Source organism: Ptychodera flava, chromosome 4 (genome assembly GCF_041260155.1).
Source record: "Ptychodera flava strain L36383 chromosome 4, AS_Pfla_20210202, whole genome shotgun sequence".
In the NCBI taxonomy this organism is placed as follows: Eukaryota; Metazoa; Hemichordata; class Enteropneusta; family Ptychoderidae; genus Ptychodera; species Ptychodera flava.
In genome coordinates, this window is record NC_091931.1 from 20,459,019 (window position 1) to 20,603,197 (window position 144,179).

The window sequence follows — 144,179 nt, forward strand, 5'->3', positions numbered from 1 at the left end:
ACCTTATGACACCACATCCTGTACCTCATTAATTATGGGCATATCTAATTCTGAGCCAGCCAATAGAGCTAGAGGTCTGATTTTTGGTATATAGGCATAACTTAGCATTACAATTTTTTTGACAAAATGTCACATGACCTCGATGACCTTTGACCTTGAAAATACGTATATGTCCATAACTCAGTAACCACAAGTGCTACACCCTTCATATTTGGTATGATGGGAGACCTTATGACACCACATCCTGTACCTCATTAATTATGTGCATATGTAATTCTGAGCCAGCCAATAGAGCTAAAGGTCTGATTTTTGGTATATAGGGATAACTTAGCAATACAATTTTTTTGACAAAATGTCACATGACCTCGATGACCTTTGACCTTGAAATACGTATATGTCCATAACTCAGTAACCACAAGTGCTACACCCTTCATATTTGGTATGATGGGAGACCTTATGACACCCACATCCTGTACCTCATTAATTATGCGCATATCTAATTCTGAGCTAGCCAATAGAGCTAGAGGTCTGATTTTTGGTATATAGGGATAACTAAGCTTTACAATTTTTTTGACAAAATGTCACGTGACCTCGATATCCTTTGCCCTTAAGTATGAGTATATGTCCATAACTCAGTAACCACAAGTGCTACATCCTTCATATTTCGCCGCCATATTGGATTTTACGTAGAATATGCAATTCCCACTGACACGTACAGTAACTATGAGATGATGTTCAAAATCATACTTTTCCAAGATCGAATTTTGCACATAATATCATTAGTGCAAGATCTTTCAACCATGTTATCCGCTTGGGCCCCGCCAACGCTGCTTGCAGCTTTAATTTTAACTTTGCTTTTTTACTGTCGGTTTAAAACAATTTTATGTTTCATCCTTCTCTTTGTTGATTTTAAGTGTAAAGCGCATTGGGATTATTTTTAATGTAATGCACTATATAAGAAATAAAGATTAAGATTAAGATTATATATATAAAGGAAATAAAGGCAACTCCACGCATCGGATCTACCGTTGTTAGTGCTTCGATATAGTGAATGAGTGGATCATTGTCGTCATTTTATGTGGAATTTGGTGCTTTGATCCTGGTCATGTGTCCTCTGGGTGCCCGGAGAATGACATAGTAGTATTAAGTATATGTATGTACAACAGCGAAAACACAAACAGTTCGAAAACAATGACCTCGACACGATCCAATTTGACCCAGTAAAGCTGATATGGTAATAATGCCACGTGATTTAAAAAGGATGTGACCTTGAGGTGAAGTCATATAGCACAAGGCTTTCGTAAAGAACGCAGCTGATATAGTCAGCAACGGTTAACGTCACAAAAGAGAAAAGTCAGAAGGTGGGTATAAGCCTAAACTTATTTTCATAGAAGCAGGAGGGCTTGTAGGCGTAATACATGTACTTGTGTGACCCAGAGTACCTAAAAACACTTGTCGGGATCTTCAGTGTCATCTATTCCCACGGCTATCTGCTGCCAGGCAGAATAAGACGCTCCAGGAAGCGGTAGGGAGTAGGGTCACACAGCAACTCAAACTGTACGAGTCGAACTAGTAACTAGGCCTAATGTTAAATATCCGACTGAAAGAGACGACGATTTGATCGTTAAGGCACACCACAGTCACTGTTAACTTTAAGCTTACACGTTGGCCACAACCGAGTACACAAAGTGTACAACCGGTAAAAGGATAGAAGACCGTGTACAATGCTACAGTCGATGCCTTAATTTGCCCGTACGTGATCGGTTGTGATTATAACCACAAACCATCGAGGAAACGGGACAGAAAACTGCAGCAAGACGTAGGCTCTAGTTTTCTCGAGGGGCTATGCTATAACTTACAAGTGAACGTGAAGACTTAATATGGCCCACGAGTGAAAACTTAATAGTACATTGTAGTCACCTGAAGAACATCGCACTCAGAGTTGATATATGATTTCAAATGCTATTAAATATGCAAATGAGCTAGCCTCAGGGTAACTGGTCAACTGGACCCCGTTCAACTGGACCCTGCACCCTAGTCAACTGGACCCTAAACTAATTTTGCCAAAGCACCCTTTTCCTAATCAATTTCACTCTAAAGGTATATTTTTTAGGTTCTGGTCCACTAGCAGTGACATTCTGGGACGTGATGAACGCAAATCAAAAACCAACTGCTTAGAACTCTTGATTTTCATCGCACAGGCGAACAGGCTTAATACATGTAGACATGAAAATTCGGTGAAACTTGTGTAAGTCAATCCTAAAATAAAGATAGATTGCGCTTTGTACCCGAAATGGCGTGCCCCAGGCTAGCAGCGCAGTTACAGACAATTGTGTCGTAGGCTAATACATGTACTACGAATGTAGGTCCACACACATACCGTGGCAGGGTTGACCTTTTGATGACGTACGCTACCCCGCTAAGAGATAGCGGCTTTTCCACAGCCAGGGTCGAGTTGAATTGGGGTGCATTTGACTGGAATGCAGTCGCTTTTAGGTCAAATTGTCCAGAAGCCATCATAAGTGTGCAACGCCCATGAAACTTTTGGTTTAGCATAAGTGTAATAAATGTCATATTAAAGCCGATCAAATGGTGTTAACCTAGTTTTGAAATACGACCCTGATTACAGAAAAAGGCCACTTTCATGACCTTGTATGACTACGTCAACAAGCTCCTTTGCTTTAGGGACTGGACATAAATTACAGGGGGGCGGTGTTTTTCGAAACACCGCTGCATGAAAAATAGTGACTCTTCAAAAGTTTATGCACAAAAATTTGTGACCCTCCCCCTTATCCGTGCATGAAAATAAGTGACCCTCCCAACAAACCCGCAATGTGTTCAAGACCTCCTTCTGACTTGCTATACTTTTGAAGTCAACTCCCAAAAGGAAGGTAAAATGCGGCCGATATATTATAACGCTTTGTCCAACAAATATCAAATCATATGTGTGTGATAATTCATGTAAATGTACTACTTTGCTTGAATTGGCAAGTAAAAAGTGCATGCATGTACAAAAAATGTAATTTTTAGATTTCATCAATAATGTCGATTCACTATGCATGGCAGCCTATGATGAAACTATGAATATTTTTTTCCCAATACAAAACTAGGTAAATCTGTGCATTTATGTACACCTAATTATTAGTATTAATGTTCATGACTAGACAAGAGTGGTTTCAAGTCTATGGTTGTGCAAGAAATTTGATTTTGGAATTTCACTGAAATGTCCATTCACAATGCATGGCAGCCTATGATGAAACTATGAATATTTTTTTCCAATACAAAACTAGGTAAATCTGTGCATTTATGTACATCTAATTATTAGTATTTTAATGTTCATGGTTAGACTAGAGTGGTTTCAAGTCAATGGTTGTGCAAGAAATTTGATTTTGGAATTTGACTGAAATGTCCATTCACTATGCATGGCAGCCTATGATGAAACTATAAATATTTTTTTTTCCAATACAAAACTAGGTAAAGCTGTGCATTTTTGTACACCTAATTATAAGTGTTAATGTTCATGATTAGACTAGAGTGGTTTCAAGTCAATGGTTGTGCAAGAAATTTGATTTTGGAATTTCACCGAAATGTTGATTCACAATGATACATTGTAGGCTATGAGGAAACTACAAATAACTCATAGGTTATCTGATCCTAAAGTGTTATTCAAAAGTTGTTCGACCTGAAGCTTCCAGTTGTCATTGATGACATTTTGCACTATTCTGAATAGTTTGTATTCTGTCAATGTCCTCAAAAAATGACAAATGTACATACAGCTTCATTGAAATTTGACACCGACCTATACCCAATGTATCGTCCATGGGAGAATGATATCAAATAAGTGATCTCCCACATTGTTATTGAAAGCGTCATTATAGGGGACAGTGTATATGTACAATAGAGGAGTTGGATAAGTAGAAATCATGACAACCTAAATCAATGTGGCTGCTTGGATCATCAATGCATTGTTAATTATACCCTTAAACTTGCGCCCGAAGGGCATGCCGAAAATGGAAATGACAGAAAATGAAAGTGCCAGGAGGTATTTTTTCTTTTTTCAGTATTCCATATTCTTTATACGAGCACATGCAATTTCAGCTTTGATGCATAAAAAGAGTGATCCTCCCCCATAGGCTTGCACAAAATTTTACGACCCTTCAAAAATGCTTGTGCGAAAAATGGCGACCCAACCCCAAAAAACACCGGCCCACCCCCCTGTAATTTGTGTCCAGTCCCTTAGCAGTCTGTGGATATGCAGATCTTTCTTCTTCAAGGAGATACAATTATTTTGTACACAACAATTGTACGGCATGGTTTCCCTGCGTGCCGCTGAAAATCAATATGACGGATCGGAACTATCCACAACAAACATGGTGGAAGTCATACAGGGGTCATGAAATGAGTCCTGTGTCACCCTAGTCAAACTACCAGTATAACTAAACTCCAGAGAGACCAATGAACCTCAGTAGTTCGATCAATTCAGTGCATTCAGCTGTCACGTTACTGGAGCTTTTTAGGCATGCAAATGATTTAATAATCAATATGTCATGCCCATTAAGGTAACAGCATAAACACTAGTCAGGCCAAAGCCTGCCGCACACGAGAGAATTTAGCTGAGCAAAATTTAATTCGAGGCTGTTTGCTCAGCTAGTTTACTCTTGAGTGCAGGCTAAACATACTTTAAAGTATTTAGTGCGTTCAGTTTTGATACATGACCTAATTACAGAAGTTCATTAAGTATGCAATTCATCTAATGATCGGTGTACCATCCTCAACAAACCTTCAGTATGACTAAGTCCAAGTATGGCCAATATACTTGGGAAGTTCGATCAAATTTAATGTCTACAGTTTTTAGATATGGCTTTATTGCAGAAGTTCATTCAATATCCAAAAAGAGCTTATAGTCAGTAATGGTGCTCAATATTAAGTGTAATCAATGTATTTAGGAAGTCTGGTAAAATTCAGTACATTCAGTTTTGATATGGTCTCATAAAAAACTTCAATAAATATGCAAATTGCTGATATGTAATGCTTATTAAACTTTCGGTATACCTAAAAACTAAGAATGAACGACGTACCTATGTAGTCCGATCAAATTCAGTCAATAAAGCTTCAAGGTGTGCCTAATTACAAAAGTTTATTAAACGTGCAAATGAGCTAATTATCACTTATCACGCTCATGAAACTTACAGCATATCTAAATCTGAATAAGACCAATTCACCTAAGAAGTCTCATCTAATGAGATGCATTCAGTTTCGACATATAAGGTAAATATGCCTGTATATCAAACTTTTGACACCACTGTAACAAAAGTATGACCAATATATCTCAGACGATTGGTCAAGTCTAGCGCATCGACTTATGATATGTAATTAAAGACAAGTTCAGTAGATATGCAAATGGTGATTTTAATACTTTCTCTACTACCAGACTAATGTGGATGTTTCCGATCTTCTTTTCATTTTATAAGTTCAGAAGTCTAATACCCTGAGTTACCTTAATATAAATAAATGGATAGATACATAATTTAATTACTGAATAGTATAGTTGTGAATGAATGAAAATTGACTCCTAAGTGGGGCAAACAAAGTATTAAGATAGACCGCTTGTTCACTTTTTCCGCATTCTTTCTCATATATTTCTCAGTGACATTTGAGATACAAGACACCTGGGGTACACCAGAAATTGGCACGATGAGTTTCAGTCGTGTGAAGGCGTTTGCTCCCACGTCGCGTGCACTTGCCTCGGGGTACATGGAAGAGATTTCCGCGGCAATGCCATTGAATCGGCAAGATATTTTACTAGACGTTGGCTGTGGAGTAGGAGGTCTGACAGCACTTTTGTCAAAGCGTGTTGCAAGAGTAACAGGTAAGAGTCAACACCGGGTAAATAATGTAAGCTTATCTACAAAGTACCGGGATTTACGTCCGAGTTAATATCGTAAAGCGGGGTTATTAGAGGGATTAATTGAAGAAGGGAGAATGCAACTCAGAATGGCTTACGCGTTCCGTACATCCGCATCCAGAAATCAATGATTGTTGTGGCGATATGATTTAACACGGGGAACGGATTTCAATATTGTCGAAATACAGATCCATATTTAATATTAATTGGTTAAGACATTCATTTTACATTGATGCCACAGCATAATCTTAACTTACGCAAATTTTCAAACCATCTCCATAAAAAACAAAAGCTTTATACCTGTTAGATTTACCACAAGTACTGAGATCACCGCAACACCACATTGCCTCTATTCAAATTGTAAATGACACTGCACACGTGATGTCGTCACACAGTAAGCTACTCGACTGCTGACCGGGTTATCCAAAAAAGTTACATGATTATGTAATGGGCAATGCTTATTTTGGTAAGGACCTATTATCAATGTTCGTAATGTTTCCGTAATTGAATATTTCAGGTACTGTGGGAAAACATACGAACGTTCGTCAGTCTTGCAGCTTAGGGACTGGACAGAATTACAGGGGGAGGGGGTCTGCCGGTGTTTTGGGGGATGGGTCGCTATTTTCGCACAAGCTTTTTGAACGGTCATAAAATTTTACGCATGCCTTTTAGGCGGAAGGGGGGGGGGGTCATCTTTGTTGCGCAACTATCGCAACTATAAGAAGGACAGAAGTGGCCGATACAGTGCTTCTCCCCAAAATATCAAATCACAATACATTGGAATTTATTCAAACTATTAACAATTTTCCCTATAAAACAAGCTACATCTATACATTTACATATATGTTTTAAAATTTATCTAAATGTACTTTGCTTGAGGTGGAGGTAAAAAGTACATGTGTGTACACGAAATTAAATTCGAAATTTGGATTCATCAAAAATGTTGATTCAATGTACGTGGTAAAGTATGATAAAACTGTAAACATTTTTCCACTATACAACTAGCAATATCTGTGGTTTTGTAAAGGTTGATTATTGATATAAATGTACTCGGTAAGAATAGGGTGCTTAATAGTACATATGGGTACAAGAAATTTGAATTTTGAATATCACGAAAAATGTTGATACACTACACATGTGAGCCGATGAGAAAGCTATGAATAACCAGATATGAACTGAAAATGCTCACGTGTTTCATTATATTGCAGTTATGTGTAAATTTGAACCTTTGCCACATGTTTGCAACTTCATTGAAAGTGTTATGATCAACATAATGAATAATATTCAGCACAGTTTAATTCGAAATCCAAGTATATATCCCTAATCAGGAAAATTTATTAAAATATGCAAATTAGGAATCGACTGAAATGTTCTCATTAAATATTCAAATTAGGAATTGGCTGAAGTAAAAATGTTAAATGACTTTCAATAATATCGTATCATAGTATCTTTAATGTAAAAAGCAATTCGTCAACTTTGGTCTAGTCATAGACAGTAGAAGGGGAAGATGGTCCAGTCAAGACAGATAAATATCCCTAATTAGGAAAGTTCATTAAATATGCAAATTAGGAATTGGCTGAAGTAAAAAAGTTTAATGACTTTCAATAATGTTGTTTTATTGTATCTTCAATATATGTTGCAAGATTAATCAACTTCAGTCGAGTCAATTCAGATATATATCCCTAATTAGTGAAGTTCATTTAGTATGTAAATAAGGAATTGGCTGAAGTGAAATTGCTTAATGATTTTCAATAATGTTATATCATAGAATCTTCAATGTACACAGCAAGTTTCATCAACTTTGGTCATGGCAATTCAGATATATATATCTAATTATGAAAGTTTATTAAATATGCAAATAAGTATTTGGCTTAAGTAAAAATGCTTAATGGCTTTCAAATAATTACAAAACTTCATGAAATATGCAAATGAGCTACTTATTAAATTGACACTGCTCAATGCTTCTCAGTAAAATTGGATATTTATCAGATCCACATCTGTAGCAAGTTTCATCAAATTTAATGCTGTAATTTTTTAGTAATATCACTAATTACAAAGATCATTAAATATGCAAATTAAGCCTTAATTAACTTAACACTACTAAATCCTTAACAACACAGTTAGATATCTGTCGGATCAGTATATGCAGCAGTTTTCATCACATTTGATGCAGTTATTTCGGAGTTATATGACTAATTATAAAACTTCATGAAATATGCAAATGAGCTATTTATTAACTTGACACTGCTCAATGCTTCTCAGTACAATTGGATATTTATCAGATCAACATCTTTAGCAAGTTTCATTAAATTTAATGCTGTAATTTTGGAGTAATATCACTAACTACAAAGTTAATTAAATGTGCAAATGAACCCTTAATTTACTCCACACAACTAAATGCTTTACACCACCATTAGATATATGTCGGATCAGTATCTGCAGCAGATTTCATGACATTTAGTGTGGTCATTTTGGAGTTATATGACTAATTACAAAACTTCATAAAATATGCAAATGAGCTATGTGTTAACTTGACACTGTCAAATGCCTCTCAGTACAATTAGATATTTATCAAAACAATATCTGTACCAAATTTCACTGACTTGGGTGCCGTAATTTCAGAGTTATATACCTAATTACAAAGTTCATGAAATATGCAAATCAACCCTTAATTAATTTCACACTACTAAATGCTTCACACTACAGTTAGATATCAGTCGGATCAGTATCTGCAGCAGATTTCATCACATTTGGTGAAGTTATATCGGAGTTATATGACTAATTACAAACCTTCATAAAATATGCAAATGAGCTATTTATTAACTTGACACTGCCTAATGCTTCTCAGTATAATTAGATCTATATCATATCAATATTTGTTGCATGTATCATCAAGTTTGGTGCTGGAATTTCAGAGTTATCTAACTAATAACAAAAGTTAATGAAATATGCAAATGAGAAGATAATTGACATGACACTCACAGTATCATCATAATGTTCTTAGATTGTCGTTTGTGAAAAGTTTCATGAAATTTTGTGTAGTATCTCTTGATATATGTGTACACTGTCATTACTGTCTCCATAGGGAAACCATTGTACGGAAAAAACGATATTGCATAACTTCATTAATATGCAAGCCACACTAACCAAAATCTAATCACTTCTTGCAAGTAGCATATGGTACCTGTGTACCAAATCTGACTTGAATCTGTTCAGGCGTTTTTGAGTTATCGTGTAAACAGACAGACAGACAGACAGACAGACAGACAGACAGACACACACACACACACACACACACACACACACGGACAGACAGACAGACATCGCTATGACTTTAGCCCACGTGTTTACACACGTGAGCTAATAAATACTGATTCACAAGGCCTGGTATTTGCAATGTTTATAGAGTGTTCCGACAATAATGAGTTGTGCAAACACACATTCTGAACTACTAGTACTACACTAAGGAACATAGGCCACCCAGACAGTATTAATGAGCTTATTGTTGAGTTTTTCTCACTGTTTTCTCTATCAGTTCCTCTCCTTTTCTTCATCACAGTCCCTCTATGGATATAGGGACTGTGTCTTCATGCTCTGACAGATCGGAGTAAATAAAATAAACGGTTATATAATCTAACCTAGCCTCTTAACTCACCCGTTACAAGGACGTTTATCTCTCATATATAATACACATCTTGTAATTAATCAGTCAACACAACTAATTATGCTAATCCGTGCACTTATCAAGAGTTGGTCAACATTGCAAAGATAGAGATGTAAATGAAATTCGCGATGTTGACCAACCGGTAAAATCCCTGATAAGTCCACGGATTAGCATAATTAGTTGTGTTGACTAATTAATTACAACATGTGTGTATGAGAGATATACGTCCTTGTAATGGGGTGTAAAACAAATAAAGAGTCACAGAGGCTAGGTTAGGTTATATAACCATTTATTTTATTTACTCCGATCAGTCAGAGCATGAAGAAAGGAGAGAAAATGATAGAGAAAACTGTGAGAAAAACTCAGTAATAATTTTTGGGCCGCCTGTGTAAGGACCGAGACAGTCGCACCTATTTAGACCTAGGACTATGGCGAGAGTGTCTAGCTTTTGTTAGCCCATGGGCCTAAAAGTCGACGATTTATGGATAGCCTACGCTGCTAACCATTTCACCAACAGTATGGCAATACAATTGGTATTTTTTTTAAATCTATTATGGCGGTCAAACCGCGTGACCGATCCATATGCCTTTGGCAAACTTTACAGTACTCACACTAAAATGACTTTTATCGGTATGCTAATGAAAGTCATGCGTGAGAGTAAGGACGAAGTCTACAGTTGAAGTGAACAGTTTTAAATACTCCATGGAAAATCAGCCGAAATACGTACGAGCCAGAGGTTTTGTTCACATGAGCAGTTAGGGAATGCGCAATAATTAGAGTTCAGGCAGATAAGATAGGTCATTTTACTGAATTACTCTCACTCTCATTTTGCCATTCAAAGTCCCGACCAAAGTTTGGCCTCTTCCTACCTCCATGCACAGACCGATTGCAGAGAGGGTTTACATTGTCAACGTAAATGCTTACTTCGATCGAAAATGACATGATATGCCTCGGTAACCCAGTGAACATAATACTTCTCTACATTAAAATGATAAATGAAGTTGAACGGGGATATCGTATTGAAGAAATGAAAACCTACACGAATGCTTGTTGCGACGAACATTGTTACCATAGCTGGCCAAGGTTTGTTTTACAGATCACGCGATTGGCTAATTTCAAAAGCTGATTAACACGGGGACCTCTCCAGGCGACCCAAACGAGGTAAAATCATCATACAATGACTTGAAAATCGCTGTTTTTCCAGTAATTTTTTGAGATGTGAGGTCAGGTAAACCCCGAATTATCTAGTTATGTCTATTATTGGTCTCGTCATGCTACTTTTCACTCGATGGCTCTTAAATAGAGTGTTATTTTAGGGCTCTGAAATTGGGATGCATGAGCTTGGAAGGCGGCTGAGCTCGCACCCCTTGTTTAAGTAAATGAAGAGATAGCCTAGACCCTATTTCTTTGCTTTCGCCTCCGTGCCTCGATATTTATTTATTTTGCACAAAATGATACATAAAACACCATAAAATGAACAAAATTGTGCATGGATTACACAGAAAAGTCTGAAGACTTATTTCCACAGTGTTCCATATTGACAAAAGACTAACAAAAGAATGGAAAAAATAAAACGTGAGAAATCAGACAACAGAGAGGAAAACAAGCACTTCCAAAAGATAAGTAAAACGGACTAAAGAACTGTCAAAGTTTGTTTTAAAGTAAATAAAGGAAGGACCAATTCTTTGACATTTCGTGGTCAATTATTGACAAAACATCAAGCTACTCTAACATAAACAAGTGATGCAATCTTTGCATATCAGAAAAGTTGCACATTATCAATGCTGAAAAAAGCTACGCTGTTAAACAAATGCTCTGAGTTCTGAGTTGGTTTCAAAATGTCACCACCAAAACAAATATTATCCATCAAATTTTAACACCACCTACAATTAGAACAGTACGTCCCAAACATATAAACGAGAGTGTTGGGCTAAGAATCCTTTCACTTCATCTTTCTGAAGATTGCAGGATGCATGAAACTTAAGTAACAGAAATTATTACTTTGTATTTAAGGTACTTGTAATATATATATATATATATATATATATATATATATATATATATATATATATATATATATATATATATATGTTTGTGTGTATGTGTGTATATCTTTGTACATCTATCTGTGTTTTTCATAAAACAGCCTTGGACATCTCCCCAGAGATGATCAAAGAAGCCAAGGAAATCTCCACAGCTGAGAACATAACCTACAGTGTTGGCGATGCTACAAAGCTGTCCACATATGAAGAGTATAGAAATTCATTTGACAAAGTTGTCGCATACTTTAGCTTACACTGGATGAAGGATTTCAAGACTGCCGTGGAAGGCATACACCAGAGTTTGAAACCAGGTGGTCAGTGTTTCATGAATATGATACAACGTTATCCAAACGTGATCGACAATATAACAGCTCTCAACAGTTACACAAGTCCAAAGTGGGAAACCTTCATGAAGGTAACATCTCATTTCAAACTACGTGTTTTATCGGTCTTTGTATCAGAGACTTATTTTAAAAGCACAGGACAACATAGGTGGTGAATACTAAATTAATGGTGATTATATCAATCAGTTATAAAAACATCATGGGTAAAATGTCGTATATGACAAACGGAGCACAGCACAGACTATGAACAAAGTATCCGTGCATGTAATACAGTCAAAGTAGTGAAGGAAAGATAAAGGGAACACCAGTAAAACAACAACAGAAGTTTTTCAAAAGAGTAACCATATCCTACCCCTCATGTGGCACCAGCCATATACTAATACGTAAGTCAAAATAGGAAATGGTAACGATCTACAGACTGACATCACTGACACTCTATGATAAAACTATGAACAACTTTTTTTCCCAATTCAAAACTAGGTAAATCTGTGCATTTATGTACATGTGATTATTGATATGAAAATGTTCTTGATTAGACTAGAGTTGTTTCAAGTCCCTGGTTGTACAAGAAATTTGATTTTGGAATTTCACTAAAATGTTGATTCACTGTACACTGTAGTCTATGAGAGAACTATGCACATTTTTAAATATAAAACTAACAATATCTTTCCATTTATGTACTTTTATTGCATTTATGTATATTGCATTTATGTATTTGATAATTGATGTACACTTTTCCACCTGTTGCATATGTTTTTGTCTCTTATCTTTCATCAGTTTTAACTGTTCAAGGTGTTAAATGTATTTTGTTGGTGATTTCCTATTCAGGAGATATCACACAGACAACAAAGGTTTGGCCATAAAATCAGCTTCTGTCAAAAGTAATCCTCCCCAAAGATAGGTTTATTAAAAGTGACCCTCCCCCTTGAACAGTTTTCTAAAACGTGACCTAAAGTGCTGGCTGGTATTGGTTTTAAAGATATGGACTGTACACAGGATGTTCCAATGTCCTTGTATTTTTGTTTCGACAAGGTTTAGCAAACATTCTGCCGTTCGCACGACGCCGGCACGGTCTACCGAACAGGTAGTGAGCGTGTGGCGTAACAGCATGTCGCTCGCACGACGACTGTTGACATGACAACTCTCAGCGCCGTGCCGTACGACGATCAAGCGCGATCGAAATCAGGAGAGATTTAAAGCAGAGGACAAGTTTTGATCGGTTGCAATTGTAATGGCATTTGAATCCCGGTGTCTTTCTTCTTGGGTTCATTGAGATATGGAGGATTTCAGTGATGTCGCGCGTGAAGCGGACTTCTTCGTATAGTTTATGAATGAAGCCTGTTCACATAAATATCCCGATATTTATGCGCAAGGTGATTTAAAAAAGCCTTAAAATTTATGGTTTTTCGTACAATTCAGTAAAATTCACTGATATAAATTATTACGATCACGCCTAAAATATAGAAAAGAGAGAAAACTGTCGTACTTCTGAACGAGTACATTCGCAAAGAATGCTGGGATTTAATTTTGGAATAGCGCCCTCTGTGTCAATAATTAGCTGCAAGCATTGCCAGTTTTTAGACGGAACGCTTTAGTTTCAGCTTGCAAGTGGAAGTTGGGCTGTGTAGTTACTACTGCAACGATAATGATGGCCCAATACGTTCCTTGTTAAACACAATAGGTAGTAATCATGGTAAAAATTGCCAATTTTTGACGAACATTTTCACACATTACAGAAAATCTATAACTGCAGGGTATGACATCGTGTACGTGAACTGTTTTCATCAGAGTGTAAACTGAGCATAGTTGTCGTACAAACGTATATAGCTAGTAACAATTAATTTTATCCTTTACTGTTACTAATCATGAATCAATACAAATAACATATCAAATATTAAGCCCTGGCGCGACACCAAGGCCCTATATCATATTATTTGAGAATAACAACAATTTACGATAAAATGTGCAGCATATACTCAACCAGCGTAAGCTGTGCCTCAGAAAGTTAACCACCAGTAACTTTAAGTTGGTTTAGAAAGATGTTTTAAAATGCATTTACCAAAAAAGTTGGCAGAAGAATGGTATTTTGTGAAAGGAATTTAAAACGGACTGAAAAGCCTGCTGAAGGTGTGCTAGCCACATCGAAACGTTGCTGTAAACAAGTTATCCTTTACACAATACGACCTAAAGGTTCTACTTGTCAACGTATTTTGTTATATATATATATATATATATATATATATATATATATATATATATATATATATATATATATATATATATGTATGTATATAATATATATAGTTGTGTGTGTGTGTGTGTGTGTGTGTGTAATAGATTGTATGCTTAATATATATATATATTCAGTACTTGTATATTTCAGGGTTATGAACATGATTACTACCCTTTCAAAGGAAGTGTTGGAGAATTTCAGCAAATGCTGGTTGGTATCGGTTTTAAAGATATCGACTGTACACAGGATGATCCAAAGTTTTTTTTCAAAAAAGATGAGGGAAAAGGTAAGCTTTTCTTAAGTTTTACATTTTGTTCCTCTCTTGCAGCAAGATCTTTTGACTAACTGCTGGAAATTTATTTTAAAATTGCCCTCTTAAAATGAAAACTACTGATTTTGAATTTATAATACAAGTCATGACATCTCAGAGACCGCGATCAACAAGCATGCTCTTTTAACTACTCTGTTTCCTACCTCATCAGTTTATGGCTGGCTGCACTGAGCATTGTAACTGTGCTTTGCTAGAATCTATAATTGCCTCCTAAATGAAAGAATCGGTCGTGGTCTGTGTACTACTGAAATCGGAACAAAACTCAATCAGTTGATATTTGAGAACGGCGATTGAAATAAAAGAAACATAAGGGGTGAAAGACCATCTGCTACTCTTACAATTTTTAACAATTTCACATTTTAAATTAAAAAGAGACAATTTTTGAGAAACATAAATTGTGCAGAGTAATATTTTTCACTAATTTGTAGAGCTTAATTGAAAAGTCAGTGGCATCTCCATGTCTGTCAGTCTCTATGTATTTTTTTATTTATCCATCATCCAAAAGGCGAAAGCCTAATTATAGGATGAGGTACCCATAACCTACTGTCCAACTGAGCCATGAGAAGTAAAGTACCTTGCTCAAGGGCACAACACCGTGCGGCAGTCTCGAACTCATCATCCCAAACAGTGAGTTCGTTACTCTGGACCTTCCGGGCCTCGAACTAACCAGCCTCCGATAGTGAGTCCTGTACTCTAACAACTGTCCCACGGTGCCTCCACATACATACATACATACATACATACATACATACATACATACATACATACTTACGTACGTACGTACATACATACATACATACATACATGCATGCATGCATGCATACATACATACATACATACGTACATACATACGTATGTACGTACGTACGTACGTACGTACGTACATACATACATACATACATACATACATGCATGCATACATACATACGTACGTAGGCCTATGTACGTATGTATGCATGCATGTACGTATGCATGCATGCATGCATATATGTCTGTCTGTCCATACATCTGTCCGTCTGTCCATCCATATCAAAATCTAAAAAACTGTAATTAGGGGTTATTACACGAAGTTTGGGCGATACCGCGTCGTATTCGAGCGATGTGTCCGTATTTTGACGAGTTGCGCAGCAACGAGTCAAAATGCGGACACATCACGAGAATACGACGCGGTATCGCCCAAACTTCGTGTAATAACCCCTTTATCATACATGCATGCTTTGGTTATGACTGTTTTCACAAGGACGTTCCGAAATTAGCAAGGAAATCCACTGAAATCGACCTTGCTTGTTCATCGCTGTACTGATAAAACCGTATCACTTCTTGATATTATTCCGCTGTTGGGCCATTCCACTTCAAAGGAGGGTTTATGGCACACTTTTGAAGCGAACAATTTAAATATTAAGATGTCGACACAGGTTTTCACACTTTGAAGAGGATTTATTTTTAGCTTGAAATGGCGGTGGAAGTAAAAAATAGGCTGGAGTGTGTAAAATGAGTGTGTTTTCGTGTTTTGAAACATACACTCATCCCTTCGCGAAAGTTATGAGGCCGGCCAAAATCGGGTCAAAATACTCACGCCGCAACGTACGATTTCAAACTCACCCAGCAGCTGATCAGCAAAAAAACAAGCAGCTCTGCGACATCTATGAATGCACAGTGGATATAATAGCCGTACCAGTCAGTTTATCTCCAAGAATTATACATGTCCTCAGTCGTCAAATATGCCGAATTTACCATCTTAGAAAGGAATTTGTGAGCGGATTAGGGAAAACATGAAGTGAGTACTGTAAGCTTTAGCGTCGTAACTCGTTCGTGATTATGTTGCTGTACGAATAAAACATTTCAAAGGTATTTTCATCGTCTGCTCGTATATTTTCCTTACTGGCTTGCCTAAATAGAACTAATTTTCTTTCACGACAACGTAAACGAAAGTTTTACTTTCCCTAGTATCTTGCTTGTCTCCGAAACCCACATCGGTGCCACGGGCACAATAGCGCTGATCGCAAATGACATCAGTTCTCTCTCATTAATATGCAAAAATAAACATTTGTCTGCATTTTCCGCATAAACGACGAAAATAAAACCTGCGAGTGTTAGAATGGCTATTTAGCATCACACTTATTGGTATGATTGATGATTGAGACTACTAGCGGCAACAACAGCCGCGCATACAACGACAAAATTTGTCCGAATTTCAGCTTATTTGTACGAATGTCGCGCGCGTGCAGCTATATTTAGTAACACACCCGAAATCACGATCAACGCTATCATGACCTGTGAATCTCACTGAAAGACCTGTAAAAATAGGGAATATAATATGTGCACATCATCGTCTGTTGCGAGTATTTTCAGTGCGGTTGGATTTTTGAGGCTCATTTATGGCAGTAAACGATATAATTCACCACTCAGATACTTAAAGCGCAGTGGTCGTCGCGCTGCGCGTGCGTGATTTCTTTGTTGATAAACATAAATTTTGTAAACATAAGTCTTCTCAACTTCAATAGGAGTGAGATGGGAGCTAGTCCCCCACTTTGTTAAGGCCATTGTAAGACTCAACATCATGCAATAGTAAAATATTAAGATCGGAAACGAACTTCAGTGGTGTATTTCTATCTATAAACTCGTGTAGAGCTACGAACATTGGGACACTACACTCAGCACATTATGTCGCTGAGTTTACTGCACGCAGACCACAGTGAACAAAAACGTTTGATCGCGCGCGATCACGCTGGTTATACACAATGCTATGGTACAGTACAGTGAAAATACATAACTAAAATTGTAAACATTGCCTATATATGTAGACCAGCAACAAGCACAATGCCTAACACAAAACTACACTCAAGACCATGATCGGCAAGCCAGAGCAGGACACGGGAGATGTTGTTGGGAGACGGTCACCGCGTTGACGTACACGGATATAGAGAATCCGGTCCCACAACGTACCGGCCCGCGACGACTTGGCCCACAACCAACTGTTGATCACCATGCCTTACTTCTCCTAGTATTACGTGGTTAGAAATAGTAAAATGACAGGAAACAATAGACAAAACGAGCGGGTTTTCGCGGCATTTTGGAGGAAAATTGCACGGCTACACCGTGCATAGACGTATCGAGAGATCCTGTGCCCCGGTCCTGTGCACGGTCATGGCAGTGATCCAACCGCTAGCTTGTGCAGGCCTACCGGTGCTGGGCAAACTTCGTTGTTGTACCTCCTGATTGCTGGGTAGGTCTGAATCCTCTTTCAAGAGAGATAACCCCACATAACAAGAAGACCTATGAAAGGTCCTTCGCTTGACTTGACACCTGTACTCGGAATTCTCGTTTGCACCCCAAAACGGGTAAACTTTGTAGTTGAGTTGGATTCTTCACAGCCGAGTGTAGCGCGCCATATACCCGGTTTGACACGGACGTTCATACAGACCACGGAACGGAACAGATGCAGAGATGCTTCTTGCTGCAGCGGGCATTGCTCTGCGAGCTGTAGATTTCTGTAGTTTGGGTTGTTGTCTTTGTACTCCTGTCAGGCCTCTTGAAATGAAACTCTCGTCCTTGCTAGCGATGTCGAAAACTAGAGCCGGTCGTTGATAGTCTGTTGGCGTATACATGCGTACATGCGTACGTCTAGCTCTATGGCTCTAGCAATAACAGTAGCCGAGCCCCATTCAACTGATTCAAAAAATCATGAGCAAATGTTATCTGAATCCAGCGTGCAATTATTGTTGAATATTTAGCAGATATTTAACGTAGATTAATTGACCTTTTATTGCGTGTTACATTTGGTTAGTTGGTATGCTTGTGACAGATCAGCCGCCATTTTAACAAGCGGCAATATCGCAAACATTACAGTCAACCCGTAACATGTGCGGCGTTCTTGGATTTGTTTACAACAGAGGGGGACCCCCTCAGGAGGATGCGCAGCGCGACGACCACTGCGCTTTAAACACGTCAACAGGAAACTTTTCATACAGCGGTTCTGTCAACCGAGATCGTAATCTTCGGCAGCGCAGAGTAGACGACATGAAAACACCACCGTGTTGGGACTGGCCGTGAACGATTACAGTTGTCGGGTCGGTAAAACATACACATTTTCAATGCGTTCGTTTGTATGTTTTTGGTACAACTGTACTTGTACCTATTAAGTGCAATGCCCATGAACTGACTGCAAACAACAAAATTTTGACCATAATCACATTCACAATGACGTTTCGGAGTGTCACAAGTCTATTCGCTCAGCAGTTTTACATATATGTGAACATCCCAGCATTTGTTCAATTTGTGACGAAACTGCAATAATTATTTTTTGGTATATTTGTTCCAGAAAAATGTTAAATATCTCATTCTTGTATTCCAGTTATAAATTTGTTCTCATGAAGTTATCATTTACAAAAAGTGTGCTAATGGGCAGCAAGAGTGCAAACTTGGTGAAAATCTCAAGAACTGTGGGTCAGAATTTTACCTCACGTGTTCACACACGTGAGTTTATGTCATACCGATGTCTGTCTGTCTGTCTGTCTTTCTGTTTGTCCGTGTGTGTATGTGTTAATGTTTCTCTGTGTCTGTCTGTCTGTTTACACAATAACGCAGACAGGTAGCATATGCTAATTTCAAGAACTGATAATTTTTGGTCAGAATTTTACCTCACGTGTTCACACACGTGAGTTTATGTCATACCGATGTCTGTCTGTCTGTCTGTCTTTCTGTTTGTCCGTGTGTGTATGTGTTAATTTTTCTCTGTGTCTGTCTGTCTGTTTACACAATAACGCAGACAGGTAGCATATGCTAATTTCAAGAACTGATAAGATTTTGGTCAGTGTGGTTTGCATATTATTAAGTTATGAAACATCATGTTTTTCATATAATGGTTTACTGGGGAGACAGTAATGACAGTGTTGACATATATCGATAAATACTGCGCAAAATTTCATTAGTTTTTTAACAGATAACCATCTCAGAACATTTTGATGATACTGTTAGTGTACATGTCATGTCAATTATCTTGTCGTTTGCATATTTAATGAACTTTTGTAACTAGTGATATAACTCTGAAATTCCTACACTTAATTTGATGAAACCTACAGCAAATATTGATCTGATATATATTTAATTGTACTGAGAAGCATTGGGGCACTGTCAAGTTAATAAATGGCTCATTTGCGTATGACTGCACCAAATTTGATGAAATATGCTGCAGATACTGATCCGACAGATATCCGACTGTTTTGAGAAGCATTGAGTAGTGTGAAATTAATTGCGGGTTCATTTGCATACTTTAGTGATGTACTCTGAAATAATGGCACCAAATTTGGTCAAACATACTACAGATATTGAGCTGATACATATCTAGTTGGCGCGTGAAGCACTAAGCAGTGTCAAGTTAATTATGGGTTCATTTGCATATTTAACGAACTTTGTCATTACTGCTATTACTCCGAAATTACAGCATCAAATTTGATGAAACGTGTTACAGATATTGATCTGATAGATATCTAATTTTCCAATGAAGAATTGAGCGGTTGCATATTAAATGAAGTTTAGCAATTAGTGATTTAACTCCGAAAGTATTATTTTCAAGTTGATGAAACCTGCCACATATAATGAGCTGACGGATATCTGACGGTTCTGTGAAGCGTACTACTATGTAATGAACCTGTTGTAAATCACGTGATCATATTCAGTTCACATCTGGTTTCATCATACATGTTGGTAATGATGTGTATAGAAACTTAACCAAAAACCACTAAGTCAATTCTAAGTTGTTTTCTTAAATGTTATTACTTGATGAATGACAAAGTATTGTTTACATAAATTCCACGAAATACAATATTACAAGAAGACATCTTTGCCCTGGTATGGTAAATTTTATCACCAATTTTGATGTACCAGGGTGAATAATGTATGTACGTGTGTCCATTGGAGCAATTGCCAGCCTTGGATATCACGCATCGTTATTGATGGACGGTGCATTAAAATGTGATCAGGTGCACTTAACATTATGAATATTACAAATTTAGGCCCTAAAAGCTATTAAGCATTGTTTGTTTGATTGTTTGTTTGTTATGCTTGTTTGTTTACTTTTTTACATATGATTATTTCCATATACAATAAAGAACAAGTGAAGATCTGTATTTTTGTTCATATTTGTAAACAAAGAACGGTGTCTGTGTTTTTTGTTTGTTTTTTGTTTACAAATATAGTCAATAAATGATACTGTAAAAAGTTTCCTATGCAATCCCTAATATGAAGTAACGCATACCCAACCTTTGCCATTAGGAGTAAGCACTCATGTGTGTCCACCACTCTCTGTGAATACTCACCCTTTCCAATGACTCACACATGAGCGCTTACTACTCTTGGAAAAAGGGGGTATGCCTTATTTCATATATGGAATTGTGTAAGAAACTTTTTGAAATATCATTTATATATTGTATTTGTAAACAAACAAGCAAAACAAACAAAAAACAAAAAAAAATAAACACCGTTCTTTGTTGACAAATGCAAACAACAAATACAACTCTTTATTGGTTTTTCATTGTGTATGGAAATAATCGTACTAAACAAATATGCACAAACAAACAAACAAACAAACAAATAAACAAGGAGTCTGAGTCTCCTGTGATTTAACCGAATGTGAGAAAAGTATAACTGAAGCTATTTTCTAAAAATATATTGTAGCCGTGATGGTTATGTAGCTGAAGCTTAAAAAGAATTTTAGAAAGCAAATTCTGTAAAACTTGCTCCATATTAACTCATAAAGAGTATGTGGTGAAAATTTTGAAACGTGAAAGAAGTGCGTCTATCTATTCTAGATCTGATGTTCAATCTTGAAAAACAGCGCGTACATCGCTTGAGAAAAGCCCCATCAAGGGGTAGAGGCCCTGTTGAAATTTTTGAATTATTTTGAGTGACTCAAGATCATCCACATTAATTTAAATATTGGGTTGCAATGTTTACGTGTAAACTTTGTTGACCAACTCCTACAAGACCGATTTATCACTGTACTGTCCAATAGCGGCTATAGACAGAATGTCCCTTATCCTACTCTATTTATGAGAATTGTGCAGTAAACGTCACTGTGGAGCAGGGAAACAGACTGTAGACTTTGAGCATGTGATTGTTGTTGAATCCTATATTCATCAATTACAGAGGCAGTAGAAAGTATAAGACCGGCCATATGGCAAAATGTCTAGCAAAATGGTGGTCATTTTACCAAATTGTAAAGAGCTTGGCGATAGTCTTTCCTAATAGCACAGTCAAACGTTCTCCAGACAGTCCTCCCTTTGGCTTTTGAATTCTAACGTATCAGTCGGGAAACTGATTAACGCACAATTTTTCCCAGACAGTCCTCTGTACAAGATCAGGCAACCGGGCTTTATGGAGTTTTTCTTAAATCTAAAAATGGCTTCTCCTGATGACCTAGGGGTCTAGTTTATTTGAAATGTTTTGTATGGCAAGCATGATCTTAGATCTTAAAAATTTGCTAATAAAAATGCGTGCGGTCACGTGACCTTGGCGGCCATATTGGATTTTCAAAAAATACCAATTTAATCTTTAAAATCACCTTCTCCAGAACCAACACACTGATTGAACTGAAATTTTACTAGTATCAGCCTTAATGTAGGTACTTAAAAGTGGTTTGCTAAAATCATTTGGATTTGTCTCGTGGTTTGCGGCAATTTTGGATTTTCGAAAAATACTAATTCATTCTTAAAAAATCTTCTCCTGAACAAACACACAAACTGAAACTTTAAACGAATCATCCTCAATGTAGATACTCTCAAGTTTGCTTATGGCATTTGGATCGGTCACGTGGTTTGGCGGCCATATTGGATTTTCGAAAAATACCAATTTAATCTGTAAAAATTGAAACTTTTATATCCTCGTCATTTGCATACGAATTCACCAATCAAAGTTCTGTTTTCAACATTTGTAGAATATATTGCAAGGCTCCTTCATGCCAAGTTTCAAGGTCAGAAAGCATGTTAATTTTGAGAAAAGTTTTTTACATTTTCAATGACCTTTGACTTGCCCTATTCCTATGCACAATGCTACGGCCGTATAAATCTGGCCTATACGAAAGTCCGGGAGGGTAACGTCAGGTATGTGACCAAACTGCACTCCTTAACCTTTGACACCTTTATCATACTGTAAGTCATTAATTATGCACATAAACGATTCCTAGCTTGCTAATAGAGCTGGAGGTCTGATTTATGGTATACAAGTATATATGGGAACAAAGGTTTTTGACGAAATATCTTATGACCTGCAACTTATTTTACCTCATTAGTAATCGGCTCAGTCACAATCAGGGTGCTCTAGAGTGTTTCACTTTTGTCAAAATTTCATCTTGTAGACACATATCTAAATTTACTAAATTCACAAAGCTTAAGGTTTGGTACATATTTGCTTGAAAAGTTGTGAACCAAACTTTCTCAGTATTTCCATGGCAACTAGTTCTTTGTTGTGTTGACACACCGTCACGGACACTAGAAAATATTATGAGTTGATGGAGAAATAACATAGTAGACTATAGAACATTTGTACAAATATTCTTTTTAAAAGTTTAACCAGAAAATATATACATCTGTTGTAGAAAATAAGGTGAATGTATCGGGATTTTACCCAGCTTTGCATGATTTCCTGCAAAATGATTTGTTACGAAAAAAAAAAAATTTTCATTTTTTTCTCCCCATGAGCTTATGATTCCTCTCGTTTACAGATTTGCCCTTTAGTACATTTAAATTATTTTTTACTGCAATTGTTGACGTCTTTAGAAAACATTAATAGTATTTGCAGCAAAATTTTGCTCATTTTTTGTTAGTTTTCTAGTCATTTTTGTAGTATGGTAAAAGCGTCACGGACACTACACATTCAGGAATATGTGTGTGAAATAAACTATTGTTAATTATAACCAGTAAACCTGTAAAAACAGTAAAATTATGACAAGAATTGATTACCAACAAATCAAAAACATATTATTTAGGAAGTCTGACATAAAGAATATTTTTAGTACTGGTATTTTTCAATAACCAGAAAATTTTATCAGAAATACAACACTGAATGCCAAAATTCTTGAGATAACTGGTATGCAGACAATGATAACTGGTATGTAGAAAATGCTAAACAATACAAAACTGTCCTATTAACACTATAAAGTGAACAATAAATGATTTACTTAACATTTGGTTTCCAACATATTATTGTGATCTGTATTTCAGTAGCGTCACGGACACTGCACATCTAAATAATTAAAGGGGGAACTTCTTTACCAGTTTTAATAGACGATATTAAACACAAATTCTCTATATCAGAAGTCTAATTAAAGTCATGAAGAGTATAATATAATACTCTCTTGCCACTCATAGTGATATTTGTAGGTGACTTGAGTATTTTAATTATTTGGTCAGCATCTATTGTGTATAAGGGGGAAAGATGTTGCAAAGCTGACTATTTATGGTGGTACTGCAGTAGTGTGGGCTCCATTACGGATCTTTGTCAATAGTGATGTATATAAGGGGAGGATTAATGTCCCGTAATGTTATGTTTCTCTTTTATCCCCTTGTTTGCATTATAAGGTTGTATTATTTGTGTTTGATAAAATTTCAGTCTTGTGTTGTTTGTTTATGGAAAGCTATGTTTGTTTATGGAAAGCTATGGCCAGACATAGTCGGATCTAGCATGTGGTGTCTTTTGAATGCTGTGATCCTGTGTCAGATATTTTGATTTTTATATGCTTGTTCTTGTTGTCGTTTTCATGTGTTATTGGCTTAAAAAATAAAGCCAATATATCCATATTTTTATCTTGTGTTGAGATTTTTTGTGAATTTTGTTTTTGACAATTGTGTCTTTTATGTTTTTGTTTCTTTTGTAGGCTGTTATTGGGGGTTCAGGGAAAAGGGTTTTTAATGTTTCGTCCTTTTCAAGTTCCTCCCGATATTTTGCAAGACTTTCTTTCAAGTCTTTTGTTTTAGTTTATGGTCTATATGTTGTTGTGAAGATTAGATTATTTGTTGTTTCCTTCTTTATTTGTCTTGTACTTTTTGTTGAGTTCAATTCCTGTGTTTGATTTCTGTTGTAATTCTAGTTATTTCTTTTTCCGTGTATTCTCTGTAAATTAATTTGCTTGTAAAGAAATCAACTATCTCCTTGAAATCGTTTGGGTCATTGGATGTACAGAAGTATCTGAGAATTTCACCTTCAATTAGTCCTTTAAAATTTGATTTGGGTAACATGATTCTCTGTCCAGGTATTGGAATGTTCCAATTAGTTTTGTGTGGGTTTTAATATCCAAAATATTTTCTTGGTTGTGCCTTGGGCCCTTCAAAATTTTGACGTCGAGAAATGTTATTTTTTTTCTAGTGATTCCTTAACTGTAAATTTAAATGTGGGTGCGCATTTTGTTTATTCTATAGCTAAACTCTGCCAGTTGGTTTTGTGTTCCAGTAAAAATGATGAAAATGTCATTTCTGAATCTTTTCCAAAAGTGAATCACATTTTGGTATTCAGAGATGATTTCCATTTCCAGTTTATGAAATGCAATCATGGCAATCCCCAGCAATGCATTTCAGCCCATTAAACAGCCACATATTTTGCGGTAGAGTTCATTGTTGAATAGCCCAAAGATTTGAAAGAAAGTCTTGCAAAATACTGGCAGGAACTTAAAAAAGACGAAACAATAAAAATCCTTTTCCCAAACCACCCAATAATAACCCACGAGAAGAAACAAGAACATAAAAGACACACTTGTCAAAACAAAGTTCACAAAAAGAGACAAAACTTTAACAATAATCTCAACACAAAATAAAAATATAGAAATATTGATGTTATTTGAAGCCAATAAGACGTGAAAACATCAACAAGTATAACAAAAACAGCAAAATATCTGACCCAACAACTTAGGACAGACAGAACTTTGCGACTGAGGAGAAACCACACACTTGGGTTTCCAAACAGATTTCAGGATCACAGCATTCAATAAACATCACATGATAGACCCGACTATGTTTCACCATAGCGTTCCCTTAACAACCAACACACGACTGAAATTTCATCAAACACTAATAATACAGCCTTATAATGCAAACAAAGGGTTAAAACAGAAAAGTAATTTGAAGGGACATAAACCCTCCCCTTATATGCATCACTGTTGACAGAGATCTGTACTGGGCTAACATTACTGCAGCATCATCATAAAAAGTCAGATTTGCAACCACATTCCCCCTTATATAATTCAAAAACACATTTTCTTTTGTTTTTAAAATGATTTATTATGGTCTGTGAAGTTTACTTCAGATGTCAGGTGAATTTAAATGTAAATGCAGTAAAAACTCAGGTTAACCACTTGTTAGGTGTAGTGTCCGTGACATGAAGCCAGTTGCAAATGGAAAGTGGTTTAATGTGAAAGTAAATTAGTTTGTTCAGTGTTATGCCTTAATTTCACTATAAATAACATTTCTATCTTAAAGTTATATTGGGAAATAACTGATAACACAATTTCTGTTCCTTTTTTTTAAACCCCTATACCGTTATTTCATAGGACAGTTTTTTAACATTACAATCTTAAAAGGTAGAAAAACATCTTTCACTGGTTTAATATATTTCATTTGATGTCTTACTCAAAAACTAACTTACTCTCTTATAAAAATGTAACTTAGGCTGGTAAACAATAGAACTACCAGCTTAAATCACTGCAACAAGTAATGTATGGATTTGGTGTCACGGACACTACGGCTGTCACGGACACAACATTTGGCCCCTTTTTGATATACTTAAACAATACAAGTGGTAAATGGATTATATTCTTATAACACATAAGGAAGGCAAACAGGGCCACTTTGGCTAATGACATCAGATCTCTACTATCTTAATATGGCTGAAAGTTATGAGGGTGTCACGGACACTACAAAATTTTGGAACAAAAAATGTGGGCAGCTATCATGATTTCTCATTCACAATCAATAAGTTGACCCTATAAACATTTAGTACCAACTAATCACAGTTGGTCTTTTCAATCAAATAGATGTTTTAGGTGATAATACAGAGATAAATCAATGCTGTTGTCAAAATATAAAAAGCGTAACGACACAAAAATTTCACTTGTTATCACGCCATTTCCGTTCAAATCCATGTCTTCAGATGAAATAACTTGCAAAAGAAAGAAGGAATGCTATATGATACTTTAAATATTCTAAATAATCGAAAAAATAATCTAACAGTTTCAAAAAGTGAGTTTACAAAATGTGCTTTTTCAGATGAAACAGCGTAACGCCCATTTTGACCCATTTTTAGGGTACTTTTTTCACTGCTCAGCTAAAAATCATCACAAAAACTCCATTTTTTCGATGGGGCCTGTTTGGTTCTACGGGTTGTTTCATATTAAGAACAATGTTTCATTAAATTTTGCTCAACATTTTTTAATATTAGAGCGTAACATGTCGAAATCTGTCTAGAGCACCCTGATTGTGACTGACCCGAATGCATATACCCACTTCTGATTTCGCTCGTAGAGCTAGAGGTCAGATTTTAGTGTACAGTGATAAGGACAGAAACAATTTCTTTGAGAAAATATTACATGACCAGCCACTTCATGTACCTTATTAATTATGCACACATCTAATTTTGGCTAGATAATAGAGCTATATGTGCAATTTTTGGTGTAAAAGAATATATTTGGGAAGAACGTTTTTTTGATAATAAGCGAGGTAACCTTCTGTTCCTCTGCTCATTAATTATGCACATTTCTAATTCTTGGCGTGACAAAAGAGTTCGCGGTCTGATATTTGATATACAGGGATGAGTAGTGGAGAGAAGTTTTTTGACAAAATGCCATGTGACTTCGATGACCTTTGACCTCAAATATGCATATATGCCTAAAAAATAAGTAACCACAATTTCTACATTCTCCATATTTGGTATATCAGGAGACCCTATTTTACCACATCCTGTACAATCATTAATTTTGTGCATTTCTCATTTTGGGCTAGCCGATAGAGCTAGAGGTCTGAATTTTGATATACATGGATAAATTTTGAAACAAGTTTTTTGCCAAAATCTTTAAGAGACCCACATGACCTTTGACCTGAATTGTATAAATGTTCCTATCAATCTGTAACAAAAATGCTACACCCTTTAAATTTAATTCGATGAAGCACCTATCAGCATTAGAGTGTCATTGATTATCATTCTGGTACCTTTTGACAGTGTTTGCAAGTGCTTGGGCCCCGCCAATGCTGCTTGCAGCTGTAATCTTCCTTTCAGCCTCTTCATGTTCTTCTTCCGTAGTTCTTTTGCTCACCTAGAACTCAAACAACGCCTGATGAAATATTGTCAAACTTGCAGAGCTAACAGGTACATATAAGTGCTCTTGCACCTGATCCTAGAAATTTCGATTGGTCACATGACCCGGCGGCCATATTGGATTTTTCCAAAACTTTAAATGCCTTCTCCTGATGACCTAAGGGTCTGGTCGATTTGAAATTTGGTGTGTACCAAGCATGATATTAGGTCTTTGATATTTGCAAATAAAATTGGTGCGGTCACGTGACCTTGGCCGCAATATAGGATTTTTGAAAAATACCAATTTAATTTTTAAAAAATCTTCTTCTCCAGAACCAACACAGTGATTGAACTGAAATTTGACTCGTACCATTCTTAGTGCAAGCACTTTCAAGTTTGGTTTGGCCGCCATGTTGGATTTTGTGAAAATTCCAATTTAATCTTGAAAACTCCTCTCCTTTGCAATCAATGCACCGTTGAATTTGAAATTTCACTTGCGTCATCTCTGGTGTGATTACTTCTAAGTTTGCAAAAATAATTTCTATCAGTCATGTGGTTTGGCAGCCATATTGGTTTCTGCGAAAAACCTACGATTACCAGTGAATAATATTCAAAACTCTTCTTCTCTAGAACCACACCAGCAATTGATCTGAAATTTTGTTCATATCATCCGTAGTGTGAGTATTATAAAGTTTGCAAAAGGCATACAGATCAGTCACGTGATTTTGCGGCCATGTTGGATTTCACAAAAAAATATAACAACAACAAGATATTAAAAATTCTTCTTTACAAGAACCAAAAGACCATTCAAGCTCAAATTTTGCACATAGTATTATCAGTGCAAGTACTTTTAATCATGGCAACTGCTTGGGCCCCGCCAACGCTGGCTGCAGTTTTAATCTTCTTCCTCTTCATTTTCTTCTTCTGTAACTATGTTGCTCACCTAGAACTCAAACAACGCTTGATATAAACCTCTCAAACCTGCAGAACTAATATATACATATGAGTACTCTTGCACCTGACCAAATAAATTTAGATCGGTCACATGACCTGGCGGTCATATTTGATTTTCCAAAATACTTTAAAACGGCGTCTCCAGATGACCTAGGGATCTGATCGATTTGAACTTTGGTGTATAGCAATTATAGCAATCCGATTCAATATTCAAAATCTTCTTTTCCGGAACTAACACACATTTCATTGAAATTTCACTTGTATCATCCTTAGTGTGAGTATTTTCAAGTTTGCAAAAGCCTTTTCAATCAGCCACATGCTTTGGCGGCCATATTGGTTTGTGCGATAAACCTATAATTACCAATGAATACTATTCAAAATCTTCTTCTCAAGAACCACCCCACCATTGTAACTGAAATTCCGTTCACATCATCCTTATTGTGAGTACTATCAAGTTTGTGAAAGGCATACAGATCGGTCACGTGGTTTGGCGGCCATATTGGATTCCCCATAAAAACCTTTACTAACAACGAGATGATATTAAAAATTCTTCTTTACAAGAACCAAAAGACCATTCAAGCTCAAAATTTGCACATAGTAGCATCAGTGCAAGTACTTTCAAACATGGCAACTGCTTGGGCCCCGCCAACGCTGCTTTCGGCTTTAATTATTGTTTAAAATTGAATTCAAGTCTTGACTATAATTCATTTGCCATCAAGAATAATGATTAAGGTCTTGACACATACACAAAATACCATGCTAAACAGAATATTTGTTATTCTAGCATGCACTAGGGAGTAGAACAGGGCACTGCAGTCGCAGAACCTAACACTGAAAAAGTGGCCTAAAGGTATTGTTTCACAAGATGAAGTTTTCCTGAAAGAGAAAACATGTCAGCACATTGCCATTCTTCCCTGGAAGAGAAACACAAACACACACACAGAAACCAAAAAATGCCAATTTCAAAATCAGGCCAATGTATTTAGGGTCTGGATAGAAGTTACAGTGGGCAAGGTCGAGTGTTTTTCAAAATGAGGCTGAGGAAAAAATAGTGACCCCACTTTGCGAGAATACAAGTGACCCTCCCAAATTTTCATGCACTTAAAACAGTAAACCGCCCTTGCGTGTCATAGTCCACATCCCTGTAGACATATAATTTGTCATTATACATTTGAACTTTCAGCATATAAGCTTACTTTACAACCTTTACAAACAATCACGTTTATGCAAGGTTTCAAGTAAATCGATGAAAATAATATCAGATTTCACAATAAATAATTCTATCAACTACTTGAGGTACAGTTGCCTATTCAAAATATATAAAAGGGAAAAAGCTCTAATTTTTACTTTCATTTATAGTTTGCCTTGTACAGAGAGCACTATTATTGTTTGTCAAGAAACGTATTACAGCGCTTAAGTCAATATTTCACAATATTTACACATAAACGCATAAATATAGCAAGTTTTGTCAAGGAAATATTTAATAGTTTACCATACACTACCATGAGAACTGAATTTATATTTGGGGGTGAAATTCCAATATCTTGTTTGTTGTCTACATCTGCACTTTCAAAAACCCGTATCCTAATCGAGTACATTTGTATCAAATGTCAAACACTTTTAAAAGCACAGATGTAGCTAGTTACATAATGTAAAAATCATTATTCATCGTCTTCTCATATACTATCACGTATAGTGAATCAACATTTTTAGTGAAATTCCAAAATCAAATTTCTTGCACACTAAAGGCACCGTATTCTAAGCAAGTACATTGATATCAATTATCAAATGTCTAAATGCAAAAATTTGGCTAGTTTTATATTGAAAACAATGTTTACACTTTTCTCATAGACTATTTTGTATGTTGAATCAATATTGTTTGTGAAATTCCAAAGTCAATTCCTTGTTCACAAAAGCACTTTAAACCACACTCTTCTAATCATTGGTATAAATTATCAAATGTCTATAAATGCACAGATATTGCTAGTTTTAAATCGGAAAAATATTAAGAATAGTTTTCTCAAAGACTACCATGTAAAGTTAATCAACATTTTCGATGAAATTCAAAAATCAAATTTCTTGTACTCAAATGTACTTTTTACCTCCCACCTCAAGCAAACTTCATTTACATAAATTATAAAACATACATGAAAATTTCAGGAATAGCTTGTTTTTAGGGGAAATTGTTAAAAGTTTGCCCAATAGACTCACATGTATTATGATTTGATATTTTGGACGAGGCACTATGACATGTTGACTTCTAATTGTTGTTCAGAAAATGGTGACCCTTCAGCAAAGGCATGCTTCAAATTTCATGACCCTTCAAAAATGTTTGCGCAAACAATTGGGACCGATCTCAAAAATACACTGGCCTCCCCCTGTATTTTCTGTCTAGTCCCTTATTATTACTGTGGCAAGTCAGAAAGGGGTATTTGAACGCATTTTGTGTTTGTTACGGGGGCATTTGAGAATTTTCCGAGAACTTTTTGGATCCCCCCTCAAGAGGTGTATGTGAATGCAGCTTAATAAAATATGAGCGGTACGTTTTTATTTCCTCGAAAATACTTCATCATGTAATAGTCCCTAGAGCATATTGCGTATTATGTAGCTCAAGTCAAGAAATTTCAAAGGATGTGATTCCAGAGTGTCTGTGGTGGGTCAACACGACTGCTTGCAATGAACTTATATATTATGTAACATAGGGGACGCCGGTTTTACAGTCACTATACTATCACCACAGTTTATTGCCAAACTGCTTACAATTTCATCCAATGACTGGCTGTCTTTGCTAGTCAGTTAGCCACGTTACTGGCCTGTGACTTCTTGCTGCCTCTGAAAATGTAATCTAGTATACATGAATTGGTAAGGACTAATAGCCAACATCTGTTGACAAATTATTGTAAACATTTACGACTTTTGCGAATGATAAAAGATACATGATAATAGTACAAAAAGGCCCAAATAACATCCAAACGACAGACGATTATGTTTGCAAATACATTACATAAATTTCTTTTCACACAAGCTATTAAATCGTTTTAGATGAATGAAATATGACGTAACAGACGTTGTCGACTATATGACGGCATGTACCATAGATTAGCGATCACAGTAAATTTGTGATACATTGGAAAAGACGACGACTTTAAATATTTCTTATCCTTTTTCACAAAAAGTCACGGTAACCTCTCTTCTAGCGTTCTTCCCAAACTTTATGGGTCAGATGGCAAGATTTCCAGAAGATAGAAGAGAAGAATATATAGAAGATGCACTTACATCTGCGTTCGGTACAGTCGAGGAAGAATATTGCCTAACGTTGTCTCTTATTACGGCGGTCGCCAGAAAATGATAACCGAAATGAAATGTGTTTTTCAGCTAAACGAAATTCTTGTTTATAGTTATTTAGTCGGTGTTCTATCCATAGACTATTCTATCCATAGTGGCACGGTTTCAGAGACATAACTACATAGTAAATCCTTCACAACGTACGAAAAGTAATTAATGTGAAACCCTTGCCTAGTAAATTTGTTTATGAGTAATTTGTATTTAAATAAAAACATTCTGCGTTCTATTTGAAATATGTATGAAATTTCCTAATGAAGGAAGGATCAGTATACACATTTCTCCTGCAAAAACATTTCATACCAAGACTTAATGAATTTTTTAGTGATTACAAGGAAAAAATGTAATTATCTCCATAAACCATGACTGAATGCCATCATACAATCTGCAATCAAAGACAATCAAAGAGAAAATGTGGTTCGTCCTCTACCTATAATTATCGGTACGCTGAGTGTATTTTCCATATGAGGTATGTATGAGGTTCAATGACACATTTGCTTTTGAAGGGACAGTATGTCAAAGGTTTTGGTTTGTTAGTCCCCACGGACACCGTCCGGGGGGACTTATAGGTTTGGTCATGTCCGTGCGTGTGTGCGTCCGTCCGTTCACGCAGATATCTCAGAGATGCCTGAAGCGATTTCATTCAAACTTAGTACAAGGATTACTTCATATGTCATACAGATGCACGTTGATTTGTATTGTGATACGATCCAATATGGCTGCCAGGCGGCCATTTTATTACGATTTTTTCATGTACAGAGCCATAATTCAGGCATGTTTCAACTGATTTTATTCAAAGTTGGTACAAGGACATTGACCAATGTCATAGATATGCACGTCAATTCTTTTTGTGATACGATCCAATATGGCCGCCGTGCGGCCATTTTGTTACGATTTATCATGTACAGAGCCATAACTCAGGCATATCTCAACCAATTTTATTCAAACTTGGTACAAGGACATCGACCTATGTCATACACATGCACATTGACTTGTTTTGTGATACGATCCAATATGGTCGCCGTGTGGCCATTTTATTACGTTTTTTCATGTCCAGAACCATAACTCAGACATGTATCAAGCAAATTTATTCAAAGTTGGTACAAGGAGATTGACCAATGTCATACATATGCATGTTAATTTGTTTTGTGATACGATCCAATATGGCTGCTGTGCGGCCATTTTGTTATGAGTTTTTCATGTACAAAGCCATAACTCAGGCATATTTCAACCGATTTTAATCAAAGTTGGTACAAGGACTTTGACCTATGTCATACATATGCACATTGATTTGTTTATTAGATCCATTATGGCCACCATGTGGCCATTTTATTACGATTTTTTCATGTCCTGAACTACAACTCAGACATGTATCAAGCGAATTTATTCAAAAGTATTTTTATCACAGACCTAATGAAGAGGACTCTATCCTCTCTGAGGACCTGTAATCAAAGCACCCATTAACAAGTGGGGACTGTGTCATTAACGATGACTTGTTTATTGTGCTTTGTTTCATTTCAATATAACTTTCACAAGTCGTGTGCGGCAACGCTTGTACTGGTGTGCCAGAATGAACACTTTAATTCACCTACCCCAACTGTATTATCTATGCGATTTCAGAAAATACTTGAAGAGCATCATCAGTTGGAAGTACAAACTTATTTAGCATTTATATTAAATCAAACATTCTGGAAAACTTGATGATATCTGAAGCCTTTCTTGCAAAAATAATGAAGAACAATTTATGGTGAATAACAAGTACTACATCGTTGAGTATTTAGAGTATGGTCATAGATTTAGCTGAAGTATAAAGATACGAAAGTGCACCCGTAAATACACTTAGGTTTGTTCTCACAGCCAGTCGGAACCGTCTGTGTGAAATATTTTGTGGTAGTAAAATTTCGAGTATATCATACCAGTATATTGATGGTGCAAATACAGCGATTTGATTGGTCGAGAGGTGAAAATAAATTGAGCTAAATCGATAATGTTGTCCGATATTTTCTCACGTCCCTTCCCTACCAACCTCCCCGAAAAGTAAACCGGTTGCCTTTGCGTCTCTCTTTGCCGTATCAATCTTCTTAGAAGTTTCATATGCCGAAGGCTCTATCTTAGAGAGAATTTTCGGCGGTTTGGAAGAAACTTGACGAAACATGAAGTGAGTACAGCGTCGTAACTAAAACTTGATGGTACGTTTTGTTGCAGAACGAATAACATACTTTAAGGGTACTTACACAATTTACTGGAATACTTTAGTTAGTGGCTTGCCTAAATATGAGCGGCACTAAAGTTTGACTTTCTTGGTAGGATCATGGAGGTAATAGACAGACCCTTGGCGGTAATAGTCCGTCTATTGGCCCCATGGTAGGATATTATGCTTGGATTCTGTATAACAGAAATTTGAACGGAATGCCATGACTGCTCTTAGGCACTGTGCGAATCGGGAACATGGTCTGTTTCTTCGGCCTGGGGGTGGATGGGCCGGTGGATAATTTTTTGCCGACGTCAAAAAGTGGCTGACCCCCCCCCCCATTCCAACTTTCGAAAACAGGTTGACCCCCTATTCCAACTTTCGAAAACAGGGTGACCCCCTTGCACGCGACAAAGGTGAAACAAAAGGTGGAATATAAATTGAATAATTCAGTGTGTTTGTGAGTGTGTGTGTGTAATATATATATATATATATATATATATATATATATATATATATATATATATATATATATATATATATATATATATATATTTATATATATATATATATATATATAATATATATATATATATATATATATATATATATATATATATATATATAGCAGCTGCTAGACCTACACTTGTTGGTGGTCCATTGACAACTAGTCACAACTCCCTGTACTGCTTTTTACTGGTACCCCTGTGAATCTGCATAGATCCAAGTATAGTCGTCTAGTATGGCCAAGAATCTTCACAAGATCTACAGCAAACTAAGAAATATAACGGACAGACACGTAAGATTTCAATCGCATCTATCCTTCCTGCAACATTGCCGTTCTGAAAATGTCATACCTACTGGTTTATCTTTTAACAAGAAACCGCCACTAGAGAACACAAATTTAGAATACAAATGGAACTCAACGCTTAGAAAAACATCGGACAATTTACTGCATGTTCTTATATCATTCTATGAAAATGAACTTTGCCCAGGACTCGAAAGTAAAACTCAACTGTTGACGAGGAAGTTGCAAAGTCTTACAGACCAGCGTACATACCGTCGCCTCAATACCCAACTGCGTAATCAAGTCAGAAACACAAAGAAAAAGTTGAACAATACACATCAAAATAAACTTATGAAACTCACGTCAGCAACACTGGATAAGAAGAAGTCAGAACAACAAAACGTTTCTCACACAGTTAACACAACTCATAGATCTGGTGGGAATCAACGTCGTCGGTTTAACAAATATGTAAGAAAACACAAGAGAAACGTGAGACTTCATATAGCCAGAAAATCTGCGGCCTTATCAGACATTAACAATATAATAAATATCAGTGGAAAAGAACTCACACCAGCTGCCACAACATTGCTCAACAGAGGCTTGGGATTTATACCCACACCAAAATCCTGGGACAAATGGAAATTCATCGAGGACACTCACTCATACCATCGGCGATTACGATTAAAAGAGTTCTTTCACGACACTGAAAATGACTGTGAAAACAATGCTTGTGATCTCCCAAAAGAACTGAGAATACCAAGTAAATGGACTCCACGAACAGGTAGGGATCAAATGCTCGATAAATACTGTGAAACACAAATGAAAGAAGTATTGCAATACAAGTCAGATACGTCGTCCCGCAGAGACAATATCACTAAAGAACAGAGACAAGAAATCAGAAAACTGAGGGATGAACCGTCTATCTATATCAGCAAAGTCGATAAAGGTGGCTCTGTTATCATTTGGAATAGACAAAGCTATATAGAAGTTATGAAAGAACATTTGTCTGACATTAAATACTATCAACAGATAAGTGAAGATTTGACACCTACAGTTCATGCTAAAATCGTCGAACAAGCAAATAAAATGGAAAATAATTCAACAATCTCAGCCACAGAAGCAGCAGCTATTTGCTACGAACACAACATCACCACTCCGTATATGCATGGTTTGGCAAAATGGCATAAGATCCAGAATCCTGATACCAGCCTCCATCGTAAACCCCCAGTTAGGGCTATTATCTCTCAAATCAATAGCCCTACACAAAGAGCATCCATATGGCTTCATCACAAACTGATGGATATAGTACCACAGTATTGCAGGGAATTAGTTAAAGATTCCACTGACTTCTTACATCAACTTCATCAAGCAAATTCCTCACAGATTTCAACGTTACCGGCGAACTCTCTTCTGTTCAGTTTGGATGTAATTAGTTTATATCCCAATATCCCGATTAATGAGGGCCTGGAAGCACTTAAACATGCATTCGAAACATGCACCAAATTCAACGCTACCAATACTGATGACATCATTGAGTTAGCCAATATTGTCATATGGTTTCGAGTTTTGTGGAGAACATTATATTCAAATCCATGGGACAGCCATGGGTACGCCTTTCGCTCCTATGTACGCCAACATTTTTATGAGCTGGTTCTGGAGAAAACCCCGAAAAGTTCAATGACCAACCGGACCTACTCAAAAGATTTATTGATGATCCACATGGTTTACAGACACTCCGCGAAGACAAATATCTTGACAGTATAAATTCATTGATCACGTTAACTTTAGAGTATGGTAAAACCAAGCAACATTTCCTCGACATTTCAACAAGCATAGTAAATGGGAAAGTGGAGACTGATCTCTACACCAAACCTACTGACAGTGGAAGATATTTGTCTCCCTCTTCACACCATCCAAGACACATCTTCAACAGCATTGTATACAGTGGAGTTATCCGATTGCGCAGAATATGTTCACTCGATATGTGGTTTGATCAACGGGCCAGTGAATTCAAGGACAGACTGATCAAATCTGGTTACCAGGCCAACAAAATACAAACCATTATAGATGAAGTTCGTAAGAAACCAAGATCATCCTTTCTCCGTTACAATAAAAAGCAATCCATGGATAGAGTGGTTTGGGTCAACGACTTCAATCTATGCGACCAGACGTCAGACAACTAGCCAAAAGACACCATAAAATCCTGCAGATCTCTGAAAGAATGTCTATGGTTTCCCCTACACCTCCCCTCATTTCGGACAGAGTTTGTGCCAATCTTGGCCAGTTGATTGTAAGACATAGATTACAACAACAACAACAACAACACACAACAACAACAACACAACAACAGAATAAACGGAGCTCACGGCCATGTAATGATACTAGATGCAGAGTAATGTGCTCACAGATGTCACCACGGACAGCATAACAAGTCATAGCAACGGTAAAACCTTCAAAATAAAGGGACAGTACAACTGTAATACTGAAAATGCCATTTATTGTGTATTTTGTGATATTGCTTATGTCAGTATGTTGGCCAAACTAAAAACAAAATAAGGTACAGAATGGCCGGTCACAGAAGCATGATAAAATGTAAAAACAATGATCTCGATAATCCAGCATATTTGTAAGTCAGCATTTTAACCTTCCCAACCATTCAGTAAAGAATATGAAAGTCATTATCTTGGAAACGGTTCATAACAGTGATCACAATGGTAAAAATTCTAGGGACATTGTTGAAACAAAGTGGATATTTTTACTTAACACCATGTATCCAAAGGGACTCAATAGAGAGTCACCCATTCCTGCTATAGTGTAACTTTTTATTCAATCATTGACTTTCGGGTATTTTTCACCCTCCCTGTCAGTTTGACTACATACGGGTGATACCTTTATTTTTATCACATTTTTTATCACATTTGTTTTTCAACACATTTACATCTTTTAAGTATTGACATTGAATTTTACCCTGTATTTTTACCACTTTTTTATTTTGATGGTGATCATGATTATTTAAGAATTTTACATCTTTTTTAGAATATTGACATTGAATTTTACCCTGTACTTTTACTAGTTTTTTATTTTGATGGTGAAATTTTCACTTCAGTAGAGTTCTATTTTCTCCTGGCTTAAATATTTCAGTACCGGTTGTTTTTCCTACAGCTGTCTCTCCACTTTCTAAGACATTGTTGGTTCATTTGTATTGTACACCGTATTGCACATTTCTTACGTCTGCATGTGATGTACATCGCATTCAACATATGCAAATCAGCTTGTAGGTGTCAATCACCCAATGCATTTCAACCTCTGCTCTGGTTGGTTCAGTGTCATTTCCATCTTGACAGTCAACAAGTGAGTACAGTCTTGCGTTGTTCCACAACTCTTTGTGTAGTATAGATCTTCGTGTTGAGCCCGAGGTCCAGTTACCAGTAAAAGTACTTTTTTTTGGGGTTTCGCTTTTCAAATTCGTTTCAATTTTTTAGCTTCCTGTATTTTCTTTCACATGCTTTATAGTCTGTTATCCGTTTATTTCAGTTTTTAAACCTGATGAAGTGGGATTAAGCCCACGAAACGTCGGACAATAAAATTTAGTTTGTAGTGAAGAACACTGTGTCCTAGAGTTGGTGCTGCTTGACCTATCCTGTTAATATATATATAATATATATATATATATATATATATATATATATATATATATATATATATATATATATATATATATATATATATATACGGTTATATATATACGGTTATATATATATATATATATTATAAATGTTTGTGGTATAATTTAAACATTCAGTCATTCTGTGTTTTAATGAAATTGTTGTCATGTCAGTTATAAGATAGGATCTTAAAAGTATCAATTCTTAAGTTTGAATACAGTATTTTGAATGAGCTGTGAATGTACTCCACTCTTTTTATGCATAAGAAGATGTCCAGAACTGTTGTAAGAAAAATGTGATTGTGAAATATTAGTGCATGTTGCTTTCTTATACTGAATTCTCATAGAGGAAACAGAAAAGTATCAGGAACATGTTATGCTTTTCATATGAACTGCTGATTTCATAATGATAAGTACACTTTGCAAAACAGACTTTCAATTTACAGTGATCAAGATATATCTGACATATATCTCTGATATATTAATTTACTGTGCCCGAAGGCCGCACCGAAAACTATTAAACATCCAGATATCTCTGATATATATACATATCTGATATATGAAAGTCATGCAGCTGGAGGGCATACTGAAAATATGTTTGATATTTTAAAAAGTGCGCCCGAAGGGCGCGCCGAAAAATTTGAAACATACAGGTATCTCAGATATTTATATGTCTGATATATATACAAGTTTTGCACTAGGACGGGGCGCTGAAAAATATGTCTTATTATATTATAGTTACGCGCCCGACGGGCGCGCCGAAAAATACAACTGAATGATGAAATTTGTGGCTTGCACAATGGATTTTTCGCAAGTATTAGCCATGTCGAAATGAAAAACCATACTGACCCCCCTATTGGGCATTTCAAAAATATGGTGACCCCCTATCACCAAAGTCAAATACAAGGTGAAACCCCCCATGAATCCACCGCCCCCCCCCCCCCAGGCTGAAGAAACTGACCAGTCCCTAATAGGAGCGCTCTACGCAATTCACTCTCTGGGTACTATAACTGGTCAACAGGAAACTTGTCGTATAGCGATTCTGTCATGATGCACTACGCTACACTACCAGCGACTGTATTCTTCAATACCGTAGACGACATGATGGTCTCGTAAATAATGAAGCGAGTCGGTCGCAATACAAGTATATTTTAAGTGAATTCGTTTGTTTTTGGTAAAATTATCTTTGTACTCAAGTATAATGGCTAAAACGTAAAAGCAAACAGCACAAATTGACTTGTACTGAAATGTAAATGACGTTTCGGAGTGTTATGAGTAAACCATACTAAGATGTACGCCTGGCTGTAAGTGGTTCTGGTCACAGTGCAAACGTGATTTTTTAGTTAAACATGGGTTCATATCAGTACTCTCTAAACAATAGGAGAGTTACAATAAAGGCATAGCATGTATGATAGACTGAAATATATGACGAGCGATTATGGACTCAGCTATATGTCTTTGATCCCGATTATCTTAGAAGATATTCATGAAATTAATAAGAAAACAACGTTTGTTAAAAGCAATAATAAACCGTTCACATTACAACACAGGCATAACACGAGAAGTCTTTCTATAAATCCAGCTTTGCAAAAAAACGGTGCTGTTCCGATAACGCGACTTACCATAGTTTTTACCTGCCGACCCTCAACTTTTTAGAGCTACGTAAACACGGGAGTATAACTAAGAAAGAAAAAAACTCCGTAAAATCACGCGTTCGTGACTTGGCATTATTTTGATTTTTGCTTGGACGAGAATGTCTTTTATGTTTTTTCCCTTTTTATATGAATGATAAGCTTTTCTTGAAATGTTGTGGCAAATGTTTGACCGCCCTGAACCCTGAAAATGCATATTTCAAAATAAAAATATTATAGAAAAAAATTCCCGCCGACCTACCTACCCTATTTTTGAAAACCATGTTATCAGACCAGCACAATTTGTTTGGTTTTTTTGGTTTTTTTGGGATTTTTTTGGCCTAAGTGGTTTGTTAGCTCGATTGAATAATCAATTATTTACTTGCGGAGGGACTACGGCCCGGTCACATCACACATCGTCCGGTCCTCACGGTGTTGTCACGGCGTTGCTTATTATGTAGTTGGGTACTAAAGTGAAAATCCAACAGATTACAGACATCTACATTTCACAAAAGGTAAGTCTAACCTCGATTGAATACTCTTACCCTAACTCTATGGATCAGCTTTGAAGATTTCCAGAAGGTAGAAGAGACAAATAAGTAGAATAGGCGCTCAAATCTTTGTGAAATACTGTCCCTAAAGAAGACCATGGACTTTTGATCACATGTTCTCATTTTCACTGTTGTCGGGAAATAATGAAGAACTATACCCTCTTTCAAAAGATAAATATATCTGACAATATTGTCATTATAAGTCGCGTGAGATAACTGTCAATGTATGAAATTTCCTACATTTGAGAAAATTACACATTTGATTAATCAACGTGTGCGAACGCTTGCTCGGAATAAAGAGAAACATGTAGCTCAGTGTAAAGCCAAAAGTTACTTTCTAGGTGTTGGTAACAAAACATGAAAATTGATGGGCATTTGTCATCTTATTATTTCATTTTGCGATTCGCCAAGATCATGAAGGGTGAATCCCAATCACTCAAATATATTCAAACTTTTGGTCTGAAAGTTTCAGTCGTGTCTGGGTCTCATACACGGCCGAATTATCCAATCTAAAAACCCCCCAGTGCCTGTGTGATTCTACTCAATCCATATCCTGCCTTGAGAAGTGGCCCCATATAAAAGCAAGCAACCGCCATTGGACTAGTAGAGGTCGCAGCAATGCTTGTCGGTTACCATTGGGAGGTCGATGGCACAACTATGTTAAAGTCCCAAAGTGAGCGCAACTTTGTCTTTTCAGATTACCCACCTTCTTTGTTTTTTTTTATGGAGTTTGCTGTAACTTTCTCTGCGATGTAAAACCCTTTAGCTGATTGGTTTGCACATTGTAAGATTCAACAATGTGCTCCGTTGGTTTCAAGTTGACAGTAACAAGGTCGTCAAAGTCATGGAGACACTGAAACCTACTTGTATTGGGCAAGAAAACTCGGAGGTGTCGGGAGAGGGGAGATCGAAAATTTGCATAACTTAAAGGAATCCTCTATTTTCTTTAGTTGCAACAAATTTGGCGCAAAGACAACCGTTAAACGAAGGAAGTTATGTATCCGGTACTCAATTTGTCTAGTAGTGAGCTGACGGGTATAAGGATCTGTATTGAATTAACCGCAAAATTTTCAGTCAAACTCTGAGGTCCAGAGGGCCTCGGATTTTGACTGCAAACTGTGTGGTTAATTCCACAGACCTCCTTCGCATATCGACCGATTCAATCCAACTCACCATAACTGTCCATTTATTTTGATAATAAGACAAAATGTTTACTTTTTTGTGTCGAAGTTAGTGTTGACCACGTGTTCGACATCTAGAACGACACGACTACATATGAACGTTTAGTGATCTTACATTTGTGAAATGCTTCCACTCCGATTTTCGCACACGACATAAATGATTTTGGTTCGAGATCTTCCGACAGATTTGAAAATATGAAACCAGTCTTTGTTGCTATGAACTGAAGTTTTGCAAACGTTATCCAAAATGGTTGCTGAGGATTTGGGTTGACACATTAAGGGCAAAATAATAAGAAGAGAAACGCCTGAAAGTACGCAAGTTGGGAACACCCAAAAGAGCTGATTACCGTTAAAGGGATAAGGGGTGTAATTTATCGACATCAGATGCAAAAGTGTGGTATACCCTTTTTATCACAAATACACAAAGATATCATCTCACGGTAACTGTTGGTCAAGTATGAGTCAAAACAGCAATCTTGAATTGATATTCACATTTATTTTAATTTTTGGCATAACATTCCAATTCATTGAAAAGTGCATATTTCAATAAGATATTGTGTAAAATAGTATAATAACAAAATATTTGTTGAGGAAGTGCACAGATGAAGTATAAAAAGGAAATTGAGATACAGAATAAGATTGGTAGAAGGGAGGAATCAATATATTGCTCTTTGAACAATATGTTCAGCCTTCGAGTGAATTATTGTATACCTGTCAGAAAACAGTTGATGTACAAAATACGTACATGTCCGGCCTGTCCTATGAAACATAAGTAAAACAAAAGTTATTAAAATCGAAAGACATAAAGCATGTTAAACAGGACCGTTGAAAATAACCTAAAGTGCTTTTGAAATATTTGAATCCATTTGAATATGACCTGTCTCTATGACAACGATACCCACTCTTTTGCACATTTGTCCTGTCACTTGTCCGAATTCCCGCGTCTCGGTTTCTGTTTATTGGGCGTAATTGGAAAAAAAGGGAAAAAGAAAAACAAGACATTACGACAACTTCTAGGCTTTGACTCCTCTCAACTGAAAGGTTTAAAAAAAAGTGGACACTGCCATTTCTTGTAAAATAATGATATTTGCAAATGCTGTGATGGGCTCACGAGTGTCATAATTCGCGTCATTCACAACAAACCGTACATTGCGATTATATACGGCCAATGATATCATCTATGACGATCTATCAAAGCAGACACAACCTTCAGCATACTTTACATGCTTAGCCAATTTTCATATTTGAGATGTACAAAGAAATGCTCTTTGGAACCTCACAATAACTAATGCTGAAATCACATAACTTCACTTTGATTACATACTAAAGGCCTAAAGGCCTCTCAAATCTCACAGTAGGCGCAGATAATCCGAAAGCTGTCGCTTTCATAAACCTGCACAAATATTGACACGAAAATATGACATTGCATTGAAAACTTAAAAGGAACAATAGGTACCATAATATTGTCGCTGGTTTTCTTCTATCAAAACATGTTTCAATAATTAACAAAATATTTGCTTTGGCAAGACAACATTATGACGCTCTACAAGTATTATCTAAAAACAAATAGATAACGATGATCCAGTGTAGAACGAATTAAGTTTTTAAAAGCCTTTAAGTCTAAAATCGACTTTGTTTGTAGTTGATGGTTTTATGGGTAAGTGATAATGTCATAGATATATAAAATGTTAAAAAAATTGATGTTATAATTATGACCATTTTGACCATTTTTATGCAAATAAAAAAACGTGGAGTTACGTCATCTTGCACTAGCATTTTGAGCAAAAGGGATATAACTCATCATGAGTTACGTCTCAAAAAGGACGTATTTCATCATCAGTTAGGTCCTTCATCCGCAGGTCGATTATGCGTTTTTAATGTAATATTCCTGAACAGCATCGTCATTATAAGAATTTTACATTTGATGTTTTTACATTTTTGCAAGAGCAAAACAGACGTAACTATTGAGTTACGTCCTTAGTGCGCTGACTTTCAATTACAAAATAGGTCGTAACTCAAGTTACGTCCCTATTGCAATGTATTGACTTTTTAAATCGAAATTTACACAAGAGATACATTTCACATTTCCCAACAAAAATATATCGAAAACTAAATTTTGACCAAAACATGAGTTACGTCACTCTTGCACTGGGCCATCGATAATAGAGTATATAAATTAACTTACAGGTCTTGATTCTGGTACACCGGTATAAGCGTCGTCTCATAGAATTTTTGAAAAGTTATAATTAATTGGAACAAATCAAAACCACGGATATACTGCATTTTCAAACGCAAATGTTTATTTGAACCTTGTCTATTGTTCAATATTCCACGCATAGTGTCATTCAGTGATTGCAAAACTACGCAACGCGATGGAACATTACATTTTAGACTACAACCTGGCCATTGCACTAGCTTACATGTCATAGCTTGAAAATGTACCCTGAGTGCCAACAATTTTAGGTTAAAGACGAACCACATTTTCTTTGAATGTAGATTATATAATGACATCCGGCTAAGGTTTATGAAGACAATTACTGTTGTGCCAAGAAGTGAGAAATTAGCACCTTTTTCTAGTAATGTCTAGTGTTTACATGAATTTTTTTCAGCACTGTCACATAATCCTATCTTTATTAGGAAAAGTAATATTTTATTTCAAATAGTACACAGAAAGTTTTTAATTGAAATGACTTATAAACAAATTACTAGACCAGGGTTTCACATTACTTACATTTTGTATATTCTGAAGGATTTGGTAGGTAGTTATGTATATCAACCGTGTCACTATGACATAGTATCAACTAAGTAACTATAAAGTAACACGAATTTCGTCCACGTGAAGAACACATTTCGTTTCGGTTATTATTTCCTGGCGACCGCCGTAATAAGAGAATACGTTAAGCAACATTTTTCCTCGGAAGTACAAAACACAAATGCAAGCGCATCCTTTATATATTCTTCTCTTCTATCTTCTGGAAACCTTTCGAGCTGACCCATAACGTTTGGTATAAACACTACATGAGAGGTTACAGTAACTTTTTTTGTGAAAAAGGATAAGAAATGTTGAAAGCCGTTTTCTTCTATATATCACAAACTTATTGTAGTCTCTAATATATCATACAAGCCCTCCTGTAGACGACGTCTGTCACGTCATATTTCATTCACCGAAAACGATTTGATAGCTCGTGGAAAGGGAATTTTACGTAAAGTATTTGCAACATAGGCAAACCCCTGTCATTTGGATCTTTTTCACCACTATCCTGTATTTTTGATTGTTCGTAAAAGTCGTAAAAGTTTCCAGAAATCTGTCGTTAGATGCTAGCAATTAGTACTTAAAAATTAATTTACAATAGAGGCCACTTGAAAAGGCACTACGAAGTCCCAGGCCGGTCATTTGGCGAAATAACTTTGCTAGTAGCATAGCGACTGTTAAAAGGGGCCTCCTTTTTTGACATGAAATAAAGTACATTGCAGGCAGTCATATTGACCAACCTCAGACGCCCTGGAATCACATCTTTTTGAGTTTTCCTTAACTTTTATAAGTACATAATACGCAATACACTAAAGGGATTACTACATGACGAAGTATTCTTCGTGGAAGTAAAAACGTACTGATTATATTTCATTATTTAGGGTTTTTTTCATAATAAATCGCTACTGAGAAGTAAAGAGTTGTACTGCTATCAAGTTAATGAATGATGTGTTATAGTAATAGTGAACGTAAACACCGGTTTGCCTGATCTGCTGTGGAGGACTGTCTAGGAAAAGTTGTGCACGTATAATCAATTTTCAGCCTGATCAGTTACAGATGCGAGTGTAGGATTTCGCATTCATTTGTTGTCGACCACCATCATAGTTTATGAATGTAACTTTGTCTGCCATGAAGATTTGCAGTTTTCTTGCTCCATTTACAACATGATTCCATACTTAAATGAATGTCACATCCCAATCAATATTTTTTATCTGCATGTTATTTCAAATGTGCAGAGTTCAAGGTTTTTTCAAGAAGACCTTTCCACTAAATTGAAACATGGCGAGGCTGCCAAATCAAAACTAACCAGTTTGACAGATGAATTCAACACGTATGTGTACTGTCTCTAAAGTTCCATCCCACTAACGTACACCAATGCTACACATTCACATAGGAAGGCCTGAGTCTAATATTTCACTAGACTCTGGGATGTGGGCGGATTCATTTCAACTATGTGACAAATTATTACATGAAAGAAATTAGACTTTGCGGAGAGCAGAGCCGAGGTACAAGGTGTTTTAAAAACTCTAGTTTATTCCATTGAGTGCAGAAGCTTTTGCTACATACAGTGTACCGAAGCCTATGTATCAGGAACACCCTTAGGAATTGCAAATGAGGCCTTCACACAGAGCTTTCCTCAATAGACATGTTGAAATTCTGTTGACCTTGTCACTCTTTACTTGAAAATCTGTCCAACATATTGATAGAGGAAGGGACTTGATTAGAGAGGTGTAGGTCTCACTATATACTTATGAGTGTACACACGTGCAAAGCAAGCATGATTTCAAGAACAGTAAGAATTGAAGCAGCATTGCTTTGAGAGTGAGCAGGTTAACAAAATCTATCAATGTAATTCATGTTTCCATTGCTTGTAAACTAGTGCATGGAGAGTGATTCATACATGTTTGTCAACTTTCTTGTGCCCCTACAGGTACAAACATATTACCACAGCTGAGGAGACGAAACTACTTCAGGATCGGATCAGGGAGAGTGAAAGAAAGATAAAGGAAACTGAGGATAAAGCGATGGAAAATGAAGGAGCACTGAGGAAGGAGCTTCAGGCAATGGAAGAGAAAACAAAGCGGGAAAAGGAGGAGCTTGGAAGGAGACTTATTGAAACTCAGAAGAAACTGTCAAGCAAAGAAAATGAGGTAGAAAAATATTAGTAGTGGATCAATAGCTGTGGTGTTTTCAGACGGTATTCCTGCCTTTTACCGGCTGGTTTTGACTTTTACGATTTTAACCCCCGCCACCACAGCTATGGATATTCCATAGACTAGCGTCCAAATCCACCGCAAGCACCCTTTGCGCAAGTTTGTTCGACGATATTTCGAAAAAATTTCCATCCAAATTACAAATTGCCAACACTCATCTACAGCGTGGTTATTAGAGACTCACCACGACCAGAAATCCGCTCAAAATCTACCGAAATATCACCTTTTTTCTAGGTTTACCCGACATGACTACCCGGAGACCGCCATTTTGCTAGCGTAAAACTGTTGCTCAAAGCAGCACGTCACTACAGTGACGTAGGCGGTGACCTCTCAACTTCTAAGCACAAACTGAGACTTAGGACTGAATATTTTTCCCCCAAGTAAAAGTTTGATTTCAGTTTTGTGAGACTGGCAATGTCCATAAGACGAACGATGGTCATCGATATCACACGATTAATCTCTCAGTGCCTAGAGTACGAAAAGGGAGACCCTCTTTGTTACGGATGTTACATTCCAACCAGCACTGTAGTTTACATAAACTGTTTTTCTATTCCCCGACCCTCTGTCATTAATTCTTGTTTTTGTTTGCCGTACTTTATATAGGCTTTTAAATTCATCTAGAATGATATGGTAGTATTAATAAATATTCATATGTCCAACAGTGAAAACATAACCAACTCAATAAAAAATGAATGACCTCGATACAAGTGTTAAACTTCGACCCAGTAGACCCTGAAATAGCAATAATGTCACGTGTAAGAATGACCCCGACGTAAAGTATTATGGCACAATGGCTTTACAGTGGTAAAGAAGGCAGCTGGTATCAACAGCATCGGTAAACTCCACAAAACTGAAAATCCAGAAGGTTGGTAATCTTATGTTCGTAGCAGCAGGAGGGCTTGTTATATTAGTATGACCCAAAACGCCTAAAAACACTTGCCGGGATCGGCAGCGCTACCTATTCTCCCGCTTATTTGCTGTCATGCAGAATTAGACACTCCTGGAAGAGGTGGGGTCACACGACAACTCAAAACTGAATATGTATATGTCGAAATACTGTTGTTACTAACGTTAAATAACCGAATGAAAGAGATGAAGATTTGATCGTTAAGGTAAACCACATTCACTTTTGTCTTTAAGCTTGCACGTTGGCCACCATCAAGTACACAAAATGTACAACCAGTAAAAGGACAGAAGACCGTGTATATTCATAAAGTCGATGCCTTGAGTTGCCTGTACGTGATCGGTTTTGATTATAACCATAGACATCAGAGAAAACGGGGCAGAAAATGTAGCAAAACAGAACCTAGTTTTGTTGGAGGTCAATGCTCTAGCTTACGAGTGAAAGTGCGGTTAACTGTTAGTCACATGGCACAATATGGATCAAAGAAAGACTTAAGTGGCCCACGAGTGAAAACTTCATAGTATATTGTAATCATCTGAATGACATCGAACTTAGAGATGATGTGTAATTTCAAATGTTATTTAAATATACAAATGAGCTAATCATAAGTGTGCTACGCAAATGCAAATTTTCGTCCGGCAGAAGTATAATAAACATCATAAGCAGATTCACTGGCGTAAAGTCAGTTTTGAAATATGGCCTGATTACAGAAATAGGCCGCTGTCATGACCTTCGTATGACCCCGTCAACAAACTCCTTTGCTCTAGCAGTCTATAGAAATGCAAACCTTTCTTCTTGAATAAGACATTATAACACAACAGTTGTGCGGCATGGTTTCTCTGCGTACAATGTGACGGACCGGAACTATGCACAACAACCATATTATTATTATTATTATTATTATTATTATTATTATTATTATTATTACAAGTTTAGGGGCTATAAGTATTATATAGAAATATAATAACAGTTCATTGAAGTTGTGGGAATTCTGAAAAAGATGTGTTGTTTATTTTAATTTTGTCAATAGGGGTGACTTCTAATTGTCGTACGTATATTATCTCCGCCCAGTTAGGTGTTCCTTTTGATATCACTACCCTTATGAATATTCATATACTTGCAATAACTGACAGTCACTGTCTGGCAGCGCGTGCTCACAGCTGCTGAGCTGCAAAGCGCGCAGCGTAGCCTTCGAATGCAGGCCCATCGTGGCAGTCGTGGGCGTGCACAAAAGTCTATGCCAGTGTAATTGGACTTGTAAACGTACCTTCAGCGTGGTATTTGTAGTTGTGGCGAAAACTATAAACCCTCTCCCTATGCTGACGTTGTTGGTTTTATTTTGTTCATGTGCATTAAATGTAAGCAATCAAGGAAGTTTTGTGATGGAAATAGAGCAAAGGCATGAGTTTCCGCGAGATATGTGCTACAAATACAACTTTACCCATGCGCACTCTTTTGCCAGTGTAGTCTGCCAATATGAGCATGTGCAATTGAGTGAACGTGCGCGTGAATGTGTAGTCTGTACACTACGTATCGTGCTATAATCATGTTGTTCAGCTTTGCATGTTGACAGAAACTGGAATTACTGCAGAGAATACTTTTCAGGACATCACATGTGAGTCTCTAAGGTAACAAGTAGGACGTTTAGGAAATCCTTTCAGAAAGTTCACGCCGCCTGTGGCCATTTTGTGGAGTATAAGCTTAGGCTATAGTTATACGTACCTGTACAGTATCTTTACTGTACAGTGTACATATTGCCGGATAATATGCGATGGAATTTTGCGTTTCACGTCGTTCAATCATTCAGATGGAAATGCCGCCCTTCTCCAAACTTAAAAAAAAACAGGGTGACAGATTTGGAATGCTAACTCTTGTATATCAAGAATGACGTAATTTAATGAGAAGACATTTGTATTCGAGCACGGCTACAGTTTTTGATTCGAGAACTCTCATCATGGACCGTGGCTGTATTCAACAATCGAGAGGGCTAGGGTGAGTCGAACTTTTTCCTATGTCCATGTAGCACTTGTGCAAAAATAAGCGAATCCACAGGCCTTTGGCGAATCAATAAATGCTTTTTCACCAAGCTGAAAGATTGAAAGATTCGTCCGTCACTTTGGGACGAGGTAGATAAATGCAGTCAAACCCAGCTGGGCACATAATGTGACTTTGTTCTGGAAATTACGAAGACGACCGGCCGTGCGGAGGAACTTTGCAACAAAGTTTCAATATCTGAACTGACGTACTTGAATGACAGGTACAGGAAACGATGGCCAATAAAAATGCATTCTCGTTGCATTTGATAATAATGTATCAATCACAATGACACAGAAATTTATGCCTCCTCCCGGCAGAAGGAGCCATGGCCAATTTTTAGCCCTGCTACAGTATGTCTCAGTGCTGAAAAGGCCATGTTGTTGTCAGATTGTCATGGCGACTTTTAAAATTTGCATACAACTCTGAGAGTGAAACGGGTTGTTAATAGGTCACAAAACGTTTGAGTCCCACTGTCGTCCATTATACTTGTTTCCTTGGGTATTAAAGGTGTGCAAGTATACACATCGAAAGACTAGAAAATTCACTTCATGGGCAGAATTTCGTAAAATAGCCTTTTCTTGTCTGGTTAACGACAAAAGATACCCCTGATATGCATGGTTTTAAATAAAAAAAATAAAAACACTGTGGTTATCTAAATGGTTACCATTTCATCATGAAACAGAAATGAACATGGAGTTCATGCTGTGATAAATACACTTCGGAGAGCATTTGCATTGTAACTGAGTTACTTTTAATGGAATTTGGAAAAACTTTGAAATTTTAAAACGCAAAAAGGTTAATATGGAAACACAGGGCAGTAAAAACGGATATCATGTTTTGTCTTTCTAACCCAAAATAACACTTTGGTATAATATTTCTGTTGATTACTGGATTTTTACACTGGATATTTGGTCTTTCTAACCCAAAATATCTCTGTTGATATAACATATTCTGTTGGTTACTGGATTTTAGGTTGAATCTTTGAAAAACTGGTAATTTTTACTCCTGGATGGTTACCATGGAAACATCTCACATTAAAATGAGTGTGATTTTTTTGGTATGCTAACAAGAAAAACCCTTATTATCAATGTTTTTACATCAATCAATAGTTCTTTAATAGGAATTAGGGAAACGTAACATTTTCAATCCCAAAATAGTTACCATGGCAACTCGAAACAAAGTCTGGTTTTTGTGTTCTCTGACCCGAACTCCCCCACTAGGTAATTTTCATATCAATCGAAGTATCTTTTCATGCAATATTAGAAAAACTGAAATTTTCAACCCCTAAAATGGTTACCATGGAAACCTGGGACAATGAAATCGATATCATACTTGGTCTTTTCGACCCAAAATACCCTAATATCACAGGGATTGGTATCGTTAGTTAACAGTATACTGAGTTCATCGATCTTGTTAGTGATATGTTCAATGTTCCAAAAACCGATACTGAGACCTTGACTTTGGAAAGTTCTTGGCCGACGTCCTAGGCACGGGGACAGTATTTTGACTCATTTCCGGGATTACCACAGTCCCAGCAGCGGATTGCATCACCGTGTCTACACACCCTTGCAGTGTGGCCCTGCTCACCGCAGTTGTGACATCTGATCTGGTTGAAAAACGATTACGGGAACGAGAGCTTCACTGTAGCAGAGGTTCTGGTGGTTCTGCTGTCTTTGGCGAATGCTGGGTCCCTCAGCGACGTTTTTGTTCATCCGATTCCACCCCAAACTTGATGATTGGTAACTGTGGGGTTGAAGTAGTCTTCAGGTAGTAATACTCGTTTCATTACGTTGCTGTGGATCTTGCCATGCTGGTCTGAAGGGACGGTTACCATTAAACCGATTTGCGACAGTATACATCTGGTTGAGATTGGCGTTTGTCAATATTCTACGAAGCCCTTTCACACTTAGATGAATGCCATCGCGATACAGTGTTGAGGTGTCAATGGTGTTGTCTCGGAATTTAAAGGTGTTGTCATTGTTGACAAATGTGACGTGTTCTCGCTTGGCAAAGTCTTTCGATATGAGTGTTGACAGCGTCAATATATTGTTGTAGATCTGGATTGTCAGTCCGTTGTGGGATACTCAGTGCAGTGACGTGGCCATCAGATATAGTGTTCGCAAGCTTCAACAGTTCCCCATAGCTCGGCACGATTTCATCTGTTTGTTTACCATTACTGATATCATTTGTACCAACTTGTACAATAATTTCACTAAAATTACTCTTCCAGTTTGTCAGTTCGGTTTTTATGTCGTAAACGGGTGCACCTGGTATCGAATTGACTGCGGCTCGTTGGTTTGATGGTGATATCAAATGCAGCAATGAATCCCCGATAAATAGAGTGTCTTTAAAGGGATAAATGAGATGGTGGAGGTCATACAGGGGTCACGAAAGTGGCCTATTTCTCGAATATACAAATGTGTCATGTGATTTGTCGACATAATAATACTAATAATTTATCGGCATAACTAAACCTCAGCAAGACCGATGTACCTCAGTAAATCGATCGCATTCAGGGCATTCAGCTGTGACGGTGATATATATTACGATTACTGGAGTTTTTTAAGCATGCAAATGATTCAATAATTAATATGTCATGCTCATCAAGGTAACGGCGTAACCTAACATTTGTCAGACCAATGTACCACAAAGGTCGGATCATTTAGTTTTGATACATAGTCTAATTACAGAAGTTTATAAAAAATGCAATTCATCTAATGATCAGTGTACAATCCTCATCAAACTTTTAGTATGACTTAGTCTAAGTATGACCAATATACTTCGGAAGTTCGATCACATTAAATATGTACGGTTGTGGTGTATGGCTTAATTGCATAAGTTCAATCAGTATGCAAATGAGCTAATTATCGGTATATGGTGCTCATCAAACTTTCAGCATAATCAATAATAAGTACACCGATGTATTTTAGAAAGTCTGGTAAAATTCTGTGCATTCAGTTTTCATAAATGGCCTCGTAACAAAAATTCAATAAATATGCAAATGTATGACCAATCCAGTGCATCAATGTTTGATATGTAGATTAATTACAGAAGTTCATTAAATATGGAAAAGAGCTAGTAATCAACATGCAATGCATCTAAAACTTTCGCTACCATCAAAACTAACGTGGATGTTTGCTCTTTTATAGACTCGCGTTTCCGATCATTCTTTACAGGTTACTTGAATATCTAATACCCTTAGTAACCTCAATAAATAAATAAAGAGATAACAAAATTAATTAATTAATTAATCGATTAATACAATAAATAATTGATAAATATATATAGTTATGAATAAAACGTCATAAACGGTGCGCTCGGGTATTTGGTTGCGGATATAAGACCTCTTGGGTGAAATTTAGCATATTTGGGTAAAATAATCACCTCACTTCGCTCGGTGATTTTTTCCCGCCAAATATGCTACTTACAAATATGCTAATTTTCACCCAAGAGGTCTTATATCCGCAACCAAATACCCGAGCGCACCGTTTATAACCACATTATAATATGCTAAAGTTAAATACAAGTGGACAATGTCGTTATTTAGGACGAAGTTTAGAACGATAGTTCAGGAGCGCCCAGCCTCACACAAACACTAGAAAGAACGTTTCAGAACGCGTCGATATCGCGATTAGACATCGAACTTAAAGAATTTTACTTAAAAAAGCTCAAAAAACTTTCAAAAATTATGTTGTTGTTACATGGCCTTCGCCGCTTACACAAACTCTTCATTTGTTCGTTCGTCAACCTACACTACGCTAAAATTTAACCATCAAAATCAATCTCAAGCCATAGGCTTGTTCGACATTATGACGCGTTGAGCTCTCAAGTTGGCGTTCACAATTTGCGCGAGCTCAAAAATGTTACGCGGAGCGAAGGTCTTCTTGTGGAGGATATAAACCCCGGTTGCAACCAATCAGATTGCCGGATTCAAGCTAAGCATTTTACAATGTATAAAATCTGATTGCTAAAAAGAGCAAACAAAGTATATAAATTCATAAAGATACACTGCTCCCACCGCTTGTTCATATTTCTCCCTTTCTTTCTAACATTCCTCAGTAAGAATTGAGATACAAGACACCACTTGTACGCAGCAGACACGATGGCTTTCAATCGTGTGAAGACGTATTCTCCATTGGCGAATGCTTTAGCCTCGCACTTCATGGAAGGTGTTTCCAAGGCAATACCATTGAATCGGAAAGATGTTTTATTGGACGTTGGCTGTGGGGAAGGCACTATGACATCACTTTTGTCGAAGCGTGTTGCAAGAGTAACAGGTAAGAGTCAACCCTAGACGCCCAGGTAAATAATATTTTAAGGTCATTTACAAAGTACCGGGATTTACGTCTGAGTACATCGTATCAGCGAAGGCATTTAAAGGTATACTGTCACCTGTTACAATTTTGCCACAGTTACCATGAAAAGAGAATATCTAACCAGTCAAAGATTTTAAGCGGGTGGCCGCTTTTTAAAAACAGCGCTCTCACATGGGCATTTTGAATACCAAGGAACGCCACTTTGACCATATGTGGACATATTTAGATTACAGGTGACTGTATACCTTTAATAAAAGGGTTAGTTAGGATTGCACCTGCAGGGAGAACGCAACGCAGAATATTAATGGCTCATGCATTCCGCACATTCGGATCCAGAAATCAATTACTGGCGTTATGTTAAGACGGTAGCAATGAACGAATTTCAATAACTTTGGTCGAAACCCGGGTTAGTATTTGAAATTCATTGGTCGAGACATTCATTTCACATTTATGCCACAGCAAAATCTTAAAAGACAAAGCAAATTTTCAAACCAACTCCGTCAAAAACAAAAGCTTCTTGTATTTTGCCATAGGTAGAAAGATCACTGCAAACACCAAATTGTCACTATTAAATTGCAAACGACGCTTAACACGTGATGTCGTCTTATCGTAGGTAAATCGATTGCTTACAAGGTTATCCAAAAAAGTCACATGGTCATGTAATGTGCAATACCTTATTTTGGTCAGGACCTGGTATCAATGTGCGGCATGAAATTCTCGACAAAAAGGGAATGTCTCCGTAATTGAGTATTTCAGAGACTGTGAGAAAACATAAGACACTTCGCCAGTCTTGCAACTTAGCTTGCTTCATGAGTCATCTTTTAGCGCTCGAAGCCTTTCCAAGCTGCGGAAGAAATGGCGTTTTGACAGAAGAAAATGGGTCAATCGTTTCCAAAGAATGCATTGTAGGACTGTTGTGTGTGTCGTGTATATGTGTCTGTCTGTCTGTCTGTCTGTCTGTCTGTCTGTCTGTCTGTCTCTGTCTCTGTCTCTCTGTCTCTGTCTCTCTCTATATATATATGTGGCTGTGTGTCTGTATGTCTGCGTCTGTCTCTGTGTCTGTGTCCGTGACTGGTCACTGTACGCTGTGAGTGTCCATCAATCTGGGTTTTTTTTTCATAAAACAGCCTTCGACATCTCCCAGAAGATGATCAAAGAAGCCAAGGAAATCTCAAAAGCTGAGAACATAACCTACTGTGTTGGCGATGCTGCAAAGCTGTCCACATATGAAGAGTATAGGGATTCCTTTGACAAAGTTATCGCACACTTCACCATTCACTGGATGAAGGATTTCAAGATTGCCTTAGAAGGCATGCACCAGAGTTTGAAACCAGGTGGTCAGTGTTTCGTGAATATGACACAACGTAATCCAAACGTAATCGACAGTATAACAGCTCTCAACAGCTACACAAGTCCGAAGTGGGAAATCTTCATGAAGGTAACATCTCATTTGTAACTACTTGTTTAATCGGTTTTTGTACCAGAGACTTATTTTAGAAGGACAGGACCACATTAGGTGGTGTATGCTAAATTATTAGTGATTACATCCATCAGTTTTAAAAACATTATGGGTAAAAAAAGTCGTATATGACAAACAGCACAGCACAGATTATGGTATGAACAAAGTATCCGTACATATAACACACTTAACATCGTGACAAAAGTTGTATGGAAATCTTGTTAAACATCCAAGAAGTGATGTCAGAAGTTTCAAAAGAGTAATCGCAGCTTGCCCCACATACTGCACCCGCAATATACCAATATGTAAGTCAAAAGAGGAAATGGTAATGATATCCAGACTGATATCATTGATGGCATGAGTGATCATCTGTCTGAGAGACATATCATACTTATCTACAAGCCCTTGACACCTTCCAAAACACGTTCGTCCAGTGCAACCTTGATTTGCAAGAAGCGCGGCCATGTCTCGCGGCAAAATCACACCATGTGAACTACATGCTCTCGCATAACGAATAAGCTGAGATATGCCATAAGCTGATGAGAGTGCAATGTTGCTGTCTAGGTGAGGGTAATTGATGGTTAAGTTCAAATCATCACTCTTGTCGTACAGTCTAGTACAAAACTGACCATCAGAGTGAAAGCCGTGAAAAATATCCAAATCAGAGGCAAAAGAAGCTTATTTAGTAGTCTCTTTAATCTCTTATTCAGGAGGATAAGTCACAGGGAGATAGTTACTGAATCTACAATTATTCAGAGAAATGACACCATCTGTTTATCAGAATGTAAAGTTAAAAGGTTTAGCTAAAGATACCTTTTGTTTTACTAAGTGATAGGAGATTTCTGCTTTGTACGGGAACAGAAATAAGTCAGCAAGTAAAGGGCACAATTAAGACCCAAAGAAATTCCTGTGCACCTTTGGAAAATGTGTCCTCCAGCTTTGACAAATATGTTGTTGATGGGAGATTCAAGTCTATTGACAATGTCTTTCTCTGTAAAGAATATCTCAGCATTTGTATCATTGAAAATCAGAATTATAGGCTAGTGCTATATAATACTTGTAACAGTGTGAACCGTTTTTATAGAAAAAAAGCCTGATTCCAGATTGATGATGTTTTACAAATGTGATATCAATTAAACACATGGTATTGCGGTATAGAGTGCAGGAAAACCAAACGTTTTGACTGGTGTGATCTTTGAATTACTAGTAGATCTTGATTTCAAATTATCCAAGAGGTATTTTGAATGCTTAATGTCACACTTTGTATTTACGCCGTTACGAGAGAAGACGATATCGCAACTGTTTGATAGTACAAGGAACAGATAGTATCTTTGATGGCTGCGTTGAAGAACATTTAGAAGACTGTGCAATCAATCTGGCTTTGTAAGGTGTTTGTGGAGTATAGGTACCCGGTTTAAACTAGGTAAATCATTCTGACCGGCCTTGGTTAGATTTTTTAAATTAGTCATGGTTAGCTAAAGTTTGAGATTATGTGAACGTTGACGGTTTGCATTAGTTGGTTGAAGTCCTAGTTACATCCAGTTCAGTCATCAAAAAGTCAAAACACGATTTCTAACAGACAAACACAATGTTGTTAGCAGCTTTATCACATTGGATGACAACATATTTGTCATGGACTTCAGCAAAACACTCAATAGAATCTGGAACTTAAACATAGGAAATCAGTTTCGGCTATTATTTGAATGTTTTCATCAGTAATGTATATAATTAGATGTAGATTACTGGATGACCTTGACAGATTTCTCAGTTTGGTAAGTATATGCCACATCAGAAAACATACAGCAGAAAAATTTGCAAGACTGCAAAATTATTGCGGTATTATTCAACTTATTTTGCAACTAAATTTACAACAATTTTTGGCAAAATCTGCAGCATATAGCAACAAGCGTAAGGCTTTGTTCACTAAATATGGCGAGGGGGCTGGAGCAAATCGGGAGGATTCGAAAATTTTGGGGGTAGTTGAGAGGGGGGTACTTGAAAGTTTTGCTCTACCTATTGGGGACCTAGAAACATTTTGGTTTCTAACATTTTTATGTCATCCAGTGGTTCTAATGTTAGTAATAATTAAACAAAATCAAGATTCGTTTTGTCGCATTTTATAACTTTAATCTCGAAAAAATCTAAAAACGTATGAATGCCATTCAATTTTCATAAGAACAACAAGTTGGCCTTGTAACGGGGCAGAAGCTGAAACTGTTGATAATTTGTTCAATATTTCTATGCAATGTATCAAATACCTGTCAATTTCTTGGTGTCTCTCTCCAGCATGTTGAAACACATAATTCAGTTTGTCAACAAAGCCTGTATATATAAATACTAGTGCTAATAAAATTAGAGTCCTTTGTCAATGATACAAATGTACGGCACACGTACATAGGCTGTGTTAGCAAGCTGAATTCTGGACTGCTCAACATGCTGTAGGAAGTAGAACAAGAACGCAGTCGTATAAACTGAACAAAAAATTGTCAATATAAAAAGTTAATGCAGCTACAGCCATGCTACTGTCTACAGGTAGTGTCACTGTCACTGCGGATACCGGCAATGACAGTGGTAGCTCTGGCTCTGATGTAGTTGAGGAAGAGTTTGGGTCATATGACGGTCATGATAGTGAAACATACTTGTACACAAGATCAGGACAGAGAGCAACACATGGAAGACTAGGAGACTTGACAGTTATCAGGGATTTTTGAATTCTGGCATAGTAGGATAATCAAATATAAGAGAAAAAACCAGATATGAACTGAATATGCTCACGTGTTTTACAACAGGTTCATTAATGGTAGTGCGCTTCACAGAACAATGAGATATATGTTATCACTATATGTAGCAGGTTTTTTTCAACTTCGCACAGTACTCTCAGAGTTTAATCACTAATTACAACACTTTATTTAATATGCAAATGAGCTGTAAATTAACTTGACACTGCTCAATGCTTCATGATACAATTAGATATCCATCAGATCAACATTTGTAGCACGTTTTATTTAATTTAATGCTGTGACTTTAGAGTAATGTCACTAATTACAAAGTTCATTAAATATGCAAATAGACCCTAAATTAACTTGATACTGTTCAATGATTCATAGCACAATTAAATATTCATCTAATCAATTTCTGTAGCACGTTTCACAAAGCTTTGATGCCGAAATTTCAGAGTTATATACCTATTTACAAAGTTTATTAAATATGCAAGTGAACCCTTAATTAACTTAACACTACTAAATGCTTTACAATACAGTTAGATATCTGTCGTATCAGTATGTGCAGCAGTTTTCATCACATTTGATGCAGTTATTTCGGAGTTATATGACTAATTATCAGACTTCATGAAATATGCAAATGAGCTAATTATTAACTTGACACTGCTCAATGTTTCTCAGTGCAATTGGATATTTATCAGATCAACATCTGTAGCAGGTTTCATCAAATTTAACGCTGTAATTTTGGAGTAATATCACTAATTACAAAGTTCATTAAATATGCAAATGAACCCTTAATTAACTTCACACAACAAAATGCTCTACACCACAATTAGATATCTGTCGGATCAGTATCTGCAGCAGATTTCATCACATTTGGTGCAGTTATTTTGGAGTTATATCACTAATTACAAAACTTCATAAAATATGCAAATGACCTATTTGTTAACTTGACACTGCCAAATGCTTCTCAATTCAATTAGATATTTATCAAAACAATATTTGTACCCAATTTCACTGACTTGGGTGCCGTAATTTCAGAGTTATATACCTAATTACAAAGTTCATTAAATATGCAAATGAACCCTTAATTAATTTTACACTACTAAATGCTTTACACTACAGTTAGATATCAGTCGGATCAGTATCTGCAGCAGATTTCATCACATTTGGTGAAGTTATATCGGAGTTATATGACTAATTACAAACCTTCATAAAATATGCAAATGAGCTAGTTATTAACTTGACACTGCCTAATGCTTCTAAGTATAATTAGATATATATCAGGTCAATATTTGTTGCAAGTATCATCAAGTTTGGTGCAGGAATTTCAGAGTTATTTCACTAATAACAAAAGTTCATTAAATATGCAAATGAGAAGATAATTGACATGACACTCACAGTATCATCATAATGTTCTTAGATTGTCATCTGTGAAAAGTTTCATGAAATTTCGTGCAGTATTTCTTGATATATGTCTACACTGTCATTACCGTCTCCATAGGGAAACCATTGTACAGAAAAAAACAATATTGCATAACTTCATTAATATGCAAGCCACACCAACCAAAATCTAATCAGTTCTTGCAAGTAGCATATGGTACCTGTGTACCAAATCTGACTTGAATCCGTTCAGGCGTTTTTGAGTTATCGTGTAAACAGACAGACAGACACACACACACACACACACACACACTAACACACACACACACACACACGGACAGACAGACAGACATCGCTATGACAATAGCCCACGTGTTTACACACGTGAGCTAAAGATGGGGTACCATGTTTGATTTTCTACAAGTGTACAATGAAAAGTCACTGTTTTACTCGAAAATCACTTAAAATCAATATACAAAAACCATTCATTTCAAGTTCATGCAGTGAATGAAATTTTCACATCTCATCGTACTATAAAACAGAAGTGAAACTTTGAACAGTAAAGACTCTGATTTAAATTAAACAATGTGTGACTAAATGGAATCATTTAACAATCTAGCTATCACTACATACATACATACATACATACATACATACATACATACATACATACATACATACATACATACACAGAAACACATACACACGCACACACACACATACACACGCACACACACAGATATATATATATATATATATATATATATATATATATATATATATATATATATATACTTGTCTAATAGACTGTGTGCTAATTGTATGTACAGATACACTACTTGTATATTTCAGGGTTATAAACATCCCTACTATCCTTTTAAAGGAAGTGTCGAAGAATTTAAACAAATGCTGGCTGATATTGGTTTTAAAGACATCGACTGTACACAGGATATTCCAAAGTTTTTTTTGGAAAAAGATATGGGAAAAGGTAGGTTTGACATCTTGCAGTAAGGCCTTTGTTCGAAATTTATCGTAATATCCTGCTTTTAAGGAAATCTACTGATTTGGACTTTGTAATTCAAGTCAAGACATTTTGTACACTGGGATCAACATGCATGCTCGATTAATTAGTCTGTTTCCCGCCTCGTTTACCGCTTGCTGCACAGTGCATTGTAACTGTGCTTGGCTCGAATCTATAATGGCCTCGTAAATGAAAGAATTGGTCACGCACTGTGCAACAGTGAAATACGGCCATGACTTACTATTAATCGGTTGATATTTCAGAAGGGCGATTGAGATATGGGGAGTGAACTACCATTTGCTACTCTTACAATTCCTAAAAAAATCATACACTTTAAATTAAACCGGTAAAAGACAAGTTTTGGAAAACAGAAACTGTGCGGAGCAATTTTATCTCAAATTTGATATATGTACATATACCAAAGAGAGCTTAACTGACATAAGTCAGTGGCACTGTCTGTCTATCTGTCTGTCTGTCTGCCTGCCTGCCTGTATGTATGTATGTATGTATGTATGTATGTATGTATGTATGTATGTATGTATGTATGTATGTATGTATGTATGTATGTATGTATGTATGTATGTATGTATGTATGTATTTATGTATGTATGTGTGTGTGTGTGTGTGTGTGTGTGTATGTATGTATGTATGTATGTATGTATGTATGTATGTATGTATGTCCACATCAAAAACTCAAACACTGTGGCACCTACCATTTGGTGTACAGGTGCACCAAGATGTGAATTTCTTTAAATGAACATGTTAGAGTCAAAAATATCCAAATGAGTTTAAAAGGGAAAATCCTGCAAATTGCGAAAGTTCTGTAACCACAAGCGAGATTTGGTTGAAACTTAGAACGCAGGTTTCTGAAGATGACTTAAGTTCGATTTGATCAAATTGTAATGATTTTTTATAGTTTTATTTCGAGTCAATTTTTCCAATATTTGGTTATAAAATCTTCTCTGAGATATGGAACCACTTTTCCGACTTTTTCGAAACTTGGTATGCTACTTCTAGGGATTACCTCTGTTAGATTTCTTCAAATTGTTGTGCAATTTTTATATGAATATTTTTGGGGCAATTTTTCCAATTTTTGTTCAAAAAATTATCCTCTCTGAAACTCTGTGTGATTGCTTTGAAGCTTGATATGAATATTATAAGGGGCAACCTTAATTGGAGTCTTCCAATTGTGTTGCATAGTTGTATTTTTGGGCAATATTTCCCATTTTGGTCAAAGATCATTTTCTCAGAAACCGTGTATCAGATGGCTTTGAAACTAGGTATGCATAACTTTTGGGTGGAGCTCTGTTTGGTTTGGTCAAATTGCATTGAATTTTCTTATTTTTATTTTTGGGGCAATTTTCCCCATTTTTGGTCAAAAACCGTTTTCTTTGAAACTGTTGCTGATTTGCTTTGAAACTTGATATGCATATTTCTAAGGTTGACTTTAGTTAAATGTATTCAAAATCTGGTGAAATGTTTATATTTTTATTACTGGGCCATTTTTTACCGTTTTCGGTCAACAAATCATCTTCTCTGAAACAGCTTTTTCGGATCACTTAGAAACTTGGTATACATGATGTAACGTATGGGACTTTGTATGCATGTTTTTAGGAGTAAACTTAGTGGAGTTTGTTCAAATTGTGGCGAACTTTGCAAATTTGTATTTGTGGGTCATTTTCCCCCTTTTTTTGTCAAAAAATCTTCACTGAAATTGCTGCTCCAATCGCTTTGAAATTTGATATGAAGGTTCTTAGGGATGATTATATCAGTTTGGTTCAAATTGTGACAAAACCTGCAATACATTATTTTTGGAACTTTTTTGCTATTTTTTGGTCCAAAACATGCTAAATATCTCATTTTGAATTTCAATTGTAAAACATGAGAACATTTCACCTTTGTATTTGGTGTGTAAATTCATGCTCAACTGTAAATGGCAATTTGTCCCCATGAAGTCATCATTTACTAAAAGTATGCTAATGAGGAGCAGGACTGTAAACTTGGTGAAATCTCAATAACTTTGAGTCAGAATTTTACATGTTGGTGATGATTTGTACAGAAACATAGTTACCAAAAAACACTAAGCCAATAAAAAGTTTTCTTAAATAGGACTGGGGGTCTGGAAGCTGTCTCTGATTGATGTGAAATATATGTTGTGATGTCCATTTATGGCTGTAACGGTTGGCTAATTTTTGGTGGTTTGATTTTGTGTATGTACTGCTACTTAGCAACATAGCCATGTGATTACAGTGAGCATTGTTGTTGAATTCACCTCTGGACTAGAATTTATTTGCCATCAAGAACAATGATTACGGTCTTTACACATGTACAGAGAAGTTTGCCACACAGACCTTTTGTTACTAGTATTCTATCATTCTTTGCGGAGTAGAACAAGAAACTGCAGTCGATGCACGGAACAAAGCATACTGAAAAAATGGCCAAAAGTTACAGTTAATGTCCCTTTTATACAATTATATTCGGTTATACAATTTTATTCGGTTTTCCTGAAAGGTGAGGGAATTCATTCTGTTTTCATACCTTTTTTATTTGATCGCTGTTTTCTGTTTTACAAGATTTTATAAGTTCTCCTGTAAGAGAAAATATGTCATAACATTGCCCTCCTTTTAAGGAAGAGAAACACACATACACCTCGAAAAAAATCTATCCATTGCAAAATCAGGCCAATTAATCTACTGAGCAAACACATTACACGGGTGAAGGGCTGATATGTTTTTAAATGTGGCTGCGCAAAAAATAGTGACCCTTCAAGAGTTTGCGAGAAAACCGGTGACCCTTCCTAATGGTCATGCATTACCCTCCCCAGCGCCTCATAGTCTATATCCTAATTGACATATAATTTCTCATTTGACATTGAAGTTTCAGCAAATACTTTTAAATCTTTACAAATAATCACTTTTATACAATTTTTCAAGTAAATTGATGAAAAAAAATCACATTTCACAATAAAAAATTCTATCAACTACGTGGGGTACAATTGGCTATTCAAAATCAAAAGGCACAATAGCTGTAATGTTTGCCTTCATTTATAGTTTGCTTTGTAATTGTACAAGGTTGAGAAAAAGTTCAAAGGATGTGATTCCACAGCGTCTGTGGTTGGTCAACACGACTGCCTGGAATGTACTTTTATTTTATGCCACAACAGGGGACTCCGGTTTTACAGTCACTATGCTATCACCAAAATTAATTGCCAAACTGTTCACAACTTTATCATATGACTGGCCTGGGACTTCTTACTGCCTCTGCAAGTTGCCTCTACTATACATGGATTGTTAAACACTAATTGCTGGCATCTGTTGACAATTTTCTGTAAACATTTACGACTTTTAAGAATGACAAAAGAGACACGATAGTAGTACAAAAAGGCCCAAATAACTGTCAAATGACAGGCGATTATGTTTGCAAATACATTACATAAATGTCTCTATTAAATCGTTTCGATGAATGAAATATTACGTAACAGACGTGATCGACTGCAAGACGGCATGTACCATAGATTAGCGACCACAGTAAATTTGTGATATATGACAAAGACGACTTTAAACATGTCCTATAACCTCTTTTTTAGCGTTCTTACCAAACTTTATGGGTCAGCTCGAAAGGTTTCCAGAAGATAGAAGAGAAGAATATATAAAGGATGCTCTTGCATTTGTGTTCGGTACAGTCGGGGAAGAATATTGCGTCACGTATTCTCGTATTACGGCGGTCGCCACGAAATGATAACCGAAACGTAATATGTTCTTCAACTGGGCTAAATTCCTGTTAGTAGTTTGTTTTATATACCCTGTGACACGGTTTCAGATACATAAATACGTACTAAATCTTTCACAATGTACTAAAAGAAATTAATGTGAGACCTTAGCCGAGTAATTAGTTTTTGAGTCATTTGTATTTTTTTAAAGTATATTTATGCTATTTGAACTAATATATCACTTTTCCCAATGAAGGAAAGATTATGTGTCAATAAATACATTTTTTACTGCTAAAACATTTAATATAAACACGTAGACAAAGTTTTTAATGATTACTAGAAAGAAGTGGGCGCTATTTCTCACTTGTTGGCATAACAGTAATTATCTTCATACATCGTGACCGAATGTCATCATACAATCTGCAGTCAAGGACAAAATGTGGTCCGTCTTCAACATAACATTATCGGTACGCAGGGTACATTTTCTAACTATGACTTCCAAGCTTTATAGTAATGGCCAGGTTGTACTCTCTTAGGTTATTTTCCAATGCGCAGTCATGCAATCACTGAATGACACTGTGGAATACTGAACAATAGATAAAGTTCAATAAAAATTTGTATTTGAAAGTACAGTATGTCCAAGGATTTGGTTTGTTGTATTTGTTTGTTTGATTTAAATATAACTTTCACACGTCGTGCGCGACGACGCTTGTATAGGTGTACCGGAATGAATACCTTCATGTACATACCTAAGCCGTATTATCTATGCGAATTTAGAAAGTACCTGTAGAGCGTCATCAGTTGGAAGTTATGTTCTGGTAAATTTGATGGTGTAGTCTTTCTTATTAAAATAATGAAGAACATTTATGGTGAATGACAAGTACGACATTGTCGAGTATTTAGAGTATTGTCATAGATTTGGCTGAAGTATAAAGATACGAACTGTTAAAGTGCACTCATAAATATACTTATTTTGTGTTCTTACAGCCATTGCCTGGCCAGATACGCCATTGGGAACCGTCAGGGTGAAATATTTTGTCGTGGTAAAATTTCGAGTATATCATAAACTGAACAGACTATCAGGACAGGTACAGGATAAGAATGACTATACGATAGTGTAAAGGAGTAGTCGTTAGTGTTGGCAGTGTCTGTTTTCCAAGATTTCAAAGTTAGCTTCAGATAAGATGAATAGTACATGTATTAGAATAGGATGTTTTGATAGCCTGTTCAGTTCGAAAACGTGAAAAGGTGATTTCTGCATTGGATATAAATGTACAGCCGTACATCTCGTTCGGGACGTTATCGCTCGCAAACCTGCAGGGTTCATCTAGGCTAGGCTAGGCTAGGCCGGGCTCGACTAGGCCTTGATGTTGGAATTTGCCGAGATTACATAGTAAAGTCTACCACGTCTCCAATATGTGGACACTTTATGTCCACTATTTTAATATTATTCCCCGACCCCCTCTGTCATTAATTCTTGTATTTGTTTGTGACCTCTGGGTCCCCAAAGAATGGCATGGCAGTTTTAGGTACATGTACAACATAAAAATCGATGACCACCATACGTGGTCCAATTTCACCCAGTAAACCCTGAAATAGCCGTAATGCCACGTGATTTAAAAAGGATATGACCCCGAGGTAAAGTCATGTAGCATAAGAAAGTTAATATATATATATATATATATATATATATATATATATATATATATATATATATATATATATATATATATATACTTTTGAAAAAAAAAATTCGGTAGGTCACTGTACTCAGTTTTTCACAATTTGGTAAAATGTGATGAGGAATACACAATTTTCGTACTCTCTCATGATTGTCATTTTGTGTGCTTTTAAGCTGGTGCCATTTACCCGGCCAGAGTTGGGTAAACTCAAGTCAGCTTAGACTGATATATCCAAAAAGTCCACTGGTGCATTTTAAAATGAATCAATTTAAGGACTTGTCCTAGGTATATGGCTCTACAATCTGCTGATAAGAGGCAGTGTTGAACATTTGCGTGCAGAACTACGCAATACATGTTTATTTTTATTCCAAGTGCATTCCTAATAAATATATAGGGCCATATGGTAAGTAGGGGGTGGGAACTTGAAAATTTTTGATCGTTTAGTCGGGGGGGACTTGGAAATTTTTGAGGGTATTGAGGGGGGTCTAAAAAAAATAAGATTTCAATTGCGATTCCTCCAGCAACCCCAACCATTATTTTTGAACGCAGCTTTACCGGCTTTAGGCCTCCAGTAGCTAGTTGGGTGCATATCTAGAGGAATCAGTGTTGTTGTTTCAGCTGTACAAAATTGTATAGATTAAAGTTAAAACAATATGTTCGTGTTCTTGGCATTACTTTTACGATATTCACAGCAATTATTGATCGAGGGTGATTTCCTATAAGCGTCTGTTTGTGTTTGATTAGCGTTCAAAAACGCCATGCGAAGCGAGTGACCGTAAAACAAAGGGCGACTGCTGTCATGTCAAGTCGCCGTCATTGCCATCCATGTACATCGTTCAACTTCTAAAACAATTACATGAGGCACAGAGAAATCCACCATCCAATAACATCCGCACAGATTTTGTGTCTCAAGAAGTAAGGGGTAGACCATTTGATATCCTGGGGGGTCTGGAAGATTTTCAAAAAAAAATATATTCTCAGCGAATGTCAATGAAAAAAATTCAGCCTGAGGGGGCTTGAGAAAAAAAAAACGATAGCTCATAAGTTGCCTAAAATACATCGTGCAAGCCACAAATTTCATCATTTAGTTGCATTTTTCGGAGCGCCCTTCGGGCGCGTAACTTTAATAATAAGAAGACATATTTTTCAAAGCCCAAGTTCCAAGCGCGAAACTTTAATATATCAGACGTATATATAAGAGATATCTGTATTTTAAATTTTTCGGCGTGCCCTTCGGGCGCGTTTCTTTAAAATAACAAACATATTTTCCAGCATGCCCTTCAGCTGCACGACTTTCATATATCAGATATATATAAGAGATATCTGGATGTTAAAATTTTTCGGCGCGCCCATCAGGCGCAATACTTTAAGATAGCGGTAAAGGCTAGAGCGTCAGTTATAAACTTCAATAAAACTATTATAACATAAAAGTAGTCAACATTCTCTGTGGAATAAAAAAACTATACATTTGGGGTCATAGGCATTGCAGAGTTATAGCCCGTTGAAACTTCTGAAAAACTGACCAAATAAGAGGAAGTTGGGAAGTCCTTAGTGTATCAACTATGGTAGAGGTCCCCTAGCTTTTAAAAAAATGTCTGAAAAGGGAAAGTCATTTTTTACTGTTTTTCAGGAAAGTTTGACAAGGCAGTGCTTGCATTCAGAATGCGTGACTGCTATTGTAAATGCATTTTTAGATTCTTTGAGTGTCAAAGAGGTGTCGAAAGGGAGATTAACCAAAAAGACTGCTCTGTGACTTCAAAAGAGGGGTGCAAATATGGCTTGTTTTCAACATTTTTGACAGAATAACAGTTTTCCTACATAATTTTATACCAATTTAATCCAACCTTTGAAATGAGATATGGACATGGAATTTTTACAGTCTATTAACAAGGTTACAGATAAGATTTGTACGGCACAATTTTTCTGTATTTGAAGTAGTTTTTGAAAAATCACATTTTGAAATTTGAAAGAATTTTTATAATTTTTTTGATAAGTAAACCCATGTAAAATCATAAAAACAAATTGTATTTACAAATCCTGCCGTACAAATCTTACAATTAATAGTGTCAACATATTTATAACTAATTTGGTAATATTAATACTATCCAATTATTATTAAATTCAAATATGTAAAAAAATATGAAGTTAAATTTTAATATTGATTGGTGTCATATTTCAAAATCATGGCTACAAATATACAATTTTTATATTCTTTGGAGAAGGTATTAACTAAGGGAGTTATCCTGAAAATTTGAACTAAATATCTTGATTCTAACACTTTAAACTTGACATTAACTCTGAGAAAAGAATTAGTGCAAAAATAGCCTTTACCGCTACCTTAATATAGCAGAGATATAAGCTTATGTAAGAAATATCTCGATGTCTGTAAATTTAAAGTCTGTTTTGCAAAGTGTACTTATCATTATGAAATCTGCAGTTCATATGAAAAGCATGACAAGTTCCTGATACTTTTCTGTTTTCTCTTTGAGAATTCAGCATTAGAAAGCAACATGCACTAATATATCACAATCACATTTTTCTTACAACAGTTTTGGACATCTGGTTATGCATGAAAAGTGCGGAATATATTTACAGCTCATTCAAAATTCTGGAATTGACACTGAGAATTGACACTCTTAAGTTCCCATTTTACAACTGGCATGACAACAATTTCATTAACACACAGAATGACTGAATGTTTAAAATATAACCCAAAAATTATAAACATATATATATATATATATATATATATATATATATATATATATATATATATATATATATATATACAGAATTATGAATTTATATTCCACCTTATGGTTTACCTTTGTCGTGTGCATCAACATTTTACTCCGCACATAGTAGTTGACTGTATATTTTTTTTTAATTTTTTTTTTATTTCACACACACACAAAAAACACAAAAAAGGAAAACCTACAGAAGCAAGAAAGCCACAGGACAAAAAAGAAAGGAAAAACAAAATGTACGAGTTCATATAACATTATAGGAGTAAAAAAAATCCCACTTTTCTTTGAAGGTCTTTTCGTTAAATATTCTTTTTTCTACAATATTATTTCTTTTGCTTTACGGATCAGCGAATTTACAGACACCTTTGTTTTGGTATAACGAAATGAATAAAGTTGATATTTGCCAATTAAGATGAGATTATTCAAAAGAATAGGTTGATCTTTCATACCAAAAATCACCTCACTACATGTTAAGTCAATTCTATCACTGTTCACGTTTTCATTCCAAAATACTTCAAAAGGTTTCCAAAATATCTGTGCATTGTTACATGACCAGAGAAGGTGTTCAAGAGATTCATTTTGCCCACAGTTATTACAGTTACTATCTAATTTTATTTTATTTTGGTAGAGAAATTTGTTAGTTGGCAAAATACGGTGCAAAATTTTAAACTGAAAGGTTCTCAGCTTTTCTTCAATTGTGATTTTATAGGGGGGATTCCATACTCCATTCCAATCAATTCCTTCATTGTTAACAAAATCTAAAGATGAAAACTGAGACTGAGATGTAGGCAGTTCAAATTTCTTTTTTACAAAAAGCTTGTAGAAATCTCTTGATTTACCCTTTCCAACATCTACTTTGTTTCTTTCAATAATACTTGCTCCCAGAACATTATTTTCTTCACTAATTAAATTTCTCTACTTCTCTGGAATTGAGTCTATAACACCATAATAAGTTACAAAATCAGTACGAATATTATATTTTTCTACAAATTTCTTAAATATCATAAAGGCACCCTTATCGTCAATCAAATCTGCAATATATTGAACACCTTTGTTAAGCCATTCTTTATAACAAATAGTTTTACCTTGAACAACAATAATTTCATTATTCCACAGAATTTCAGAAATCACATCTTGACAATTATTTGGTAGTTCATAATTGCATACTTCTTTCCAAAAGGAGAGAATGTCTTGGTAAAAGGGTGGGATTTTTATATCCATTTTATCAATACTATAGTTACAACGTAACAAAAGTTTAAGGCCGCCAACTTTATTAAAATAGCTATTCCCAATCATTCCCCAAGGTAGCTCAGTTTTAATAATACGCATTGCCGTTGCTAATTTAAAAGCTTTATTCTGCAATTCCAAGTCGACCATACGTAACCCACCCTCGTCCAAATTACCTATTAGTGTGTTACTTTTAATATGATGTTTTTTGCCTCTCCAAAGGAAGGAAAACAAATGTGCCCGTGCTTCCTTAATGCATTCAGTGGGGATGGACACAAAATTCATTACATAAAGTAAATTGAAGGCCCCAAACACTTTTGCTAGAGTGACCTTGCCCTTAATTGTCAAATCACGTGATTTCCAAACTTCCAAATTTTCGCACATTTTCCTTAATTTTGAAAAAAAATTGAAAGTCAAGTTTTTCTTCGCATCGTGGCCCAAATAGATTCCTAAATAACGTATTGGCTCCCAAGATGGTGTAATCTCCATTTTTTCCCAGTTGGTTTTTAGAGCACCTAACAATAGTAATTCAGTTTTTCTAAATTGGCCCCAAGCCCTGAAAATATACAAAAGTAATCTAATAAACAAAGAGCATGTCTTACAGAACTTTGATTACATAATGTTAATGTAGTGTCCTCAGCGAATCCACATATGGTTTGGACATGACCATTTGGTAAAGAAATTCCCTGTATTTTGTCATTTGATCGTACTGCTATGGCTAAAAGTTCAATGGCCATTACAAACAGTGCTGTCGAGAGAGGGCATCCTTGTCTAATACCTCTCCCTAATTTAAACCACCCAGTGGAATAACCATTATTCAGTACACAACTCTCTATATTATTATAAAATACAGCAACCCAGTTTTTAAATGAATCACCAAAACTATACGGCTGACTCGCAGCGTGTTTGCAAGGTTATATCTGATTGGTCGATTGTCACTATTCACAGCCACTTAGGGAGTCTATTTTATTGTTTTTATTATATTGGTAAGATTCAGCCACCCAATTGGATAACAGCTTCGAAATCGCTGCGAGTCGGCCCAAACTATAAAGGTCCAACGATTTAAAGACAAAAGCTCATTCTAGAGTATCAAACGCTTTGGTAAAATCAATGAAGACCATTGCTGCTGGTTGCCCACTACTTTCACAGAGATCAGTCATGTCTAGAATTAGACGAATATTATCAGTAATTTTTCTTCCAGATATAAATGCAGATTGGTCTGGATGTATTATATCTGGAAGAATATTTTCTAGTCTTTTAGCAATACACCTGCTGGCAACTTTGAAGTCTGAATTAAGGAGTGAAAGTGGTCTCCAATTATTAAGCTGATGGTGGTTTTTATTTGGTTTGGGCAACAAGGTTATAATGGCTTGTTTTTGAGTATTTGATAAAGTCCCTTTCTCATGACCATAGTTTAATGAACAACACAAGGCATCACTAATTTCGTTCCAGAAAAATATATAGAACTCTGGGGGGAGACCATCGCTTCCTGGAGATTTATTTTTGGGTGAATTTTTAAGGGCCTGATAAATTTCTGCTTTTGTTAACAATCCATTACACATATGAGCTTTTTTCTTCTCTATTTTTGGAATATTTTCCTCCTTGAAAAAACCAAAGTCATCTGTTTTGTCCAAATTTGGTTTTACAGATGTATAAAGCTTTGTGTAAAACTCTTTTATATCTATATTTCATTAAGGATTTCCTTAGGGTCATAAATAGGACGGTCTACCTTCATAAGTTCAATTATATTTTTTCTTTGTATAATTCTTTTTTTCAAGATTGAGAAAATACTTTGTTGACTGTATATTTGTTGTCTGGAAAAATAAATATCCTTATGAGGAGTGCGAGAAAAAGAGTTACCGGTAATCAGAGAGTGGAAAAAAATTGAACAGTGGGTCAGGTAAGAAAAAAATGCAACCTCTTAAATCTTCCAGACCCCCCCCCCCCCAGGATATCAAATGTCCACTCCTAACCAACAATCGTGAGCAGTATCGCTCAGCGGTGTCACGATGTTACCGATGTTCAGTTGCACCTTCGGCCGTGATATTTCAACGTTCAACAAGTGATAACCTGGATCATGTCATGTTTGCAAAAACTCGGAATAGCAGAAAGATGTCCTAAATAAAACTCCACCGAGATGTAGGTTTATCAAGATTTGCTCACCATAAATATAAAAAATGTACTTTATAACAGTTACTCTGTTGTTTCACTATCAGTAACTGTATCACCGTAGCAATTTTACATCGTTTTTAGTTTTATCATAGAACCATTAGGCCAGTGGTTTTTATTTCCGTTTCATAGTCAGTGTCATGCGATAGTTAAACTTACAAGTAAATGCAATGCTATTTTAATTTTCACTATTTTACAGTAGTTTGTTTTTGCGTGTGTTCCTCGTTATCCATTGTGCTGAAGTTTTGTTGAGGTTACAGGCCTCTCACGCACTCTTGAAAAACGATAATGCGAAGAGTTGGGCGTAGTAATTCGTAATGTGATGGGGTCAACCATGGCAGTTAATTCAAATCGCCTGGACGCCCAGACAAACAGTGAATTTGCTATAAAGAGCAAGAAGGCGGTATTATACATGTTTGGAGCCATCTATGGTCACTGTTTGGGTCGCCTATTGATTTTTGCCATCGACAAATATGTACAAAATGGCCGCTTTGTCCCTTTAAGTTCTCTGCTCAAGAACATCATCTATTAAGTACCGTGCTGGCATTTCGTGGCGCTAGCATTGTTAGAATCCAAATTGAGAGGAATTGCGCCGAATTTATCGCTCTATGGACGCTAATGTATCAAGAGCGTGAAATATTAATTTTCTTTGCGCCGATTGGAAGATTATGACACAAGGCTAGCCTAGACACGGCTCGACTAAACTTGGGTTTTGGAGTTTGCCGAGATTCATCTGTAAAATCTACCATGTCTCCGAGGTGCATGTCCACTGTTTTACTATTCCCCGACCTTCCCTCTGTGATTAATTCTTGTATTTGTTTGCTGTACTAATGGAAGAATATATATATATATATATATATATATATATATATATATATATATATATATATATATATATATATATATATATATATATATATATATATAATTATATATAGATAGATAGATAGATAGATAGAGAGAGAGAGAGAGAGAGAGATAGATAGATAGATAGATAGATAGATAGATAGATATACAATAAATATGAGAACACATCAAGTATGTTTGGTACCTATTACTCGAGTTTTACGCATACACGCGATCGTCAGATAGGTATATTTTATTATCAAATTTGCTTCAGGTGTTTATATATAAGGATCAGGTTGGGTCAAACCATTTGGTGTTGTGGGCTGGATTGAAATTTGACAAGTAAAATTTTTTTTCGTGTCGGCACTTGGAGACCAACTCGGAACGCTTGTTTGAAAGGCTAGACTTATCTGCATTGATTATGAATACATGTAGCTTCCCTGTAAGACAAAGGTTGCTTTTTAGTCCCCACGGACACCGTCCGGGGGGACTTATAGGTTTGGTCATGTCCGTCCGTGTGTGCGTGCGTGCGTCTGTGCGTCCGTCCGTTCATGCAGATATCTCTGAGATGCCTGGAGCGATTTCATTCAAACTTGGTACAAGGATTACTTCATATGTCATACAGATGCACGTCAATTTGTTTTGTGATACGATCCAATATGGCCGCCAGGCGGCCATTTTATTACGATTTTTTCATGTACAGAGCCATAACTCAGGCATGTTCCAACCGATTTTATTCAAAGTTGGTACAAGGACATCGACCAATGTCATAGATATGCATGTCAATTTGTTTTGTGATATGATCCAATATGGCCGCCAGGCGGCCATTTTATTACGATTTTTTCATGTACAGAGCCATTACTCAGGCATGTTTCGACCGATTTTATTCAGAGTTGGTTCAAGGACATTGACCAATGTCATAGATATGCACGTCAATTTGTTTTGTGATACGATCCAATATGGCCGCCAGGCGGCCATTTTATTACGATTTTTTCATGTAAAGAGCCATTACTCAGGCACGTTTCAACCGATTTTATTCAAAGTTGGTACAAGCTTATTGACAAATGTCATAGCTGTGCACGGCAATTTGCTTTGTGATACGATCCAGAATGGCCGCTGTGCGGCCATTTTATTACGATTTTTTCATGTACAGAGCCATAACTCAGGCATATCTCAACCGATTTTATTCAAAGTTGGTACAAGGACATTGACCTATGTCATACATATGCACGTCAATCTGTTTTGTGATACGATCCAATATGGCCGCCAGGCGGCCATTTTATTACGATTTTTCATGTACAGAGCCATAACTCAGGCATATCTCAACCGATTTTATTCAAAGTTGGTACAAGGACATTGACCTATGTCATAGCTATGCACATCAATTTGTTTTGTGATGCGATCCAATATGGCCACTGTGCGACCATTTTGTTACGATTTTTTCATGTCCTGAACCATAACTCAGACATGTATCAAGCGAATTCATTCAAAAGTATTTTTATCACAGACCTAATGAAGAGGACTCTATCCTCTCTGAGGACCTGTAATCAAAATACCCATTAACAAGTGGGGACTGTGTCATCAACGATGACTTGTCTCATATATGTTTATATATATATATATATATATAATATATATATATATATATATATATATATATATATATATATATATATATATATATATATATAACAAAATGAAGGCAACTTCATTCATCGGATCTACAGTTGTTTATAGTGCTTCGATTTAGTGAATGAGTGGATCATTGTCGTCATTATGTGAAACATGGTGCTTTGACCCTGGTCATGTGTCTTCTGGGTGACCGGAGAATGACATAATAGTATTACGTGTATGTACAACAGCGAAAACACAAACAGTTCGAAAACAATTAGTGACCTCGATACATGTGTCCAATTTGACCCGGTAAAGCCTGATATGGCAATAATGCCACGTGATTTATAAAGGATATAACCCCGGGGTAAAGTCATATAGCACAAGGCTTTGGTAAAGAAGGCAGCTGATACAGACAGCAACAGTAAACGCCACAAAAGAGAAAAGTCAGAAGGTGGGTAGGCCTAAACTTATTTTCACAGAAGCAGAAGGGCTTATAGGCCTAATACTTGTGTGACCCAGAGCACCTAAAACACTTGTCGGGATCCTTAGTGTCACCGATTCCCATTGCTATCTGCTGCCAGGCAGAATAACACGCTCCAGGAAGCGGTGGGGTCACAAAGTAACTCAAACCCTGAATATGTACGAGTCGAAATAGTAACTAGGCCTAATGTTAAATATCCGACTGAAAGAGACGACGATTTGATCGTTAAGGCACACCACAGTCACTGTTAACTTTAAGCTTGCACGTTGGCCACAACCGAGTACACGAAATGTACCAGCGGTAAAAGGATAGAAGACCGTGTACATTGCTATAGTCGATGCCTTGATTTGACCGTACGTGATCAGTTGTCATTATAACATAGACCATCGAGAAAACGGGACAGAAAACTGCAGCAAGACAGACTCTAGTTTTCTCGAGGGGCTATGCTATAACTTACAAGTGAACGTGCGGTTAACTGTTGATAAGATGGCCCATGAGTGAAAACTTAATAGTATATTGTAGTCATCTGAAGTTAGTGTATGATTTCAAATGTTAATAAATATGCAAATGAGCTAACCTCAAGGGTAAGTGGTCAACTGGACCCCCCGTCAACTGGACCCTGCACCCTAGTCAACTGGACCCTAAACTAATTTTGCCAAAGCACTCTTTTCCCAATCAATTTCATTCTAAAGGTGTGTTTTTGAGGTTCTGGTCCACTAGCAGTGACATTCTGGGACGTAATAAACGCAAATCAGAAACCAACTGCTCAGAACTCTTGATTTTCATTGCACAGGCGAACAGGCTTAATACATGTAGATATGAAAATTCGGTGAAACTTGTGTAAGTCAATCCTAAAATAAAGATAGATTGCGCTTTGTACCCGAAATAGTGTGCCCAGGCTAGCAAAACCTAGAAGCGCAGTTGCAGACAATTGTGTTGTAGGCTAATATATGTACTACGAATGTAGGTCCACAACACATATTATGGAGCAGAAATGGAATCACTCTCAACACAAGTGAATATTTATCACAAATGATTTGAACAGATAAAATGTTTAAAAGGTAGAGTTGTGTAGGGTACGGTTGGGGTAGAGTAACCGTGTTCAGGGTTTAGGGTCGAGTTGACTTAGGGTCAAGTTGAATTGGGCTCCATTTGACTGGGGTGTAGTCGCTTTTATGTCAAATTCTTCAGAAGCCATCATAAGTGTGCAACGCCCATGAAAATTTTGGTTTCAAATTAGCATAAGTGTAATAAATGTCATAAGCCGATCAAATGGCGTAAATCTAGTTACGAAATACGACCCTGATTACAGAAAAAGGCCACTTCCATGACCTTTGTTTGACTCCGTCAACAAGGTTCTTTGCTTTTATAGCAGTCTGTAGATATGCAGATCTTTCTTCTTGGGGTGACAGGGGTCATGAAATGAGTCCTATGTCACCCTAGTCAAGCTACCAGTATAACTAAACCCCAGAGATACCAATTAACCTCAGTCGTTCGATCAAATTCAGTGCATTCAGCTGTCACGTTGATATATAGGGCAATTACTGGAGCTTTTTAGTCGTTCAAATGATTGAATGATCAATATGTCATGCTCATTAAGGTAACAGCATAAACACTAGTCAGGCCAAAGAATGCCGCACACGAGAGAGCAAACTTTAATTCGAGGCTGTTTGCTCAGCTAGTTTACCAGGGTTCGAAATTAGCGGTAGTCCCGCGTCCACAGACTACCAACTTTTCCCTTGAGCTACCAAAATTCATTAAATGGTAGCCCACACGGACTACCAAAGACCGGAACATCAAATTCAGTCTTTACTTTGCGTGCAATGACGTACTTGAATAACAGGCACTGGACCTGATGGTCAATGAAAACGCATTTTCATTGCATTTTGATTATAATGTATAAATCACGGGCAATATGCCTCCTCCCTACAGAAAGCCCATGGTCTATTTTTAGCACTGCTACAGTATGTCTAGTCTCGACGTGCTGAGAAGGTTGTGGTCGTTGTCATGACGACTATCAAAATTTTCATACAACTCTGAGAATGAAACAAGTTATCAATAGATCAACAAACTTTTGAGTATCACTGTTGTCCATTAAGCCAAAAAAGATCGTTTCTTGTCACCGCGTGTGTCATTTCAGAACCTCTTCGTCATGGCACTTTTTTGGGTTACATACTAATCAGTACAGCTATTCTTGATGTCCCTGTTTGCGTGTCCAAAATGAACAAATAGAGCGGACACAGGTGGCCGCTGACGGCGTTAGAGAGTTGGCCGCTCTGTACAATATTATTCCAGATAATATTATTATCTTTATTGATTTTGAAGCCCATGAAGCAACAAGCAGCAACCCCTATACTGAATTATTCAAACCCAGATAAGCTTTATGGAAACATACCCCCTACATGCACAAAATGTCTGCAGCTGACTGAAATGTAAAACGATATCGCTGACAAGTTAACAAAGTCGCTCGCTAATTACCGGGTGAATTCACTATATGACCAGCAATACAGCTGGGTAATTTGCAAATTAGGTGTCCCATTTCCAGTCGCCTTGGCAGTAAAGTATTTAGTGCGTTCAGTTTTGATACATGACCTAATTACAGACGTTCATTAAGTATGCAATTCATCTAATGATCAGTGTACCATCTTCAAACTATCTTCAGTATGACTTAGTCCAAGTATGACCAATATACTTGGGAAGTTCGATCAAATTTAATGTCTCCAGTTTTGAGATATGCCTTTATTGCAGAAGTTCATTCAATATCCCAAAAGAGCTAATAGTCAGTAATGGTGCTCACAATAAGAAACATAATCAATGTATTTAGGAAGTCTGGTAAAATTCAGTGCATTCAGTTTTGATATGGCCAATATATCTCAGACGATTGGTCAAGTCTAGTGCATGGAGTTACGATATATGATAAGACAAGTTCAGTAGATATGCAGATGGTGCTTTTAAAACTTTCTCTACCACCAAACTAATGTGGATGTTTCCGCTCTTCTTTTTATAAGTTAAGGAGTCTAATACCCGGAGTTACCTTAATAAATAAATAGATAGATAGATACATAAATTAATTACTGAATAGTGTAGTTGTGAATGAATGAAATTTGACTCCTAAGTGGGGCAAACAAAGGATATTAAATCATTAAGATACACCGCTTGTTCACATTTTTCCACATTCTTTCTCATATATTTCTCAGTGACATTTGAGATACAAGACACCTGGGGTACATAAGAAATTGACACGATGAGTTTCAGTCGTGTGAACACGTTTACTCCCACGGCGTATGCATGTGCCTCGCGGTTCATGGAAGGGATTTCCGGGGCAATGCCATTGAATCGGCAAGATGTTTTACTAGACGTTGGCTGTGGAGTAGGCAGTCTGACAGCACTTTTGTCAAAGCGTGTTGCAAGAGTAACAGGTAAGAGTCAACGCCGGGTAAATAATGTAAGGTTACAAAGTACTGGGATTTACGTCCGAATACATTATCGTAAAGCGGAGTTATTAGAGGGATTAATTAAAGAAGGAAGAATGCAACTCAGAATGGCTTACGCGTTCCGTACATCCGCATCAAGAAATCAATGATTGTTGTAGCGATATGATAACACGGGGAACGGATTTCAAAATTGTCGAAACACAGATTCATATTTGATATTAATTGGTTAAGACATTCATTTTACATTGATGCCACAGCATAATCTTAAAAGACTAAAGCAAATTTTCAAACCATCTCCATAAAAAACAAAAGCTTTATACCGGTTGGATTTACCACAAGTACAGAGATCACTGCAACACCACATTGCCTCTATTCAAATCGTAAATGACACTGCACATGTGATGTCGTCACACAGTAAGCTACCCGACCGCTGACCGGGTCATCCAAAAAAATTACATGATTATGTAATGAGCAATGGTTATTTTGGTCAGGACCTATTATCAATGTTCGTAATGTTTCCGTAATGAATATTTCAGGTACTGTGGGAAAACATACGAACGTTCGTCAGTCTTGTAGCTTAGGGACTGGACAGAAATTACAGGGGTAGGGGTGGGCAGGTGTTTTTAGGGATGGGTCGCTATTTTTCGCACAAACATTTTGAACGGTCATAAAATTTTACTCATGCCTTTTGGGGGGGTCATCTTTGTTGCGCAACTATCTCAACTATAAGAAGGACAGAAGTGGCCGATACAGTGCTTCTTCCCAAAATATCAAATCACAATACATGGGAATTTATTTGGCAAACTATTAACAATTTTCCCCTACAAAACAAGCTACATCTATACATTTACATATATGTTTTATAATTTATTTAAATGTACTTTGCTTAAGGTGGAGGTAAAAAGTTAAGTAAAGTAAAGTAAAGTAAGCCTTTATTGAAATCGTATCCCAGTTGGGATCTTGATCATAAAGTACAATAAAGGTTTGCAAAAACAACAATGAAAGAGTATATATAATATATATATAAATATAAATATCTATACATGAGGTCAACATATTAAAGGTTCATAAATAGTTTACTTTGTCTTTTTCATTTTGTCTTGTCTGAGTTTAAAACATGTATGTATGTATTTTCCCAATTCACATAGTGATGCTTTATCTGTCCTTGAAAAGATGCTTACAAGGTCTTGTGTGCCTCTGAATGCGTTTTTTACAAATGTTTAGTTTACTGAAAAAATCATGCCTAATGTTTGTGTATCCTTTGCAATGGAAAGAAAATGTATCTCATCTTCTACTTGTTTGTTTTGGCAAATTGGGCATGCTCTGTCTATGACATCAAGGTTTCTATATCTACCTGTTTCTATGTGTAGTATGTGTGCACTAATGCGTAACTTGCACAGGGCTGACCTGTGATCTGGGTTTTTATAATATGAAGGTAGCTTTCGAGAGAGAAATCTTTTTTTCAACTCTCTGTATGTGCGAAGTTTATTTTTATGGTGCCCTTGTCTGGTATCATCATGAATCAATTCAAATGCACATTTTTCAAATAGCTGTTTAACTTTTACATTAAAATTAGTTTTAAACTGTTTGTCATTTTCTATCTTTACATTCATGGCATCTCCATGTGTGTACACGAAATTCGATTTTTGGATTCATCAAAAATTTTGATTCACTGTACATGGTAGAGTATGATAAAACTGTAAACGTTTTTTCCACTATAAAACTAGCAATATCTGTGGGTTAATAAACGTTTGATAATTGAATAATTGAATAACTGAAATAAATGTACTCGGTAAGATTAGGTAAGAATAGGGCATATATGGGCACAAGAAATTTGAATTTTGAATATCACAAAAATGTTGATACACTACACATGTGAGCCAATGAGAAAACTATGAATAGTTTTTTCAATACAAAACAAGCTTAATCTGTGCATTTACAGGCGCTTGATTATCACTATTAATATACTTGATTAGACTAGGGTGATTACAATTGCAAGCGCAAGAAATTTGATTTAGAATTTCACTGAAATGTTGATTCCCTATACATTGTAGTCTATGAGGAAAATACGAATATTTTTTTTAATACAAAACTAGCTAAATCCATGCCTTTATAAATGTTTGACAATTGACATAAATGTACGTGATGAGAATGGGGTGTTTGAAAGACCAGATCTCAACAACAAACATGAATTCACCCAAGTGATTATTTGTAAAGCTTAAAAGTATTCTTTGAAAGTTCAAAGGTCAAAAGAGGAATTATATATATATATATATATATATATATATATATATATATATATATATATATATATATATATATATATTTGTGTGTCTCATTTACTGTTCTAATCCGAGCCTAACTTTTTCGAGACCCTTGGAATTAACCTCGTGTGGATCAAAGACACATATAACCACTATGGAATATAGTCAAGCATATTCTACAGCAATCAAAACAGCTAAGAAACTGACAAAGTTCATCGAACATCTACGTTACGCAAAAACATGTCAACAAAGGGGACTGATAACGACGGCGCTTCATCTTTCTGTTCCACAACCACCTGTGAACAATATTGATCTTCTGAATGATTGGCGTTCGATTCTCGATGACACCTCCCGTAAGCTTAATGATAGCTTGATATCTACATACGAAAGACATACTATACCAGAATTGAGAAAACAACACAATTCAGCGATGGAAAATCTGAAAATATCAACTAAACAGAACTTTCACAAATATCGTCGAGAAATCTCTAACATGTGTCGGACTTTACAGAAAAGTATACACAAACGTCATAACAAGAAACTAGAGAACATCGGCATGAAACAGCAAGACATTAACAAAACAGTTACAGCAAATAATACTCAACCGACATCGACTGACACTCTTCAAAGTACAAAAAAGAATCGTCATTTTCGTATATCACACAGAATGTCTCGCAACCATCGACATCAACGTATCATGCGTATGAAAAAGTCGGTTTCAACAAACGATGCCATCGTAAATATGAGTGATCGTCCACTTTCGATACATGAAACAGCGCTATTGAAACTTCCATTATCTTTCTGTCCGATTCCGCCACGCTACGATCATGCAAAAGAATTAGTTGATGTTGACACTTACGTAAGAAGAATCAGATGGAAGGAATTTTTCTTTGATGACAGTGAAGAAGAACAGCTGACAATTCCGCTATCACTTTACATTCCGTCAACCCGTAACCTACCTCGTAATCGTAATAGTGGGCTAGAAAATTACCATAACAATGTATATCGTACTATCAGGGGCCACATGGAACCAGATGTTAAAAGTAACCTCACAATCCAACAACGCACATCCCTGTCATCGCTGAAGAAAGACAACTCTATTGTCATTGGCCGTGCCGATAAAGGAGGCGCTACAGTCATCTGGAATGCCAGTGATAACGAAGCAGAATGCATTTCACAGCTTTCAGATACAAAGGTCTATGAAAAGTCACCTGTCGATAAATCAAGACATGTGTACGACAACCTTACATGTCTGATTGAAAGTATGAATCTACCAGAATGGGATAAGAAAGCTATTCTGCATTGGCCCAATCGTAAAGGCGCCTATTTCTACATATTGGGGAAAATTCACAAGATCAAGAGTCCTGGTAATTTACCCCCGGGTCGCCCTATATGCAGCCAAGTGGGAGCACCTACACGCGCAGCATCTTTATGGCTAGAGTGGAAACTGGCTCCAGTTTGCGAATTATTCTGCAAGGAGTTAGTTAAGGAAACTACCCAATGTCTCCGTAATCTCACAAATCTCAACACACAGGCACCGCTTCCTTACACCCACCTGATAGCTCTGGATGTTACATCTTTATATCCTAATATCGACATACAGGAAGGCATTCTTGCCTTCGATGAGGCCCTCCGTAGCTGTACGAATTACAATGACACAGAAATTAATAATATCGTGATACGAGCCCGCTTCGTTCTAGAAAACAACTGCTTTCAGTTCAACGACAAATATTACAGACAAATTTCCGGTACAGCCATGGGTACCCCATTTGCTGTCTCTTACGCAAACATCTACATGAGTTGGTGGATGAATAAATTTTATTTCACTACACCGAATTGCCCAGCAGTCACTTATCGTTTCATTGACGACCTGACGGCACTGTCAACGTCATCAGAAGCAGACATAGAAACTTTCATCGCCCGACTCAATACACGCCATCAGAAAATTAAATTCACAGCAGAAGTCAGCAGTTCTTCTGTCCCTTTCTTGGATATAAGAATCTATCTTCTTAACGACAGGATAGAAATTGACTTATACACCAAACCAACCGCCTCATACCGCTATCTACCACCTACCAGTTGTCACCCATACCATATATTCAAATCAATCGTCTATTCCGGTGTTCTACGTATACACAGGATATGCAGCAAACCAGAGTGGCGCAATAAGAGACTTGCAGAATTCACAGAACATCTCAAGAAATGCGGTTACACGAGTCCCTCAATCAATAACCAGATTTTTCGTACATCAACATTCAATCGAACAGATCTTCTATAACACAAGCAACATAAACCATCCAACCGTATACCCTGGAGAACTACATTTGACCCACACCAACCAGATTTAAGGAAAATCAGTCACGAAAACCAAGTCATCTTAAATTCATCACCCTGTATGGAAATGGTCATGCCTCTGCCTCCTGTCATCGCATACCGTAGACCAGCTACCATTGGCGACATCTTACACCAGAATAGACTTAATCACGACCAACTCGACAAAGTGACATGGGGTTGTAAATCTTGCTATAAGCCAAGATGTGCATGTTGCCCTGTAATACAGAACACGAAATTTTTTATATCTACATCTACAGGCAAAACTTTCTCACTTAAACATGACCTTGATTGCAAGTCCAGCAATGTCATCTACTCTTTAACTTGTCGCACATGCAATACCCAATACATCGGTAAAACAACCCAACCCTTCCACAAAAGATTGAATGGTCATCGTTCCAACATTAAAACAAATAGAGCGGACAGATCACCATATGTTGTTCCACATTTTCGTCTACCAGGATATACTCTCCAAGATAATGCTCTCTCAAGCCATACTTTTATGTCATGTCCCTAAAGCGAATTTGTTAAAAGAGCTGGAAAGTCTCTGGATACATAGGGCTGACACAATGTATCCTAATGAACTGAATGATTACGAACCGACTTCAATGCACGACTAGTTTCTTATATTTTCATGTCTCCACCCCTATAGTTTTTTTTTGGTTTCACCCTCTTCTTCATCTTGCACATAAGTGCCTTTTTTAGTCACTGGCTTGATAAAGAGTTTAAAAACCTAAAGCCTCTCATCGGCTTCTTGTGTCCCGTAGACATGGCTATTTTGGAATACAAACTACTATCGAATGTAAGCCATCTATCTTGACCACTTTCAAGAGCCAGACCCTGGGTAGCTTCTCAGATGCCCATATATATATATATATATATATATATATATATATATATATATATATATATATATATATATATATATATATATATATATATATATATATAATATATATATATATATATATATTTGTATATATATATTATAAATACTGATGCTGCACAAGGCCTGTATTTACAATGTTTACAGAGTGTTCAGACAATAATGAGTTGTGCAAACACACATTCTGAGCTACTAGTACTATACACTAAGGACTAAGACAGTAGCACGTATTTAGTTCTAGGACTATGGCGAGAATGTCCGGCTTCAATTAGCCGATGGACCTAAAAATAGACGGTCTAAGGTTAGCCTACGCTGCCTACAATTTCACCAACAGTATGGCAATACAGTTTTCTAAATTGATTTTATTTATCACTTGCTGATTTCAATATGTTTATGACGGAACAGCTTATAATTTAAATGCAGTACAGTAAAGAATCCTTACTTCACAGTAAGACATTACAAATATACCATCTATCTAATCCTCACAACGACTGCGCTCCAGCTTCTCCAGGCATGTCAAACTTCAAATATAACAGATATCAACCCCAACCGTAACCTGGCCCTACTACAAAATCATCGCCGTGCAATCAAGTCCACCAGTACACTAACATTGAGATTTCAATCAGTTGTTTTCATAGGAATTGTATAACTGAACAATGTCCCTGGGACTGTTATTTTTGGCTGTAGTATAGACCCAATTTTACAGTAAGATGAAAGACTCTCTAATGTGATCGTAAATGAATAATCAATCCATAATGTCTCACACATTATTTGGAGTTAAGACATTAATGATCAATGCTTCAGACTAGCTTTGTTGCTATAGTTACAGCCTCTAAGGATGAACAAATTGCGTATACATTACGTTTAGTTTTTTGTACGTCGCACACAAGTTTTGTAGATAACGTAGATTAAAAGAAGCGACTCATTTGAGTGTTTGCATAAACCACACAAGGGAAGTGCTAAATTACTCATGGAGTTGATCGTTGAGACTGAAGTTGGGTACGACAGCACTCTGGCTTAACAAACCACGATACAATGTATGCAGACGGATGCCAATCTGTTTTACGGACACACATTGATAAACAGTGGAGTGGAGTGTCACGTAGACGTCTGTATCAGTCAAAGAAAAATTAACCCCTTAGAAAACGCATGCCTTTCAACTTTTACGCTACATGAACCTTAAAATCGAATTCAAAACACTAAGAAATACATTTGAGTGTTGGATAGAACACACGAAGGAAGTGCTACATTACTTTATTAACCTGAGCGTAGAGACTGATGTTAATTAGCAGAATATGTTGTGTGGTTTCCATGACTAAGTGCATATGACAAAATAAAAACTAGTATTCGATAGACACTTCTGTCTCATACGAATGTCGATCTGCTTCACAGAAAAACTGATCAGCATCTGTTAGCATTGATTGTATCATGTTTCGTCTACCCGAAGTCAGCAGAGTGTTGACGTATTAAACGAGAGCACAGTGTTTAGATCTCATCAACATGACAAGTATTTCGGCACCTCAGTTATTTTCTATCCAAACGCTCAGATGAGTCGGTTCGTTTACCTACATTGTTATCTACAAAACTTGTGTGCCACGTACAAATTAGTAAATGTGTAATATATACGCCATCGTCCATCCTGAGAGGCTGTAACTGTATGGAGATAGGGGCGGCCACTTTTGGACAAGAGGGGACGAGATTAGAGTTCGCATGACTGCCAGCTCAAGTTGACAGCGGCCACTGCAGTGCATCTGTCTGCCCGCTTTTTCAGTTTGAAAGAAAAAAAATACGGCTGTATTCAAAAACCTTCATAAAAAAATTGATGCATCAAAAACCTGGGCTTTAAACTGCCTTTCAAATAGCCTCAGTTATGATCCTTGACTTTCACAGACATAACAGCTGTGCGTCGACCCTGATAGTTCTGCTCTGGCATAAAAAGGCATTGCAAACGATTAAATTGGTATTTCTCAAACAATCCAATATATCGTCTAAACCACGTGAGCGATCCATATGCCTTTTGCAAACTTGAAAGTGCTTACTATAAGAATGATACAAGTACAATTTCAGTTCAATGGGTGCGTTGGTTCTGGAGAAGTAGATTTTTAAAGATTAAATTGTTATTTCTCAAAAATCAAATATGGCGGCCAAGGTCACGCGACCGCAAGTGATGTTATTTGCAAATATCAAAGACCTAAAATCATGCTTGCTAAACACCAAGCGGTTGCCATGGTTGAAGTACTTGCACTGATGATTGTGCAAATTTTGAGCTTGAATGGTCTTTTGGTCCTTTTAAAGAAAAATTGTTAATATCATCTCGGCGTTTTTGTGAAATCCAATATGGCTGCAAAACCACGTGACTGATCCGTATGCCTTTAGCAAACTTGATAGTACTCACACTACGAATGATATGAACAAACGTTCAGTTCAAATGGTGGGGTGGTTCTGGAGAAGAAGATTTTTGGATATTATTCAAAGGTTTTTGCAAAAACCAATATGGCCGCCAAACCACGTGACCGATTGAAACATTTTTGGCAAAATTTAAAATGCTCACACTAAGGAGGATATGAGTCAAATTTCAGTTCAAAGGGAGCATTGGTGCTGGAGGAAAATATTTTTAGAGATTAAATTGGTATTTTTTGAAAATTCAATATGGCGGCCAAACCACTTGACCGATCAATATGAATTTCGCAAACTTGTATGTGCTCACACTAAGGATGATATGAGTAAAATTTAAGTTCAATCAATGTGTTGGTTCCGGAGAAGATTTTATATTTAAAAGATTGAATGGATATTTTTCGAAAATCCAATATGGCTGACAAGGTCACGTGACTACGCGCCATTTTATTATCAAAATTCCATTGACCTAAGGCCATGCTTGCTATACACCAAATTTCAAATTGACCTGACCCCTAGGTCATCAGGAGAAACCATTTTAGCTCATGTGTTAACACATGAGCGATAATGTCATAGCGATGTCTGTCTGTCTGTCCGTGTGTGTGTGTGAGAGTGTGTGTGTGTATATCTGGCTGTCTGTCTTTTTACACGATAACTCAAAAACCCCTGGACAGATTCAAGTGAAATTTGGTAGACAGATACTATACATTAATTGTAAGAAGTGATAAGATTTTGGTTAGTGTAGCTTGCATATTAATGAAAATTTCATGAAACTTTTCACAGATGACAATCTCAGAACATTATGATGATACTATGAGTTTCATGTCAATTATCTGTTCATTTGCATATTAAATGAACTTTTGTAATTTTTGATATAACTCTGCAATTCCTGCAACAAATTTGATGATACATGCAACAAATATTGATCTTATATATATATTTTTGTACTCAGAAGCGTTGGGCAGTGTCAAGTTAATAAATAGCTAATTTGCATATTTTATGAAGTTTTGTAATTAGTCATATATCTCCGAAATAACAGCACCAAATGTGATGAAATCTGCTGCAGATACTGATTCAAGCAATATTCAACTGTGGTATAAAGTATTTAGTACTGTGAAGTTAATGAAGGGTTCATTTGCATATTTAATGAACTTTATCATCAGGTATATAACTCTGAAACTACGGCACCAAATTTGGTGAAACCTGCTACAGATATTGATCTGATTAATATCTAGTGTCAAGTGTCTAGTGTCAAGTTAATTAATAGCTTATTTGCATATTTTATGAAGTTTTGTAATTAGTCATATAACTCCGGAATAAATACACCAAATTTAATGAAGTCTGCAGCAGGTACTGATCCGACAGATATCTGACTGTATTGTAAAGCATTTAGTAGTGTGAAGTTAATTAAGGGTTCATTTACATATTTAATGAAGGTTGTAATTAGTCATATAACTCTGATATTATATATGACACCAATTCATTGAAGCCTGCCACATATATTGATCTGATAAATATCTAATAGTACTACGGAATATTGAGCAGTGTTAAGTTAATTGAGGATTCATTTGCATATTTCATGAACTGTATAATTAGTTATATTACTCCAAAATTAAAGCATTAAATTTGATTAAACGTGCTAGAGATGTTGATCTGATAGATACCTAATTTTACTGAGAGGCATTGCGCAGTGTCAAGTTAATAACTCATTTGCATATTTTATGGAGGTGTTCTTATAAGGTGGCAAAATGGCGTCTGTGTATGTATGTATGTATGTATGTATGTATGTATGTATGTATGTATGTATGTATGTATGTATGTATGTATGCATGCATGCATGTATGTATGTATGTATGTATGTATGTATGTTAGTTATTAGTCCGTCCAGATCAAAAACTCCTAAACTGCAACAGCTGCCATTTTAGTATTTGGTGCACAGGTGTACCTTGGGGTGGAGATATAAAATTTGTTCATATGAACATGTCAGTGCCAAAAATATGCAAATGAGGAGGTAAAAGGAAAATTCCTGCAAATGGCTAAAACTCAGTAAGTATTGGTCAGATTGGGTTGAAACTTACTATGCAGATTCCTTTAGGTATTCTAAATTATGTGTGCACAAAGTGGGGTGAAATTTGCATGTTAGTATTTTTAGGGTCTTTTTTTCCGTTTAAGTCAAAAAATCTTGTTCTCTGAAATCGCTCGTCTGATCGCTCTGACAGTTATTCATGTTCCTCAGGTTGACCTCAGTCAAGTTTGTACAAATTGTACTGATATTATCATATTTGTAATTTTGGGGCAATTTTCCCAGTTTTTGGAAATTGGTCAAACAATTTTTTATCCAAAATGTACTGATCGGATAGCTTTGATATTTTGTATATGTAATGTATTGAAGTTAGGTTGAAACTGGCATTTTTTTATTTTGGGGCAATTTTTGCCTTTTTCTGGTCAAATTTTTTTGTCTCCTAAAACTACTGATCTGGTAGCTTTAATATTCAGTGTACAGGTTTCTAGGGTTTATGTTAATATGATATATTGAAATTAGGATGAAAACTGCAATTTTGTATTTTTAGGGCAATTTTTGTCATTTTGGTCATAAAATTTATTTCTCAAAATTTATTAGTCTGATTGCTTTAATATTTAGTAAAAAGGTTTCTAGAGTTTATATTAATATGATGTATTGAAATTATGTTGAAATCTGGAATTTTTAATTTTAGGGTAACTTTGCGAAACTGTCAATTTTACAGGGATATCTTTCATTTTGGATTTTTAAGATTTTTTTTAGTAATTTTATACTTACTGGAACTAAGATTATATAATGTGGTGATTTAGTAAGCATTTGATATGGTAAACTGTATTTGGTGTTGAAATGCGGTAAAAAACCATTAGAAAACATAGCTGAGGTGATTTTAGCAGGTTTGGTTTCCAACAAATTTATTCCAAAATTTTTTCAATGTTTAAGCGTATCAAGGTTGTAAATAGTTGATACACTTCCTGCTATCTTGTCATTGTATATTTCATGCAAATATGGTTAATGCAAAGGGGTGGACCATTTGATATCCTTGGGGTTTCCTGGCAGATTTTGAAAACAAATCAAAACAAATGTCAATAAAAAAATCAGCCAGCGAAGGTTTGTCAAAAAAGAAGAGGTGGGAGAGTGGGGAAAAAGAATTTACAATGGATCGGATGAAAATATAATGTACCTCATCAATCTTCCAGACACCCTACCCTTTATCAAATGGTCCAGCCCTGATGTATTTTTGCGGGCAATTACCATGCAGTGTGTATTAGTTTAAGATGTCAAGTTAGTTCACCACAAAGTTAAATTTCTTAACGTTATCTCTTGTGTCACCATCCTTTTGTAATTGGTTAAGTTTGTAAGTTGTTCCAGATGTGGATGCTCCAGTTGTTTTGGAAGAAAACAATGTTTACTTTTTAGAGTTTCTGAGTTAATGACTGTATGTTGAAATCTCTCCATGTATCTTGTGTATGGGCAAAATATAAACATTGGTTGCATGTTATGTATTTAAGTCTATGTCAAATATTGTAAATGAACCAGATATGAACTGAATATGCTCACGTGTTTTACAACAGGTTCATTAATAGTAGTACGCTTCACAGAACAATAAGATAGATGTTATCACTAAATGAAGCAGGTTTTTTCAACATCGCACGGTACTCTCAGATTTTAATCACTAATTACAAAACTTTATTTAATGTGCAAATGAGCTGTTAATTAACTTGACACTGCTCAATGCTTCATGGGACAATTAGATATTCATCAGATCAACATTTGTAGCACGTTTTATTTAATTTAATGCAGTAATTTTAGAGTAATGTCACTAATTACAAAGTTCATTAAATATGCAGATAATTCCTATATTAACTTAACACTGTTAAATGATTCATAGCACAATTAAATATTTATCAAATCAATATCTGTAGCACGTTTCACAAAATTTGGTGCCGTAATTTCAGAGTTATATACCTAATTACAAAGTTTATCAAATATGCAAATAAACCGTTAATTAACTTTACACTACTAAATGCTTTACAACACAGTTAGATATCTGTCACATCAGAATATGCAGCAGTTTTCATCACATTTGATGCAGTTATTTCGGCGTTATATGACTAATTATAAAACTTCATGAAATATGCAAATGAGCTAATTATTAACTTGACACTGTTCAATGTTTCTCAGTGCAATTGGATATTTATCAGATCAACATCTGTAGCAAGTTTCATCAAATTTAACGCTGTAATTTTGGCGTAATATCACTAATTACAAAGTTTATTAAATATGCAAATAAACCCTTAATTAAATTTACACAAGTAAATGTTCTACACCACAATTAGATATCTGTCGGATCAGTATCTGCAGCAGATTTCATCACATTTGGTGCAGTTATTTTGGAGTTATATCACTAATTACAAAACTTCATAAAATATGCAAATGACCTATTTGTTAACTTGACACTGCCAAATGCTTCTCAGTACAATTAGATATTTATCAAAACAATATCTGTACCCAATTTCAAAGACTTGGGTGCCGTAATTTCAGAGTTATATACCTAATTACAAAGTTCATTAGATATGCAAATGGACCCTTAATTAATGTCACACTACTGAATGCTTTACACTACAGTTAGATATCAGTCGGATCAGTATCTGCAGCAGATTTCATCACATTTGGTGAAGTTATATCGGAGTTATATGACTAATTACAAAACTTCATAAAATATGCAAATGACCTATTTATTAACTTGACACTGCCCAATGCTTCTAAGTATAATTAGATATATATCAGATCAATATTTGTTGCAAGTATCATCAAGTTTGGTGCAGGAATTTCAGAGTTATCTCACTAATAACAAAAGTTCATTAAATATGCAAATGAGAAGTAATTGACATGACACTCACAGTATCATCATAATGTTCTTAGATTGTCATCTGTGAAAAGTTTCATGAAATTTGGTGCAGTATTTCTTGATATATGTCTACACTGTCATTACCGTCTCCATAGGGAAACCATCTGTACGGAAAAACCGATATTGCATAACTTCATTAATATGCAAGCCACACTAACCAAAATCTAATCAGTTCTTGCAAGTAGCATATGGTACCTGTGTACCAAATCTGACTTGAATCCGTTCAGGCGTTTTTGAGTTATCGTGTAAACAGACAGACAGACAGACAGACAGACAGACACACACACACACACACACACACACACACACACAAGGACAGACAGAAAGACATCGCTATGACAATAGCACACGTGTTTACACACGTGAGCTAAAAAGGAAAAGAAACTAATCAAATTGCTGTAACATATTTACCCTTAGTGCCTGTAGGCCTATACTTAACTATTCTATCATTACATTCAGCTGTTTGTTATACCGTTATCACTCTCCATGGGCCAAGGCACACTTGGGGGACAATGTCATCACTCTGTGCCAGTCTGTGTATGTCAGTCTATCTGTATGTATGTCCATGTTTCATACAATTGTTGGCTTGTTTTGATAACCATATGGGAGTAAACAGTGACATTGTCAAATATGTCCGCCAAATCATGTGACAGATCCATATGCTTTTCGCAAACTTGATAGTACTCACACAAAGGATGATATGAACAAAATTTCAGTTCAGATGGTGGAGTTGTTTTGGAGAAGAAGATTTTTGAATATTATTGGCTAGTAATCGTAGGATTTTTGCAAATACTAATATGGCTGCCAAATCACGTGACATCGCAAACTTCAAAGTGCGCATCACACTAAGGATAATATGAGTCAAACTTCAGATCAAACAGCCTGTTGGTTCTGCAGAAAAAGATTTTTAAAGATTAAATTGGTATTTTTTGAAAATCTATTATGGCGGTCAAACCACGTGACCGATCAATATGCCTTTGGCAAACTTGACAGTACTCACACTAAAAATGACTTCTATCGGTATGCTAATGAAAGTCACGTGTGACAGTGGGGACGATGTCCACAATTGGAGTGAGTATTTTTAAATGCTCCTTGGAAAGTCAGCCGAATACGTACGAACCAGAGGTTTTGTTCACATGAGCAGTTAGGGAATGACAAATAATCAAGGTTCAGGCAGATAAGATAGGTCATTTTGAGTTCACGTGTGTAAACACGTGGGCTAATGTCATAGCGATGTCTGTCTGTCTGTCCGTGTGTGTGTGTCTGTCTGTCCGTGTGTGTGTCTGTCTGTTTACATGATAACTCAAAAACGCCTAAACGGATTAAAACAAGATTAGGTACACAGGTACCATATGCTACTTGCAAGAACTGATTAGATTTTGGTTCGTGTGGCTTGCATATTAATGAAGTTATGCAATATCGGTTTTTTCCGTACAATGGTTTCCCTATGGAGATGGTAATGACAGCGTAGACATATATCAAGAAATACTGCACCAAATTTCATGAAACTTTTCACAGATGACAATCTAAGAACATTATGATGATACTGTGAGTGTCATGTCCATTATCTTCTCATTAGCATTTTCAATGAACTTTTGTTATAAGTGAGATAACTCTGAAATTCCTGCACCAAACTTGATGATACTTGCAACAAATATTGATCTGATATATATCTAATTATACTTAGAAGCATTAGGCAGTGTCAAGTTAATAAATAGCTCATTTGCATATTTTATGAAGGTTTGTAATTAGTCATATAACTCCGATATAACTTCACCAAATGTGATGAAATCTGCTGCAGATACTGATCCGACTGATATCTAACTGTAGTGTAAAGCATTTAGTAGTTTGAAATTAATTAAGGGTTCATTTGCATATTTAATGAACTTTGTAATTAGGTATATAACTCTGAAATTACGGCACCCAAGTCAGTGAAATTGGGTACAGATATTGTTTTGATATATATCTAATTGTACTGAGAAGCATTTGGCAGTGTCAAGTTAACAAATAGGTCATTTGCATATTTTATGAAGTTTTGTAATTAGTGATATAACTCCAAAATAACTGCACCAAATGTGATGAAATCTGCTGCAGATACTGATCCGACAGATATCTAATTGTGGTGTAGAGCATTTAGTTGTGTGAAGTTTATTAAGGGTTCATTTGCATATTTAATGAACTTTGTAATTAGTGATATTACTCCAAAATTACAGCGTTAAATTTGATGAAACTTGCTACAGATGTTGATCTGATAAATATCCAATTGTACTGAGAAGCATTGAGCAGTGTCAAGTTAATAATTAGCTCATTTGCATATTTCATGAAGTCTTATAATTAGTCATATAACTCCGAAATTACTGCATCAAATGTGATGAAAACTGCTGCACATACTGATACGACAGATATCTAAGTGTATTGTAAAGCATTTAGTAGTGTAAAGTTAATTAAGGGTTCATCTGCATATTTATTAAACTTTGTAATTACGTATATTGAAATTTCGGCACCAAAATTTTGTGAAACGTGCTACAGATATTGATTTGATAAATATTTAATTGTGCTATGAATCATTGAACAGTGTCAAGTAAATTTAGGGTTTATTTGCATATTTAATGAACTTTGTAATTAGTGATTTACTCTAAAATTACAGCATTAAATTACATAAAACGTGCTACAAATGTTGATCTGATGGATATCTAATTGTCCTATAAAGTATTGATAACATATATCTCATTGTTCTGTGAAGCGCACTACTATTAATGAACCTGTTGTAAAAAACGTGAGCATATTCAGTTCATATCTGGCACTGAATTACTCTCACTTTGGTTTATTTTGCCATTTGAAGTCCCGACCCAAGTTTAGTCTCTTCTTACCTCTATGCACAGACCGATTGCAGAGAGGGTTTACATTGTCGACGTAAATGCTTACTGCGATCGACGCCTTGTAGGGAAAAACGACATGATATGCCTCGGTAACCCCATGAACATAATATTTCTACATTAAAATGATGAATGAAGTTGAACGGGGATATCGTATTGAAGAAAAGCTAACCTACACGAATGCTTGTTGGGACGAACCTTATTACCATAGCTGGCCAAGGTTTGTATTACAGACCACACGGTTGGCTAATTTCAAAAGCTGATTAACATGGGAACCTCTCCAGGCGACCCAAACGAGGTAAAATAATCCTACGATGACTTGAAAATCGCTGTTTTTCCAGTGATTTTCGAGATGGGAGGTAAAGTAAACCCCGAATTATCTCTGTTATGTCTATTACAGGTCTCGTCATGCTACTTTTCACTCGATGGCTCGTAAATAGAGTGTTATAAATTGGGATGCATAAGCTTGGAAGGCGGCTGAGCTCGCACCCCTTGTTTAAGTATATGAAGAGATGGCCTAGACCCCATTTCTTCGCTTTGGCTTTCGCACCTCAGAGGAATAGAAGCCAAAGTGAAGAAATAGGGTCTAGGCTAATGATGAGAGTGTACGTTGGCAGAGAGTTGCACGGTTAAATAATGATAGTGTCCTGGTAGCGAATCTTACTACACAATAACAACATAACACTTATGTTCGTTGAATTTTATCGGTCAACCAGAACAACAACGGCAGCACGACTAATAAACATAAACAACAATACAAACAACAACAACCAGATCTCTGGGTCCCCTGTGAGAAGACCATGAGACTTGAAAGTTATGATGGATTTTTGAATTCTTGCATATTAGAATAATCAAACACACAAAAAAAACCAGATTGGTAACCATGCTTGACATCTTCACAAATGTACGATGAAAAGTCACTGTTTTTCAAGAAAATCACGTAAAAATCAATATATAAAACCGTTCACTGCAAGTTCATGAAGCGAATGAAATTTTCACAATGTGATTTTAAAAGTAAAACTTTGAACAGTAGAGACTCTTATTTAAATAAAAGATGTGTGACTAAATGAAATTATTTACTTTTTACCAAATTTTGCCATTATTACATCCAAAATTTCAGAAATTAAAACATCAATTTGATGTAATATTTTAGAGTCCTGAAATTCGTTTACCTCAAATATTTTCCTATTCTGTCCTGGTTTTCTCTGAATTATACCCTCGTTTACTTTCCAAGAGCTGTTACTGTATTAGGAAACATTCATTTGTGAAATATTGACAAGTAAATTCAAATTTTAACGGTCATTTGATATCCCACGTTTTCAAAAATTGGTAATATTACAAAGGAACAGAACATACAATGTCACAGTTGAAAACATTCACCCTATGCTTTACATTAGACTACGCTGAGAATTTTTTTTGTGAGATTTCAGTGAAGATATGCACAGTGTCCATTGTTTTTTCTTTTCCGCATTGGGCTGCGATTTAATGTTGAGCAACGTTTAATCACAGTGCAATCTTTATCTTGTTCAAAATTGCATATACAGTCTAAGCAGGTAGTTTTTAGTAAGTGTATACACACATCTAAATTACTATATTCTCACAAACTTATTTTAGCTTGTGAAATTAAAAGTAAAATTGAAAGTAAAATCATACAAAATATTGCTAAAAGATAAAGGTAGTGGGGCTTTAAACTTCCAATGCTGTCAATTTCATAAAACGTTTTTAGTAGCATCTAAGTCACACATCTGGTACTTTCGAAAAAAAATCGGTCACCGAGTAGGTCACAGTACTCAGTTTTTCACAATTTAATTCACAATTTGCTTATACATGTACTCTCTCTTGTGTGCTCTTCAGTAAGGGACAGATCAGTTTCTTCGACCAGGGGGGCGGTTGATTCATGGGGGTCACCCTGTTTTTAGCTCACGTGTGTAAACACGTGTGCTAATGTCACAGAGATGTCTGTCTGTCTGTCCGTGTGTGTGTGTGTGTGTGTGTCTGTCTGTCTGTCTGTCTGTTTACACGATAACTCAGAGATATCTGTATGTTTCAATTTTTTGCCGTGCCCTTCGGGCGCTTACTTTAAAATATCAAACATACAGGCCTTTGCTGCTTACCTCCCCGTTTCGATGTCTGCTATGTACAAATGTGAAACGGGGTATTAGCAGCAAAGGCCTGTATTTCACAGCATGCCCTTCAGCTGCATGACCTTCCATATATTAGATATGTATCCGAATTATCTGGATGTTTTAATATTTTTTGATGAGCCCTTGGGTGCAGTACTTTAATATATCAGAGATATATATCAGAAATATCTTGATGTCTGTAAATTGAAAGTCTGTTTTGCAAAGTGTACTAATCATTATGAAATCTGCAGTTCATATGAAAGCATGACAAGTTAAAGATACTTACCTGTTTTCTCTATCAGAATTCAGTAGTAGAAGCAAAATGCACTAATATTTCATAATCACATCTTTCTTACAACAGTCCTGGACATCTGGTTATGCATAAAAAAGTGGAATACATTCACATTCACTGTATTCAAACTTTTAAGTTCCTATCTTACAACTGACATGACAACAATTTCCTTCAAACACAGAATGGATTAATGTTTTATATATACTCCAAATTTGCATATATATATATATATATTATATATATATATATATATATATATATATATATATATATATATATATATATATATATATATATATATCTGCAAAGTTGCACGTTATCAATGCTGACAAATCTACGCTGTTAAGGAAATGCTCTGAGTTCTGACGTGGTTTCAAAATGTCACAACCAAACCAAATATTATCTATCAAATTTTAACACCACCTACAAATAGAACGGTACGACCCACATATATAAACAAGTGTGTTAAGCTGGAATCCTTTCACTTCATCTTTCTGAAGATTGCAGGATGCATGAAACTTAAGTAACAGAAATTATTACTTTGTACTTGAAGTTACTTGTATTATATATATTATATATATATATATATATATATATATATATATATGTATATATCTGTGTGTCTTTATACATCTATCTGTGTTTTTCATAAAACAGCCTTTGACATCTCCCCGGAGATGATCAAACAAGCCAAGGAAATCTCCACAGCTGAGAACATAACCTACAGTGTTGGTGATGCCACAAAGCTGTCCACATATGAAGAGTATAGAAATTCATTTGACAAAGTTGTCACATACTTTAGCTTACACTGGATGAAGGATTTCAAGACTGCCGTGGAAGGCATACACCAGAGTTTGAAACCAGGTGGTCAGTGTTTCATGAATATGGGACAACAGCATCCAAACATAATTGACATTCTAAAGGCTCTCAACGGCTACACAAGTCCGAAGTGGAAACCTTCATGAAGGTAACACCTCATTTCAAACTACGTTTTTTATCGGTCTATAAATCAGAGACTTGTTTAAAAGCACAGGACCACATGAGGTGGTGCATAATGAATTAATGGTGATTTTGTCAATCTGTAGTAGGTATCAATAAATATGGTGCAGTAATTTCAGAGTTATATACCTAATTACAAAGTTTATTAAATATGTAAATGAACCCTTAATTAACTTCACACTACTAAATGCTTTACAACACAGTCAGATATCTGTTGGGTCAGTATCTACAGCAGATTTCATCACATTTGGTGCATTTATTTCGGAATTATATGACTAATTACAAAACTTCATAAAATATGTAAATGAGCTATTTATTAACTTGACACTGCTCAATGCTTCTCAGTACAATGAGATATCTACCAGATCAATATTTGTTGCATGTATCATCAAATTTGGTGCTGGTATTTCAGAGCTATGTCACCCAATACAAAAGTTCATTAAATATGCAAATGAGCAGATAATGACATGACACTCACAGTACCATCATAATCTGTGAAAAAGTTCATGAAATTTTGTGCAGCATTTCTTGATATATGTTTACACTGTCATTATCGTCTCCATGGGAAACCGTTGTACGGAAAAAAATAACTTCATTAATATGCAAGCCACACTAACCAAATTTAATCAGTTCTTGCAAGTAGCATATGGTACCTGTCTACTAAATCTGACTTGAATCTGTTCAGGCGTTTTTGAGTTATCGTGTAAACAGACAGATAGACACACACACACGCACACACTCACACACACTGACAGACAGACAGACAGACAGACATCGCTATGACATTAGCTCACGTGTGTGAACACGTGAGCTAAAAATCCCATTTCAAAATCAGGGCCAGTGTACTTAAGGTCCGGAAAGAAATTACAGGGTGCAAGGGCGAGTGTTGTTCAAAATGACGCTGAGCAAAAAATAGTGACCCCACTAGCGTTTGCGAGACTGCAAGTGACCCTCCCAATTTTCATGCACTTAAAACAGTAACCGCCCTTGCGTGTCATTGTCCATACCCCTATAGACATATAATTTGTCATTTTACATTTGAACTGTTAAGCATATACTTTACAACCTTTACAAACAATCACTTTTATGCAATGTTTCAATTACTTCGATATAAAAAGATCACTTTTCACAATAAATAATTCTATCAACTACTTGAAGTACAATTGGCTTCTCAAAATTAACAGGGACAATAGCTGTAATGTTTACCTTCATTTATAGCTTGGCTTGTAATTTTACAGAGAGCACTGTTTTAGTTTGTCAAGAAACTTATTACAGCGCTTAAGTCAATATTTCATAATGAAAGAAATCCAAAAATCAAATTTCTTGTACATAGATGCACTTTTCACCTCCCACTCAAGCAAAGTACGTTTACATAAATTATCAAACATACATGAAAATTGCAGAAATAGCTTGTTTTTAGGGAAAATTGTTAAAAGTTTGCCCAATAGACTCCCTTGTATTATGATTTGATATTTTGGACGAACCACTATGACATCTTGACTTCTAATAGTTGTTCAGAAAATGGTGACCCTTCCCCAACGGCATGCTTCAGATTTCATTACCCTTCAAAATGCTTGCGCAAAAAGTTGCGACCAATCTCAAAAATACACTGGCCTCCCCCATGTACTTTCTGTCAAGTCCCTTATTATTTCTGCAGCACGTCAGGATGGGGGTATTTGAACGCATTTTGGGTTTGTTACGGGGACATTTGAGAAATTTCCGAGAACTTTTTTGGAATCCCTTAAAGAGGTGTTTGTGAATGCAGCTTAATAAAATATGAGCGGTACGTTTTTATTTCCCCGAAAATACTTCATCATGTAGAGTATATTGCGTATTATGTAGCTAAAGTCAAGAAATTTCAAAGGGCTGATTAATGAGTGTCTGTGGTGGGTCAACACGACTGCTTGTAATGTACTTTCATATTATGTCAAATAAGGGACGCCGGTTTTACAGTCACTATACTATCACCAAAGTTTATTACCAAACTGTTTACAATTTCATCCAATGACTGGTTGTCTTTTTACTACTTCTGGCTAGTCGTTTTGCCACGTTACTGGCCTGGGACTTCTTACTGCCTCTGAAAGTGGTCTTTAGTATACATGAATTGCTAGGGAATAATAGCCAACATCTGTTGACAAATTTTTGTAGACATTTACGATTTTGCGAATGATAAAAGATACATGATAGTAGTACAGAAAGGCCCAAATAACATCCACATTACAAACGATTATGTTTGCAAATACATTATATAAATTTCTTTTCACACAAGCTATTAAATCGTTTTAGATAAATGAAATATGACGTAACGGATGTGGTCGACTACATGACGGCATGTACCATAGATTAGCGATCACAGTAAATTTGTGATACACTGGAAAGACGACGACTTTAAGTATTTCTTATCCTTTTTCACAAAACCTCTCTTCTAGCGTTCTTCCCCAACTTTATGGGTCAGCTCGTGAGATTTCCAGAAGATAGAAGAGAAGAATATATAGAAGACGCACTTACATCTGTGTTTGATACAGCCGAGGAAGAAATTGCGTAACGTTTTCTGTTATTACGGCGGTCGCCAGAAAATGATGACCGACATGAAATGTGTTTTTCAACTAAACGAAATTCTTGTTTATAGTTATTTAGTCGTGTTCTATCAATAGTATATTCTATCCATAGTGACACTGTTTCAGAGACATAAATACTTTGCAAATTCTTCATAACGTACGAAAAGTAATGTGAAACCCTTGCCTAGTAATTTGTTTATGAGTAATTTGTATTTAAATAAAAAAATTCTGCGTGCTATTTGAAATATGTGTGAAATTTCCTAATGAAGGAAGGATCAATATATACATTTCTCCTGAAGAAAAAGTATTTCATACAAACACTAAGATAATTTTTTTGTGATTACAAGAAAAAATGCGTTATATTTCTCACTTGTTGGCATAACGGTAATTATCTCCATAAACCATGACTAAATGTCATTATACAATGTACAATCAAAGAAAATCCAAGAGAAATGTGGTTCGTCTTCTACCTAACATTATCGGTACACAGAGTATATTTTCAATCTATGAGGTATGTATAAGGTTCAATGACTCATTTGCGTGTGAAAGTACAGTATTTCCAACGTTTTGGTTTGTTTATTGTGCTTTGTTTCATTTCAATATAACTTTCAAAGTCGTGTGCGACAACGCTTGTACCGGTGTGCCAGAATGAACACTTTAATTGACATACCTCAACTGTAATTATCTATGCGATTTCAGAAAATACTTGTAGAGCATCCTCTGTTGGAAGTACATAATCATTTAGCATTTATATTAAATCAAACTTTCTGGAAAACTTGATGATATCTGAAGCCTTTCTTGCAAAAATAATGAAGAACAATTATGGTGAATCAAAAGTACTATATCGTTGAGTATTTAGAGTATGGTCATAGATTTAGCTGAAGTATAAAGATACTAAAGTGCACTCGTAAATACACTGAGTTTGTGCTCTCACAGCCAGTCTGAACCGTCTGTGTGAAATATTTTGTGGTAGTAAAATTTCGAGTATATCATACCAGTATATTGATGGCGCAAATACAGCGATTTGACTGGTCAAGAGGTGAAAATAAATTGAGCTAAATTGATAATTTTTTTCCGATATTTTCTCACGTCTCTTCCCTACCAAGCCGGTTGCCTTTGCGTTGTCTTTGCCGTACCAATGTTCTTCGACGTTTCATATGGCGAAGGCTCTATCTTAGAGAGGAATTTGTGAGCGGTGTTGGAGAAACTTGACGAAACTTGAGGAGGCACAGTGTCGTAACTTAAACTTGATGGTACGTTTTGTTGCAGAACGAATAACATACTTTAAAGGTACTTACAACCGGTTACTCGAATACTTTAGTTAGTGGCTTGCCTAAATATGACCGACACTAAAGTTTGACTTTCTCGGTAGGTAATAGAAGGTAATAGTCCATCTATTGCCCCCATAGTAGGATATTATACTTGGATTCTGTACAACAGAAATTTAAACGGAATTCCAGGACTGCTCATAGGCACTGTGCGAATCGGGAACATAGTATGACATGCGCATTGATGGCAGCGCTCTACGCAATTCACTCTCTGGGTGCTACAACTGGTCAACAGGAAACTTGTCGTGTAGCGGTTCATGATGCACTACGCTACACTACCTGCGACTGTACTCTTCAGTAGCGTAGACGACACGATGGTCTCGTAAATAATGAAGCGAGTCGGTCGCAATATAAGTATATTGTCAATGAATTCGGTTTTTTTGGTAAAATTATCTTTGTACTCAAGTATAATGACTAAAACGTGAAAGTAAACAGCACAAATTTGACTGGTACTGAAGTGCAAATGACGTTTCGGAGTGTTATGAGTACACCATACTAAGGTGTACGCCTGGCTGTAAGTGGTTCTGGTCACAGTGCAAATGTGATTTTTTAGTTAAGCATTGGTTCATATCAGTACTCTCTAAACAATAGGATTGTTACAATAAGGGCATAGCATGTATGATAGACTAAAATACATGACGAGCGATTATGGACTCGGCTATATATCTTTGAACTCGATTATCTTGGAAGATATTCGTGAAATTAATAGAACACACGTTTGTTAAAAGCAATAATATAACCGTTCACATTACAATACATGCATGACACGAGAAGTCTTTCTATAAACCCAGCTTTTGCAAAAAAAAGATGCTGTTCCGATAACCCGACCTACCCTATTTTTTACCTGCCGACCCTAAACTTTAACTCCGTGTGCACAATGTCCTACGTCATTTGTGGCCCACGCGGTGGGCCTAGCCACCAAAGTGGTCCTATGTCATACTTTGGCGTGTGTTAGTCTTTATGTGTGTCTGTAATATGTCTGTGTGTGTTATGGATTTGTGTCGTCGATACTCTCTCAAACTTCTTCATCAAATGTAAAGTAATTAAGCACACTGGATCCGTAGGATTGAAACTAGATCTGATTAGGTTTTAGAGGATGTTGGTTGCATAGTTAAGCAGAAATCAATTTTTGAAGTAATTTGTGACTTATTTCTGCTCATTTGCATAGCAAGGGAGGATACACTAAATTATGAGGAGTGGGGCTCATAGGACGTGTGGAAATAGTATTACTCTGACTAGGGTTTTCAGCTCATGCGTTTATTCGACTGTGCTATTGTGGGACTAATGTTTTTAATTCTCTGTGTATGTCTGTCTTTGTGTTTGTCTATCTGTTTGCCTTTCTACGAATTATGACCATGATACTGTTCGTTTGTATATCTGTAATGAACTTTCTTCATTACAGACATTTATCTAGATTGACCTGACCAAAGTTGACTAAACTTGCTGCTATATCAATTGAAAATACTCTGATATAACATTGGTGAAAGTTTTTTAGCATTTTTACGTAACTAATAAGTAATTAACGTATTTAAAGACTTTCCTATTTACGAATATATATCTCTATAGACTTGACCAAAGCTAACAAAATGCCATGTACATGAAGATACTATGATATGACACTAATATGTGGCATCTAGCAGTTTTATATGTGCATTTTGTAGTTTGCATATTAAATGCTTTTACCAATAAGGGACAAGAAGGAATGAAGGAAGAATATGACAAATGTTTATGAATTTTCTATTTTCATGATATGATTAAGTACAGTGGTGATAGACATTTAGCATTTTGATGTCGCCTATACATACGGTGCTGCTTTGCACATTTAACTACATTATCTGGAAGGACTGTTATGGTAGAAGTGAAGGAAATTTAGCAATTTCACATCTAATTTGTAATTTGCATCTTTTCTGACCTTTCACAATGTAGATATAAGCTATACACGAATAAAGTTAAAAACTATTTGCATACCTGGGAGAAAAGGGTCAATTTACAGACAACAGCAACTTATACAACGACACAGGAGCACTTTCATTTCACATTTCGTGTAAATACCAAAAATACAATACTGTGAATATATCAGCAGCGTTCTCATGGCCAAAACCTTTAGAAAATTTAGCAATCGTTTAAGTGAAAGTGTCTTATATTGCTCATAACAGCATGTTCATGTCTATTTTGTGACAGCAAACCTTCAATCGTGAAAAGGGTAAATATCTAAAAGTAAGTAAACAGCCAATTATGACATAAAACACTTTCATTTATTGTTGATTTAAGGTGGAGGACTACCCAATACAAAAATATTGCATTTTTTTCTAGAAATCACATATTTAGTAGTTTGAATGGTGAGGATTAAAAATATGACCAGAAAAAGGGTGTTGTCTTTAAGCTTTTTGAGATAATTTACATTCAATCAACCATTACCCCATGATTTTGATCACCAAACATGACTTTATTACAAATTTAACCCTTTCAAAGAAAATGGTTGTGGATAAAAATATTGTTATTAATTACACTTTTGATTCTAAAACGCCTCTACATCTACATTCCACAGCTAATATTAGAGATATAGCAAGTTTTGTCAGGGAAATTATTTAACAGTTGCCTGTAGACTACTAGTACCATGAAAAGAACTTTTACGTGAAATTCCAATATCATAATTGTTGTCAACATCTGAACTTTTAAATGCCCTATTTGAATCAAGTATATTTGTATCAATTATCAAACACCTATAAAGACAAATTAATTTAGTTTAGCATTGTAAAAAATTATTCATAGTTTTCTCATAGACTCCAATGTATAGTGAATCAACATTTCGGTGAAATTCCGAAAATCCAATTTCTTGCACACATATCCATTTGTTACCACCCTAGTCTAATCAAGTACATAAATATTAATAATCGAGAGTACATAAATACACAGGTTTCCTATTTTTGTATTTGAAAAAAAATATTCATTGTTTCCCCATAGACTCCCATGTATAGTGGATGAACATTTTCAGGGAAATTCCAAAATCAGATTTCTTGTACACATAATATACACCTTTAACCATCATATTCTAATTAAGTACAATTATGTTAATTATTCAACGTCTGTATATGCACAAGTATAGAAAGTTTTTCATTGAAAAAAAATTATCACAATTTTATTGTAGACTTCCATGGACAGTGGATGAACAATTTTGGTGAAATTCTAAAGTCAAATTTTTTGTCCACATACCAGTTGTAACAACCCTATTCCAATTAAGTAAATTTATGTCAATTGTCAAATATATATATAAATGCATAAGTATAGTTTTGTATTGAAAAAGTACTACATAGTTTTCTCATAGACTACCATATATAGTGAATCAACATTATCAACAGCTGATTATAAATTAAATCCAAATATCAAAATTTTGTACACACACGCTTGCGATTTACCTCTAATTTCTGTCCAATCCCTTTGAGGGGTAATTTCAAAATTATAGCAATTTGAACATTAACACCTCGTGAGTTTGTAAGGAAGGTCATTTCAAAATATCTGAGAACTTTTTTTTTAGTCTATCGCGCCCCCCGAGATGTTTCTGTGTGCAGCTTAAGTCAAGCAATGTAGCAATGTTGGGGGGTCATGAAGTAGACCCTTCCTCAATCTCACCGTAGTTTGCGTGCGCATGCGTAATTATATGCACGTCGCCGGTTTGACCTAGTTCTGCTGCAGTCAAAGTCAACTCTCTGAACGTTCGTCGACTCTCTTCGTAGAGTTCGAGTATGCAAAGTCTGCTCCTGTATTTCCGGGCTATTTTTGCCATTTCATGGAAAAACCCACTGCGTGAAAATCATCACACTAATTTTGTAATTTTGCTGTGGTAGGCTTGTTAGCTTGCAAAAATGTTTCTAATTTCTGACAAAGTCGAAGTGGTCGATCGTGTGATAGTTCGATAACCATATGACAGCCCTGATTTTGCGGAGGGACCGTGCCTGATGTTATACCAGCGTACTTTGGCGAGACCAGACGCTTTAAATTATGACAAAAACTCAGATATTACATTTACATATCACAAGTTTCAATTTGATTGAAATTTTGTAATAAGTTAGGCTATCAGACAGCGCGCACAACAACCATTGGTCTGGCTGGAGCTGGCCCCTTGCCGGTAACACAATGACTCATTTACAGTCCCCAATGATATTTGACAGTTATTTTCTTTCCTTGTCATCAGTAAGTCTTTATAAAAAATGTCCGACGTACAGAAGTTTTGGCTTAACTTTAACGGTCTGAACATGGTTCCTTTCTCAAGGGTGAGCAAATCATGTTTTGAGTCTCAAGCCCCCGTAGCCAAAATATTTACTAACAGCCGGCCCGTCAGTGACTCGTTTAATCTTGTGAAGTCCATTTTTCCACTGCCTGCTCTCAAACTGCAAAATGTGAGGGAAAAATGTTTGGCTGAGGATTTTTGCCTAAGTTAACGAAATTTCTGAACCCAAAAATATGGCAAGATACCAATCAATTCTTTTAGCGTAGTTTCATGGCCGTTCTTACGTGCATACATGAAATGACCGAACTGTGATACTTTTTGATTCTCAACTACTTCCATATGATATTGCGGTGACCTCAACGACTCTCTGCATAGAATATAAATTTTTACTATAACCCAAACGGGATTCGAACCCCCACACACTCACGGCAACATCGCCTAGCTGATAGGCCTCACACAAAACCAGTCGGCCACTGCTTCCAACAAAAAAGAGTTGGTCACAGCAACCGACTTAGATGTTGCAATTCTGTGCGCGACCGAACAACACGGTGTGCGTGGAGCAGACGACACACAGACACAGTACACACACAGACACAGTACACACACATATAGTAATCGGAAAAGCACGAAGCTTTTTTACTGAGCTATCAGACAGACTCGGGGACAAGTAAATTGCATTGTCTCTTGATACCCATGTATTAATTTAGGAAATAAATGAAATTACAACAAAAAAATCACACTAATCATCGCATACACAATGTTTCAAATTGTGTCGATCCCGATGTCATATCCGCCATAGTTGTCAATGCATGTCCAGCTATTACTCAAAGGCCGATCATTTTCTCTCTTGGCACAAGCGATTTCATCGCTCACAGCATGGTCCAAATGAATGATTTTTTTTATTTCGAAGAGTTATACTGATTAATACAACGAATTTCACAGCAATGTTGTTTTTATTTTGATCTTTGAAAGATCGTTTTTTTTTCATGCTGCAATTTACCCACTCTGCATAATACTTGATCCATATCATAAGTTGATTTTTTACGTAGATGCTTGACGTTTTCATGCATAACTTTTTTTTTCGAAATAGAGGCATTCTTTAGCTTAATATCCATGTATCAATTGTGGCAATAAATGACATTACAACAAAAAATTACAGAAAACAGCATGGCATACACGATGTTTCAAAGTTGCGTTGATCCCGATGTCATAACCGCCATAATGCCAGTCCAGCTGCCGTATCTCAACCGCCGAACATTTTCTCTTTTTAGAGTTGACACGAGCGATTTCATCGCTCACAGCATGGTCAAAATGAATGTGTTTTTTTTATTTCGAAGAGTTATACTGATCACTACAACGACACAGTGTCTTTATTTTGACATCGAAAAGATCGGTGTTTCATGCTGGAATTTACCCACTCCGCATAATACATGATCCATATCATGACACTTGATTTTTTACGTTAGTAGCTCCTTTACATTTTCATGAATAGTTTGATGGTTTTTTAGATAAATTTCAAGCTGCAATTTCTGATAACTACGTTTTTTATCCCAGAATTGCATGATTTCTTTAATTTTGAACCTTAGAGAAGAATGTTACGTCAGTTAGGCTTGGCACGGAGCCTAGACTCCGTTTCTTGCTCCATGCAATCGGTAACCATCCATCTTCGTGTTCACTTCTGTACATCGTTTGATGCTGATTGAATTTGCTACCCTCCAAATTTACGGAAGCTTTCAGTTGCTGCACTGTCTGCTTCCAAAGCAAGTACGTTCGGAATGTATTCTCATCGATCGCCATAGCTGTGGGTCCATACTGTGGTGTTTTCAGGCGGAATTTCTGCCTTTTACGGGCTAGTTTTGATTTTTACGCGCGGTTAAAAACGTTAAAAGTCAAAACCAGCCCGTAAAAGGCAGAAATCCCGTCCGAAAACACCACAGCTATGGACCCACAGCTACGATCGCCATAGCGAGGACGTTGGCAAGGCGACTTCCGCAGCTGAACTGGGTCAAATCGCCATGCAAATGATATGCTAATCTAACTTCCGGTTGAATGAGGAAAAGGTCTATTTCTGTCATCTTAAAAGGGGAGGTCATCAATTTTTTGGTGCAATATGTAGGGGTTCACTTATTTTGACTGATGCGCAGAAGGAATTTGCCGGCCCACCCCGGCCATAATACGGAATGCTCCCTTGAGTCTACAATGTCTCCCAGGTGTAGAAAATTATGTTCACTGTTTTACTATTCCCTACCTGTGATTAAATTTTGTATTTGTTTGCTGTACTATTTGAAGAACACACACACATATATATATATATATATATATATATATATATATATATAATATATATATATATATATATATATATATATATATATATATATATATATATATTATATAACACGCCACATGCTCATTGCATGTCGCTTTGGCCGAATACGTCACGTGACGAGAAAATAGATACGTCTAGTCCCCACCGGATCGACAAAGTGACGTCAGAGGGTATTTTTTTGAAAAGCTATTTCCCTAGGGAAATAGTTTCAGACCAAATTTGGAAAAGTGCCTAGAACGTGATGTGTCGGGTGACTAGAACGTGATGTGCGTCCGGGATAGGTGATGACACATTCTCTAAAACAGATTTGTCAACATTTTCAAACATTCCAACAGCGTAGGAACTTGAACAGCTCATCGACGAAGAAGATTAAAGTGCAACTAAGGATGTCGCTAGGTATGCTTAGAATATTTTTTGAAAGAAAGCGGTACCACGTACAACTGAACCGCTGTGGAAACATCGCCCAGTGAACTTGTCACAATGGATTGTTGCGGTACAAAATATCAAAAAACATTAAAAATTATATAACAATACAACATGAGCATGTGGTGTGTTATAAAACATCTATAGCTGGTCTTTATTCGGGCTATAGCGCCCGTCTATTACCCCTCATGGCCGTGTGTTACCAGAAACACATCGCTATACCCCTCGGCCTACAGCCTCAGGGAATAGCGATGTGTTTCTGGTAACACACGGCCCCTCGGGTAATAGACGGGCGCTATAGCCCTCATAACCAGGCAATAGGTGTTTAATATATATATATATATATATATATATATTATAATATATATATATATATATATAAAACGTATCTATGTGCCCAAGTTCAGAGGTTGCCATAAACCATTATGGTGATAACCGGGAGGGCACATTGTATACATTTTGTGTGTTATATATATATATATATATATATATATATATTATATATATATATATATATATATATATATATATATTATATATATATATATATATATATATATATATATATATATATAAGAAACTTGGGTTGACACACGAGTTTCTTCTATCTTCACCCCACTCCACGCTCCACTGGGGATCACCTGAATTCCCTACAGTTTCTTATATATATATATATATATATATATATATATATATATATATATATATATATATATATATATATATATATATATATATATATATATATATATATATATATATATATATATAGATAGATAGATAGATAGATAGATAGATAGATAGATAGATAGATAGATAGATAGATAGATAGATATAGATATATATATATAGATATATGTATAGATATATATATAGATATATATATGAAGGCAACTTCGCGCATCGGATCTACCGTTGTTTATAGTGCCTCGATATAGTGAATGAGTGGGGATCATTGTCGTCATTATGTGGAATATGGTGCTTTGACCCTGGTAATTTGTCCTCTGGGTGCCCGGATAAATACATCTAGCAATATCAAATATATGTACAACAGCGAATACACAAGCAGTTGGAAAACATTCAATGACATCGACACATGTGTCCGATTTGACCCGGTAAAGCCAGATGTCATGCCACGTGATTTAAAAAGGATATGACCCCGAGGTGAAGTCACATAGCACAAGGCGAAAGAACGCAGCTGATATAGACAGCAACGGTAAAGGCCACAAAAGAGAAAAGTCAGAAGGTGGGTAGGCCTAAACTTATTTTCATAGAAGCAGGAGGGCTTGTAGGCCTAATACTTGTGTGACCCAGAGCACCTAAAAACACTTGTCGGGATCCTTAGTGTCACCTATTCCCACGGCTATCTGCTGCCCACCAGAATAGAATAAGACGCTCCAGAAAGCGGTGGGGTCACACAGCAACTCAAACCCTGAATATGTACGAGTCGTAAATAGTAACTAGGCCTAATGTTAAATATCCGACTGAAAGAGATTAAGATTTGATCTTTAAGGTAAACCACAGTCACTGTTGACTTTAAGCTTGCACGTTGGCCACAACCGAGTACACACAATGTACCAGCGGTAAAAGGATAGAAGACCGTGTACATTGCGACAGTCGATGCCTTGATTTGCTCGTACGTGATCTGTTGTGATTATAACCACAGACCATCGAGAAAACGGGACAGAAAACTGCAGCAGGATATAGACTCTAGTTTTCTCGAGGGTCTATGCTCTAACTTATAAGTGAACGAGTGGTTAAAGGGACAAAGTCGGCCATTTTTCATGAATTTTGTTTGATGCAAGATACTACTTATATTGTTTGACATGTTGAAAGATACTGAATGAATGGGTGACCATGCATATATTCGACCCCGGTTTTAGACACGATTCATGAAACCATCGCGAAAATGAATTAATGGTCATGACTATTAATTCATTTTCGCGATGGTTTCATTTAATTTGTCTAAAACCGGTGTCGAATATATGCATGGTCACCCATTCAGTATCTTTCAACATGTCAAACACCCATTCAGTATCTTTCAACATGTCAAACAATATAAGTAGTATCTTGCATCAAACAAATTTCATGAAAAATGGCCGACTTTGTCCCTTTGAACTGTTGGTCATATTACAAAATATGAATCAGAGCAAGACTTAATATGGCTCACGAGTGAAAACTTAATAGTACATTGTAGTCATCCGAAGAACATCGCACTCAGAGTAGATGTACATCTATGATTTCAAATGTCATTAAATATGCAAATTAGCTAACCTCAAGGGTAACTGGTCAACCGTTCTGGCTATCGACACGATGATCGTGTCGGTAAGCAAGAAAAAGCACCTTATCGACACGGTCATGATAACTTGAGATTAAATGCAAATTGTATACTTATGTCACCATTTTGTTTATCAAATGGTCTCAAATGTACGGCCTTCCTGTTGAAATGAGGTTTCCTCGTGTGACAAAACGTGTGTTCTCCATATTTAGCCTTAGGCCCCTTGTTTAAATTGACAATTGAATTGTTGACATCACTTGCCAAAAGCCGTTTCATAATGAACAACCATCGTGTTCGTGATCTCAATATTTCACGTTTTCGAGACTCCATCTGCCCAAAAAATGAATTAGAGACCAGAATAAACAAAACTGCAGCTTCATACATACAACAACACTTCTTATATTTATAAGGCTAACCTTGTTGTCTCTTCCTTAGCATGCCTTCTACTGTGACGTAGGGAGGTAGGGTACGTGTGATGTGCGGCACAACGTTCCCATCTGCCGCAAGTGTGTTCAAACTCCACTCAGGAGATATATTTTTTTTCTTTTTCATTCTGTCAGTTATTTTGTAATTTTTCTCTTCTCGTCCCCTCTTCTTTCCCATTTTATCTCTTTTCCCGCTACATTCATTGCATTTTGACAATCTCCGCCGATCTTTGATTGAGATTCAGAACTTTAAAATTACAAAGTATCATGTCTTTGTCTATAATAAGGAAGACAAGTGTGCCGATACACATTAAAGTACATTTGCTTGCCCGATGAGAAATTAACAATAACATTATTTTCTGTGTTTGATGATCGTAAGGGAGAAAAAAGCTTCATGATCGTGTCAATCAGTAAGAAAAACTGCGTATCGACACGATTATCGTGCAAATAAGCGGAAAATGCTTCTCTTCGACACAACATCGTGTCAATAAGTAAGAAAACTCTGTATCGACACGATCATCGTGCAAATAAGGGAAAATACTTCTTATAGACACGATCATCGTGTCGATAAAGTACTTTTTTGTCTTTAGACACGATGATCGTGTCGATAGGCAATCCCCTGGTCAATTTGACCCTGCACCCTAGTCAACTGGACCCTAAACTAATTTTGCCAAAGCACCCTTTTCCTAATCAATGTCATTCTAAAGGTGTATTTTTGAGGTTCTGGTTCACCAGCAGTGACATTCTGGGACGCGATGAACGCAAATCAAGAACCAACTGCTTAGAACTCTTGATTTTCATCACACAGGCGAACAGGCTTAATACATGTAGACATGAAAATTCTGTGAAACTTGTGTAAGTCAATTATAAATAAAGATAGATTGCGCTTTGTACCCGAAATAGCGTGCCCCAGGCTGGCAACCTAGAAAAGGAGTTACAGACGGTAGCGTTGTAGGCTAATATATGTACCACGAATGTAGGTCTACAACACATATTATGAAGAAAAAATGGAATAACTCTCAACACAAGTGGGTATTAATCAAAAATGATTTGGACAGATAAAATCTTTAGAAGGTAGAGTTGTTTAGGGTACGGTTGGAGTATAGTAATCGTGTTCAGGGTTTGGGGTCGAGTTAGCTGTGGAAACGCAGCTATCTGTTGATGGGGTAGCGTACGTCGCTATGCGGGTCACCAAAGGTCAACCCCGCCACGGATATGGTCGAGTTGACTTAAGGTCGAGTTGAATTGGGGTCCATTTGACTGGAGTACAGTCGCTTTTAGGTCAAATTGTCCAGAAGCCATCATAAGTTTGCTACGCCCATGAAAATGTTGGTTTATAAGCTTCAGTGTAATAAATTTCATAAGCCGATCTAATGGCATAAATCTAGTTTTGAAATACGACCCTAATTACAGAAAAAGCCCACTTTCATGACTTTGTATGACTCCATCAATAAGCTCCTTTGCTTTAGCAGTCTATGGTTATGCATAGCGTACGTCGCTATGCGGGTCATCAAAAGGTCAACACGGATATAGTTGACTTAGGGTCGAGTTGAATTGGGGTCCATTTGACTGGAGTTCAGTCGCTTTTAGGTCAAATTGTCCAGAAGCCATCATAAGTGTGTTACGCCCATGAAAATTTTGGTTTAGCTTAAGTGTAATAAATTTCATAAGCCGATCAAATGGCATAAATCTAGTTTTGAAATACGACCCTGATTTCGGAAAAGGCCGCTTTCATGACTTTGTATGACTCCGTCAACAACCTCCTTTGCTTTAGCAGTCTATGGTTATGCAGATCGTTCTTTGTGAATGGTATATAATTATTTTGTACACAACAATTGCACGGCATGGTTTCTCTGCGTGCGCTGAAAATCAATATGACGGACCGGAACTGTCCGCAACAAAGATGGTGGAAGTCATAGAGGGGTCATGAAAAGAGTCTGTGTCACCCTAGTCAAACTACCAGTATAACTAAACCCCAGAGAGAATCAATGAACCTCAGTACTTCTATCAAATTCAGTGCATTCAGCTGTCACGTTGATATAATATAGGGCAATTACTGGAGCTTTTAGGCGTGCAAATGATTCAATGATCAATATCATATGTCATGCTCATTAAGGTAACAGCATAAACACTAGTCAGGCCAAAGCCTGTCACACACGAGGGAAATTGGCTGAGCAAAATGTAATTCGAAACTGTTTGCTCAGCTTGTTTACTCTCGAGTGCAGGCTTAACATACTTTAAAGTATTTATTACGTTCAGTTTTTAAACATGACCTAATTAAAGAAGTTCATTAAATATGCAATATCTCTAATGACCAGAGTACAATCCTCAAATAATCTTCAGTATGACTAAGTCCAAGTATGACCAATATACTTTGGAAATTCGATCAAATTTTAATGTCTACAGTTTTTAGATATAGCTGTATTGCAGAAGTTCATTCAATATCCAAAAAGAGCTAATAGTAAGTAATGGTGCTCAATATTAAGTATAATCAATGTATTTAGGAAGTCTGGTAAAATTCAGTGCATTCAGTTTTGATATGGCCTCATTAAAAAACTTCAATAAATATGCAAATTGCTGATGTGTGATGCTTATTAAACTTTCGGTATACCTAAAATCTAAGTATGACCGACGTACCTGTTTAGTCCGATCAAATTCAATTAATACAGCTTCAAGGTATTGCCTAATTACAAAAGTTTATTAGACATGCAAATGAGCTAATTATCACTTATCACGCTCATGAAACTTACAGCATATCTAAATCTTAATAAGACCAATTTACCTAAGAAGTGTCATCTATTGATATGCATTTAGTTTCTATATATAAGATAAATATGCCTGTATATCAAACTTTTGACACCACTGTAACAAAAGTATGACCAATATATCTCAGACGATTGGTAAAGTCTAGCGTATCGACTTATGATATGTAATAAGACATGTTCAGTAGATATGCAAATGGTGCTTTCAAAACTTTCTCTACCATCAAACTAATGTGGATGTTTCCAATCTTTTTTTTATAAGTTAAGAAGTCTAATACCCTGGGTTGCCTTAATAAATAACTAGAGAGATAGATAGATACATAAATTAATTACTGAATAGTATAGTTGTGAATGAATAAAAATTGACTCCTAAGTGGGGCAATCAAAGGATGTTAATTAAATCATTAAGATATACTGCGTGTTCACTTTTCCCGCATTCTTTCTCATATTTCTCAGTAACATTTAAGATACGAAACACCTTGGATATGCGATAAATTTAAACGATGAATTTCAGTCGTGCGAAGACGTTTTCTCCCGCGGCATATGCATATGCATCGCAGTTCGTGGAAGGAATTTCCAAGGCAATACCACAGAATCGGAAAGATATTTTACTAGACGTTGGCATAGGGGCACTCTGACAGCACTTTTGTCATTTGCGTGTCGCAAGAGAAACAGGTAAGAGTCAACCACGGGTAAATAATGTAAGGTTATTTACAAAGCACCGGGATTTACGTCCGAATACATCGTAAAGCGGAGTTATTAGAGGAATAAATTAAAGAAGGGAGAATGCTTACGCTTCCTGTACATCCGCATCCAGAAATCAATGATTGTTGTGGCGATATGAAAACTAGGGAACGGATTTCAATATTGTCGAAACACAGATCCATATTTGATATTAATTGGTTAAGACCTTCATTTTACATTGATGCCACAGCAAAATCTTAAAGACTAACACAAATTTTCAAACCATCTCAATAAAAAACAAAAGCTTTATACCGGTTGGATTTACCACAGGTACTGAGATCACTGCAACACCAAGTTGCCTCTACTCAAATTATAAATGACACCGCTCACGTGGTGTCGTCACACAGTACGCTATTCGACTGCTGACCGGGTTATCCAAAAAGTTAAATGAGTATGTAATGAGCAATGCTTATTTATGTATGGACCTATTATCAATGTTCGTAATGTTTCCGTAATTGAATATTTCAGGTACTGTGGGAAAACATACGAACGTTCGTCAGTTTTGCAGCTTAGGGACTGGACATAAATTACAGGGAGAGGGGTGGGCCAGTGTTTTTGGGCATGCGTCGCTATTTTCGCACAAGCCTATTGAACGGTCACTTTTTACGCATGCCTTTTGGGGAGTCATCTTTGTTGCGCAACTAACTTGAGTGTCCGCCTTTGGTTAGCCATGGACTTAAAAAGTCGACAATCTATAGTTAGCCTACGCCGCTAACCATTTCACCAACAGTACTAGTATGGCAATACAGTTTTCTAAATTGATTTAACTTCCCACTTGCTGATTTCAAAATGTTTATGACGGAACAGCCTATAATTTAAATCCAGTACAGTACAGATTACTTCATAGTAAGACATTACAAATGTACCGTCTATCTAATCCTTTCCACGGCTGCGCTCCAGCTTCTCTAGGCGTGTCAAACTTCAAATATAACAGATATCAACCCCAACCGTAACCTGGCCCTACTACAAAATCATTGCCGTGCAATTCAGCCCACCAGTGCACTAACATTTAGGTTTCAATTAGTTGTTTTCATAGGTATTGTAATGATTAATCATCACCATGACCAATATAAATAACAGAACAATGTCCCCGGGACTCTTATTTTTGGCTGTAGTATGGAACCAATTTTACAGTGCGATGAAAGACTCTAATGTGATCGTAAATGACATAATCGATACATAACGTCTTACAAATTATTCGGTGTTACGTCATTAATGATAAATGCCTCAGACTAATACGCTTTTACACTCCTTTTTGTTATAGTTACGGTTGTAAAGTTACCGCCTCTAAGGATGAACAATTGCGTATACATTAGGCCTACGTTTAGTTTTTTGTACGTCGCACACAAGTTTTGTAGATAACGTAGATTAAAGAAGCGACTCATTTGAGTGTTTGCATAAAACACACAAGGAAAGTGCTAAATTACTCTGGGAGTTGATCGTTGAGACTGAATTTAGGTACGACAGCACTCAGCATGATACAATGTATGCAGACGGATGCCAATCTGTTTTTACGGACATACATTTGATAAATAGTGGAGTGGAGTGTCAAGTAGACGTGTGTCTCTGGCAAAGAAAATTAACCCCTTAGAAAAGCCATGCCTTTCAACTTTTAACTACATAAACCTTAAAATCGAATTCAAATACTAAATACATTTGAGGGTTTGGATTGAACACACAAAGGAAGTGCTAAATTACTTTATTAATCTGAGCGTAGAGACTGAGGTTAATTAGCGAATATGTTGTGTGGTTTGCATGACTCAGTGCATATGAAAAAATAAAAACTAGTATTCAATATGTCATACTGCTTCACAGAAAACTGATCAGCATCCATTTGCATTGATTTTATCGTGTTTCGTCTACCAGAAATCAACGGATTGTTGACGTATTAAACGAGGGCAAACTGCTTAGATCTCATCAACATAATAAGTATTTCGGCACGGCAGTTGTGTGTTCTATCCAACACTCAGATGAGTCGGTTCGTTCATTTACATTGTTATCTTCAAAACTTGTGTGCCACGTACAAACTAGTAAACGTATATGTATACGCCATATTCCATCCTGAGAGGCTGTAACTGTATGGAGATAGGGGCGGCTACTTTTGGACAGAAGGGGCGGGATTAGAGTTCGCATGACTGCCAGCCAAAGTTGACAGCGGCCACTGTAGTACATCTGTTTCTGCCCGCCTTTTCAGTTTGAAAGAAAAAAATACGGCTGTATTCAAAAACCTACATTTAAAAAATGATGCATCAAAACCTGGGATTTAAAACTACCTTTCAAGCCTCAGTTATGATCCTTGACTTTCACAGACATAACAGCTGTGCGTCGACCCTGGTAGTTCTACCCTGGCATACAAAAGCATTGTCAACGATTAAATTGGTATTTCTCAAACAATCCAATATATCGTCAAAACCACGTGAGCGATCCATATGCCTTTTGCAAACTTGAAAGTGCTTACACCAAGAATGATACAAGTAAAATTTCAGTTCAATCGGTGCGTTGGTTCTGGAGAAGAAGATTTTTAAAGATTAAATTGTTATTTCTCAAAAATCAAATATGGCGGCCAAGGTCACGCGACCGCAGTGATGTTATTTGCAAATATCAAAGACTTAAAATCATGCTTGCTACACACCAAGCGGTTGCCATGGTTGAAAGTACTTGCACTGATGATTGTGCAAATTTTGAGCTTGAATGGTCTTTTGGTCCTTGTAAAGAAAAATTTTTAATATCATCTCGTGGTTATTATAGTTTTTTTGTGAAATCGAATATGGCCGCCAAACCACATGACTGGTCCGTATGCCTTTCGCAAACTTGATAGTACTCACACTACGGATGATATGAACAAAATTTCAGTTCAAATGGTTGGGTGGTCCTGGAGAAGAAGATTTTTGGATATTATTCAAAAGTTTTCGCAAAAACTAATATGGCCGCCAAACATTGTGACCGATTGAAATATTTTTTTGCGAACTTCAAAGTTCAAAAGTCAAATTTTAGTTCAAAGGGAGCATTGCTTCTGGAGGAAAATATTTTTAAAGATTAAATTGGTATTTGGAAAATTCACTATGGCGGCCAAACCACGTTACCGATCCATATAAATTTTGCAAACTTGTTTGTGCTCACACTAAGGATGATAGGAATAAATTTTCAGTTCAATCACTGTCTTGGTTCTGGAGAAGAAGACTTTTTAACGATTAAATTGATATTTTTCAAAAATCCAATATAGCGGCCAAGGTCATGTAACTACGTGCGATTTTATTATCAAATTCCATAGCCATGTGTGGTATATACTCCAAATTGAAATTTGACCTGACCCCTAGGTCATCAGCTAATGTCATAGCAATGTCTGTCTGTCTGTCTGTCCGTGTGTGTGTGTGTGTGTGTGTGTGTGTGTGTGTGAATGTGTGTGTATCTTGCTGTCTGTCTTTTTACACGATAGCTCAAAAACGTCAGGACAGATTCAAGTCAATTTGGTAGACAGGTACTATACGCCAATTGTAAGAACTTACTAGATTTTGGTTAGTGTGGCTTGCATATTAATGAAAAGTTATGACATGTCTTTTTTTATATAATGGTTTCCCTATGCAGATAGTAATGACAGGGTGCACATATATCAGGAAATACTGCACAAATTTCATGAAACATTTCACAGATGACAATCTCAGAACATTATGATGATACTATGAGTGTCATGTCAATTATATGCTAATTTGCATATTAAAAGAACTTTTGTAATTTATTTATAACTCTGAAATTCCTGCAACAAATTTGATGATACATGTAACAAATATTGATCTGATATATATATATATTTGTACTTAAAGCGTTGGGCTGAGTAAAGTTATGGCTCATTTGCATATTTTATGAAGTTTTGTAATTAGTCATATATCTCCGAAATAACTGCACCAAATTTGATGAAATCTGCTGCAGATATTGATCCAACCGATATTCAACAATGTTATAAAGTATTTAGTAGTGTTAAGTTAATTAAGGGTTCATTTGCATATTTAATGATTTTTATCATTTGGTAAATAACTCTGAAATTACGGCACCCAATTTGAATGAAACCTGCTACAGATGTTGATCTGATTGATATCTAATTATACTGAGAAACACTGGGCAGTGTCAAGTTAATTAATAGCTCATTGCATATCTTATGAAGTTTCGTAGGTAGTTATATAACTCCGGCATAAATGTACCAAATTTAATGAAATCTTCTGCAGAAACTGATCCGAAAGATATCTGACTGTGTTGGAAAGCATTTAGTAGTGTGAAGTGAATTAAGGGTTCTTTACATATTTAATGAACGTTTTAATTAGTCATGTAACTCTGACATTATGACCCCTAATTCAGTGAAACCAGCCACAGATATTGATCTGATAAATATCTAATATAACAAATATTGAGCAGTGTTAAGTTATTTAAGTGTTCAATTGCATATTTGGTGAACTGTATAATTAGTCATATTACTACAAAATTACAGCATTACATTTGATTAAACGTGCTAGAGATGTTGCTCTGATAGATATCTAATTGTTCTGTGAAGCATCGGGCAGTGTCAAGTTAATAGCTCATTTGCATATTTTATGAATTTTCGTAATTGGTCATACAACACCGGAATAAATGCACCAAATTTGCTGCAGATAATGATCCGACAGATATCTGACTGTATCGTAAAGCATTTAGTAGTGTGAAGTTAATTAAGGGTTCATTTGCATATTTAATGAACTTTGTAAAAAGGTAAATTACGGCACCAAATTTTGTAAAACCTGCTACAGACATTGATCTGATTGATATCTAATTGTTCTACGAAACATGGAGCAAGTGTCAATTCAATGAAGGGTTCATTTGCATATTTCATGAACTTTGTAATTAGTGATATTACTCGAAATTACAGCATTAAATTTGATGAAACGTGCTACATGTTGATCTGAATGATATCTAATTGTTCCATGAAGCATTGAGCAGTGTCAAGTTAATAAACAGCTCATTTGCATATTAATAAAGTTTTGTAATTAGTGATTTAACTAAGAGAGTACTGTGCGAAAGTTGGTGTAACCTGCTACATACCAGATATGAACTGAAAATGCTTACGTGTTTCATTATACATTGCAGTTGTGTGTAAATTTTAACTTTGTTTTCAACATCATGAACAATAATCACTGAAGATCAGTTATAAAGGTCACTAATTATAGAAATATGTAATTGGCTCAATAAATATACTAAATTTCTTTGACTACTGTCATTGTATCACCACTTTATATAGCAAGTGTAATTACCTTTGGCCAAGTCCTTCAAACTAAATATGCCAAAGTGTGAAGGCTCATTCGATGTGCAAATTATAAATTAGCTGACATGAAAATGCAACCAGACTCCAATTTTATTTTAACTTGGTATCATCAATGTACATAGCATGTTTTGCCAACTTTGATCAAGTAAATCTTGGTATATATCCCATATATATATATATATATATATATATATATATATATATATATATATATATATATATATATATATCCCATATATATATGTATATCCCATATATCCCATATATCCCATATATATATATATATATATATATATATATATATCTATATATATATATATATATATATATATATATATATATATATATATATATAATATATTATATATATGGGTTTTTCAAGAATATTGCCATGCTTGCCATGCTCCTTCCTACAAAGTTGTAATGTGGTGAAACAAGTTTCTCTCCTTTCTACAAAGTTACAAATTCCCTGGTACGTAAAACAAATATTGTTGCCATTGATACTACAAAACACTGGGGCTTAGCTTTGCCTTGTGAGACCCGTTCGTCCTTGTATCAAAATTTGGCCTGCATCTATTCAGTTTGATAGTAAAACAATAATTTTAAAACAAGTCATAATACATGGGAAAAGAAGAACAACTGAGGTTTTCTGAAAGGTCAAATCAAGGTCATCTAATTATACATGAGGACCTCTTCAGTACACAATGAAGGTTAAAAGAAACCACCTTGGGTGGTCTTATGGGTACTAGTGCCTTCCAATTTAAATGGCATTCAGCTGTATTGTCAGTTTTAAATTATTAAGAGTCACAGCAAGGGAAATTGTCGACAATAATTGCAGTAAGCACAAAAATTATACATTTTCAAAGCATCTCGTTTGAGAACTGCAACTTTGCGTGGTCACTTAACATCAAAGCAATAATTGTCAATTCAAAAGTAGGAGAACTATTAAAATTGACCAGTTGACCTATTCGATGGATAGATAGAGCGATCGACGGATAGATAAATAGAGGATAGTGTATCAAATCAACCCATAATGTAGCCAAGTGAACAATAACGTATCAAATCAACCGATGACGTTTTAAATCAACCAACTATGTATCAAATCAACCAATAACCTAGCCAAGTTAAAAAGTAAAGATTCCAACCAACTGATAAGGCATCAAGTCAACAAATAAATTATCAATCGATCGATAAAGTATTAATAAATGGAAACTAACTGAACATAAATGTGTGTTCTATCCTTCTTCTTTTTTAAATAAAATCAATCAGTTACACCTTCAGAGTTAAATATACTTGGAGTATACTGTTTTCGTGATATTATTCAGACATCACGAATCGAATTTTATCAGGGAAATGCGACCTAATTAATAAGTATTCCTGCAGAATGAATTAAAGATACAACACACATTTGAGTGTCTTTATCGACACACTTTCTAAGTTGGGAGGACTTGGAAAAAGTTTTCAACATGACCGATTATAAAATTCCGTTACAACGTCAGTATATCAAAATGACAATAAGTCTTTACAATGTAACTCTCATTCTGGGACTGAATTACAGGTAAATCTGGACTCATTGTTCAATTGAACTCCTTATAATCAAAATTCATTAATTTTGCTAGACACTCCAGTAGGCAGGCCAAGTCAACATATTTTGTAGACAATATTTTTCTTTTCTTTTTATCCTTTCTGTCGTGATTCACGTAAAGTCACATCTTATTTTAAGTAGGATTACGTAGACATCGCAAAAATATTGAGTAGTCGTACATGGTATAGTGCTGATAAAAAAAACGCGTAGGCCAAGAAAAATAAAAAGCTTGTTTCTCATCCTCACGCACGTCAATTCAGACCCGTCGCGTCAACCTTCTTTCTATTGCTCATGAGGAAATAAAATGAAAAAACCTTGAAAATACGCGACGATAGTGCATAACACAGTGCTGTATAAAACAGAACTGTAAACAAAATAACTGACACTAACATTCCATTCAGAACTGTACACACATGTCACTGTTATATTCAGCTGTCAAAACTGTGCATTGCTGCACTAAAAGTCAAACCGCAGAACTGTTGCTATGCAAAAATACTAAAGCAGCACTGTGCGTTTATCTCTGCGCGCATTCCTATGTCAGTTTCATGTTTTTGCCCGCTCTTGTTGGTTGTAAAATAGAAAACAAATTGAGAAGAAAAAAACCGACGTCACCGCATCATTTCTGCAACATGTCTAGGATGAGAAACAAACTTTTTATATTTCTTAGATACAGCAAAAAAACAGTCCCGAAGGAAAAAAGGTATTCTGTTTTGTAGCTGGTCCGATTACCTTGTTAAAAAAATGTTTTGTGATAATCACATTTATATGTGAAAAGTATTCCCACGACTTGCCTGTATAACTTTTGTTGCAGCACGGACGACTAACTTGATCTAACTGTTGCAACACTACTGGAATGGGTTTGGAAAGTTGTTTCGAATCTCGCTTTTACACAGGTTTACCATACTTTCTGTCTGAATTGAATACTCATAATAGTCTTCTTTTGCGGTAGGGTTCTCTACGTAAAGCAACAGCCGCTCATTCCCCTGCCTTTGTTTCATCAGTACTTATAATATCTCTTTGAATTTTACTCAACTAGAACAAGACTGTTATAGCTACTATAGCAAGACTAGAAACAACTTCCCAAACCAATTGATTCCAGTAGTTTGACAACATTGAGATCAACTTAGTCGTTGGTACTACCATGAAAACTGTCAATTTGCAGCAGAAATTTGTAACAATTTATGCTAAACGGAAAAAATAGATAGAAAAAAAGAAAATTGGGTACGAGACAATGTGATAACAAATCGATCTATAGAACTTTATATCTATCTATCGACCAATTTGTCGAATCGATCAATCAATCTATCAATTAATTGATCTTTCTATCGAAATGATAGATCCTTCGTTCCATCTATCGATTTGCCCATCAATTTATCTGTCGATCAATTGATCGATCGATCGACCGACCATCTATCAAACATCGATAGATAGATCGATCGATCAATCGATTGAGTGATCTATTTATCTATCGATTCATTGATCTATCTATCCATCTATATCTATCTATCTATAAATAGATCGATCTATTGCTCCCCTTGAATCGCTGAATCAGAGTTTTATAAGTTCATTGATAGTTATTGGTTTGTTTGATGCTGTATCGGTTGACTTTTCTACATTATCAGTTGATTTAATCCGTTATTGGTTCATTGATACATTATCCGTAAATTTGTTGATACGTTATCGGTTACGAAAAATACTACGTTATCGGTAAATTTTTACTACGTTATCGGTTAGAAAAATTTATTACGTTATCGGTTCGTTACTACGTTATCGGTTGATTTTATACGTTATCGGTAATTTTTTACAACGTTATCGGGCTTGATAAATAATCGGTTAGTTACTACGTCATCGGATGTAACAAGGTCTTTAACACCACAATAACTGTATCTAAACTGCCATTACGCTACTAAATGCTTTCTTCTGCACGGAAAATTTGTATTTGTGAAAGTTTTGTCATGGCTTAAAAACTGCATAAATTTGCTACACATGATGAGGAGCTTGTAGCTTATGATAAGCTGTTATTATACATGCTATGCCTGTATTGCCATTCTTCTATTGTTTAGACGGTACTGATATGAACCAATATTTTAACTAGTGAAAATACGAATTATATTTTCACTGTAACCGAACTACTTACAGCGACGCGTACGCGTGACCTTCGTTGGTATGCATGACCTTCGTTGGTATATGTAATATAAAACAGCTGAGCGAATAAGAAAATGACAATCCGAAACGTCATTATGATTATGGTCAAAACTCTGTTGTTTGCAGTGACTTCATGGGCATTGCAATTAGGCACAAGTACAAATGTACCAAAACATACAAACAAACGTATTGAAATTTGTATCATTTGCCGAAACCTGTCATTGTGCACGGCCGGCCCTGTGGCGGTACAGTGTTTTCATGTCGTCTACACTGCTGAAGATTACATGTAAGATATCCGTTGACAGTGCATCATGAACCGCTTTACGACGACAAGTTTCCTGTTGATGAGCTTAAGTATCTGGGTCGTGAATTACATCGTTTTCAGCCGTAAATGAGCCACAAAAATCCAACCGCACTGAAAATACTCGCGACAGACAAGGTTGGAGGTGCACATAATATTTCCGATTTGTACCTGTCAGTGAGATTCACAGGTCATGATCGTGTCTAGTGGCAGCGGTGCGGGTTTCAGATACAATGTAAGATCTAGGAAAGTCAAACTTTCGCTTAGGTTGTTAAAGGAAGTTTAGTTCTATTTAGGCAACCCAGGAACGAAAATATACGAGCAGACGATGTAAATACCTTTGAAATGTTTTATTTGTACAGCAACAAAATCACGAACGAGTTACGACACTACAGCTTACAGTGTACTCACTTCATGTTTTCCCTAATCCGCTTACTAAGAAGGTATATTCGGCATATTTGACGTCTGAGGACATGTATAATTCTTCGAGATAAAGTGACTGGACAGGTACGGTATATATCCAGTGTGCATTCATAGATGTCGGCTCGCAGAGCTGCTTGCTCCATGCACTCAGCTGTTCATACTCGATCGATTTTGAAATCGAACGCTGGCGTGGCGCGAGTATTTTGACGCGATTTTGTCGGCCTCATAACATCACGCAGGGATGAGGTTATGTATCAAAACACGAAAACACACCCATTTTACACACTCCAGTCTATGTTTTACATCCAACGTCATTTTAAACTAAAAATGCATCTTGTTCAAATTGTGAAAACCTGTGTCGACATCGTAATATTTAAATTGTTCGCTTTAAAAGTGCGCCATAAACCCTCCTTTGAAGTGGAATGGCCCGATAGCGGAATAATATCAAGAAGTGATACGGTTGTCATCACTCCTTAGCAACGAACTTTTTGTAAGTACAGCCTGGAGGAAGCAAGGTCGATTTCAAGTTGATTTCGTCGCTAATTTCGGAGCGTCTGTAGGAAAGCAGTCACAACCAAAGCATGCATGTATGATAAAGGGGTTATTACACGAAGTTAGGGCGATACCGCGTCGTATTCGAGTGATGTGTCCGTATTTTGACTCGTTGCTGCGCAACTCGTCAAAATACGGACACATCACTCGAATACGACGCGGTATCGCCCAAACTTCGTGTAATAACCCCTAATTATACTGTTAACTCAGACTCAATGCCGCAAAAATATTCTGTGGTAATATACAATTCACATTGCTGCCAGATTTTTAGAATTGCCACCTAATTTTATTTATGATAGTTAAAGTTTACCACCAAAAATAAAGCATCTCTAGCCCTAAAATGTCATAAAAACACAGATAATTTATGCAATAAAAACAGAAAAATATTTCTTTACTGTAAAAACAATTATGAACAACATTCAATCATCTTGATTTGTAAAATTAGGAACTGAATGCCGAGAAGCTGTTGCCACACTTGATATCAGATTTTTTTAAAATGTTGCTCAAAATGGCTACAAGATTTTGTTTTGGCTAATGAGTTTGCTAATCATTTTGGTGTCTTAGGTGAGCCCTGCAGTTTATTCGTATACCAGGATAAATTAAATTATGCTGAAAGTTTCCCGTGGGTACAATTTGGCACAACACCAGTGGACTATTATATACTTACCTTTGATGCACTCACCTGACTTTTCTGTGGAACATCAAATAGTACAAGGTCATGATGACACACAATATTAAAATACATTACATGACCCTCAAAAATGTAGTTTGTCCCTTATTTAAACCTACTATGGGTCAATTTGTCCCCACACTATCAAAAGCTGGCTGAAAAAAAAAAAAAAAAAAAAAATATATATATATATATATATATATATATATATATATATATATATATATACTGAGAATCTAGGAACTTGTAGTTGTCACTCTACAGGCTGTTTCATGCGCTAAGCAATCATCAGGAGTGAAGGTTTAGCGGGAATTGAACTGTTTATATTGTGTTGCAGGTGGGCATGCATATTCAAATAAGCGGTTGTGGCCAATGGCAAGTCAGTTATTAATGAGGAGGAATTTGCTGCGGTGTCTGCATTTTGAGAGGAATTCTGCTCGTTTGTTGAGGGTTGATTTGCTATCTGAATAAATAATATGGAGTTTTTCTGTTATGCAAAGGTTGCAGCGTTTGGTTTTATTTGAATAGGAGGGAGCTCTGTCGATAATTGACCATTTGATGTCGTAGTTTATGTTGTTGCCTTTGAGTTTCCATATGAATTTTGAGAGCTCTGTGCTATTTCTGTGCTTGGGAGTTTTGAAAGTGTACTTGTGATACGTGTATCTTTGTTTGAAGGTTGAGTCCGTGAGTCCAATGTAGTGTTTCTGATCGTTGCTTGTGGTGACAGTGGCTTTGTATATTACTGAAGAGGTGAGGCAGTTTCCTGAAAGTGGACAATCGTCTTTTTTGCGGCAGTTGCACCACTTCTCTTGCTCCCTGTCTTTATGTAGTATTTGGTTGTTGTGGGCTTTGATTATACTTCCCATGTTTCTGGAGCAACTGTAGCTTACTTTTACGTTGTTTTTGTTGAAGAGCTTGTGTAGACGGTGGCCTTCTGGAAAGTGGGTCTTAATCAAGTTCAGGAATGTTCTGCCGATGTTGGTTTTCACTGCCTTGTTGAACGGGGGATTGTACCAAATGATTCGTCTGCTTCGTTTTTTTGTTTTCGTTGCTTGGTGACGGGGGCTCGTACTTCATTTTGTATGTGTATCCACTTTGTTTCAGCGCCTTTTCGAAGTCGGGGGCTGCTTTCTTGAATGTTGTTTCACAATCTGAGATGTTTGATATTCTGCTGTTGACTGAGGTAGGTATTTGTTCCAGGATTGGCGGGGGGTACTCTTACCCATTCCGGACACCTGGTACCACCACTATTTTGTGGTTCAAGATGACCCCATTGCCTTTGTCATTTTCAATATGTTCCTTGGACCTGATAAATTTCTTAGTTACCTTGAATGATAACGATTATTGGACCTGATTTGATGTCTATTACAACAGAACAGAGTTACCGTCAAGTTACAAATTTGGGATGTACCTATGGGCGATTAATAGAATCCCACACCCCAACGGGTTGGGATGGAATGTCTCACACGAGTTGGGGAATTCTGTCTCACACGAGCCGAAGGCGAGTGTGAGACAGAATTCCCCAACTCGAATATCTTTAGAAATTGCATTTTATTGTGGTAGGTTTATGCTATCAAAAACAGCACCCGATTGCTCTTGTTTCATTTGTATCATTCCGCACAGAAAAATGAAGTTCTTTTCATTGATGAGCATATCAAACACGTTAACATGTATATTACCGATATGGCAAATTTGTTTTGTTGGTCAGCCACAAATTCTCCAGGTCATCTGAGGAAAATGTTGCGAAACAGCTCTGGTGGCCATCTGTTGATGACATTGAGTGAAAACTGTCGTCTGCTACAGCCTCGTGTGCAAATGGCTCGCTCATCGAAGTCTTTCGCTAACTGTATCGCTTTCAAGTCAGTTCTTCTCCAGAAAATATGTCGACGAGCGTAAACAGCCGATAGGTTTGTTGTCATGGCCTGAATTCTCCCGTTACAACATAAAAGCGGTCATCCTCCGTGTATTTGTTGCCGACGCCATGCTGACCGTACTCAAATCTAGAACAACCTGTTCACTCTGCGGTTCTGTCGGCTGTCCGCCATAGTGCCAGTTGTACATTATACACATATTGACTGGCCATGAGGGCAACAGCATACGTCTGTACCCGAGGGACTGTGAGCCACCCCGGGCCTGTGAGTCACCCCCCAAAACAGACTGTTTCCCTCGGCCTACGGCCTCGGGAAACAATCTGTTTTTGGGGTGACTCACAGTCCCTCGGGGTACAGACATATGCTGTTGCCCTCATGCCAGTCAATATGTGTTTTGTAACACACCCATCCGTAGCAATGCATAAGAACGTACAATACACAAAACGTGTCGCATGTAGGCCTATGATGTCGTTCAGTGAGAAAAAGTTTTTCCCAAAAGGATCGCAATACTAGGTCTACTTCTGCAAAACGTTCAATTCACCTTTGATTATAGTTTTTGTCCGTATCGAGTCCTTGTTGGAAACCAAAGCATTCAATTCTTCTTCAGAAAGTAGGATAAACCAAGAAATTTCTCGACTATCGTTTCGATCAGCCGCAGACGACATCTTTGTTTACATTCCGGTCCGCGTTCGCGTCAATGTCGTTTTTGACGTCAGCGGGCATCATTTTTCGGAACTGATGCCTGGCAGGCAACAGTTCAAACAAATGATGCCTGATGACGCCGTTTACGTGGATCAGCACAAAAAGAACGCATCCCACGTGACTATCAATTGACGAATTAGAATACAGACTGCGGATGAGGTGTGTTACAATACGCGATGTTCTATTCGTCAAATAATTCGTACAGAGAACTGGGCGCTGAGCAGAATGACCAATCAACATACGTTTCACATTCGAGGTGTTCGGTCGCGCAACAATACAGAGTGTGAGAACAAATAGATCTCACACTGTGTTCTCACACTCCCAGCGCACTGGGACGTGAAAAATATGTGTCACAGCAAACATCAAAGTCCGTAAGACGAAAACATTGACGACCGAGATGGCCACCGGCGGAGACAGGTGACGGCAGTGCCCACAACAAGCGCACACTATATATATATATATATATATATATATATATATAATATATATATATATATATATATATATATATATATATATATATATATATATATATATATATATATACAACTGCACTATTCCTGTATTTCTCCTTACGGAACGAGAAATACAAAATAGTACAGAACTGTCACATTTTGTTTTGAAGTAAAATGTACTCTTAAGCAAGTGATGCAATCTTTGTATATCAGAAAAGTTGCACATTATCAATGCTGACAAATCTACGCTGTTAAACACATGTTCTGAGTTCTGAGTTGGTTTCAAAATGTCACCACCAAAACAAATATTATTTATCAAATTTTAGCACCACCTACAAATAGAATGGTACGTCCCAAACATATAAACGAGAGTATGGGGCTAAGAATCCTTGCACTTCATCTGTTTGAAGATTGCAGGATGCATGAAACTTAAGTAACAGATATTATCACTTTTACTTGAAGTTATTATTTATATTATATTACACACGCACACACGCACACACACACACACACACACACACACAATATATATAATATATATATAATTTGTATTATAAATATACACACATATATGTGTGTGTGTGTCTGTCTGTCTGTCTGTCTGTCTGTCTGTCTGTCTTTGTGTGTGTATCTTTGTACATCTATCTGTGTTTTTCATAAAACAGCCTTTGACATCTCCCGGAGATTATCAAAGAAGCCAAGGAAATCTCCACAGCTGAGAATATAACCTACAGTGTTGGCGATGCTACAAAGCTGGCCACATATGAAGAGTATACAAATTCATTTGACAAAGTTGTCGCATACTTTAGCTTACACTGAATGAAGGATTTCAAGACTGCCATGGAAGGCATACACCAGAGTTTGAAACCAGGTGGTCAGTGTTTCATGAATATGGGACAACAGCATCCAAACATAATCGACACTATAACAGCTCTCAACAGCTACACAAGTCCGAAGTGGGAAGCCTTCATGAAGGTAACATCGCATTTCCAACTATGCGTTTCATCGGTCTTTGTATCAGAGACTTGTTTTAAAAGCAGAGGGCCACATTAAGTGGTGCATAATGAATTAATGGTGATTATATCAATCAGTTATAAAAACATCATGGGTGAGATGTAGTATATGACAAACGCAGCACAGCACAGACTATGAACAAAGTATCCGTGCATGTGATGCAGTCAAAGTAGTTAACGAAACATATACATAACACCTGTAAAAGAACAAAGAAGTTTTTCAAAAGAGTAACCATATTCTATCCCTCATGTGGCACTAGCCGTATACCAAGACGTATTAAAGTCAAAATAGGAAATGGTAACGATCTACAGACTGAAATCACTGGCACTCTATGATAACGCTATGAATCACTTTTCCCAATTCAAAACTAGGTAAATCTATGCATTTATGTACACGTGATTATTGATATTAACATGTTCTTGATTAGACTAGAGTTGTTTCAAGTCTATGGTTGTACAAGAAATTTGATTTTGGAATTTCACTAAAACTGTACACTGTAGTCTATGAGAGAACTATGCACATTTTTTAAATATAAAACTAAAAATATCTTTGCATTTATGTACATTTGATAATTGATGTACACTTTTCCACCTGTTGCATATTTTTTTGTCTTTTTTTTCCACCAGTTTTAACTGTTCAAGGTCTTAAATGTATTTTTGTGGTGAATTCCTATTCAGGAGATATCACCAAACAATCGAAGGATTGGCTATAAATCAGCTTCTGTCAAAAGTGATCCTCCCCAACATAGGTTCATTAAAAGTGACCCTCCCCCTTGAACAATTTTCTAAAAAGTGACCTAAAGTACTGGCTGGTATTGGTTTTAAAGATATCGACTATACACAGGATGTTCCAATGTCCTTGTATTTTTTTCGACAAGGTTTAGCAAACATTCTGCCGTTCGTACAGAGCCGGCACGGTCTACCGAACAGGTAGTGAGTGCATGGCGTGACAGCGATGTCGCGCGCGCGACGACTGTTGACATGACAACTCTCAGCACCAACAAACAAAATGCTTGCCCCTCTCCGTGCCGTACAACGATCGATCAAACCGGAGAAATTTAAAGCAGAGGACAATTTTTGATCGGCTGCAATTGTAATGGCATTTTGCACCTTAAAAGTTCCTCCAGCGGAGGATTTTTGAATCCCGATGTCTTTCTTCTTGGGGTTCATTGAGAAATGGAGGATTTGCAGCCATGTCGCGCGTGATGTGGACTACTTCGTATAGTTTATGAATGAAGCCTGTTCACATAAACGTATGCGCAAGGCGTAGTAAAAAAAGCCTCAAAATTTAAGGTTCTTCGTACTATTCAGTAAAATTGTGGGCATGGGTGTATGATAAATCGGTTATTACCCAATATCGCCTGTTCCTTGTGTCGTCTCAGCATTCATGTTATTTGTGCTGCGTCAGACACTCGACTTCGTCTAGTTGTGATATCGCAGCGGTACTTGTGGCGTATATCGAACGCGCTCAGGTCATTGGGGTCATCGCCACAGTTCCTGTGGACTGTGGGGACAAGTACCGCTGCGATATTACAGCTGGACTTCGTCTCGTGTCTGAAGCAGCACAAATAACACTGATGCTGATACGACAAAGGAACAGGCGATATTGAGTAATAACCTCTAATTAACTACTTGTCACTGATACAAATTATTACTATCACGCCTAAAATATAGAAAAAAAGAGAAAATGTCGTACTTGTGAACGAGAACATTCGCAAAGCATGCTGGGATTTAATTTTAGAAAGCGCCCTCTCTCTCAATAATTAGATGCAAACATTGCCAGTGTTTAGACGGAAGGCTACAGTTTCAGCTTGCAAGTGGAAGTTGAGCAGTGTAGTTACTACTGCAACGATAATGATGGCACAATACGTTCCTTGTTAAACACAATAGGTAGTTATCACGGTAAAAATTGCCAATTTTTGTCCAACATTTTCACACATTACAGAAAATCTATACGTGCAGGGTATGACATCGTGTACGTGAACTGTTTTCATCAGAGTGTAAACTGAGCATAGTTGTCGTACAAACGTATATAGCAAGTAACAATTAATTCTATTGTATCCTTTACTGTTACTTATCATGAATCAATACAAATACCATTTAAAACATTATGCCCTGGCGCGACACAAAGGGCTTTGCCTTCATAATATTGTTTGAGAATTACAACAATTTACGATAAAGTGTGCAGCATATACTAAACCAGCGTAAGCTGTGCCTCAGAAAGTTAAGGTAATATGCACCTCGAAAGTGAAAGACTTAAACTTTTGCTCAAACTTTCCTCAAGGAATCTTTCAATCATTGTCTTTCAAAATCAAGAATAAAAATAGGGGGTCACTGTGCAAATTTTGGTACTAGAGAAACAAATAACCCAAGATTTACCGATATTAGAAATTCAAAATGGCCGCCATCCCTGTGTTAAGCCTATGGTGAAAAATAAAAATTTTCGAATTTCAAAAAACTAAGCCGGTGAAAAGTTTTCTTTCATCAAGAGCTTTAAAATAAACCCCCACATGTGGTATATCAGAAGAGAACTGTAAAAGTTTGAGAGTCCGAATGTCTGTCCCGAGGTGCGTTCTACCTTAACCACCATTAACTTTAAGTTGGTTTAGAAAGATGTTTTAAAATGCATTTACCAAAAGTTTGCAGAAGCATGGTATTTTGTGAAAGGAATTTAAAATAGACCGAAAGGCCTGATGAAGGTGTACTAGAGACATTGAAACGTTCTTTTAAACAAGTTCCCTTTTGGATTGGAAGTAAGGAAGACTTTAGAACAATACGACCTGAAGGTTCTACTTGTAGACGTATTTTTTATCTATCTATCTATCTATCTATCTATCTATCTATCTATCTATCTATATATATATATATGTATGTATGTATGTGTGCTTGTGTGTGTGTGGTGTGTATGTGTGTGTGTGTGTGTGTGTCTGATTGATTGTATGCTTAATGTATATACAGATTAAGTACTTGTATATTTCAGGGTTATGAACATGACTACTACCCTTTCAAAGGAAGTGTTGAAGAATTTCAGCAATGCTGGCTGGTATTGGTTTTAAAGATATCGACTGTACACAGGATGTTCCAAAGTATTTTTTCAAAAAAGACGAGGGAAAAGGTAAGCTTTTCACAGGTTTTACATTTTGTTGCTCTCTTGCACCAAGGTCTTTTGACTAACTGCTGGAAATTTATTGTAAAATTGCCACTTTTTGTAATTTGTAATTCAAGTCATGACATCTCAGGGACCGCGATCAACAAGCATGCTCTTTTAACTACTCTGTTTCCTGCCTCATTTATGGCTGGCTGCACTGAGCATTGTAACTGTGCTTTGCTAGAATCTGTCATCGCCTCCTTAATGAAAGAATAGGTCGTGGTCAGTGCAAAACTGAAATTGGGACAAAACTAAATCAGTTGATATTTGAGAAGGGCGATTGAAATAAAAGGAACATATGGGGTGAACTACCCTCTTGGACTGCTTATCAATTTCACATTTTAAATTAAAAAAGACAAGTTTGAGAAACATAATCTGTGCAGAGTAATATTATCATACATTTGGTATACGTATATACACCAAAGAGAGCTTAATTGAGAAGTCAGTGGCATCTCCATGTCTGTGTGCGAAAGCCTAATTACAGGATGAGGCACCCATAACCTATTACCCAACTGAGCCATGAGAAGTAAAGTGCCTTGCTCAAGGGCACGACACTGTGCTACAGTTTCGAACTCATCATCCCTAACCGTGAGTCTGTCACTCTTGACCTTCCGCGCCTCAAACTAACCTGCCTCCGATAGTGAGTCCAGTACTCTAACAACTGTCAAACGGTGCCTCCACATACATACATACATACATACATACATACATACATACATACATACATACATACATACATACATACATACATACATGCACGCACGCACGCACGCACGCACGCACGCACACACACACACACACACACACACACACACACACATACATACATACATACATACATACATACATACATACATACATACATACATACATACATACATACATACATACATACCGTCTATCCCATCCGTCTGTCTGTCTGTCTGTCCGTCCATATCAAAATCTCAAAAACTGTAAAGTTCAAATACTGTCTCACCTACAGTCTTACGATTCTGTGTACAGTTGCACCTAGGGTTGGAGATGTGAATTTTCATTAAATGAACATGTTCATTTCAAAAATATTCAAATTAGGTTAAAAAGGCAATATCCTGCAATTGTCTAAATCTCTGTAACCACGCTCAGACTTGGTTTAAACTTAGTGTGCAGGTTCCTTAAGGTTACTTAAGGTAGGTACGATCACATTGAAAATATTCATATTTGTACTTTTTAGTCAACTTCATCCGTTTCCTGTAGAAAACATCTTCTCTGGAACAACTACTTCGATTGTTTTGAACTTGGTGTACACAATTCTAGGGTTGACCTCCATTGGTTTCTTCAAAATGCAGTGAAGTTTTTATGCTTATAATTTTTATTTCATAGTTGTATTTTTGAGCAATATTTCCCATGTTGGTTAAAAATCATTTCTCAGAAACTGCGTATCAGATTGCTTTGATACTAGGCAATAGAATCTGTTTCTCTATTTGTCCGTGGTTTTGTAAACAAATCTTCTCTGAAACAGCCTTTTTCCAGATCAGTTTGAGATTTGATATACATGATCTAACGTATGAAACTTCGTATGCATGTTTCTAGGGGTAAAATTGGTTGAGTTTGTCCAAATTGTTGTGAACTTTGCAAATGTGTATTTTTATATCATTTTCCCCATTTCTCTGTGAAATTGATGCTCCGGTTGCTTTGGAATTTGATATGAAGGTTGTTAGGGATGATTATAGCATTTGTTCAATTTGTGACGAAACTGCAATAATTATATTTTGGAACATTTTTGGTATTTTTGTTCCGGAAAATATTACATATCTCATTCTTGTATTCCAATTAAAAATTTGTTCTCATAAAGTTATCATTTACAAAAACGTGTGCTAATGAGCAGCAATATGTAAACTTGGTAAAAATCTCAAGAACTGTGGGTCAGAATTTTACCTCACGTGTTCACACACGTGAGTTTATGTCATACCTATGTCTGTCTGTCTGTCTTTCTGTTTGTCTGTGTGTGTATGTGTGTGTTACTGTTTCTCTGTGTCTGTCTGTCTGTTTACATGATAACTCAAAAAGCCTGAACGGATTCAAGTGATATTTGGTAGACAGGTAGCATATGCTAATTGCAAGAACTGATAAGATTTTGGTTAGTGTGGTTTGCATATTAATGAAGTTATGACATATCTTTTTCATATGATGATTTGCTATGGAGACAGTAATGACAGTGTTGACATATATCGATAAATACTGCGCAAAATTTCATGAGTTTTTAACAGATGAAAATTTCAGAAAACTTTGATGATACTGTTAGTGTCATGTCAATTATCTTGTCATTTGCATATTAATGAACTTTTGTAACTAGTGATATAACTCTGAAAGCATTGTGGCATTGTCAAGTTAATAAATGGCTCACTTGCGTGTTTAATGAAATTTTGTAAGTACTCATATAACTCCGAAATGACTGCACCAAATTTGATGAAATATGCTGCAGATACTGATCCGACAGATATCTCACTGTTTTGAGAAGCATTGAGTAGTGTGAAGTTAATTGTGGGTTCATTTACATATTGTTATTAATGTAACTCTGAAATAACGGCACCAAATTTGGTCAAACCTACTACAGATATTTGTATGATACATATCTAGTTGTCGCCTGAAGCACTGAGCAGTGTCAAGTTAATTAATGGTTCATTTGCATATTTAACGAACTTTGTAATTAGTAATATTAGTCCAGAATTACAGCAAATTTGATGAAACGTGTTACAGATGTTGATCTGATAGATATCTAATTTTCCAATGAAGCATTGAGCCGTTGCATATCAAATGAAGTTTCGCACTTAGTGATTTAACTCCGAAAGTATCGTTCTAAAGTTGATGACACCTGCCATATATAATGAGCTGACAGATATCTGACGGTTCTGTGAAGCGTACTACTATGTAATGAACCTGTTGTAAACCACGTGAGCACATTCAGTTCACATCTGGTTACATGTTGGTGATGATTTGTATAGAAACTTAACCAAAAACCACTAAGTCAATTCTAAGTTGTTTTCTTAAATGTTATTGCTTGATGAATGACAAAGTATTGTTTAAATAATTCCACGAAATAGAATATTACAAGAGGACATCTTTGCCCTGGTATGGTAATTTTATCACCAATGTTGATGCACCAGGGTGAATGGTGTTGTATGTATGTGTGTCCATTGCAACAGTGCCAACCTTGGATATTACGCATCGGTATTGATGGGCGGTGCATTAAAATGTGTTCAGGTGCACTTAATTAAACAATATTACAAACTTAGGCCCAAAAAGCTATTAAACATTGTACCTATACACCCAATAGGCCACATTTCACCAAAAGAGACACAGGCTCCTTGTTTATCTGATTGTTTGTTTGTTTATTATGCTTGTTTGATTATTTCCGTATGCAATAAAGAACAAATGAAGATCTGTATTTTTGGTCGTATTTGTAAACAAAGAAGGGTATTTGTTTTTGTTTGTTTTTTGTTTACAAATATAGTCAATAAATGATACCGTAAAAAGTTTCCTATGCAATCCCTAATATGAAGTAAAGCATACCCGACCTTGCCATTAGGAGTAAGCACTCATGTGTGTCCACCACTCTCTGTGAATACTCACTCTTTCCAATGACTCACGCATGAGCGCTTACTACTCTTTGAAAAGGCAAGGTATGCCTTTTTTATGAGATTATGCAAGAAACTTTTTGAAATATCATTTATTGATTATATTTGTAAACAAAACAAACAAAACATACAAATAAACACCGTTCTTTGTTGACAAATGCAAACAAAAATACAACTCTTTATTGGCTTTTCATTGTCAATGGAAATAATCATACTAAACAAATAAACAAATACGTACGAACAAACAAACAATTAAATAAACAAGGAGTCTGAGTCTCCTGTGATTTAACCGAATGTGTGAAAAGTATCATTGAAGCTATTTTCTAAAAATATATTGTAGCCATGATGGTTATGTAGCTGAAGCTTAAAAAGAATTTTAGAAGGCAAATTCTTTAAGACCTGCTCCATATTAACTCATGAGGAGTATGCTGTGAAAATTTTGAAACATTATAGAAGTGCGTCTATCTATTCTAGATCTGATGGTCAATCTTGAAACACAGCGCGTACATCGCTTGAGAAAAGCCTCATCAAGGGGTATATGCCTTGTTGGAGGTTTAAATTACTTTGAGTGACTCAAAGTCATCCACAGCAATTTAAATTTTGGGTTGCACTGTTTACAGTGAATTGCTTCGAAGCACTGGCATTAGACGAACTAGAGATATTGTCTAAATCGAGGTGTTATCAACATTGATATTTGCAAATGAAATGGGTGCGGTCACGTGACCTTGGCCGCCACATTGGATTTTTGAAAAATACCAATTTAATTTTTAAAAATCTTCTTCTCCAGAACCAACACACTGATTAACTGAAATTTGACTAGTATCATTTTAGTGTAAGCACTTTCCAGTTTGGTTTGGCCTCGATATTGAATTTTGTGAAAATTCCAATTTAATCTTGAAAACTCTTCTCCTCTGCAATCAATGCACCGTTGAATTTGAAATTTCACTTGCATCATACCTAGTGTGAGAACTTTTAAGTTTGCGAAAATAATTTCTATCCGGCATGATTGCAAGTGATTACAAGTGAATAATATTCAAAAACTTCTTCTCAAGAACCATCGTACCGTTTGAACTGAAAGTTTTCTCATATTAACATTAGTGTGAGCCGCCCATTCAAGAAATAGGCATGGATCATGTGGTTTGGCGGCCATATTAGATTTTCAAAAAAATCTTATTTAATCTTTAAAAATCTCCTTTTCTAGAACCAACGCACAATTTACTTTGAAATTTCACTTGTGCCATCTTTAGTGTGAGTACTCTCAAGTTTGCGAAAATCATTTCAATAAGTCACGTTGTTTTGCGACCATATTGTTTTTGCAAAACTTTCTACAATTACCAGTGAATAATATTCAAAACTCTTCTTCTCTAGAACCACACCAGCAATTGATCTGAAATTTTGTTCATGTCATCCGTAGTGTGAGTATTATAAAGTTTGCAAAAGGCATACAGAACGGTCACGTGATTTGGCGGTCATTTTGGATTTCACATAAACTATAATGACGACAAGAGCCAAAAGACCATTCAAGCTCAAAATTTGCACATAGAATTATCAGTGCAAGTACTTTTAATCATGGCAACAGCTTGGGCCCCGCCAACGCTGCCTGCAGTTTTAATGTTCTTCCTCTTCATGTTCATCTTCTGTAACTATTTCGCTCACATAGAACTCAAACAACGCTTGACTTAAACCTCTCAAACCTGCAGAACTAATGGGTACATATACGTACTCTTGCACCTGACCAAAGAAATTTCGATTGGTCACATGACCTGGCGGCCATATTGTATTTTCCAAAACACCCCAAAACGGCGTCTCCAGATGACCTAGGGATCTGGTCGATTTCAAATTTGGTGTATAGCACTTATAACAATCCGATTGATATTCAAATATTATTTACCGGAACCAACTCACCATTTCAATTGAAATTTCACTTGTATCATTCTCAGTGTGAGTAAAGGCCTTTTAAATCGGCCACGTGCTTTGGCGGTCATATTGGGTTTGTGCGATAAGCCTATGATTACCAATGAATACTATTCAAAATCTTCTTCTCAAGAACCACCCCACCATTGTAACTGAAATTCCGTTCACATCATCCTTAGTGTGGGTACTATCAAGTTTGTGAAAGGCATAGGGTTCGGTCACGTGGTTTGGCGGCCATATTGGATTCCACACAAAAACCTATACTATCCACGAGATGATATGAAATAATTCTTCTTTACCAAAACAAAAAAAACATTCAAGCTCAAATTTGCACTTAGTATTATCAGTGCAGGTACTTTGAAACCATGGCAACTGCTTAGGCCCCGCCAACGCTGCTTTCAGCTTTAATTATTGTTTAATATTGAATTCAAGTCTTGACTAGAATTCATTTGCCATCAAGAATAATGATTACGGTCTTGACACATACACAAAGTACTTTGCTAAACAGAACATTGTTATTCTTGCATGCACTAGGGAGTAGAACTGGGCGCTGCAGTCGACATACAGAACCTAACACTGAAAAAGTGGCCAAAGGTATTGTTTTACGAGATGAGGTTTTCCTGTAATAGAAAATATGTCAGCACATTGCCCTTCTCCCCTGGAAGAGAAACACAAACACACACACACAAACCAAAAAATGCCCATTTTAATATCAGGCCACTTTACTTAGGATCTGGACAGAAATTACACGGGGGGGCAGGGCGAGAGTTTTTCAAAATGAGGCTGAGGAAAAAATAATGACCCCACTAGTGTTTGCAAGAATACAAGTGACCCTCCCAAATTTCCATGCACTTAAAACAGTAAACCCCCCGCGTGTCATAGTCAATATCCCAACAGACATATAATTTGTCATTTTACATTTGAACTCTCAGCATATACTTTACAACCTTTACAAACAATCACTTTTATGCAAGGTTTCAAGTGAATCGATAAAAATAATATCCCATTTCACAATAAATAATTCTATCAACTACTTGAGGTACAATTGGCTATTCACAATAAAAAAGGGACAAAAGCTGTAATTTTTACTTTCATTTATAGTTTGCCATGTAATTGTACAGAGAGCAATATTGTTGTTTGTCAAGAAGCGCATTACAGTGCTTAAGTCAATATTTCACAATATTCATATAAATGCATAAATATAGCAAGTTTTTTCAAGGAAATATTTAATAGTTTACCCATAGACTATTATGAGAAATTAATTAATATTTTGGGTGAAAATCTAATGTCATATCTGTTGTCTACATCTGCAATATTAAACACAGTATCCTAATAAAGTACATTTGTATCAAATGTCAAACACTTTTAAAGCACAGATGTAGATAGTTACGTTATGTAAAACCATTACTCATCGTTTTCTCATATACTATCACGTATAGTAAATAAACATTTTTAGTGAAATTCCAAAATCAAATTTCTTGCACACAAAAGGCTCCCTATTCTACGCAAGTACATTGATATTAATTATCAAATGTCTAAATGCAAAGATTTGGCTAATTTTATATTGGAAAAATGTTAGACTTTTCCTATAGGCTATTATGTATGTTGAATCAATATTGTTTGTAAAATTCCAAAATCTATTTCTTGTACACATAAGCACTTTAAACCACCCATTTCTAATCATTGATAGAAATTATCAAATGTCTATAAATGCACAGATATTGCTTGTTTTATATCGGAAAAAATTAAGAATAGTTTTCTCAAAGACTACCATTTATAGTGAATCAACATTTCGATGATATCCAAAAATCAAATATCTTGTACACAAATGCACATTTTACCTCCCATCTCAAGCAGAGTACATTTATATAAATTATCAAACATAAATGAAAATTGCAGAAATAGCTTGCTTTTAGGAGAAATTGTTAAAGTTTGCCCAGTAGACTCCCATGTATTTTGACTTAATATTTTGGACGAGGCACTATGACATCTTGACTTCTAATAGTTTTTTCAGAAATGGTGACCCTTCCCCAAAGGTATGCTTCAAATTTCATGCCCCTTCAAAAATGCTTGCGCAAAGAGTTGCGAACGATCTCAAAATTCACTGGCCTCCCCCTGTATTTTCTGTGTAGTCCCTTATTATTATTGTAGCAAGTCAGAAAGAGGGTATTTGAACGCATTTTTTGGTTGTTACGGAGGTATTTGAGAAATTTCCGAGAACTTTTTGGAATCCCTCTCAAGAGGTGTATGTGAATGCAGCTTAATAAAATATGAGCAGTACGTTTTATTTCCCCGAAAATTCTTCATCATGTAATAGTCTCTAGTGTATATTGCGTATTGTGTAGCTAAAGTCAAGAAATGTCAAATCGTGTCTGTGGTGGGTCAACACGACTGCTTGCAATGTACTTTCATAGTATGTCACATAGGGGACGCCTGCTTCACAGTCATTATACTATCACCAAAGTTTATTGTCAAACTGTTTACAATTTCATCCAATGACTTGCAGTTTTTGCTAGTCGTTTTGCCACGTTACTGGCCTTGGACTTCTTACTGCCTCCGAAAGTGGCCTCTGGTATACATGAATTGCTAAGCACTAATATCCAACATCTGTCGACACCAACATCTGTCGACAAAGTTTTGTAAACATTTACGACTGTTGCGAATGATAAAAGATACATGATAGTACATGTAGTACAAAAAGGCACAAATAACATCCAATGACAGACGATTATGTTTGCAAATACATTATATAAATTTCTTTTCACACAAGCTATTAAATCGTTTTAGATGAAAAAAATATGACGTAACAGATGTGGTCGACTACATGACGGCATGTATAATAGATTAGCGATCACAGTAAATTTGTGATACATTGGAAAAGACGACGACTTTAAGTATTTCTTATCCTTTTTCACAAAAAACTCACGGTAACCTCTCTTGTAGCGTTCTTCCCAAACTTAATGGGTCAGCTCGAAAGATTTCCAGAAGATAGAAAAGAAGAATATTTTGAAGATGCACTAACATCTGCGTTTGGTACAGCCGAGGAAGAATATTGCTTAACGTTGTCTGTTATTACGGCGGTCGCCAGAAAATGATAACCTAAATCAAATGTGTTTTTCAACTACACGAAATTCTTGTTTATAGTTATTTAGTCGGTGTTCTATCCATAGACTATTTTATCCATAGTGGCACGGTTTCAGAGACATAACTACATAGTAAATCCTTCACAACGTACGAAAAGAAATTAATTTGAAACCTTGCCCAGTAATTTGTTTATGAGTAATTTGTATTTAAGTAAAGGAATTCTGCGTGCTATGAAGGAAGGATCAGTATATACATTTCTCCCGCAGAAAAACATTTCATACAAACACTTAGAAAATTTTTCAGTGATTACAAGAAAAAAATGCGCTAATTTCTCACTTGTTGGCATAACAGTAATTATCTCCATAAACCATGACCGAATGCCATCATACAATCTGCAATCAAAGACAATCAAAGAGAAAATGTGGTTCGTCCTCTACCTATAATTATCGGTACGCTGAGTGTATTTTCCATTTATGAGGTATGTATAAGCTTCAATGACACATTTGCGTTTGAAAGTGTAGTATGTCCAAGGTTTGGTTTGTTTATTTTGGTTTGTTTCATTTCAATATAACTTTCACAAGTCGTGTGCGGCAACGCTTGTACCGGTGTGCCAGAATGAACACTTTAATTCACCTACCCCAACTGTATTATCTATGCGATTTTAGAAAATACTTGTAGAGCATCATCGGTTGGAAGGACACAATTATGTAGCATTTATATTAAATCAAACTTTCTGGAAAAGTTGATGATATCTGAAGCCTTTCTTGCTAAAATAATATAGAAATAACGGGCGACGCGCTGACCATTAACGTTTATTTATTGGCAAGGGCGAGAGGAAAGCCAAAAATTAACGGGCGAGGCTTGCCGAGCCCGTTAATTTGGCTTTCCTCGAGCCCGCGCCCATAAATAAACGTTAATGGTCAGTGCGGAGTCTGTTATTTCCATTATATTATCAACAAACCGGAGAAAACCGTCAAAATTTGCGAAAATTTTCGGAGCGAACGACAACTGGGCCCCAGAACTGATCAATAAGCGACGAAATGTCACGCGCGCTGTAAAATATTGGCAAATCTGGAAATATTTTTAGAAAAAAGTATCTCAACTTGGCCCACAAGTGCTCCATTTTATTTTGTGATTGATTATGATTTACGTTTGAGCTGCAAAGTTACGATACTTTGAGTTGTTAATCTTATTATTCATATTCACGGGCATATAAACAGACCATTACTGTGTATTTGTGGTCAGTCACGTGGTTCAGCTCGACCAATCCAAATGCGACAGGCAGGGCATGGTAATATAATGAAGAACAATTTATGGTGAATAACAGGTACTACATCGTCCAGTATTTAGAGTATTGTCATAGATTTAGCTGAAATATACTAAAGTGCACTCGTAAATACACTGACTTTGTGTTCTCACAGCCAGTCGGAACCGTCTGTGTGAAATATTTTGTGGTAGTAAAATTTCGCGTATATCATACCAGTATATTGATGGTGCAAATACAGCGGTTTGACTGTTAAAGAGGTGCAAATAAATAGATCTAAATTGATAATTTTTCCGATATGTTCTCATGTCTCTTCCTACCACCCTCTCCGACAAGTAAGCCGGTTGCCTTTGCGTATCTCTTTGCCGTACCAATGTTCTTCGACGTTTCATATGCCGAAGGCTTTATCTTACAGAGGAATTTGTGAGCGGTGTCGGAGAAACTTGACGAAACATGAAGTGAGTACAGCGTCGTAACCAAAACTTGATGGTATACGTTTTGTAGCAGAACGAATAACATACTTTAAAGGTACTTACACCGTTTACTCGAATACTTTAGTTAGTGGCTTGCCTAAATATGACGACACTAAAGTTTGACTTTCTCGGTAGGTAATAGAAGGTAATAGTCCATCTATTGCCCCCATAGTAGGATATTATACTTGGATTCTGTATAACAGAATGCCATGACTGCTCTTAGTCACTGTGCGAATTGGGAATATAGTATGACATGCGCATTAATGGCAGCGCTTACGTAATTCACTCTCTGGGTACTTGAACTGGTCAACAGGAAACTTGTCGTATAGCGATTCTCTCCATGATGCACTATGCCACACTACCTGCGACTGTACTCTTCAGTAGCGTAGACGACACGATGGTCTCGTAAATAATGAAGCGAGTCGGTCGCAATATAAGTATATTGTCAATGAATTCGGTTGTTTCTGGTAAAATTATCTTTGTACTCAAGTATAATGACTAAAACGTGAAAGTAAACAGCACAAATTTGACTGGTACTGAAGTGCAAATGACGTTTCGGAGTGTTATGAGTAAACCATACTAAGACGTACGCCTGGCTGTAAGTGGTTCCGGTCACAGTGCAAATGTGATTTTTAGTTAAACATTGGTTCATATCAGCACTCTCTAAACAATAGGAGAGTTAAATAAAGGCATAGCATGTT

General features: G+C 36.3%; 4 protein-coding genes and 1 long non-coding RNA gene across 6 annotated transcripts; all 5 read left to right on the forward strand.

The window, feature by feature from the left end:
- The first annotated feature begins 1,222 nt into the window (after nucleotides 1-1,222).
- LOC139131140 (malonyl-[acyl-carrier protein] O-methyltransferase-like) lies at nucleotides 1,223-34,078 on the forward strand. Of its 2 annotated transcripts, XM_070697100.1 has the most exons (5): nucleotides 1,223-1,361; nucleotides 5,648-5,869; nucleotides 11,716-12,026; nucleotides 14,339-14,474; nucleotides 31,946-34,078. In XM_070697100.1, exons 2-5 carry the CDS (start codon nucleotides 5,695-5,697, stop codon nucleotides 32,095-32,097), a joined length of 774 nt encoding a protein of 257 aa, XP_070553201.1. In that variant the 5' UTR covers nucleotides 1,223-1,361; nucleotides 5,648-5,694; the 3' UTR covers nucleotides 32,098-34,078. The 2 variants fall into 2 exon arrangements, with proteins under 2 accessions (XP_070553201.1, XP_070553203.1); XM_070697102.1 differs by lacking the exon at nucleotides 14,339-14,474.
- Nucleotides 34,079-35,023: 945 nt separating this feature from the next.
- On the forward strand, nucleotides 35,024-37,251 carry LOC139132156 (uncharacterized). The gene is made up of 2 exons (XM_070698546.1): nucleotides 35,024-36,493; nucleotides 36,799-37,251. Exons 1-2 carry the CDS (start codon nucleotides 35,024-35,026, stop codon nucleotides 37,249-37,251), a joined length of 1,923 nt encoding a protein of 640 aa, XP_070554647.1.
- Nucleotides 37,252-47,832: 10,581 nt separating this feature from the next.
- LOC139131141 (juvenile hormone acid O-methyltransferase-like) lies at nucleotides 47,833-65,239 on the forward strand. Its single transcript, XM_070697103.1, has 5 exons — nucleotides 47,833-47,925; nucleotides 54,061-54,278; nucleotides 55,445-55,755; nucleotides 60,732-60,867; nucleotides 64,487-65,239. Exons 2-5 carry the CDS (start codon nucleotides 54,104-54,106, stop codon nucleotides 64,636-64,638), a joined length of 774 nt encoding a protein of 257 aa, XP_070553204.1. The 5' UTR covers nucleotides 47,833-47,925; nucleotides 54,061-54,103; the 3' UTR covers nucleotides 64,639-65,239.
- A 13,380-nt stretch (nucleotides 65,240-78,619) lies between these two features.
- LOC139132157 (malonyl-[acyl-carrier protein] O-methyltransferase-like) lies at nucleotides 78,620-97,868 on the forward strand. The gene is made up of 2 exons (XM_070698547.1): nucleotides 78,620-78,794; nucleotides 97,561-97,868. The coding sequence occupies exons 1-2, from the start codon at nucleotides 78,620-78,622 to the stop codon at nucleotides 97,866-97,868; spliced, it is 483 nt and encodes a 160-aa protein (XP_070554648.1).
- A 12,063-nt stretch (nucleotides 97,869-109,931) lies between these two features.
- LOC139131142 (uncharacterized) lies at nucleotides 109,932-142,478 on the forward strand. The gene is made up of 4 exons (XR_011552058.1): nucleotides 109,932-110,014; nucleotides 129,634-129,943; nucleotides 132,962-133,096; nucleotides 141,601-142,478. It is a non-coding gene; the product is annotated as an uncharacterized lncRNA (long non-coding RNA).
- The last annotated feature ends 1,701 nt before the right edge of the window (nucleotides 142,479-144,179 follow it).

Excerpts from the sequence above, each read along its gene's own strand:
- LOC139131141 (XM_070697103.1), top strand. The coding sequence starts at position 54,104 with ATGGCTTTCAATCGTGTGAAGACGTATTCTCCATTGGCGAATGCTTTA. Across the intron at positions 54,279-55,444 it reads GCGTGTTGCAAGAGTAACAG|CCTTCGACATCTCCCAGAAG; the intron begins GTAAGAGTCAAC and ends TTCATAAAACAG. Across the intron at positions 60,868-64,486 it reads GGAAAAAGATATGGGAAAAG|CGTTCTTACCAAACTTTATG; the intron begins GTAGGTTTGACA and ends CCTCTTTTTTAG.
- LOC139132156 (XM_070698546.1), top strand. The coding sequence starts at position 35,024 with ATGGCCAAGAATCTTCACAAGATCTACAGCAAACTAAGAAATATAACG. Across the intron at positions 36,494-36,798 it reads CTCTTCTGTTCAGTTTGGAT|ACACTCCGCGAAGACAAATA; the intron begins GTAATTAGTTTA and ends CATGGTTTACAG.
- LOC139132157 (XM_070698547.1), top strand. The coding sequence starts at position 78,620 with ATGAGTTTCAGTCGTGTGAACACGTTTACTCCCACGGCGTATGCATGT. Across the intron at positions 78,795-97,560 it reads GCGTGTTGCAAGAGTAACAG|CCTTTGACATCTCCCCGGAG; the intron begins GTAAGAGTCAAC and ends TTCATAAAACAG.
- LOC139131140 (XM_070697100.1), top strand. The coding sequence starts at position 5,695 with ATGAGTTTCAGTCGTGTGAAGGCGTTTGCTCCCACGTCGCGTGCACTT. Across the intron at positions 5,870-11,715 it reads GCGTGTTGCAAGAGTAACAG|CCTTGGACATCTCCCCAGAG; the intron begins GTAAGAGTCAAC and ends TTCATAAAACAG. Across the intron at positions 12,027-14,338 it reads AGTGGGAAACCTTCATGAAG|GGTTATGAACATGATTACTA; the intron begins GTAACATCTCAT and ends TGTATATTTCAG.